This window comes from Lactuca serriola, chromosome 1 (genome assembly GCF_051521515.1).
Source record: "Lactuca serriola cultivar US96UC23 chromosome 1, Lser_US96UC23_V15, whole genome shotgun sequence".
NCBI classification, from domain to species: domain Eukaryota; kingdom Viridiplantae; phylum Streptophyta; class Magnoliopsida; order Asterales; family Asteraceae; genus Lactuca; species Lactuca serriola.
Genome location: NC_136408.1, coordinates 49,472,410 through 49,616,588, shown reverse-complemented (window position 1 = coordinate 49,616,588; position 144,179 = coordinate 49,472,410). Strand labels below are relative to the sequence as shown.

The 144,179-nt window shown below is 36.3% G+C and overlaps 5 protein-coding genes and 1 long non-coding RNA gene across 7 annotated transcripts in view; 1 reads left to right on the top strand and 5 right to left on the bottom strand.

Annotated features, from left to right (window-relative positions):
- LOC145087737 (small ribosomal subunit protein bS1c-like) overlaps nt 1-1,925 on the bottom strand; it is a 2,085-nt gene extending 160 nt beyond the window's left edge. The window contains exons 1-7 of the mRNA XM_079025783.1: nt 1,504-1,925; nt 1,121-1,396; nt 961-1,041; nt 602-883; nt 396-506; nt 229-315; nt 1-128 (exon numbers count right to left, since the gene is read on the bottom strand). The exon at nt 1-128 is cut by the window's left edge and continues 160 nt beyond it. Of these exons, the coding sequence (XP_078881909.1) occupies nt 24-128; nt 229-315; nt 396-506; nt 602-883; nt 961-1,041; nt 1,121-1,396; nt 1,504-1,797 (1,236 nt within the window). The 5' untranslated portion in view covers nt 1,798-1,925 and the 3' untranslated portion in view covers nt 1-23. The remainder of the gene's footprint in view (nt 129-228; nt 316-395; nt 507-601; nt 884-960; nt 1,042-1,120; nt 1,397-1,503) is intronic.
- A 26,701-nt stretch (nt 1,926-28,626) lies between these two features.
- LOC145068527 (pectinesterase inhibitor-like) lies at nt 28,627-29,150 on the bottom strand. Its single transcript, XM_079015509.1, has one exon. The coding sequence runs from the start codon at nt 29,143-29,145 to the stop codon at nt 28,627-28,629; it is 519 nt and encodes a 172-aa protein (XP_078871635.1). The 5' UTR covers nt 29,146-29,150.
- Nucleotides 29,151-43,478: 14,328 nt separating this feature from the next.
- LOC145087718 (dihydrolipoyl dehydrogenase, mitochondrial-like) lies at nt 43,479-46,117 on the bottom strand. Its single transcript, XM_079025763.1, has 2 exons — nt 45,736-46,117; nt 43,479-44,956 (listed from the first exon to the last, which is right to left on the bottom strand). Exons 1-2 carry the CDS (start codon nt 46,009-46,011, stop codon nt 43,706-43,708), a joined length of 1,527 nt encoding a protein of 508 aa, XP_078881889.1. The 5' UTR covers nt 46,012-46,117; the 3' UTR covers nt 43,479-43,705.
- An 868-nt stretch (nt 46,118-46,985) lies between these two features.
- LOC145087728 (putative protein phosphatase 2C 47) lies at nt 46,986-48,685 on the bottom strand. The gene is made up of 2 exons (XM_079025775.1): nt 48,503-48,685; nt 46,986-48,098 (listed from the first exon to the last, which is right to left on the bottom strand). Exons 1-2 carry the CDS (start codon nt 48,566-48,568, stop codon nt 47,154-47,156), a joined length of 1,011 nt encoding a protein of 336 aa, XP_078881901.1. The 5' UTR covers nt 48,569-48,685; the 3' UTR covers nt 46,986-47,153.
- Nucleotides 48,686-85,986: 37,301 nt separating this feature from the next.
- LOC145087706 (calcium-dependent lipid-binding family protein) lies at nt 85,987-107,539 on the bottom strand. 2 transcript variants are annotated; one of them, XM_079025744.1, is made up of 64 exons: nt 107,234-107,539; nt 106,175-106,256; nt 105,959-106,062; nt 105,777-105,872; nt 105,633-105,680; nt 105,467-105,517; nt 105,225-105,328; nt 105,014-105,131; nt 104,730-104,831; nt 104,432-104,629; nt 104,175-104,332; nt 103,907-104,065; nt 103,191-103,283; nt 102,728-103,064; nt 102,523-102,636; nt 102,231-102,326; nt 102,084-102,151; nt 101,870-101,990; nt 101,584-101,793; nt 101,270-101,494; nt 101,081-101,190; nt 100,874-100,970; nt 100,635-100,733; nt 100,388-100,549; nt 100,194-100,259; nt 99,753-100,118; nt 99,305-99,652; nt 99,098-99,229; nt 98,884-98,997; nt 98,587-98,771; nt 98,388-98,493; nt 98,154-98,297; nt 97,785-98,060; nt 97,062-97,703; nt 96,761-96,976; nt 96,508-96,611; nt 96,110-96,405; nt 95,906-95,990; nt 95,130-95,822; nt 94,714-95,032; nt 94,469-94,627; nt 94,234-94,397; nt 93,986-94,154; nt 93,627-93,896; nt 93,360-93,560; nt 93,229-93,283; nt 93,005-93,135; nt 92,410-92,913; nt 91,490-92,326; nt 91,288-91,364; nt 90,255-90,708; nt 90,060-90,146; nt 89,811-89,966; nt 89,545-89,729; nt 88,907-89,446; nt 88,621-88,798; nt 88,396-88,541; nt 88,194-88,320; nt 87,885-88,106; nt 87,458-87,814; nt 87,176-87,334; nt 86,737-87,021; nt 86,419-86,629; nt 85,987-86,335 (listed from the first exon to the last, which is right to left on the bottom strand). In XM_079025744.1, the coding sequence occupies exons 1-63, from the start codon at nt 107,246-107,248 to the stop codon at nt 86,462-86,464; spliced, it is 12,690 nt and encodes a 4,229-aa protein (XP_078881870.1). In that variant the 5' UTR covers nt 107,249-107,539; the 3' UTR covers nt 85,987-86,335; nt 86,419-86,461. The 2 variants fall into 2 exon arrangements, with proteins under 2 accessions (XP_078881870.1, XP_078881877.1); XM_079025751.1 differs by lacking the exons at nt 103,907-104,065; nt 104,175-104,332; nt 104,432-104,629; ... (7 more) ...; nt 106,175-106,256; nt 107,234-107,539 and adding an exon at nt 103,396-103,413.
- A 33,402-nt stretch (nt 107,540-140,941) lies between these two features.
- On the top strand, nt 140,942-142,068 carry LOC145068521 (uncharacterized). The gene is made up of 3 exons (XR_013688989.1): nt 140,942-141,120; nt 141,325-141,392; nt 142,014-142,068. It is a non-coding gene; the product is annotated as an uncharacterized LOC145068521 (long non-coding RNA).
- Nucleotides 142,069-144,179: the final 2,111 nt, after the last annotated feature.

The following is a 144,179-nucleotide window of genomic DNA, read 5'->3' as shown; positions in this document are numbered from 1 at the left end:
CATTTCTTTTGTGCTTTTATTTATCAATCTTCAGCTGCAGGAATTTCTTCACTAAAATCCAGACCTTCTGCAGGCAAATCTTCAGTCAGTGGACCTAATATACCATCCGCATTAAGTGTCAACCCACTCTGCAAACATACAAATAAAACAGTTAGTTCATTTAACACAAGGGTATTTCTGTCTTTTTGACACAAACTCCATAGAAGGTTATTTGGCATAATATAATACCTCAGGCTGGAACCTTAGCATGTCAGCACGAGCCATGGCTTCAGCTTGAGCAATTCTTTGCCTGAATGTCTGAGCCATCTCTTCTGCCTGTAACACAAGGGCATTTTAGACAAAATGACAAATTATGATGTACAATGTTCTCAAAAAATTTGAGCATAATAACATACCTTCTCAAAAACTAACTTGGGGTTACGAATCATGTCACCAGGTGTTGGCTCAAGTTTCTTTGTAGAAAGACTAACTCGCCCTCTCTCACGATCATGGCTTAATATCATCACCTACAAGAACCATATCCTTCATTACAAAATACAAATACAACCAATTTGAAAAACCACCCACTGAAAGATGATTAATTAATTGAACATATATATACCTTGAGGGTATCACCAGGTTGTAGAACAGTTGCAATGTCAGAGACACGATCATGGCTGATCTGACTCACATGGAGAAGCCCATTGATCCCACCAATATCAATGAAAGCACCATATGGTTTCAAGCTCTGAACTGTTCCAGTCACCACTGATCCAATTCCAAGTTGCGCCTGGCTATCAGCCATGGCCTTGCGGTTGCTCAGAACAAGTCTCGATTGTTCTTCATCTACTTCCACAAACTTTAACGGAAGATATTTCTCAAGAAGATCCTCTGCACTTGATTTCTGGAAAAAAAAATCTATGAATCTGGCTGGATGTGGTAGAAATGGAGTCGAACTAGGTTGCATTGAAGGAAACTAACCGAGGATATTTGTGAGAATGGAACGAATCCACGGAGTCCTTCAACAATGGCGACAATTCCACCTTTATTTGCCCCGACAACCTTCAATTTTTCGAGATGAATAAGAAGATGAAATAGATATAAGCAGATGTTATCATATGATTTCTCTATGATTACTTACCTTACCAGTAAGTACAACGTCTTCAGCTTGAAGCTGTCTGCATCGCTCCCATGCCAAATCATACTGAATTTGGCGTAAACTCAAAATCAAACTATCGTCGTGTTCATTTTCACCAATGATAACAAATTCCTCACGCAAGCCAGGGACTATGCCTGCTTCTTCTACATGCTTGATTCCATGAATGCACGCTTCCCTAATCGGTAAGAATGCTGATGATTTTGCTGTCACGTCCACAAGTGCGCCATTGGCATCTACATTGAAAACAGTTCCTTTCACCTACGACAGAGGAGTGATCAATAACTTAAGCCTAAGTAGAATTAAGGTTCAAATTCAGTTAATAACTCTCCGTTTGGGGGGAGTAACATTGGGGATCTCACAAGTACCTTGGTGCCGATTTCAGAATTGTAATCATATTTCTCGATGGCGGAGTGAAAATCATCAACGGTGAAGGCGACACCTTCGTATGGCGACGTGCGACACCGCTCGTAAGCCTCTTCGAACATCTCTTTGAGTTTCATTCTCTCTCTCGTCTGTGCGTTTGATACAGCAACAGCAGCTTTGGTTGTAAAGATTCTCTTCACCGGTTGAGTGTTGCTGGACGAGGGTTTTCTTGATAGACGTGTATTCGAGAGAGATGGACACCTCAATCCACCAATCTGCTGCGCCAAGGACGCCATTGTTATCTATGTGTGAGAGATGAGAGACGTAGAAATTGTTCTTGCGAGTCGATTGTTGTGGGGAGATAAGGTGCGAAGGGGGAGAAGATTTAGGCCAAGAACATGTGTAACTTCAATGAAAACTTCACTTTTTTCACTATTCCTATCAACATTTTTATTTATACCCTTACTATTATTAAGTTCTCATTTTATTTTAAAGATCATTGTTTTATATCTTCTTCTTTTTCTTTAATAAAAAAAATCGATTTGAGAGGATAATATCTTATATTCTTGAAACGAAGATATATGGGTTGTGGTTTACAAGTCAGTTGTGCATTGATAATACGTAAACGCACAAATAACTTGATGTTATAAAACGTATTAGTGTGCATGATTTGATGAGTAAATAGTTCAAGAATATAAGTCAAATTTTATTTGTTTCTACTTTTTCCATAACGGAAAAAACGATATCTTTGGGTCTATCGGTGATTTGGTGTTGAATTATAAGTGTTAGGCTTAGCAAAGACTAAATTGACGTGTTCAATTAAAAGTCTTATGTCTTCATCGCAAATCAGAAATAGGGAAACAAAACTTGGACAATGAGATTGATTATAGTCCATGTCTCATGTCTGTACGATATCTTGTAGAACGGAGAAATATTTGATCACTTATCTTAGGACACGTAACTGACTGTGTCATAGTTCAACAACATCTTTTGGAAGCTGCAATTTGCTAATCGATTTAGAAGTTATATTGGAAATTATAGTTATAAACTTATCCAAGTGAGAGACTGTTGGATTAGGTGTCTAAGTTCATAACTATAATTGGTATAAACTTGAATTGATAGTAGCACAATCCTTTTGGGTTGCCCTCAAACCTAACAATTGGACATGATGACTTTTAGAGAGAGAGAGAGAGAGAGAGAGAGAGAGAGATTAATTTATTATGTGATTAATAAATTAAAACAAATGATTTATTAATGTATTATGAAAATAACATATTAGTTAGAAATCATATTATTTAATTAATAATTAATTAGAAATTAATTAGAATTAATTTTATGACTAATTGGATTATATAAAAGTACAGAGACTGTTTGGTTAATTATTGAAAATTGAGGAAGGAATGCTCTAGAACCTCATCAGATGAGGTGGATGAAAACTTCTAGGGAAGGCCTATAATTTTCTTCCAAGGCCTCTTGGACAAGGGGTTTTGGGCTGCTTGGTCTCCAAGCAAAGGATCTAGGGAATATCCCTTTAACCCTAGCTTTGGCACCAAGTTTCCTCAACTATATAAGGAGTCACTAACCCCTTAATTTCGTCCATGACTTTCTTCTAAGAGCCTTGGACAAAATATTGGTTCTCTTCTCCTCTCTTTATAGTTTTCTTCTTGCTAGTTTGGGTGTGATTCCATTAGAGGCACGACACTTGTGGTGCTTGCTTCCAAGAGATCAACAAAGGAGAAATCTAGTTGTTTATTATAACAACTAAAAGGTATGTAACCCTAAACCTTTTTTTTAATAATTTCGAAAATTACCAAGGGTTCTTAGGGTTTCTTTTTTATGTTCTTTGTTATAGGCTCAATATAGAAAACACTTAAGAGTTTAAGTTAATTTGTTTTGCATAAAACTCATCAGAAATACCACATACCATACATAGAATGGGCCTCACCCAAAATCCATCAGGCCTCGCCCAAGATTGGGCCCCGCCCAGTACATATTTGTCCATAGCATGCGATGGGCCCCGCCTAAAACACTCACCACGCCTTGCCGGGCATCAGGCCTAAAATACCCTAAAAGATGGGAGAGAATCAAACTCAAAGGTGAGAGAGTATTTGAGATAGTTTAGGAGGATTTTGGTTTGAAAATGAACTGAATTTGAAAGGGGTATTTTGTTGGATTAAGGTGTCTAAGCTCATAACTAAATTGGTATAAATTTGAAAATAGAAGCAAAGTACTTTTGGGGTTTCCCTCATAACCAGAAATAGTTAGAAATGATATTAGGAGAGAGTGAGAAATGATTTGTTAATATATTATATGATTAATATATTGGAAATAAATAATTGATTTGTTAATTTGTTTTGTGATTAATACATTAACATGAGATCAATAGTTAAATAATTGATTTGTTAATTCATATGGTTAATAATTAATAAGAAATCAATTAGAATTAATTAATTATTAATCAAACTTAATTAGGAATTAATTGGAATTAATTAAATGTGCAAAGGGTGAATTGTAATTGTTCAGTAATTCAACAAAAGAAGGCAATTCTAGAACCATCCAAGGGTTGATGGTTTTGAAGGCTCTTCTAGGGTTTCTGGAAGCCTCCTGGATGCAGATAAGTAAATGATTTGAACTGAGATTAAATCTATTATTTAATTAATTCAAATCCAACTTTTCCTGCAAGTTACCTAAATTATAAATAGAACCTCTTGACTCGTTATTTTCGTTCATGACATTCCTAAGAAGCATAGGAATGAAATTTCTACCTCTCTTCTCCCTCTACTCGTCATTCTAGCATTTCTAGGATTTTGGATACAAACCATTAGAGGCACTAAACTTTTGGTGCTTGACTTCCAAGGTTTTTCAAGAAGGATATTGGTGTGATTATTTGATGCAATAATCAAGAGGTACGTAACCATAATCCTATATATATATTTCGATTATAATAGGTTACCATTAGGGGTTCTTGATGTTCACAAGTTATTGTTATCAACAGAGAAAACATAGATCCAACTAGGTTGCATGTGAACTTAATATTTAAGTAATTTTCCTCCTCGTCCATATATTTATAACCTATAAAACCGATCATATTTATAGCAACAGAAGGGCGCACCACGTAGGGCATGGAGGTGCGTCGTGAACTTGAGTTCTGATGGCCCCTTTGGTTGCTTGCGACATGTCGCCTCAACCTTCGCCCACATATCTTTCTTTTAGAAGCCGCCACATGTCATGTTTTCATGGTGCCACATCATCATGTCGGGTGGAGAGTTCGGCACCTCTTCTGCCAGATGGTGCACTCCGGTGCCGCCACATCATCGCATCAGGTATTTTTCTGAAATCTTCGTACGACCATAACTTTAGCATACGAGCTCCGTTTTCAACGTTCTTTATATCTCCGGAATCCTCTCGACAAGCTCTACAACTTTCCTAAAGGTCTCAAAAACTAAATCCCCTTCTTACAAAAAATCATATTTAGACCGGTTTAGACTGCTAAAGTTCGCGCTAAATTCATAACTCCTTCATACGAACTTTGTTCTCAACTGTCTTTATATCGACGAGTTTATAGTTACAAAATCTTCAATTCTTGTTTAGTTTGTTTTGACTAACAATCAACCAATTAAAATTTCGATTTATGTGCCCGCATTGAAACTACAAAAAATCATAATTTCCTCTCATGAAGTCCGATTTGGGCGTTCTATATATCTACAGTAATCGTATTGACGTTTCTTACACGTTTATGACGATTAATTTAGTTAAAATTAATATATGTCTACTTTGAATTTATACATGACGATTTATATCGAATTTTATTGGAAAGGTGAATATGGGGCGTTACAATAACAAAACATGTGTAGCGGAAAATCTTAACTCGTAAGTGCACATGCAACATATAAAGGATCTATGCTTTCTCTAACTGATAGCAATAAACTATTAAACATCAAGAACCCTAAAGGAACCCTATAATAATCCTAAGTATACATAGGATTAGGGTTTACATACTTTTTGATTATTATAGCAAATAACTAAACAAAATTCCTTCTTGACAACCTTGGAAAGAAAGCACCAAAAGCTTAGTGCCTCAAATATTTTGTACCCAAACCCTAACAATTAGAAGACTTAAGGAGAGAGGAGGAGAGTGGAGAAAATTTGGCTATTCTCTTGCCAAGAGGAGTGAAAGAAAATAGGAGCCCCAAGGGCCCTATTTATAGTTGATACAAGGAACCCTGAAAACCCTAGTTTGAATATAATATTAATATTTTAAATTAGGTAATTATCCAATCCATTATTTATCTATAAGAAACATTCCAGAAACCCTAATGGGAAAGCTAAAAACCGGCCACCTTAGGAGGGTTCTAGAACCTTTCTCTTGTTCAACTTTTTAACAATTACAGCTTAAGTCCTTGCACTTTCAATTAATCCAATTAACCCCAAAAGTAATTCCAATTAATGTATAATTAATTCTTAATTAAATAATACTATTTATAGTCAATATATTAATCACATAATATATTAATAAATAAATTATTGTTATTTATTAATCATATAATAAATCAATAATATAATAAATCAATAATATAATAAATCAATAAACCAACCTCTCTTATCCAAAAGTCATTATACTAAATTACTAGTTATGATGGCAACCCAAAAAGGACTTTGCTTTCGATTCAAGTATATACCAATTTTGTTATGATCTTAAGCACCTTAATCCAACACTTGAAACTGATGTTTATGCAATTAAAAGAAACTTTAGTTCTATCTATTCTTCATCTTACTAAGTAATCTTCCTAAGGTATCTTTCTTATGTTGGTATGTAATTATGAGTTTGATGACTTTGAATTGGTGGAATCTCTATGGAAAATGCGATGGACAATTTCTATTGAGGATTTAGTGTTGGTAATATGTTGGTATCCACAGTCTAATACCTTATAAACATTCAATTTATGAAAACCAATCAGACTTGTCAATGTAAGTGAGTTTAGAGTTTCTGTGGAGGTTTAAGTCCATTTATGGATAATAAACCTTTGATTCTTCATAATTGAGTTTGCCAAACAAATCAGATAATATAGATGTATTAGAACAAAGTTTTTAGTAATTAATGTTCGAGGTGAGTGAATAGTACATTGAACTTGGGACCATAGTTTGTGTTGGTTTACTAGTTCTTTATGTTCACGATGAAGGGCTTAATTTCTCATTTATAAATGGCTATCGATGAGAGCTTATTGCTCATTATAGACAAATTTTAATGAGAACTTCATTGCTCATTACAAATGACTTTCAATGAGAGCTTCATTGCTCATTATAGATGATTTTTTAAAGAGTTTCATTGCTCACTAGACTTTTGTAGAATGAATCCACGTAGTTTGTTGACAACGACTATGACTCCACCTTTATTTTCCTTGACAACCTTTAATTTGTCAAAATTAGTAGAATATGAATTTGCATAAGTTACCATACGACATTTATGTGATTACTACTTACCTTACCAGTAAGGAAAACATCTTCAACTTAACATTGCTCCCATGCCAAGTCTTATTGAATTTGGCATAAAGTCAAAATCAAACTGTCTTCGTGTTGATTTTCGTTAATCATAACAAATTCCTTACTTAAGCCTGGGACTATGCCTACTTTTACATGTTTGATTCCATTAATGCAAGCCTCCCAAATCAGTAAGAGTACTGACGACTTTGCTTTCACGTCTACAAGTGTGCCATTCACATCTACATATAAAATAGTTCCTTTTGCCTATGACACACGACATACCATCAATAGTCAATAATAGTAATCAAACGAATGATAAAAAAAACCCAAGTCTAATACGAAAAGATCAGAACTTTCATGAAAGTGCCTCGTTTGACATAAAAGTCAAAACCAAACTTGTGTGTGTTTGGGGGGTGTAACATTGGCGATATTGGTTGATAGTAATAGATACCTTATTGGTGAATCTAGAATTTTAATCATACTTCTCAATTGTAGAAGAAACAATCATGAAGGGTGAAGGCAACACCGTTAGAGGTAACCTTCTTCAAACATCTCTTTGAGTTTTATTATATTCTTTCACAGGTCTATGTGTTTGATACAACAAAAATAACCTTGGTTGTAAGGATTCTCTTCACTATTTGATTATTACTAGACGAAGGTTTTATTTATAGATGTGTATTCAAGAGAGATGATGGATACGTCAAACCACCAATGTTGTTGCACCACGGTCGCCATTATTGTTTCTCTTTGTCGAGACAATTTTTTTTCCTCCACAAGTAATTAACATGCTTGTAAGAAATCTTTGTAAAAATGTAGGAGTTTCAAAATGGAATTTAATGGGAGCACTATTGAAATAACATATCCATTTATGTAAATCTTATCTTTGAAACGTATTTATTTTTGTTTCAAGAATGTTTGATTTTTAGTTGAGGTGCATGAACATATTTTTATCTATTATAAAGCTGTTGTAACGACTCGGCTTTTCTCAATAAAATATTCTAGGATTTATCATAGTTTTACTATAAACATTCGAAAACTAGAGTTTTAAAAACATTTTATATCCCATAATACATTCGGGTTTACAACATTTCTTAACGATAATTTAAAGCAACAAGGTTATTTCAAACAAAAATCTATATCTAGTCCGAGTCCTTGGTGTTATTACCTCTTCTCGTACTATGGCTACTACCTGATACTGCAACACATGAAAAACTACAAACATCATAATTCATACAATAAGTATGATGAGTTAAACCACTTTATTCTTATCTTCTCATACTCTATCACTCTATTCCTCCATTATCATCATCCCACACTCTACCATTTTATTTTCTCTTTATGACCCATACAATCTAGTAACATAAATAACTGCATCGATCATTGTGGTATCCCCAAATTCATGGTAATTTTAAAAATTTTATTTATGCTTATTTTAATACCAGAGTATCCTTTTTGAAGAATAATATTGTAGAATTTGTTCCCAGAAAACATGATAATGATATTATCAAAACATTTATGAAGAAATGTATTTTATTTATATTAAAACATTGGGATGTCATCGTCAACACATAAACACAAGCAAAAACAGACCTTAAATTAATTTACACTAATGATCTGCATCTTCTTGAATCCCTCAGTAGAATGTATCTTTAATGTTGCTACCTATGATACAATAACTGAGTGGGTCCGGTTGGGAAACCTGGTGAGTACACATGGTTTTCAACCCACAATAATATAGTTAATTTGTTTCTTCACATATTTAATGTCAAAAATTAACCCCATTACCCATCCCCATTTTCTTTATTTATTCTTCCCTAAAGATTTATCCTAAGGGTCATCTCCTACATGATATTTACCTCTCATCGCCTTACATCACATTTCCTTATATGTTTGTTCCTAAGGACTAATCCTAAGGATCATCACCTACATCGCATAGACAGTACTGATTCGGGGATTACTCCCCCAATACGTGTCCAATAAGGGTTAGAGTATCATCGCATGAATATGTAGTTACTACATCTCCTGAACTCGTAATTCATCACCTACAAGTTATGATCCCGCCGATGTTTCCACATGATTTGTTTAGATTAGTCAGTGATCGCCATCTATACTCTGGTAGATGACTACATCGCAGGTCAAGATTATGGCCTCTCCTAATCATCTCTTATCTCGCATCACCTATTTATCATCACCCATCTATCATAACCTAGTTATCATCACTTATCTCTCATCACCCGTCGCTACCCAATACATATTTATAAGTATATAATACTTATATGGTTAAATCAGTTAAACGTCATATCATAATATCTTATCTAACATATAATATTCTTAGCACAAATAATAAGCACATAATCATGTAATTATCTAGATACTTCAAATCTATGTGTAAGATGAAAATAACTATGCACTCACTTGTTAAAGTGATGACTCGAAATGCAGGTAGCGCTTTGCTTCTAGAAATTGTCTTTTTGGTTGACATAACCTAGTATTATTATCACAAAGTTTTAGTCTGATATTTATTGTGGCTAATTATTAGTCTAGATTCATCATTAACTCAAAGTCTACTTTCATGATCTATCAAGTAAGGAACAACCAGGTAGGGTCATATTGGAGGTAGGGTCCGTTTGGTATACGAAACTATACTGTTTGGAAATTCCACTTTAAACACCTCACTAAATCATATCCTAGACATCATCCCCGTAAGTAGATCGATCAGTATAATGACTTGGAATCACTGATGAATCTTGTTTATAGGTTCATAATAACGATAATGAACTTAACCATAAGTTATACTCAAAGTTTGGTAAACATAACTCACTTACTGGGGGTTTACCGGGAAACCGGGATCTGCGTCGGTAGAACTTCTAAGCCGAAAACTCTTCTCCTCGGGGATTTCCGGTGCTCCGGGCTTCACTACTAACACCTAGGACATGCTAGAGAAAAAGGTCTCAGGACCTTGGGGGTTTGCGAGAGAATGGAGTTGAAAGGTGTGAAGAATGGAGTGATTTTAGGCTCTATTTATAGGTTGTCCAGGGGCCTCTCACATCGTGAGACTTGGCTCTCATGTCGTGAGCTTGCGCAGGCACCACGACTTCGCTTGGCGTTGACACATGGTGCACGACACATGTAAAAATAGCTAATCTTAAGAAATTCATAACTTTACTATACGAGCTCCGTTTTTGACGTTATTTATATCCACACGTAGGTATTGACAAGATCTATAACTTTCCTTTTGACCCCATTGGCTATTTATTGACCAATTTGAAATTTAACAGTCTGGGAATATTACACTATTAATGACCGTGTAAAATTCATAACTTCTACTTACGGAATCCGTTTTCGACTGTCTTTTTATCATTGAACTCCTATTAATGAGATCTTAAGTTCTCGTTTAGATCATTTTGGCTAAAAATTGACCAATCTAATATTCGATTTCTGAGTTGTATACTGTTACGCTGAAACTTCGAAAATCATAACTTCCTTTAACGAAGTCGGATTTGGACGTTCTTTATATGCACGCTCTCGGTTTAACATATACTATGACTTTTGTTTAGATCACTAAGGCTAAAAAGTATTTTATCAAAAATTCACTTTTTACAATACGTTGAGCCATGTCGGTTTAATTGTGAAACTTTGACAGGTCATAACTTCTTCGTTATAAGTCGGATTTCAGCGTTCTTTATATTTACGAAATCCTTGTGACATATAATATAACTTTGGTTGTGATTATTTATCCTAAATAATCTTCTATCACAAAGTCATTTTTTAATGCTTATTATCTCTAGATTGACTAACCCGAATCTACGGGCGTTACATTTATCCTCCCTTTAGGATGATTACGTCCCGAAATCATCAACAAAACAAGGCTTGTATAATAACTTCATATGTTATATTTTCATCCTAGGTAATAACCGTAACTCTTATGTCCTTTCAAATGAGTATCTAACTTTTGGAGTTCTTGACTACTGGCGGTGCTCAATCTTGCATCTGCTTTTCATATTATGTTGGATTTTCAATCGTAACCTTTGAGTTACAAACACGATCCTTATTGGAAACTCATGTTCCTTCTTAAACAAACTTATCTTAAGAAAAGTTCTTTACTTCAATTACCGTAAAAGACCAATGGGTCATGTTCAAATGACCTCTAGTCGTATGATGCAATGCTTAGACTCAGGTCTTTTAGTGTCAAATTCCAGAATGAAAGGTACCTTCCTTTATGTTCTAATGTGATATACTCACATTCTAACATGTAGCACTTCTAGATACAAGCTTCTTACTTTAACGGCGATCGCGATACTTCTATGGATAGCTTCGATTATCTTTCACTTCAATCTTCTGGATTAAGTCGGATGCTCCATGGTTCTCTAAACCATGTAACATACTTATCTTAGATGAAATCGAATTGATATGACCACTAGGTAGGGGTGAGCAAAAACCGCACCGCAACTAAAATTAATCGTAAAAACCGCATAAACCGCAACCGCAATAAAAACCGATGGTGAGGTTTTATGTTTTTCAAAAACCGCAAATTTGTGGTGTGGTGCAGTTATTAGTTTTCAAAAACCGCAAAAAAACCGCATCGCACCGCATATATTATATTCAAATTTTTTATTAATTATTAATATATTAAATATTAAAAATAAGACAAATTTCATGATTGGAAAAAAAAAACAAAATACTAGAAGACAAAAGTGTGGTTTTTTGTTATGTATAACTTTGGAAAATGAAATTTATTGTTATTACTATTGATTTGACGTTTTTAAGATATTAATTGTTTGCGACTTAAGTTAATTATCTTATACATTATGGTTTTTTTTATTATTACAAGTAATATGTTTGAACTCTTAAAACCGTTTGAGCTCTAAACTGTGGTTAAAAATCATATAAAATAACCGCATCAAATCCATGTGGTTAATAACCGCAACACAGGAAAAACAAAATCGCACCGCAAAAATAACCGCCTAACTGCATCGTAAAAATAACCGCACCAAGTGGTTTTGAAAACGGATTAACCGCACTTGCGATTAGTGGTGAGGTTTTGGCTAATAACCGCACCGAACCGCACCGTGCTCACTCCTACCACTAGGGTCAGAATAATAATCGTCTAATTAGTCATTACTGAAACGATGGTAATAACGGACATGAACAAAACAGAATCAATTACTAGCTCCTTGGTAACCTTGTGACATACCCTGATCTAAGTGCGAGTTATGTGCTTCAGGTAGTATAGGCCTCTACTCCCTTTCACACCTACTCATACTTGTTCCAAGAATTGCCTCGTAGTCCCCAAGTTCTTATTTTCTAAAATCACAAAACGATTTAACATATACAAATGTGTCCAAATAATCATAAAAATTTCCCTAGACTCTGATAGGACTTCTTTCATGCGTATCTTCAATATCAATTCTGCTTCAACTCGGTAGGTGGTGGAAACACTAGAAGATGGGATAAATTGAGGGATTAGACCAAAAGTTCTTTCTTTTTGCTAATAGATAGTTTCATTCTCCTGCACCAGACATATTATTTGTTAGACGCATTCTAAAGGCAATATACCACTCTTATGATATCTTTCGATAGGTATCATTCACTATCCTAAGCCTTTGCATTTCCTCCATTCGCTCAGTCCGCTATGATTCCTTATCATGACATTCTACACACCAAAGCAGGTGTGCAATGTACTGAGAAAAGAATATGGATAGAGAAAGTTTTGACGTGTAGCTCTCCGTATCACTTCGAAAAGTTATATGTCAGTCCTAATATCGTAGCTAAATGTTTAGAAACTTGAACACATAAAATTTCCAGATCCGGTCGACAATTGACCATAAATCCAAAATAATATCATCCTAAAGCATATAAGGTATCTTATAGATATAACATAAATCATTTAGCACAAAAAAACAATTTAGACATCTTTCTTAAAATAAGCTAGTGCTCGTGTCTATTCAGGCATACTTCCTAAATATAGCAAACACTCATCTCACAATCATCGTTTAACATTCTAAGTTTAAGTCTAGAAATCCTACAAATTCCTAGTTCGCTTAAACTAATGCTCTGATACCAACTGTGACATCCCCAACTCACGGTCATTTTAAAATTTTTATTTATGCTTATTTTAAAATCAGAGTATCCTTTTTGAAGAATAATATTGTGGAATTTGTTCCCAGCAGTGGCGAATCTAGACGAAAAAATCACATGGTTCCCATATTAAGTCAAGCCACTAAAAAAATCAACAACACTTATGTGGGGTTGGGTCGGGTCGGATCGTGTACCTTAAAAAAAACGGATCAATCAGTTCAGCCTATTAAAACCGATCACGCCCCACCGATTAAAAATTTTAAAAAACCAATTGAAATATAAATGAAAAAAAAAACATACGTTTTAATGAAAAACTAGTTGATTATTAGTATATTGATAAAGCGGTGAACGGAGAGTGAGAGTCTTTGGCATGTGAGCTTCTTTTTATCAGAACAATTTATTTATTTATTGATATTTTGAGAGTGTCGATTAAGAGTGGTTAATTTTTGTTATCAATTTCATAATTTAAAATAACATATTGACCCTGGTAACTTTTTTTTTCCAATTTTAAAATGAGTTTTAAGACATTTTTTAAAAAACAAACTAAAGGTGGGTCCTTTATTTTTTCTAAGGTAGTTCCTAATTTTTTTGCAATATATATTGTGAATAAAATTGGAATTTTAGGTAGGTCCTAGGACCCACCTTGTAGCTTAGTAGCTACGCCCCTGGTTCCCAGAAAACATGATAATGATATTATCAAAGCATTTACAATGAAATGTATTTTATGTATATTAAAACATTGAGATGTCATCATCAATACAGAAACATAAGCATAAACAGACCTTACATTAATTTACACTAATGATATACATCTCCTTGAATCCCTCAACATAATGTATCTTTAATGTCACTACCTGTGATACAATAAACTAAGTGGGTCAAGTTGGGAAACCTGGTGAGTACATGGGGTTTTTAATCTACAATAATATAGTTAATTTGTTTCTTCACATATTTCATGTCAAACAATTAACTCGATTGCCCATCCCCATTTTCTTTATTTATTCTTCCCTAAAGATTTATCCTAAGGGTCATCTCCTACGTCGTATTTACATCTCATCGCCTTACATTAGATTTCCTTATATATTTGTTCCTAAGGACTCTTCCTAAGGATCATCGCCTACATCGCATAGACAGTACTAATTTGGGGATTACTCCCCCAATACGTGTCTAGTAAGGTTTACAGTACCATTACATGAATACGTAGTTACTACATCGCATGAACTCGTAATTCATCACCTATAGGTTATGAGCCCGCCAATGTTTCCACATGACTTTTTTAGATTTGTCAGTGGTTGCCATATATACTCTGGTAGATGACTACATCGTAACATCGCAGGTCAAGATTATGGCATCTCCTAATCATCTCTTATCTCGCATCACCTATCTATCATAACCTAGTTATCATCACCTGTTTATCATCACCCGTCGCTACCCAATACATATTTATAGGTATATAATACTTATATGGTTAAATCAGTTACACATCATCTCACAATATCTTATCTAACACATAGTATTCTTAACACAAATAATAAGCACATAAGCATGTAATTATCCAGATACTTCATATCTATGTGTAAGATGAAAGTAACTATGTACTAACTTGTTAAAGTGATGACTCAAAATTCGGGCAGCGCTTCGCTTCTAGCAATTGTCTTTTCGTTCGACGTAACCTAATATTATTATCACTAATTTTTAGTCTAATATTTATTGTGACTAATTATTAGTCTAGATTCAACATTAACTCAAAGTCTACTTTCATGATATATCAAGTAAGGAGCAACAAGGTAGGATTATAATGGAGGTAGGGTCCGTTTGGTATACGAAGTATATTGTTTGGAAATCCCACTTTAAACACCTCTCTAAATCACAACCTATACATCATCCCCGTAAGTACATCAATTAATATAACGACTTGGAATCACTAATAAATCTTGTTTATAGGTTCATAATAACAATAATGAACTTGAACATAAGTTATACTTAAAGTATGGTAAGCATAACTCAATTACTGGGGTTTATCAAGAAATTGGGCTTTGCACGGGTAGAACTTTTGAGCCAAAGCTCTTATCCTCGGCGCTTTCCGGTGCTCCGGGCGTTGCTACTAACTCTTAGGAGGTGCTAGAGAAAAGGTCTTAGGACCTTGGGGGTTTGGGAGAGAATAGAGTTGAAAGGTGTGAAGAATGGAGTGATTTTCGGCTCTATATATAGGATTTACATGGGCATCTCACGTCGTGATACTTGGCTCTCACTTTGTGTGCTTGCGTTGGCACCAAGGTTTCGCCTGACGCCGACACGTGACGCAAGACGCAGGTAAAAACAACCAGTCTTAAAAAATTCATAATATTCTCATACGAGATCCGTTTTTGATGTCATTTATATCCACACATAGTATTGATAAGATCTACAACTTTCCTTTTGATCCCATTAGCTAATTCTTGACCGATTTGTAATTTAACAGTCTGAGAATATCACATTGTTAATAACCGTGTAAAATTTATAACTTCTACATACGGAATCCGTTTTCGATTGTCATTTTATCGTTGAACTCCTATTAATGAGATCTTCAATTCTCATTTTGGTTGTGTCGGCTAAAAATCAATCGAACTAAAATTCGATTTCCGGGTTGTATACTGCTATGCAAAATCTTAAAAAAATCATAACTTTTTCAAACGAAAACAGGTTTGGACGTTCTTTTTATGTACGTTCTCGGTTTAACATATATCATGACTTTCATTTAGATTACTAAGGCTAAAAAGTATTTTGTCAAAAATTCACTTTTTACAATACGTGGAGTCGTGCATGTTTAAGTTTAATCGTGAAACTTCGACGGGTCATAACTCCTTCGTTATAAGTCGGATTTCAACATTCTTTATATGTACGAAATCCTTGTGACATATACGATAACTTTGGTGAATATTATTTAGGATCTTCTATCAGAAAGTCATTTTTAACGTTTATTATCTCTAGATTGACTAACCCGAATCTACGGGCGTTACAATCATGTAGAGTAACAACATAACTCTAACCTTACCGGTGTACAATCATTCAGACTCAGGCCTCTCACTTTGATCCCTCACAAATCCTTTAACCATATTTCATTTCATGAATCCCTTGCGGATTCAAATGATCCCTTACGGATCCACTACATATAATCCCTCGTGGATTACAATAATCCCTTACGAATCCTCTACATAAAATATCTCAAATATTACAATGATATCTTATAGATCCTCTACATATAATCCCTCGCGGATTATAATGATCCTTTACGGATCCTCTACATATAATCCCTCGCAGATTACATTGATCCCTTGTGGATCCTCTACGTATAATCCGTCATGGATCATCTACTTATAATCCCTCAAGAACTACAATGATCCCTTGCATATCATCTACTTATATTTCCTTGCGGATAATAATGGTCCCTTACGGATCCACTACTTAGAATCCCTCGCGGATTACAATGATCTTTTGCAGATACATTGCTTATAATCCTTCACGAATAGCTTCGACTGACTAGCTTTTACTTTCACTTTCTACTCCTTTACTCAATGTCTTTATCTCTCTCTTCGTATTTCTAACTATTCCCATTCTAGCTAGATCTACCTTTTTTCTCATTATCTCTCTATCACCAACTCTTCTCATTCTCTTTATCTTTATCTCTTCTCATTTTCTCTATATCTCTAACTCCTCCCATTCCCTCTATCTCCATCTCTTCTCTTTATCTCTCCATCTCTAACTCTTCTCATCCAATCTATCTCTATAGCTTCTCATGTTCTCTATCTCTGACTCTTCTCCTTTTTTTTGTCTCTAACTCTTCGCCTTCTCTCTATCTCTATCTATTCTCATTCTCTCTATCTCTAACTCTTCACATTCTCTCTGTCTTTAACTCTTCACATTCTCTCTATTTCTATATTTTATTATTCTCTCTATCTTTAACTCTTTTATTTCTCGTTATCTCTAACTCTTCACCTAGTTTTACACACTGTGTTAAACATAAACATTCTATCATAACATTTCATTAATAAATCTTCTATTATCAGTCAATCACTTAATTCTATAAGTACTTACTAAGTATTCAATTAATAACTTGTAGGTATTTAACATGTGACATCCCCAAATTCATGGTCATTTTTAAAATATATATATATATATATATATATATATATATATATATATATATATATTTATGCTTATTTAAAAGTCAGAGTACTCATTTTAAAGAATAATACTGCGGAATTTGTTCCCAGAAAACATGATAAAGATATTATCAAAGCATTTCCGAAGAAATGAATTTTGTTTATATTAAAACATTGGGATGTCATCGTCAATACATAAACATAAGCATAAACAGACCTTACATTCAATTACACTAATGATTTACATCTCTGTTAATCTCTGAGTGTAATGTAGCTTCGTATCGATACATGTGATACAAATAAACTGAGTGGGTCAGGTTGGGAAACTTGGTGAGTACATAGGGTTTTCAACCCACAATAATATAATTATTATGTTTAATCATCAAACAATTAACCTAACTTCCCATCCCCATTATCTTCTTTATTCTTAATAAGAATCTACCCTAAGAATCATCTATCCTTCATTCATTCATTCCTAAGGATTGTCCTAAAGAATAGGCACGAAGTCCATCACTGACAGGGTTTATCTAACAAGCACCAAGTCCATAGTTGTCGATGTTGTCTATTAGGCACTAAATCCATGGTTTCCAACATTCATTTGTAAGGCACTAAGTCCATAGCCGCCAATGATCATCTATAGGGAACTAAATCCATAGCTGCCAACGTCCATTCATAAGGCACTAAGTCGATGGCTACCACGGTTTTTAAAGTACATATGGTGAGCATGTAGTTCAAAAACACCTACATGTTGCGAGCCTGCTAGCGTTCCACTGGATTGTCTAGAATAGTTCGTGGTCGTCATCTATACTCTGCTAGATGACTAGATTATTGCTAAAGTCAAGGTTTCTCATCATCTTTCACCTCTCATTGTGTATATCATCTTTCACCTCTCATCATCTGTATCATCTTTCATCTACCCTTCTTTACCCAATGCATTTATAGGTATAAAAATACATATATAGTTTAAATCAAGTAAAACATGTATAAATCTTTCATCTAGCATAGATATCAGGAACACATATAATAAGCTTATATAGCATGTATTAATATTAAATACTTCATATCTATGTGTAAGATGAAAGTAACTATGCACTCACATGTTAAAGTGATGACTCGAAATTCAGGCAGCGCTTCACTTCTATTAATTTTCTTTTCCTTCGACGAAACCTAGCATTGTTATCGCTAAGTTTTAGTCTAATATTTATTGCGACTAATTATTAGTCTAGATTAATCATTAGCTCAAAGTCTACTTTCATGATCTATCAAGTAAGTAACACCCAGGTAGGATCATATCGGAGGTAGGATCTATTAGGTATACGAAGTATATTGTTTGGAAATCCCACTTTAAACATCTCACTAAATCACAGCCTAGACATCATCCCCGTAAGTAGATCAATCATTATAACAACTTGGAACCACTGATAAATTTTGTTTATAGGTTCATAATAACGATAATGAACTTAAATGTAAGTTATACTTAAAGTATGGTAAAAATAACTCACTTACAGGGGGGTTTAGCGAAGAACCGGGCTCTGCGCGGGCAGAACTTCTGAGCCAAAAGCTCTTCTTCTCATAGCCTTCTGGCGCTTCGGGACTTGCCTCTAACACCTAAGAGGTGCTAGGTAAAAACCTGGAGGGTTTGGAGGTGTTTGGGAGAGAATTGGAGTGAATTGGTGTGGAGAGGAATGAAGAAATACGCCTCTATTTATAGGCTTGAGGTCCGAGTTACGCGGGGTGTAACTTTGATGTATGTTGGGTGTACCAAGCCCTACACGGGGTGTACGCTGCCAGGTGTCGCAATCCGTTGGCAATGTGTGAGGAGGAAGCAACGGTCCAGATCTTGCCACATGTCAGCTTCGGAGCTTAACCCAAAAATGAATTATCTTCTAAATTTTGTAACTTTTTCATACGAGCTCCGTTTTTGAAGTTCTTTATATGCACACGTAGGTAGCAACGTGATCTACAACTTTCGTTTAGACTTTATTTTTTTAAAGTTATATTTTAACAGGTTTAGACAGTTAAAGTCTGTTAAAAATTCATAACTTTGTCATCTGACGTCTGTTTTCGGATGTCTTTACATCGTTGAGCTCCTATTAATAAGATCATTAATTCTCAATTAGGTCGTGTTGGTTAATAATCGATCGATCTAAAATTCGATTTTCGGGCTGCATACTGTTATGCCAAATCTTAGAAAAATCATAACTTCCTTAAACCAAGTCAAATTTAGACGTTCTTTATATGCACGCTCTCGGTTTAATGTCTACTAAGACTTTTATTTAGATCGCTAAGGCTAGAAAGTATTTTATCATAAATTCACTTATTACGATACGCGGCGTCATGCCGATTTTGTCGCAAAACTTCGACGGGTCATAACTTATTCGTTATAAGTCAGATTTCAGTCTTCTTTATATATATACAGAATCTTTTTGAAATATACTATAACTTGGTTAAGATCATTTACTCTAAATAATCTTCTATCAAAAAGTCATTTTTTGATGCTTATTGTCTCTAAATTGACTAGCCCGAATCTGCGGGAATTACATAACATAATATCACTAACATCTAACCATGCATTCAAACTATTACATTAGATCACAACTCGTATAATAATAAGTTATCTTTATATAATAACATGAATTCATTTAACATAATACCACCAATATCTAATCATGTATGCATACTCATTCATAGGATTATAATGCATACAGTCATACTCTAATTAAAGTTATAACTCACCTATTAGTTAGTGAATACTAACTACCATCAACTCCAAATCTCTAATTGATGCACTTGATCCATCATCTTTGCCAAAGCCTATTCAAACAACATACCAAGTTCCCTAGAACTTGTCTTAGCTAATTAAGAAATTAATTACTATCCATATAAAAACGAACACTCATTTGATCATAATCTAACGTTTCAGTTTCTATCTCAAAATTTATTATACTTCAAGAATTAAGCTTCTATACTATTTAATTCATTAAGATCTAATCTCAGTTTCAATATTTCATCTCATTACACTAGTTAGGTTTTGAAACCCTGACTATCTATAAAGAATTTCACCATGGAAATCATGTACAAAGCTTGCATAAAGTTTCTAAATACTCTCAATAGCATCATAATCAAGTTATTCATCAAGTAATTTGAGTTTCAAACTCGGATTGAACGTTTACCCTAAAATCTCAAAAGTTTATTCGCGAATAAAATGTTACCTTTACGTGTTTCTAGATATTACAAGTTGTTTCCTTTGATATTAGCCTTCTCTGGATGACTTTACAGCCTCAAAATCGTCCTAAAAGAGCTCTGATTTGAATCTTGTAAATTGGTGTGAGAAAAGGGGTTTAATAGATTAAATATTTGTTCTAACAATGTCACCGCACCGTGACAATCTTCTTACCACATCGTGGTGACTGCATTTCATAGATTCTAACTTTGGCTATTTTCCATTTCAACTTCAAATAGTCATAACTTCTTCGTTTCAAACATGTTTTCATTTATCTTTATATCCACGCGAAGGTAATAAAAAACCCTACAATTCTATCTAATTACTTTTGACGTAATTTATATGGAACTTAATCCATTAAGCCATGTAAAAAGGTTAAAATACCAATTTTTCCCATTTTCTAATGCATCTTCAAAAATGCATATATTCGTATCTTCGTTTTCCACAAACCTTATATCCACACGAAGGTGGGGATGATTTCTACGACTACATTAAGTCATTTCATACTGAGTGTCTATCAGTCTTAATCCTTAAAGGCACAAACTTGCCACTAAAGGCATAAAATTTCCATTTTACCCTTTATGGTCTAATTGCACTATTTCTTGTCTTTATCCTCTTGCACCCACTTATCTCATCTCATAAAAGTGACTTAGACTTATCTTGGCTAATTTCAATAAACTACATCTTTGTTAATTCATGAAATTCCTCTAAATGACCAAATTACCCTTTTGGTTAGCTATTCACCCACAATTAAATATTTCTAAATTTCGAGTTCTTATAGTTGTTTTGGGATAAAATCACTTAGTGGACTAGTCATTGTGGGCTTGAAGCTGAGCTTGATGGTTCATAGTTGAAAGTGGACAAGCTTGAACTAGAAGGATTGAAAGTACTAAGTTGTGTTCTTGGAGGATTGAGGCTCACTTATTAAATAATATCAAGAACATATGGGCATTATGTATTTGTTCCATTACCCATCGTATATAAGCTATTAAAAGTTTAGGCGTTTTTCAACACAAACGCATAACTTCACACACTCAATAAGTCTCTCTTGACTTTCTCGTTCTTTCAATGGTGCGCCCTCTAAGGGGCTAGGGGGCCATGGCTCCCAGGTTATTTTCATAATTCCTACTAATACATGTATCCGTGTGTAGCTATCTTCAAAAAGCATATAAAGCCATTTTTACCCCCCCCCCCCCCCCAATGTAATTACCGGTATATACAAGTAACTTCAAGCAAACAAGAAAACTAACCTTATTAGAAACCGATAATTCCAAAAGAATATATATATATATATATATATATATATATATATACATACACACACACACTCAACAAATTACTAGAAAATCACTGGAAAATCAAAACCACTGCTACTTATTAAGATAGAAGCTAATTTAGGAAACGAAAACTCCGTAAATCAACCAGTAATTATTCCAATATACAAGTTTTTTACTCTGATATTTGAGAAAATATATAAAACCCTAATAATCCTAAGAAATCATCGCTACCACCGAGAAGAACTGTCAAGACTCACCTGAAAATATTGAAGCTGTTGGAGTGGTCAGTGTTAGGCGTGTCAGACCCAACAAATAATGGGGTACGATATACTCCAAAAGAATCCCACTATATTACACTAAAAAGTAGTACAAGGCAAGCAGGGTCGATCCACAGAGACACGGGATAATTAGTCTATACCTCTTTGCACAAGGTACTATTGTCACCAACAGTAAAAAGGGGGGTTTTAGAATAAAATAATTAAACAAGCACTTAAAAACACAAGTAATCAACTAAAAGAGTGAATTAGATTCAGATTTTGTAAGGACTCCAACTTCATGTATGACAACTTAGCAATGTAACTCAAAGATGACACAATATTCATTCAATTCTATCTAGGTTGGTACTTGAAAGTGCTAATAAGCTCTAACACTTCCCATTCACCACATTAATTAACCAAAACAAGCTCTTTGATTAACCCTAACCTTATTAACCTAATCTAAACAAGCTCTTAGAATTAGATTATAAGATTGCATGAAGCTTTATGTGAATGTTCCCAACAACACCCAATACTCCTCATAAGCTCGGGAGTGTAAAAGTGTATGAATAAGATTTACACAAAATTCATTCAATAGAGATCAATTTAATGCTTGTTACTTGTTCAATTTCACAAAACAATTACGAATTTTGTAAAAGAGATAACTTGAATGACCTAACCCTAATTCAAATGGCCAATAAGAATCATAATTAGAATCAAACATTCGATTGAAGCAAAATCAAATTCATTAGATAGGAATTAAGAACAAACATCATGTCATATGATTGAAGTCACTACCAAGAAGTCAAAACATGAAATTGGAGAAACTAGGGTTCTTGCCACACATGGCTAGAACAAGATCACAAGTCTAAAAGATGAAATTAAGTGTAATTACAACTTACAAAAACAAGAATTAATGTTTCCAAATGATTGACGGGAAAACCCTTGCAAAAACCTTCGAATTCTTCTCTCCAATGATGCTCTAATATCTTGTGTGTCTCTAAAAAATGGCCTAATTCTCGTAATAAGAAAAGAGGAAAAACTGCCAAAAAGACAGTTTTTAAGTCGAACACGCCCCGTGTCGAAATAGAGCAAATCAACACGGGTCGTGTTTATTGTAAACCAACCCTTCAATTCTCGATTCCAACTTTGAAGTACGATGCTCAAAAATGCCTAGCTAGCCCAACACGCCCCGTGTCGAAATAGGCTGAATGAACACGGGTCGTGTTCATCGAAGTCAAAAAATGATTGAGATAGTCAAACACGCCCCGTGTTGGATTCTAAGCCAAACCCAACATGCCCCGTGTTGCCCTCTGGATGCTCATCCAAACTTGATTTTTTTTAATTCTTCCGATTCTCGCTCAATCGTCCTGCAATCTTCACCAACGCTCCCTAGCACCTCCAAAAGCGCGTTCCAACCTCCGGTTCACCTGAAAAGGACATGAAGGAGTGCAAATACGGTTGTTCAAGAAATTAACCTAAATATGCTAAAATGCAATAAAAACAACGAAATTATGCTAAGGACATGCATAAAAAAGGCTAAAAGTTGTGCAAAAGGTGCACAAAATGCACCTAACAGTCGGCTATGCTGTTTGTCAAACTAGAGACCTCTGTGAGCTCTCGATATATGCTCTCCACCCTTGTTGCTCACCTCATAGCGCTCTCTCTATCTATTCTCAGTTGTTTGCCAAACCGCTCCCACCATCCAACCGACTACCTTCGTGCATCTCGTTATCTTCTTCGTCGGGAATGTATGTGTTTTCTTCGCTTTCCATCTTTCTCTTTCACTTGGCGTAAGTTTTGAGGGTAGGTTAAATAGATCAAATGATAAAGTAAAGAAATATGACTCCTGGAAAACCTAATAAAGGTAAAAGACTAGAAGTTAAAATATGAGTAGAACTGCAGAAATAATACCTATGACTCATCTATATTTTGTGTCTATAGTTTTCTTCCGATGTATTAAAATTCTTTTATATCATAAAGAGTTTTATTTTACTCTTCCTTCCTATGTTTTAAAATTATTTTATATTATAAAGAGTTTCATTTTAAAACAGGAAAATAAAAACTTCCACATTTTATACACATGTTATAAAATACAAAATTTTGATTTTATTGTCAGAAATTATACCAAATTAAACTATATTATCGTTTTTATATATTTAATTTAGTTATTTGTATTAAGTAGTAGATATTAACATGACAATCAAATTTATGAGAAAAAAAAACTTTCAATTCTATTCAAAATCCCAAAGACCACGTGTAATTATTTGATTCTATTTTATTTTGAAATTTTGTTCGCTCTCTATCTTTAATTCTTGTGTTCTGCCCCTGCCTTCTTTGTCTATACTTTTAGGATTTGTACCCTGCTAATCTATTTAGGGTTTGATTCGTTAATCATTACATAATGGTTTTCTATTTAATCTTTTTATTAGAGCTGTTTTACCTATTTAAAAGTTTGTAATCTTAGAAGTTTTAGATTCAAAGTTGTTTTGCTTTTTCTATTTTTATATACATGAGGCTTTTAAGTTGGTATTAGATACACGTCTTTTGAGAAAAAAATCTAATTCATTTTAAAAATATGTAATTATACTTTTAAAACACATAAAAATATGTATTATTATTTTTTAAAATATATTTATGCTTCTGAAAACGTTTATATATATATATATATATATATATATATATATATATATATATATATATATATATATATATATATATATAGACACACACACGAAGGTAAAATACGTATTTGTATTTATAATTTTTTTAAAAACATAAAAATACATATTTAACACTTAAAAAAAATACTAATATTTCTTCAAATATATTTGTATTTCCAAGCAAAATATATATATATATATATATATATATATATATATATATATATATATATATATATATATATATATATATATATATATATATATATATATATAGCTAAGTTCAAATGTTTTCAACAAGTATTGTGTGCACATATGAACCAATCAGAATTTAACACAAATTAAATTTTTAAATAAATCAATAAGGGTAAATTAGTAATATTGCATGTATATTAAATAAATTCCAAAATTAAAATCAAATCAAATCCCTATAAAATTGCAATCAGTTTTTTACCCTACAAAAACCACCAGAATAGAAAAGTAATCGATATTTTCTTTCACATTCAATCACCAATCGCCGCCACATACTCTTTCCCCTTTGTTGCTATCTACTTTGTCGCCGACAATACTGGATCTGCCTTTCCCCTTCACCCGATGTTAGTTATTTTCAATCAGTTCCTTCATCTTCAGTATATGCATCCTTAATTTCACATACAGTGCTGTTAAATCCAATCGATGCAATATGAGAGAAAGGCGGGTGAAATCACATGCCGGTCAATCCAATCGGTACTCAAGTTTCTCCGCTTGAATTTTCTAACTAGGTAATTTTTTTTCAAGTGTCTTTGATTTCTGATTTTGCTTTGTAGATTCATCTTCTTTGGAATACAAATTGATGTGTTGGTAGGTTTTAGATTATCTAGGGTTTTATTCAACTTTAATTGTTTGGTTAAATTTACAAACCGCCGATAATGTTTTATAAACTTTGGTGAAGTTTGATTAATTTATTTTTTAAGGCTAAATAATAGTGGAGTGTTTGATATTAAGTTTGGTTTTGATCGATTCAAACAAACCTATTTCTCATGGTGTTCTTATTTACGTCAATGAATATTAAAATAAATAACGATTTATTTTCTTTTTTCTTTGGGAATATATTTTTAGAGTATTATGATTATGGAATTTAATTCATAGCATATGCCAATTTCAAAAAATGAAGATGCTTTTAGTCACCATCTTAAATTTATGAAATTTAAATTCCATCGATAGGCAATAACTTGTCAATTTAAACCATATTTTGATTTGATTTTCTAGGTCATTTGATAACTTAGAATTTAAATTCTATCGATAGCCAATAACTTGTGAATTTAAACCATATTTTGATTTGATTTTCTAGGTCATGTGATAACTTAGAATAGTCTCTATGCGATTCAATATTCTTTGATTGAGTTTTGGCAAAATAGATTTTGCTTGCAAATTGCAATGGATTTTGCATATGTGTGTTAGTTACTATTTTACTAGAATAAGAAAATAGCGGCCGGTATGTATTCTATATATTCTGCCAGAATGTATTTTATGTATTCTATCATATTTTATGTATTCTTCCAGAATATATAAAATGATAGGAATTGCAAATAACATACTTTTAACCATTCTTAGTTTTTGTTTTATTTGTGACAGGTCTGGTTGGAAGAATGAGTTGAAAATTTATATTTTTTAAGAGGTTGTCATTAATGTGGAAAATGAAGAAAACATGGAGAACAATAGTGCATTCTAGTAGAATATATATTTTGTCAGAATTTATAAATTGTTTCTTAACAATAATATTCTTTCGGAATGGATTAGTGTTTTTGTTAGATTTTAATGTTTTTTTTAACCATTTTTAGTTTCAATCTTTAAGAATAAATGTAATCCTTAAACCATTATTTGTCATAATTTTTTTAGAATGAATGTAATAATTGTTTATAGCCTTATTCTTTTCGAATGAATGTAAATAGTAATTCTTAAAGAATAAAATTTGTATTCCTTAGAAAATGTTATTCTTGATAATATGTTGTATAATTCTTTAAGCATGTTTAATATAAAAAATATCTTGAATGAAACCATATTCTGCAAGAATAAAATCGCAAATATATTTACTAGTTTATTGTTGACTTTTTGTCATTCTGACAGAATAAATCGGTTATTATTAAAAATAATATTAAAATTTAATTAGAATTAATTTAAAAATTCAGATTTTTAAAAATAAGGGAATTAATGATCCCTTAAAATCCGAAAATTTCATTCTTTTAAAATAGGTTAATTGACCGAAATACCATTTTGCTAAAATTTGTGTGATTATATGATACATGCTACCCTATTGTAATATCATAAACCCTCAGATCATGACTGTTGATTCTATTCATCCGGTGGTCCAAATCTGTGCATTATGGCACACAATAGTTAGTAAAAACAAAATAACTTAAGCCTATATATATATATATATATATATATATATATATATATATAGAGAGAGAGAGAGAGAGAGAGCTAAAAAAACATATGAATACTTTTAAAGATATATTTTTATATTTTAAATCATTTAAATAGGAAAAAAACATGAATATATAAGAGATAACATTCAAAAAATATAAATAAGATGTCAAATTAGAGTAAAAATATAGAAAGTTTATATACTTTATGTTTTTTTTTACAAATTTTATTTAATGGTAAACTGGAAATTATGATAACATGTTACAAAAGCAAAAATATAAAATTTGCAAAGTTCCGATTTCAAAAGCACCAAAACTTAATTTTTAAATAAAACTATATTTTTTTATTGAAAAACTTTAAGGTGGTGTTTGTTTTTTGTCCGCAAATGTTGTTGACCTCTTCTGTCTGCGCGGCGCAGACTACGCGCAGACATTAGCTTTGGCAGACTGTTTGTTTTTTTGAAGACTGCAGACCTAAAAATGTCTGCGCGCCTTCTTCTTGGCACAGATGTGGACCAGAGTCTTCTAACATCTTTAGACATCTTCTAGCCTAAAAACACACACACACACACACCCACACATACACACACACACACACATATATATATATATATATATATATATATAGTTTTTTTTGAATTTATATTTATTCCAACTTTATTAGTGATAAATAATTTGAAAAAAAAAGTTACAATACCTAAAAAAAAAGTTCGACGACACAAACATGATATTTTGACAAATTTATAAATGAAAGTTTATTACAATAATGGTCGTTGAAATTGTTTATATAAATATAAAAAAAAAAATTAATAATATACTTTTATATTTTTTGTGCCAAATTTTATAAAACGTTATTTAATAAAACATCGTCAATTTCTTAGAAAAAAAATATTTATGGCATGTTTTTAATTGATTTAATTGAAAAAACCAAAGTTTATTTTCATTCATTTATATATCAAATTTTTTGATTCCTAATTACAATGTTTAAGTATAACTTTGCGACCAAAATTATTGGTTTTTATCAAATATATACGTTAATTTGTACCATTTTTATTTTCACTTTTTATACAATAATACATAAAAATTGATTTAGATTTGTTAATTGTTTATAACAAAGTCATAAGTATATTAAAAAAATCACTTTGTAGTTTAAAAAATTCAATTTATTTTAATAGCTTGCAGATGTTAAAAAAACAAACAATCTTCTTTTTTCAGACTGCAGACGTTTGGTTCACCTCTTCTACTGCAGAGGTCTACAGATGTGGTCCACAGACTGCATACATTTTACCTCAGAAAAAACAAAAAATACCTAAATATCTATGTCCCTTAAATTATTTATCATTGTAACAATATTTTATAGTAATAAAATATTTTAATACTAAAAAACAAAATTTCAAAATTAAATGCCGTCATTTGGATTACTTTTTATCAATGCTTTTACACTCTTTTTGTCAATTCATTGATTGCAATTAATTTTGGACCAGAATTGTTTATATTAATAAATAATAAATAACTAAATAAGAATATCACAACAAACAACAATTAAAAATCAAAACATAGTTCATAACCAAATTGCATCAATCAAGTTACAATCATACAAAATCAAACGGGCATATTGATTCCTGATAAAGCATTTGAAATGACTAATATTATATTGCATAAACCTTGTAACTTTATGCTAGCAAACTTGAGTTGGGGTGGCCCTTGTACACCTCTACCGAAGCTACCATCACACATGCTAGCATCTGTCATAGCACCAGATACAAATGTATTCAATTCTCCATAGTCATGTGCTTTAAGAGCTTTCTTGCATTTATTTAGGTTGACAGTGGCATCTTCATAGAGTGATATGCATTCTGTGTAGTTACCAGAATATGAGACGGAATGTATAAGTTTTCTGACAGCTTTAGCGCTCTTTTGGGCGTTCTTGATGGAGATGTGGCCAAGGGTTATAAGACTTGCATTGGTTGATCTAGGGTCTGAATGAAAAGAGTTGGAACATAAAGAAGGATCAATGGTTTGTTGGCAAATCTCATTGATTAAGTCGCCAGTTGTGAAAGTGCTGTAGGAAAGAAATATCGAGAGCAAAAACAAGAGAGGGTTGTTGAGCGAAATTTTCATCTCCTTTTCTTCACTTTTCTTGACTTTTGTTCTTTTCAAATTGTTATGTACAAAGGTTACTACAACTTATATATATATATATATATATATATATATATATATATATATATATATATATATATATATATATATATATATATATATATATATATATATATATAGGTTCAAACGTTTCTCAGTATTAAAATGCACTAATAAGAATTTAGTAAAAAATATATTGTTATTTAATCAAATAAAAATTGATATTAAATGATTTCTAGAATTATATGTATATTAAATGATCTCCATAATTAGAATTTTTTTATAGAAACTAATTAAAACTGTCATTAATATCAGCAATAATATTCTTTCAGAATTAAATTGCATCTAAGTTTTCATTTATGTCTTCGTATTTTGTTTCATGATTCACTCACTCAAAATACAACAAAATTGTCTGAAACATGGAGAACAAGAGTGTATTCTAGCATAATGAGAGTTCATTCTAAAAGAATATATATTATAACAGAATGAGAGTATATTATAGTAGAATACACTCTTGTTCTTCATGTTCTATGCAACTTTGTTGTATTTTCAGTGAGTAAGTCCATAAACGAAACACGAACCCATACATGAAAACCTAGATGCGAATTTATTCTGAAATAATGTTATTGCTGACATTAATGAATAATTTAATTAGCTTACATAAAAAGTGAATTATAATTATGAATATCATTAAATATACATACAATTATGGAAATCATTTAAAATCTATTTTTATTTAATTAATTAATTATTTAATTTTATTAAATTCATATTTGTGCATTCTAGCACACAATAAATATAAGAAACACATGAACCTAGCCCTATATATATATATATATATATATATATATATATATATATATATATATATATATATATATAGAGAGAGAGAGAGAGAGAGAGAGAAAAGTGAATAAACTTTAGAAGGTATATAAGTTTAGCTACATAAACTCATCATAATATATCGTTTTTGTATCATATATGCATTATAATCATATAACGTTTTTAAAATTTAACCCCAAACTTGATTTACTTCCGAAAAATTTAGAAATTTCACCATTATCTTTCTTTTATATCACGTTTTTTTATCGAACAACTACCAGACTATATGTGTGTGTGTGTGTGTATATATATATATATATATATATATATATATATATATATATATATATATATAATAGTTGCAAATGAAAATTATGTAAGAGGAAAATAATAGCAAGATTTCTATAAATCTTGAAAGTAAATCAATAAGAAGTTGAATATAAAAAATTTGGACGATTATGATCTATATATGTTATAATAACAAGATAATATGGTGGTTCGGATACCTAAGTTTATATACATTGTAGGGTATATTCACTTCCCGCATATATATATATATATATATATATATATATATATATATATATATATATATATATATATATATATATATATATATATATATATATATATATATAGGGAAAAGTGAATATACCCTTAACGGTATATAAGCTTGGGTACCCAAACTCACCATACTACGTCATTTTGTATCATATGATACATTTTAGTTGTCCAATGTTCTTATAATTTAACTTTTAACTTGATTTACTTTCATGGTTTTTATAAATTACACATTTAACTTCCTCTTACATAATTTTCATTTTCAACTAAAATATATAAATCCGAGTCGGTGTTCGACAAAAAGATGTGTGTAAGACAAAGATTATAGTGAAATTTCGAAAATCTTGAAAGTAAATCAAGTTAGGGGTTGAAGTTTAAGAACATTATAATGAATATATCAACAAAACGACGTAGTATGGTGAGTTTGGGTACCTAAGCTTATATACCCTTAAGGGTATATTCACTTTTCCCATATATATATATATATATATATATATATATATATATATATATATATATATATATATATATATATATATATATATATATATATAATGTTTATTTTTTATATTCTTAAGCAAAAATATGAATATTAAAGCAAAGCTTTTTTTAATTGGAAAACATTTAACTATCACTTGATTGTGACTTATTTTGATCATATTACGGTTACAAATATACATACTAATTAACTATGATGATCTTTATCATTGCTGATGGCCTAATCTCTTAAAAATTGAAATAATCATACCAATTAATATAAAATATTTTATTTATCTTTTTCAAGATATTTTAATTTATTTTTTGAATATTAAGATTTGTTTTTAACATCTGTTCATTTTACTGGTACAGTTACCTATATCTTTTCAATTTCTGATTTAATTACTACATCAAAATTTTATTTTAATGACAACTCTTCAATCTTTAGCATTTTTGTAAGAGATCATAATTTATTCTTAAACCACATCATGACGCCATTTTCAAATTCTAGATACCGTTAGATTATGGGTATTTTGGTTGAACCTTAATTTATTAATTTATACTAGTTTATAACCCGTGGTAACCACGGTTACAAAATTAATTAAACTTTCTAAGTAAAAACTCAAAACTATTAATTAATAATTTTAAATAACTTATTAAATAAAATATATTTTTTAGTTATATATAAAGTTATAATCGTTGATTCATATAAATACGTAAAATATATCATATTATAATTTATATAAATTTTATTTTATTATAATTGGTATAAATTTTATTTTATTTTAATTCTAATATTATTAATTTAATGTAATTAAAATGTGATTTAAATTTTGAAATTTGAAATTTGAAATTTGAAATAAAGAATTAATAGATTGACAAGTGTTATGATATTAATTACAAGTGTTAATAGATTGACAAGTGTCATGATATTAATTACAATGTCTACATGGCAAAAGAGTTACTCTTTTATTAGAATAAAGATTGGATGGAAAAGACAATAAAATATAATACTACAACGTTATTGATATTAATCTAAATAATTATATTTTATGTTAAGTATTCTGTTAAATTCAAGAAAATTAATATAATGTTAAATGTAAAAACTAAATTTCAAATTAAAAAAAAAAACTATTTTTTTATAATAATGAATAATTTCAAAAGTTTTTTAATTAATTAAAAATAATAGCAATATAAATAAAATAAAATAAAAATTTATTTTAAGTTACCATGAGAACACATTTGAATAGTAATGATGACCGAAATTAAAAACTTACCATAATGTTATTTTTAAATTACATAACCATCACAATCAATAAAATGGATATTAAATAAAAAAATATTTGGTTTTATTCACGTACGACCAAAGATAAATGTGTTATTCCAATTAGTTAAAAATAATAATATTTATGTTTAACATACTTTATAGAACAATATTATATTACCTTGAAGAATGATTAATATTTAAAAGAATAAGTATGATCAATTTTTTTTAGGGTTTTTCACATAAAATGACGATTAGGGTTAAGTGTTCCTACTTAACCCATTAAGGACTTAATCCATTAAGTCCAAACATACAATGAAATCGGGCTTGAGTCGTCACTTCACTCCAATGGTCCAAAAATGCGAGTCCCGATAAGTCCAAATACAATATCCAATATAAAGGTTTTCTAAACCCTAATTAGGGTTTTCAACCCAATCACGGCCCAATAGGCCCAAAACTAAATCTTTAAGCCCATTAGGGTTCCCTTCGGCCCATTCTGGTTTTAGTCTCTTTGTCCAAACATCCCAACTAATCAAACATAATAAGCACACCGCCACCCAACATGGCGGCTGGTGGCGGCAGCCACCACCTTACGGTGGCGGTTAGGGTTTCTTTTTATTATTACAATTCCCAATTACATTTTACAATGAAATAACCACAAATAAACACACATACACTCAAAATAATCACACACACAACCACCCTTGTTGTGGTCGGCGGTAGCTCCTGGTGGCAGTGGGGTTTTCCTTCGGATCTTTGGCCAAGAATTGTTCCAACAGCCTTGTGCCACCACAACATTCGAACACAACACCACCATGCACTTCTGACCGTAAACAAGCCCAGCCACCCACCTAGTGGCGCCAAACGGCGACGATGGTATAAAACGACAGCGGTAGCGGCGGCACACGACATATCCAACCGTAAAGAAAAATGAAGGGTGTTTACGGTAAGGAAACGGTGGCGGTTTCCCCCTGAAAACGACCACCACAACAGCAGCAGAAGGAAGAAGAGGAAAACGGCGGCTGAAACAGGAGAATAAGGGTGGCAGCGGACGCTTGAAGCTTCGCCGATGGTCTTCATTGGCTCCTTCCCAATGGCTTCCGTCGTCACCGACAGCAAGGACTCACGGTGGCTTCACAACTTCGACGATGACCGCGACGTAGGGTGCTCCGACTTCAACAAGTGAGGAAACAACAGCCGGTGGTCAGGGGTCATGAGGTTTGCGACAGCAAACAGGGGAAATAAGGGTGGTGGCCGATGACTTCTTAGGTTTAGGGTTTATAGGATGGGTTATATACGCGGTTCTGAGCCACTTTCCCATATTTACATAATTAGTCCCTCCAACCTCATCCCTTTCAAATAAAGCCCATAATTTACCATTTAGACCCTGCCCCTGAAAACCTTTGCAAATTAAGTCCGAATTTTTACAAAACAGCCCTTTGCTTAACAATTTCTTTTCAACTAAGGTACATAATTTACCCTTTTTGCCCCCCAGCCATCCAAAATCCTTTCATATCAAGTCCAGATGATACCAAGCACACCTTGTCCTCTAAAAATCTCTACAAAACAAGTCCTGAAATTACACTTTAACCCCTGAAAGTCTAAAATATATCATTTGGCTCCCCGAAACCACTCTCTGCTAAATATTATTGGTTTTAGGGTGACTATTCGTTCATCAATTTTTATCTATTTATTTATTAAATAAACAGAATGTTACAACTCTCCCCCACTTAAATTAGATTTCATCCTCGAAATCATTCCTTATCATCCCTTACATGCCCGACAACTTGGACGACATGGTCTCAACCACAAGCATACCATAACCTCTCAAAGGCAACCAAAACCGACCCCACAGGGTTCTAAAACTCAAAGATGAACGAATTTCTTGCAACCTGATCCTATTTACTCAATCTGAAACCTGAAGTCTCGAGATGGTCTGTCTCCCTCACAGACCTCCTAGACCGAATCTTTGCCCATTTCATTGCACTTACCTCCCAACTGTTTTTTCAGCTACTGATATTGTATAGTCCGACCGTAACCAACTTAGTATATGCCCCGACTGACAACAACTCAACACACGGATCCCAAGTCACTGAAATCACTCCAACTCATCTTGCTGCCACTTTATACTTTTTGAGAGCAGCCGAGACCCTTCTGATCTCACCTTATCTGTTAACTACTCGAATCATCAGACACATAACCGATTGCGGGGTCAAAAACTCATGTAGCGGTCCCGAGCGACCTCCGAAGGATACAATGTCTAACGATAACTACGCTATCTATACAGTCATTCATGAATCCTTCAATACATATGATCCCTCCGATCATGATAGGCTGACAATATGACGCCACTGAATCTGACGCAAAAGGTGAATGCTACCAGAATAATTGTAGTCTTACATCACAACCGGTCTCCTTCGACCTACCGTTCCCTGATTCCAATTATATTGTGACCTACTCACAACCTTGCAAACTGGCCTACACTGGCCTAAATCATCTGAACGAATCTGTTAATGCCACAGCTACCCTGCAGCCTGTCTGTATCTCCCGCACTATCTGGCCGTTGTGAATGCTACAGCTCCCCCGTAGTTTTACAACACTTTCCACACTATCTGACTACTAATGAAAGCTACGGCTCCCCCGTAGTCTTACAACACTTTCATCATAACTAACCATTAGTGAATGCTACGGCTCCCCCCATAGTCCTATAACACTTTCACTCCCACTTAACATGAGTGAATGCTACGGCTCCCCCGTAGTCTTACAACACTTTCACCCTAACACAACGGTAGCCCAATACCTTATCCCTAATCTATCTATTCTAAACCATGCAGAGTTAATCATACACTCTACCGATCACCTGAACTGAACTCAATTCATGACTGGAGTCCTAACCTGCCTCCCCAAATCCTGCTATCAAACCCCTAAAAAGACACGGTTCACACACTGGGGAGTTTTACCGAACTCCAAACTCGCACAACCCTCAAACCAAATAGCCACTTGGGCCGCCATTTTCCCTCAATGACGACGAGAAACCTATCCCGGTCTCATACATGTCCCTGTCCTGATTACCTACGCGATTCTCCCCCACTTAGATTCGACTAAGTCCTTGCAATATATAAGATTTGAAGGATTCCCAATCCTTCTTATTCTTTAATAACCAACTGCTGACAACCTGCTTCTTGTCCGTACGGGTGCTCTATTACGACCTAAGTCCCCAAGGACCACGCAGCTCCTAAAGATCAGACAAACACTTCCCAAACCCTAGCGAGACTAATAATCTCAGACTCCCTGAAATGATGCCCCACCTATATATTGAAGTCCAAGTAACCGATGTCCAGACCAAAGCCTCAACAGTAAACCACTTCCCATGGCGCTTCCAAAATCCGACCCAAACATAATGGATGAGTCACCAATCCTGTCCGTAGACCTCCCACATCATGTCCCTGAACCATTCTCGACCCTAGACCTAGATAACAATGAATTCTCCAAACCAGCAAAGAGGGAAACAACTTTTCACTAACCACCCTGTAACTCACGGTATGTAAATGGCATATGACAAATGTTTGAATGAAGAGTCCAAACACAAACAGGGCAACAAACCCAAAGATTAACTTACTAAAACCCTCGAAACGAAAGCTCCCTCGTGTAGTTTCCCGCAAGTACTGCACTGAATCCGGCCCTACTGGCCTCTCAAAAGCTGACCTGAACTCTTGGGTCTTTTTCCGGGACCCTCTAATATGTGCATCTGATCTGGTCCCCTTTTCCCAATGTGCCCCAAATCAACCCCTTCTCTTGAGCTCTAGAAATCATATCATTTAGGGTCTCTCACCCTGGCACACTCACCAGCTCAATCGTCCACAGCTGAACTGCAGTAGCTGAAGCAACCTCTACCCTAAACCGGGCTACGAACTATCCCCAAGACATAGTCTCTAATCTCGAAAGTGCAATAGATCGCACAACCAATCCTTGCCGCCTGACATAAGAGATTCAAGGCGAATCCAAAATCCTGGCAGTCCTTCCGCTAACTGGCTCACCACCGGAGCCGGGACCAAACCCTGGTCCTTCCCTCTTGCATACTCATCTTCATCTGGAAATGCAGCTATCCCCACTATCATAACATAACCAAGAATTCTCCTTCCAATAAGCTTCTTAAATTCTCCAAGACTCTCACCGATTCGAGTATGGATCATGTGCTTTCAGCAGAACGGGCCCATACTACTTTCCACACATATCCATAATTTCCTCAGCTATCCTACCGAATCCTCTAAGTCACCTACCCCACTGATGCACCAACTATCCGCTAAATAGCAACACAATATCCACTGAAGCACCTCTTAGGATCCCAACCTCACTGAATCGCCCCACTAACTCACCGGAGCATATCCTAGGCTTTCCTAGGTTCCCAACCTCGCCCTACCATCAGCTACTAAAGAACTCCCCATGATGCCAGCCATCCACCTCTTGGATATCGTCATATCCACTTAGTAGTTGGCTCCCATCATTCAAGAGTTCCGCAAAGCTCAAAGTAAGCAGCATTCGTGAAAAAGCACTCCGATCTAAAGAAATATCATAAAACATTCGGCCCACATACCACAACCCATGTTGTCCACATCCATCCATCCTCACTATCGGCTGCCTTATGCATGCAAATTATACACATAACAGGATCTAATAGACTGTCGAATAATAAACTCCACCCTAGGACCACAACCAGACAAGGAACGGGAAATAAGGCCAAATCAATTATTCTAAGGCTATAAGATCCTAACCGTATACAATTTTAAAAGCATACACATAGCAGTGACAAATACCAATTATCATTCTCATTCCAGCATGGCATCCAATATTCTAGAGGCTACAAGCACCATATTGATGGGTTTGAGCCAAAAGAACATCATATATGCTCATGCAAACCCTAATGCTTGGATCTAGGTTTCTCTATTGTACATGCAATTCATCCAAGACTTGCAAACCCTAGATCTAGTGTATATAATTCGAAATTGACATAACAAAACAGATCTAGATGATTACCTCTTCTTGAAAACTTGAATCTTCTTGTTCTTGGAGCTTAGAGTCACAAGTGTTATTCCTCTAATGACTTACAAACACCACAAGCAAGAGGATGATCTTAGAGAGAGGTTGGAAGCTCTTGAAGTCGGCTCTGGTACTCTTAAAAGTAGGGTTAGCTGATTTTTGAAGCCTTAGGGGTCTATTTATACTTGTGCTGCTAGGGTTTTAGTTGAAACCCTAATTGGATAGCTTAGGCCTTAAGCAGTCCAAAGAACCTTCCAGAATAAAGGCCTTGGACGAAATTAGAAGGGCTCCCACTCTAATTTTCGTCCACCCCTTAAATCCTAAAGGATTCTCAGCCCAAATCAACTATCACACAGACAGTTCCAGTCCCCTTTATTTAATTAATCTCTTTTAGCCACATAATTAATTCTTAATTAACTCATGTCTAATATTAATTAAACTATATGATTTCTCCTTTAATATATTATTCATATAACATATTAATAAATCATAATAACCTCTTTATTCATAAATCATCCTATCATGTTGCTTTGGTGAAGGCAACCCAAAAGGACCATGCACAACCGGTTCAAATACTTACCAAATATAGTTACGGGCTTAGACACTAATCCAACACACATATCAGGCCAACCTATTGCTGACTACTAAGCATTAGCATGCAAGTCTACCAGATCATACAACATATACAGACATCTCTCCTAGCCTTAACTAGCATGCGATTCATAGATTCATAGTCAAATCATAACAGATAACAAATGTGGGTATTCTGGGGAAACTTACTTGAGCTCGGCTGATTGCATGCACCACACCCTTTCTTGTCTTATAAATTCTTTCCTTAAAACATTTTTTTCTTTTGAAAACTTTACAGGTCCTCAGTTTGAGTTCAGACACACCCGAAAGTATGTCTGAATCCCTCAAACCAAGGCTCTGATACCAACTTGTGACGACCCAAAAATCAAGGGTAAAAATTTCATTTTTAATTTAGCTAAAACATTGATACCATTTAGTACAAACATTTCAAATCATCGTTAAGTAAATCATTTATCAGAGTTCATCCCAAAATCATTCATTGCGGAAATCATAGGTGTGTGCACTGCGATCAATCTGAGCCCTTCATTTCCAAATCAATGAAACCTGAAACCAAAACTATAAACCGTAAGCACAAAGATTCGTGAGTCCCCCAGAGCATACCCGACACACAATCCACATAGCACATAAGATATTAGCTTTAAAAGCTATCTCTACCGCATACCACATATCATACTAGCTATAAAAGCTATCTCTACCACATAACACATTAGCTATAAAAGCTAACTTTACCACATATCATGTTAGCCACAAAAGTTATCTCTACGACATAACATATTAGCTACAAAAGCTATCTCTACCACGTATCCCTGCATAAGGATGCCATGGGCTCCCCCACATGGTCTTACACCTAAGTGTCATGGGCTCCCCCCATGGTCTTTCCCTGCTGGACAGCCATGGGCTCCCCCACATGGTCTTACATCCAAGTATCATTGGCTCCCCCCATGGTCTTTCATGCAAATATCACATAACAAATAGCATAGCATAGCATGAAGCATATAATTGACTGGCATACCACATATCACTACATCAACTAGTGTACCACATAACTCTACACAATAAATATACCACACATCTCTACAAAATGGGTCGGCCTTGGTGCCTTAGACTCATTGGTATGGTGAGAAGACTCACCTGGCACTGCTGAAGTCCCATGGATAAAACTCGCATTGCTTGTTGACAGATTCCCGAACTGTCAACATAAAAATGACACCTAATTAATAATTGGGTTCCAAGCCCAAGGTCCAACTCACACACCAAAGGCCCAATAGACCAGTAATGTGCCAAAGCCCAACATATGGCCCAATTTTCCAAATTGGCCCCAAACCTCTACATGGACTTATTTTAAGGCCCAACCAATTATTCTAGCCCAAACAATTGGCATTCTGATGGCCTAATAGCTAATAATCCTCAAGGCCCAATCATGGCCCACTTATGGCCCAATTTTCCAAATTGGGCCCAAATCTTTTTAATGGGTATTACCCTGAAGCCTAATAATATCCCTTAGTCCATAACTGGGTTCCCAATTGGCCCACAAAGGCCCACCGCAACTTAGTCTAATAATTGGCCCAACAAGCATCCAAACCCAATTAGGGTTTTTCACATAAAATGACGATTAGGGTTAAGTGTTCCTACTTAACCCATTAAGGACTTAATCCATTAAGTCCAAACATACAATGAAATCGGGCTTGAGTCATCACTTCGCTCCAATGGTCCAAAAATGCAGGTCCCGATAAGTCCAAATCCAATATCCAATATTAGGGTTTTATAAACCCTAATTTGAGTTTCCAACCCAATCACAACCCAATAGGCCCAAAACTAAATCTTTAAGCCCATTAGGGTTCCCTTAGGCCCATTAGGGTTTTAGTCACTTTGTCCAAACATCCCAACTAATCAAACACAATAAGCACACCGCCACCCAACATGGCGGCTAGTGGCGGCAGGAGCCGGCAGCCACCACCTCACGGTGGCGTTTAGGTTTTTTTTATTATTCGAATTCCTAATTACATTTTACAATGAAATAACCACAAATAAACACACATACACTCAAAATAATCACACACACACACAACCACCCTTGTGGTGGTTGGTTGTAGCTCCTTGTGGCAGTGGGGTTTTCCTTCGGATCTCCGGCCAAGAATCGTTCCAGCAGCCTTGTACCACCACAACATTCGAACACAACACCACCATGCACTTCTAACCGTAAACAAGCCCATCAACCCACCTGGTGGCGCAAACGGCGACGATGTTATAAAATGACAGCGGTAGCGGCGACACACAACATATCCAACCGTAAACAGAAATGGAGGGTGTTTACGGTGAGGAAACGGTGGCAATCTCACCCCGAAAACGACCACCACAGTAGCAGCAGAAGGAAGAAGAGGAAAACGGCGGCTGAAACAGGAGAATAAGGGTGGCAGTGGACGCTTGAAGCTTCGCTGGTGGTCTTCATTGGCTCCTTTCCGATGCCTTTCGTCGTCACCGACAACAAGAACTCACGGTGGCTTCACAACTTCAACGATGGCAGCGACATAGGGTGCTCCGGCTTCAGCAAGTGAGGAAACAACATCCGGTGGTGGGGGTCATGAGGTTTGCGGCCGCAAACAGGGGAAATAAGGGTGGCGACCGATGACTTCATAGGTTTAGGGTTTATAGGATGGGTTATATATTCGGTTATGAGCCACTTTCCCGTATTTACATAATTAGTCCCTCCGACCTCATCCCTTTCAAATAAAGCCCATAATTTACCATTTAAACCCTTCCCCTGAAAATATTTGCTAATTAAGTCCGAATTTTTACAAAACAGCCCCTTGCTTGACAATTTTTTTTCAACTAAGGTACATAATTTACCCTTTTTGCCCCCGACCATCCAAAATCCTTTCATATCAAGTCCAGATGATACCAAGCATACCTTGTCCTCTAAAAATCTCTACATAACAAGTCCTGAAATTACACTTTAACCCCCGAAAGTCTAAAATATATCATTTGGCTCCCCGAAACCACTCTCCGCTAAATATTATTGGTTTTAGGGCGACTATTCGTTCATCAATTTTTATCTATTTATTTATTAAATAAACAGAATGTTACAATAAAAATATATTTAGGAAATATTTTAGTTAAATTGAGATTATAATTTAGTTTTTCCATTTATCACTACAATTTATCACTTTTAACTATTTACAAAATATTCTTTGGTTTTTTAAGTGGAACTAAATTTATATTTAAGTTGATATTGTAATGTTATACTTAAATTAAAAATTTAAGTATTTTGTTCAAATTGTTCAAACTTTATAAATAGAAGTAAAGATATTATTTTAAAATTGAAATTTAGTATATTTATGATTACACTTTAGGTTTGATATTTATTTAACCTTATTAACCAACTTATAATCATTATTAGAAAGACACTACAATTAATCACTTTTAACTATTTGCAAAATATTTTTTAGGTTGTTTAAGTTAAACTAACATTTATATTTAAGTTGACTCTGCAATGTTATATTCAAATTAATAATTTAAATATTTTATACAAATTTTTCCAAAATTGTATCTTTAAAATGATAATGGTTTACATCCAACAATATATTAAAAGTAATAAATTAAGTATAATATGTTAAAAGTTAACAAAACATAACAGTATAAGTAGAAGTAAATATATTATTGTAATATCGAAATTTAGTTTATATATTATTACACTTTAGGTTTGATATTTATTTAACCTTATTAACCAACTTATAATTATTATTAGAAAGAAATTGAAAAGTTATGGGAGTTTCAAATGAATGTAGTGAAAGGAAAAAATGTTTCATTTATAATATAGTATGATATCATAACATATGAAACCAACTTAAACTACAACATCATATCAGGGGACGTGTGCTCTCTCTCTCTCTTTCTCTCTCTATCTATCTATCTATTTATCTATCTATCTATCTATCTATCTCTCTCTCTCTCTCTCTATATATATATATATATATATATATATATATATATATATATATATATATATATATATATATATATATATATGTTCTATAGAAAACAAAAAACCCTAAAAAATCATAAAAATGCAAGATTTCATAGTAAGGGTGTCACGGGAAATTTTAATAATATCATGATAGTAGGAAAAAAAATCAAAATTTTTCAATTTTTTTTTTTTTGCATTGCTTCCAAAAAAACTAGGCTTTGTTGGTGCCATTACGAGCACCATAGTAATTATTCTATCCTTCTTCGATAGATGTGTGAATGCTTAAAGATGACCTTTAGAACATCTCCAAGCCACCATCATATATCATTTTCACCACTTTTTGCCTCCTTTCCTCTCCAACCTACCCCATTTCTTATTTTATTTTGGGCAAATGAATAGTGTTACTCCAAATATTGAGTAATATTGTTAATTTGTTTTAAAATGGAGTTGAAGTTTTAATTATTGCTTTTAGTCCCTTTATTTTTATACTGATACATTTTTAGTTTAGTTTTGTTACAAGTTATAATTAAATGTATTATTTAATATTTGTAATATCTTGTTATATATTAAATATATAACTAATGATAAATATAAAGTTTAATCTTTATGTATTGAATTCATATAAAAATTAAAAATTATCATGGTAATTTATATATATATATATATATATATATATATATATATATATATATATATATATATATATATAATAGTAAAGTTTATTAAAAAAAACCGACACATGGCAAAATCATTTGCCACCGATAGTTGATGTTTGAGAAAATTTTCTGATTGGAAAAGTAATCATATTGTTTAATTGTACATCTGAGTGCATGTGTTAAATGATGAAAAAATGATAATATTACTTTACTATTTTATATTACGATAGATGAAGTTGCTAAATAATTATAAAACATACAAATTGTCATACAAAACTAAATTACATAATAATAATAATAAAAAATTCAATATGTATCTTCCTTTTTATGTAAATCAAGATTATTGATAAAAATAAAAAATATATAAAAATATTCAACCAAAATAAAACATAAAAATATCAACTTTTTTTTTACAAATTCACAGAGAAAGAAAACAGATGAAGAAAAAAACAAATGAAAAAGTTTCATTCAGCTTATATAGACATGAATTTGAAACTTTCTGGAAAAAGACATATCATACCGGAATAATTCATTTTTTTAATGCAAATCAAACCATTTTTTCGATCTATTAAGCCATAATGCAAATCAAACCATTTTTTCGATCTATTAAGCCAAAAAGATCTGTTTGAAATTTAAAATATGTCTATCAAACCAAATAGGACATTAATGAATTCAATGCAATCAACTCCAATAATTTTTTTTCTCAATAAAAAAAGTATCGAAGATTAAACAAAAAAGTTCCCGGGACACTCATATAATTAAAAAAGAACCATGAGAATGATGCAGTGAAAATCACCAAACAGATTTTACCAGTAACTAAAAGTTAAAATATTTCAGCAAACAAATGATTTTGATGCAAGGTAGATTCATATAGTATCGATATAAACAAATAAACAATAGATGGTAAAGCCTTGATTCCCACCATCGGAAACACATCTCATTCTCTCCCCAAAGGGTATATTCATGTAAATGTGCAGTCAACACATAAAAAGCACAACAATCTATACCTCATACACAAATCCATCATTATTAAACCATATCCAACTGCAGTAATCGAAATTAGAAAGAAAGAAAAACAAAAAAACTGTCGAATGTATCTTCAACCACTTCCACACGAAGCAGCTACAAATGTATTCAAAACAAAACCCAACCCACATCACATTTTGTCTAAATATGAATGGCTTTGTCATACGTGGCCATAGCAGCCTCCTTAACAGCCTCACTCAATGTGGGATGTGCATGACACGTGCGTGCAATATCCTCACTTGAAGCATCATAGGACAACGCTAAAGCCGCCTCATGGATAAGCTCACCTGCATTTGAACACATAATATGAACACCCAAAACCTTATCCGTTTCCTTTTCAGCTATAATCTTCACCAAACCATCCGCATCATCAATCGACTTCGCCCTACTGTTTGCCAACATTGGAAACTTTCCTACCCTGTACGCCACCCCAGACTCCTTAACCTGTTCCTCCGTTTTCCCAACAGACGCCACCTCAGGATGCGTGTAACAAACACCCGGAACCTTATCGTAATCCACATGTCCTTCTTTTCCTGCGATAAACTCAACACACGCGACTCCATCCTCTTCCGCTTTGTGGGCCAACATTGGGCCTGGAATCACATCTCCGATTGCAAACACGCCTTTTACATTTGTGGTAAACCGTTTGTCGACCGGAATCCGTCCGATTTTATCGGTTTCGATTCCGATCGTTTCGAGGCCGAGTCCGGAGGTGAATGGAATCCGACCGGCGGAAACGAGAACGACATCGGCTTCGAGGACGGTTTGTTCACCGCCGGATGACGGTTCCACGGTTAGTTTGACTATATCGGTTGAAGTATCGACCGCGACAACTTTTGTTTTCAACATGAATTTCATTTTTTGTTTTTCGAGGATTCTTTGGAATTGTTTACGGATTTCACCGTCCATTGAAGGGACGATATCCGGGGCGAATTCCACCACGGTTACTTCGGAACCGAGGCGGCCCCACACGGACCCCATTTCCAATCCGATGTAACCGGCTCCGATTACGATCAATTTCTTTGGGATTTCGGTTAGGGCTAAGGCTCCGGTTGATGAGACAATTCTTTTCTCGTCGATTGTGATTCCGGGGAGGCCTTTGACATCGGAACCGGTGGCGATTATGATGTTTTTACCTTTGACGATTGTGTTTCCGCCGTCGATTGTGTCGACTGAGATTTCAGAAGGGGATAGGAACTTTCCGGAACCTTTTACGTATGTGACTTTGTTTTTCTTGAAAAGGCCTTCGATTCCTTTTGTTAAGTTGGAAATGGCTTTGTCTTTTTGGCCCATCATGGCGGGAAGATCGATTTCCACGTTGTCGAATTTGACACCGTGTTTTGCGAAACTGGTTTTGGCTTCATGGTACATGTGGGAAGAATGAAGAAGAGCCTAAAGAGAGAAAAACATGGGGTTAAAACTTATTTAACAAATCAAGATTTTATCTAATGCTTAAACTTATTTTTTATAATCATGTTGAACCAGATGTCCAAGCTTGAACTCATTATTAGCATCACAAATTCATCCATAGACCAGTTTCCAAATACTAATGGCTTAATCGACAATTAGCAATTTGCTTAATTGGTGAAATTACCAACTCAAACTAACTAACCTTCAATCCCTGTAAGAAAGAGTTTCAGTTTCACCTAGTAAAAGGTCACATACAGATACAAAAATCATAAAAAGGGAAGGGGAGATTTGATAGGCAAAGAACTGCTCACTTGATGCATTAACTAATGTAAAAACACAACTTCCAAAAATTTTAGACCCCTTTGATGACCAAATCTCTAGTTTTCAAGGAAATACACAAACCTAGATACAGAAAATCGTCAGACGGACATACACAAAAACTTTTGATTACACGGTTTCACTTCAAATCTGAATCAAAAGGAAATTTTCTAGTCATCCTGATGCAGTAGAGTTTCAAAGAATTGTGTTTTGAATGCAATAAACAGTGTACGCATAATAAGAGGGCACTGGCATACCATTTAAGACACATAAAACACCTAAAATTTCCAAAAACCTAGACATAATAAAGAGACATCAGACACACATAGACACGAAAACTAGATCCAATCATTGCATAGGAACTTAAACACAAACACATCAAACTAATAGTAGTAATAGATTAAAAATTAAAACCCTACCGATGAAAAGAATAAAAGTTGTACCTTAGAAGGAATACAGCCGACATTGAGGCAAGTACCACCAAGAGCACCACGCTTCTCAATACAGGTAGTTTTGAGCCCTAACTGAGCAGCCTTAATCGCGGCGACGTATCCTCCGGGACCTCCTCCGATGACAACGACATCGTTCTCATCGGATCCTGATGCGAATCCTCTTGTGAAAGTAGATGAAAGAGCGAAGGAATACCTTGCGGCATCTGAAGAGACGGTGTTGTTGAACAGATTGATCGCCTTTCGTCTGGCCAAATTCGCCATCGCCATTTTGGAATACAATTGGAAGGTGAATTTGATTAACGAATGGAGTGATTTGAATAACAGCTTGAGTTATGAGCAGCCACCCCCTTTCTCCTTTGTATATTATATTTTCTGGTTCTTGGTGGGAGATGGAATAAGGTGGACGGCGGTCCAGGGTAAGAAAGTTCCTTTTTGATCCGGTCCGTTCATTCAGCTGTTTCGTGCCAAATAACTTTATGACTATGTATAATAAATAAATAAAATTTAATTAAATACCTACAATTAAATTTGGTTAAGATTTTGATATGTATATACTTGCAAATTTCTTTTTTCTTTTTATAAAATTTGAAAAACATTATATATAACTATTGTTACATTTTATTTATGTAGTAATAATAGTATCAAACATGTTTATTGTTTTAGGTTTGCCATTATTTGGAATTTATTTTCAATACAATCATCGGGTGGGTTAAGATGCAAATTGTGCGGGTGAACGTTGACTTCCATACGAAGAAGGGTCTAGATTTTTAATATATCCGGGCAGTCAAACTTGGCTTCTTAACCTTTATAGTTTATAGTGTGGAACGCAAGCAATTATAATTTTGCAGACCTAAATTGAGCTTTCAATTTGCAAAAAAAAGTCGTTACAGCAAATAATATAATATAATATATTCTCAACAAAATCATATGGTATTTCTTCGTTTTACAAGCTTTCCATGCAATTTGAGAACATAAATAAATAATGACGTTTTTTTTTTTTTTTTATTTCTATTCCATGCGTTTCACTCTGTTCATAAACAACACAAAGGGTAAGGGTTGGTTGGGGATAAGGTGTATGCTTTGGTTCACACCAAACTTATCAACACCAATCCATTTGAACCCATACATATATCATCTCATCTTATACCCATCGATTCAAAACAACACTCCTTTTCATATATAAATTCAATCAACACCAAATATGACAAAATAAAAAGCATTAAACTTTTAAAATAAAAAAGTCCAAAAACCTCGTAATATTATTAATCAAAACTTTTCATAATTCATTAATTCAATCAGATTCTACTACCAAAATTTCAGGCCACTTTTTCTAACTCACCTGAAGTAGCCCCACAAACAGACTTTAACAAAATGATGTATGTAGTATTCACATGATCACATCCTATGTGTCAAAACTCAAGTAGACTTCTTCTGAGTGTATTTCTTGCTTCTTCACTCATGGCGATGCGTCGGGATTTCGGGCGGGTGGAGCCCACGGGTGATTCGACCCGTTTCTTGAAACAAACAACAATAGCAGTAAGATTATCAGCAGCATGAAGCCTTAAACCTTCTTTCACAAGCTCCATAGCACACCTTTTCGGGTCATTATGTCTCCTTAATTCTCGCCTCACAAGACTCACAGCTGCTTGATTTGACATCACATCCCAAATCCCATCACATCCAATTATCATAAACTCATCTTCTTCTTCACTCAACACCATTACACTCACTTCCGGGTTTGCAATCAGGGGAGAATTTGACCCGATTGGTAACTTCAAATACCAGTCTCCAAGGGCCCGTGTAACCGCCAGGTCACCATCTAAGAACCCGCCTTCAAAGCACCCACCTAACTCCTCCACTCTCTTCCTCTCTTGTAGACAAGATGGTCTATGGTCTTGAGACATCGGAATCGCGATTCCATTCCGACATAAAACCGCACGACAATCTCCGGCATTAGCGATTACCAGATGTTGACCGAGGACTAAAACGGTTAGCGCAGTTGTCCCACAGTCATCGCTGATGCTACATTCGTTGGCTATTGCGTTGTCAGCAAGTAAGAACGCTTTGGAATGGGAATCTTCTAGATCTTTTAAGAATGTTTTGTTTATGTCTGAGGATTGTGGGAAATCGGAATCTTCAAAGAGTAGTTTCATGACGTGGTTCTTGACATATGATGATGCTTCAGAGCCGCCATGGCCATCGAAAATAGCGTAAAAGGAACTTGGGAATGACCATTTGTAAAGATCGCCTAGGTGGCTTGACAGGTCATCGATCCGGATGTGTTCGTCTTCGTTAAATTTGCGGGGCCCGATGTCCGTGTGGCTTCCTGATCTGATGTTCGTTAAATTTACATCCTGTAACAAAGCAAATATATAAACATTAGTTTATATGTATTATCTTTGAACCCTAGAGTGGAAGCTCAGGCTTAACCAATCTCAAATTGAATAAGTCGGAAACTCGGAATTGATATTGAAATTGGAGTAGAGTCAATTCAAGATTCGAACTAAACAAACCCTATTAGAATTTTAAGAATTAAGGTCTGTTTTCCACGCTTAACATAAAACTTCAAATCTTCATAGCATAAAACTCGTAATATGTTTTAATTACATTCAAGAACAACAATTCAAGTAAACCCTAATTGCATTAAGAACAAATACGGAGTTACAGCGGGAATAGCGTGGCAAACCCAAATTAATACGAAATAATCAATGATCGAAAGAAAGCAAGAAATCGTAGGCTGAAGGAAAGAAGAATTTACCGAATCAGAAACGGAGACGATATTAATAGAGGCGGAATTCGTATAAGTTTGCTTAGACATGTTCATGTAAAAAACGATTGGGATTTGTTTGATGAAATTGTGGGAGCTGCTGTATAAGTTTAAAAGGAATTTAATGAAATTAGGGTTTGAACTTTGAACTTTGAACTTTGAGTCTTTGATTGATTTGGCGATGTATAGTTGTATGTGAATATATATATATATATATAGTAAACGGCTGCGTGTAAACTGTAAAGTAGATCAACTGAAATAAACGCGCTAATTTCGTATTTCTCATCTGATTAGGACTCTTAATGTCATTTTTAGTTAATTGTAAAATGGAAATATCATAAAAATAGTATATTCTATGGAGGGAAATACGATTTTATTTTTTAAAATACGCGCAATATTATATTAACTTCTATACCATATATATATTTTCGTAAGATTTTAGTTAGAATCCACATTTATCGATTAATAAAATCGTAAAAGTATCTGTAACATTATTTTTAATGTCTAATTTTTTCAGTTTTAATTTATTAAAATAAACACGTGGTATTTAACTAAGTAAGTAAATCTTATTATACCGTAAACTTTGCGATTTTTAGATATCAAGGAAATAATATATTGAGAATATTCAAACATAGTTTAAGAATTGTTGATCAATTAATGAATTAATTATAAGTTGTCAAGTTAATAAATATAGAATCTCTAGTTTTTTGGATATAAAATATATACGTTGTCAAGTTTGCTAGTTGCTACTAGGTATTTAAGATTTTAAGTATAACCGGGTTTTTTTTTTATATACATGGATAAAAAGTAATTTAAATTTGTGTGCTACTTAGATCTAAATTTTTCTTTTTATGATGCATTCGATCATTGAGTTCCAAACAAATTGAATTCTTAACTATAGTTTAACCCTTAACTCAAGCTGAAGTTACTTTTAATTTCATTAAATTTATAATTTAATCATTTTTAAGTTCAAGTACAAACAGAATTATAGGATGAACCAAGTTAATTTAATTACATTTACCTGTCTCTTTGGCATTTACAGTTTCTTTAGGTCCATGAGTTTTCTCAAATTCTTGATTTTCCTCCTTAACTTTTTTTATCTTACATTGATGGTTCCCGATTTCAATTTCTTATGTGTTGGGTCATTTACCCATTTATACTATTTTCATTATCTTTTATCTTTATTTAATTGTTTTTAATATCTTTTAATAATTATATATTAAAATTAAAAAGCAGTTGGGCCCATCACCCCACTTTCTCCCATTTAACCTTATATCTTCTCATCTTTTTTTTTTCACAAAACTCTAAAAATAATGGTATGTATTTTTTCTGAGGTTTAGTACAAACCTTGATTTTTTTGATTTCGTGGTCCTTTTGAGCTAATTTCATTACGAATTTGATTCCTCAGTAAACTGAAATGACTTTAATATCTTTAGGGTATTTGTTTTCTATTTTACTTTCATTTTTTTAATCTAATACATATTTATTTAAACAATTAAAAAATAAGAGGTCTCTCTCTCTCTCTCTCTCTCTCTCCCCCCTATTTAACCTTATATCTTCTCATCTTTTTTTTTTTTGACAAAACTACAAAAATAGTCCATGTGGTATGCATTTTTTCTGAAGCTTAGTTCAAACCTCGACTTTTTTGACTTTATGGTCCTTTTGAGCTAGTTTCGTTGCGGATTTGGTTCCTCAGTAAACTGAAATGACTTTGATATCATTGGGGTATTTATTTTCTATTTTACTTTCATTTTCATTAAATCTAATACATATTTATTTATTTAAACAATTAAAAAATAAGAGGTCTCTCTCTCTCTCTCTCTCTCTCTCTCTCTCCCTCTCTCTAGGTTTGTTAAAATTCAAGAACAAAACACACAAACACACTCATAAATCTGGTAGTGTTTATGTCCCGCTATCGGGAATACAAATCGACTTAAATATTGTAATGGATGAGTAGGAGGACCCTTGTGATGGTTTGCAGGTTAAATCTTAGTCCCATGAAAATTGTTTAGAAGGTGTAAAGGTGAAGTTAAAAGAAGGATATAAAAGTAGATGCACCGAAGGTGTATCTATGAATCAATTGCCTTTAATTGAAAGTTGTAATGTTGATTCTTTTGGGAAAACATATGAACCGATTGAATATTTGGGCATAAAGATGATTCCTAGAAAGACATCAAATTGTGAAAGCTCTATGAGTAAATCAGATGATTTATGTACACAAGAAGAAATCATTTTAAAGGATTCAGAGCAGCAGGCTCTCTCTCTCTCTCTCTCTCTCTCATGCTAACCTTTAAACCCCATTTCCCGACTATCATCTTCTTCCCCTGTTAATCAAACACCCCCCCCCCCCCCAAAAAAATGAATAAATTGGAACCATATATCGGAAAAACTTGGTATGATTTCTCCGGCAAGACCAAGCCTCAATCACTGACCTTGCCTCCACCGACGAATTAGGAAGGTAAAACTTGTGGCTTCCCTGATTTGATCTTCATTCCTGTAATTAAAGGGGTTTTTTGGTTGCTGATCTTACCCCTGAAATCAAAAACCCAAAAAGATGAGATGATGTGAGCCGAAAATATGAAAGAATATTTAACCAAGGCCGGAGAAGATGAATTGGGCGGTTGAAGATGAAGCGATCGGAGAAGATGAAGTGGGTTTCTAGGAAGCGTCGATGGTTGGTTATCCTTCCTCATCACATCGTTCATCAATGATGTGTGTTTCGGGGTTGAACATACAATTATTTGTGAGCCTCAACACCAGAAATAATATATAAATTGGTAAACGTGTGTGTTGAATATGAAATCAAGAATGTTTTGAGATAATATCCTCCTTCTTCAACACATAAACAAATACACACACTCAAACTATTATTGATTTTGTAAGTGTGTGTTGATTTCGTCATGGGTTTGACTTGGAAGCTGAATCGAAAGTGTGTATGTGTGTAACAGCCCAAATTTCCAATAAAATTTTTCATTTTTAGTAACGAAATCATGTTCATAAAATATAGCATTCCAATCACATTTGTTTTCAAAAATCCATGACATCAGATAAATTATTCAAAACAACAGAGTGTCCAAACTAAAATGTCGGAGAGTGCACCTCGCGCCATCATGCCGAGCCCTTGCCCTTAGATCCTGAAGTACCTGAAACAACCAACAAACTATAAGCTAATGCTTAGTGGGTTCCCCATAACATACCCCACATAAACCACATAATCACACAACCATATAAACCACATATATACTACATAAGTCATGCATACAAACATATAAGGATGTTGTGGACTCCCTCCAGGGTCTTACTCCAGGATGTCGTGGGCTCCCCCAGGGTCTTATACATATGTGTCATCGACTCCCTTACATGGTCTTTAACTAGAATGTCATGGGCTCCACCACATGGTCTAATATCTAGTTGCCACAGGCTCCCCCCGGGGGTCTTCACATATCTAACCAATAAGGTACTAACGCATTCACATACATACATACTAGGCATATCCATAATGATTCCACAATAATCATCAAAACTAACTAAATGGGCCGGCCTTGGTTCCTTCAACCCATTGGTATGGTAAGGAGACTCACCTCTATCTGCTAAACTCGAAAGCTGCTTGCCTAACAGTCTGAAATCACGAGTGCTGAACAATAATACAATTAACCCTAAATTAGGATTAAACACAATCTGATTGAAGGACCCAATTACCTAAGCCTGAGTCCTTTCATAAAGGCCCAAGAGTCTTCCCTTTGCTAATGGGACCTAAATCCATGTCCAAATCTATTAATGGGGCACATGGCCCAATAAGGCCCAACTAAAACAACTATGGCCCCAAAACACAATATCAGCCCAAAACTCTAAAAGGGAACCAAACCCAACGTTGAATAAGTCCCAATAGGCTTTCAATCCCAAAACAAGCCCAACCCTATCTAAGTGTGTACGCCTTGCGTACCACTCCAGGACGCTCAACGTACTAGCTCCGCAAGCCGTACGCGTTGCGTACATGCTACTACGCGCAGAGTACAAGTCGGGCATGCACAAACGACCATTAAGCTCTTAATGCTTGGGATATTAACATCAAGCTTTAGGTTTGAGTCCATTAAGACGTTCGAAGGCATAAAGTTGGCAACTTTATGCCTTTGCATGCTCCATATGTTCCCAACAACCCCTTATAACCCATTAAGACCTTTGCAAGGGTCTTAACTCATGCATGAGGTCAAAACACTCATCAAGACTACATTTTTATGGTATGAATGAACTAAGGGACCTCAGGTCTACTCTTCCTAAGCTCTGGAGTTGATCAAACTCCCAAGATATGATTCATGAACACAAAAGGGGACAATATACCAAACTCTAGCTCAATCTAATGAATAAGATGGCAAGATTAAGACTTTAAACCTCCAGAAGCTCCTCAAGGTGAACTAGATGTTGGATCCTGAAGCCCAATGCCACCCCAAGCTTTCATACTAACTTCTTCTTCTTGAATAAGCTCCAAAATGGCCACCAACAAACTTCTATGCTCCAAAATCACACTCTCAAAGGAAAACTGAGGTAAAGGGATGAAATAAGACTCTAGAGGTTGATTAGGGTTTAGTCGCAATGACTTAAGGATGTTTAAATAGGTGTCAAGTCCGAGGATTAGGGTTTTGAATATTCGTCATGTACGCCCAGCGTACGTGTTGACCCTTCGTGATCATCTATCCTTAGTACGCCAAGCATACTTCTAAAGTACGCCCAACGTACTTAAGGGACCATTAGGTTATACTTTTTCATTTCAAGGGTACAAAGGGTATTTACCTAATTGGGTGTTTTACAACTCTCCCCCACTTAGACTAGACTTCGTCCTCGAAGTCCGCAGACGCAAACAGATCCTGGTAATGCTCCTGCATCTCATCATCCAACTTCCATGTCCATTTGGATCCTTTTCGGTGTTGTCATTCCACATTCACTAGCATCACCTCCTTGTTACAAAGAACCTTAGTCTTCTTATCCAAAACCGCAATGGGGTTTTCAATGTAGTTCAGGCTCCCATCTACCTGAATGTCGTCCAAAGAGATAACTGTAGCCTCTTTAGTGATACACTTCCGAAGCTGGGACACATGGAAGGTGTTATGAATCTGACTTAGCTCACCCGGGAGGTCCTATCGATAAGCAACCCTGCCGACTCAAGCAGAAATCTTGAACGGACCAATAAATCGGCGCCCCAACTTGCCCCTCTTCCTAAACCTAATGATACCCTTCCATGGTGAGACTTTCAGTAAGACGAAATCTCCCACATGAAACTCGAGATCCGATCGGCGTTGGTCAGCATAACTATTCTGATGGCTCTGCACGACTCGCAACATGTCGCACACCTGCTAGATCAACTCGGTAGTCTTGAGCACCACCTCGATGCTTCCCATGACTCGATGCCCTACCTCACCCCAGCATACAAGAGTCATGCACTTTTGTTCATACAACATCTCAAACGGGGGTCGGTCAATACTAGCATGATAACCCATCACACTCTAATGTCGTCGATCCCCCCTTCCACTTTAATAACACCGACAACCATCCAACAACGCAACCCTTCCAATCTCACCTCTACAACATGGACCAGTGTCACAGTGTCACCGACAAACCCATCACACCCACACCCTCCAACACCACAATCGATCTTCAAACTGAATTGGTCTCTATTTGTTAAACATGCCCTCTCTGGACATGAACATATGATATGATGAATGACATTTAGCTAATTTTAAACTTGTGTGTTTTTGTAATGCCTGCATATTTGGGTTAGACATTTAATATAAAATAGATAATCTTAGCTAAAGATGTAGTAGTCGTAATGACTATCTCGGTGATATAAGGAGCGCTTAAATCCGACTTCGTATGAAAAAGTTATGTTGTAACATCCCAAGATTTGTCATTTATAGTCCATGGGGATGGAAGGGTAAAGCTATGAAAAGCCTAAGGGCAAAATTGTAATTTTGGGATCAGGAGGAGTACGATGCACATACATAAGGGTACGATGAGCGTACTAGGCACGCCTTAGTATGTTGGGCGTACTCATGGCAGAAGGAAACCCTAATATTTAGGGTTTGGGGACTATATAAGCAACATTATGAGCACAAACCCCTCCCTTACCCCAGCCTCCACTGCTTAGATTCTTTTTCCCAAACCCTAGCCATTTCCTTGAGTGTTTGAGCTTTTGGAGAGTTCTTGAGTGTTTTAAGAAGAAGGTATTGCATCAAGGAGTTGGAGAATAATATCAAGCTTGTAGATCTGAATTTGGTTTGTGCCATAAAAGCTCCAGAAGGTAAAAATCTTGGAACTTTATACTTATATGAGATATATCTAGTCATTTTAGCTTTATGGAAGCACTCTTGTCCCAAAAGTCCCAAAATGGTGCATGTTATGATTTGGATGAAATGAGCTGTCCTTTCAAACCTTAGAAGAGGTCCTAAGTGATAAAAATGGTGTCCCAATAGCTAGATTTGTCTCATGCATGAAGTAGGAAGGTCTTAATGGATTAAGACCATGTGTTAAGAACTTTTTGGACGTCCAAAGTGATAAAGTTCGAGACTTTATAGCCCTATGGCACATTTGGTCGATGGATCTGGAGTTTGGGCTTAAGTGCTTAAGCCATTAAGCACTTATTAGGGTTTTGGTGAAGCCCCGCGTACGCCCAGCATACTGGGTCAACCACCCCTATGGTGGTCAACATCAGGCGAGTACGACCCGCGTACCAGAGGAGTACGCCTCGCGTACGTCCTCTGTTGGGCCTTTGACAATTGGGCTTCGGGTTTTGGGTTATTTATTGACTAGTTGGATTTGGACCTTTGCTAGAACTTATGAATATAATGTTTTGGGCCAAGTTTTGATAATGGATCTTGGAATGAGGCCCAATTAAGGATTTGGGCCCAATTTGGTAAATCGGGCCAATAATGGGCTTTGCACAAGGACTTTCAAGGTTATGGACTTGGCATTGGGCCTTGGCTCAATAAAGAGAATGGACATGATGGATTCTGTGGATCCTTAGTCAAGATTTTTATGTTGTGTAACGACTTGGTATTTATTATGTGATAGTTCGGGATTTCCGGTGAGATAGCGATTCGAGAGTTTGATTCTTCAGTTCAGATCGACATTGCGAGGTGAGTTATCCTTACTGTACGCAAGGGTCTAAGGCACCGAGGGCGGCCCTTTGAATTGTGATTTGGGATTGTTACTGTTGTGATATGTTAGCTCGGTATCCTGGTAGATAGGATGCTTATACGCTAGTATGATTTGTTGGATCGGTATCCTAGTAGATAGGATGGTTATATGCTAGTATGATTTGTTAGATCGGTATCCTGGTAGATCAGATGTGGTTATGCTTAGTGACCTATAGTTTGGTCTGACTGTATGTATGTTGGTAGGATATTACTTGTTATATGTGCACATGATTGATTGGTATTTGAGGTTATTTTATCTTGAGGATGATAGGACCCTAGTATGTTGTCTTTATAGACTGTTATATGATTATCTGATATAGGTGCACATGTTTGATTGGTTATGTTGGCATTCCAACCCAATGGTTGAGGGCCTGGGGTATTCCATCCCGATGGATGATTGGACCCATAGTATCAGTTATATATGTATAGTATGTTGGCATTTCAACCCGATGGTTGAGGGCCTGGGGTATTCTATCCCGATGGATGACTAGAACCATAGTATTTGTTATATATGTATTGTGTGTGGGCATTCCAACCCGATGGTTATGGGCCGAGAGTATTTCATCCCGATGATGATTGGACTCGTAGTATGTGGGCATTCCAACCCGATGGTTGAGGGCCTGGGGTATTCCATCCCGATGGATGATTAGACCCATAGTACGCTGTTTGTTATTGTATGTGTGTTGTTGTGCATATGGGTATTCTGGGGGTAACTCACTAAGCCTTCGAGCTTATAGTTTCAGGTTCATCGGATAATCGCGGGAAGGCGAAGGCGTGACCGTACACTTCCTCGATTGGTGATTATGATTTCTGGGAACTCTTATGTTTAAACTATTTGAAAACAAATTGTAATAACTGAATGGTTTTAAATGATTTAAAAAGTTTTAAATTGGCTCGAATTTTTTGGATGTTACAAGTTGGTATCAAAGCCTTGGTTTGAGTAAATTGGAGGAACATTCGTGTGATTCCAGTCTTAAACTAAGGAAAAAGATTTTCGAAATGATTTTTAAATGGTTTTCAAAATAAGTAAAGAGGATGTAGAGTGTACGATCAGTCGGAGCCATTAAGTAGACCCCAAAATACCATACAGTTATTTGATATTGTGATATGTTAGAACAGCATGCTAGTACTAGGCTAGGGATCTTCAGGAATTGCATGATAGAATTTCCTGATTAAATGATGTCTGCTAGCCTAGGGTTTTCCTTATATGATATTGACATCATTATTTTGATTGTTTGTGTATGTATCATGGTTGTACATAATTAAGATCTTATAGCCTGAGAATGTTTGATTTGGCCTTATGTTCTGTTCTTGTTGATTAGGGGCTTAGGTTAGGATCAGATATTCGAAAGTCTATAGGGTCCAACGTTATGTATGGCTAGCATACACTAGTGTTGCAGAGTTGGTGGAAGTTTCATGGATGGGTGGGTTGTGTGCGGCCAGGAGGCCAGTTAATGAGATATTTAGCATTCCTCTAGGAGTGAGGATTGAGCGCTCGCTATGATTATGTATATTGTTAGGGCGTTGTGATGATACTTGAGACAAATATGGGTAGGTGTGGAAGGTACTATGGGCCCGTACTACTGAAAGCACAGGACCCATACACGTAGCAAGGAAGTCACAGCCCCTAGGGTTGGGTTGGGAGTTGGTCCCCGGTCATTATATGGATTATCAGAGATCTTTCTGGTGTCTTACCAGAAAGGTGGTTACGAGACGTCTTGAGACTGGATCCAGGTTAGGATCGGGAGTTGGCAGCCAGGATAGGCCAACATCTTCAGAGGATCGTATCAGTGAGATCATCCGGGAGGAGGTAATCGACGTTGTACGGGGACAGTTTCTGGAGATGTTTGGGTCTATTAAGACTGCCATGGTTGAGTATCTTGACGAGCGTTATGCAGCCATTGTTGAGACGGTTTCCGTGGCAACTATAGTAGCTGTAACGATGGAAAAAGGATGAGTTGGTTGAGCTTTCCAGTACCGGGACTTGTTGCTGGGACATATTCTGATGAGCAGATGGCTGCAGTTACTTGGGACCAGGGAGATATTATGTACTCATTACATTCTGCGGGCTGAGCGGGAGTGGCTATCACAGGAGTTTCTGGATTGAGGCTTCGAGGGTTTTCCTCGAGGCCAAAATGCGAGTCGCGGGGACTTTGGAAGGGAGTGATGATTATGTTCAGCTAGAGTTTTGTAGCTAGAAGTAGAATGGTTAAGTGAAGGATTGGACTGTCGTTTTTTAGGGCAAGGATTGTGACCTTTTAGTTTATCGAGTTCGAAGGAGTGAGCAGGCTTGTGACCCCATGATCAGGTTGTATTCCAGCTCGGGGTCGGTTGGTTGCGGGGATTGGCGACATTATTTCAGCGTCGGTGAGCGCAGGAGGGTCGATGTGGAATAAGTATTTTGTGAGGTCCGGTTTTCCTTGGATCTCTTGTATCAAGCGGTAAGGATTGATTATGTGACCTATTGCACTTTTGGGATTGTAGACTATGTCTTGGGAGTATTTTGTAGCCCGGTTTAGGGCAGAGGTTGTTTCAGCTACTGCAATTCAGCTGGGGATGTTTGAGCGGGTGAGTGAGACAGGGTGCGAACCCTGAATGAAATGATTTCTAGAACCCGAGAGTGGGAGACTTGTTTGGAGCATCTTGGTAAGATGGGTATTATGTGGGAGGTCTACAGACAGGGTTCCACAGGATGGTTATTCGGCATTATCAGGAATCAGTGGTTTTAGTAACCGTTATTGATTGGTGGGTGAAGGCGCCAAAGGAAGTAGCTCGTTGCTGAGGTATTAGTTGGAGTATCTGTATTTTGGTCTTCAAGATTTGAGTGTGGGATCATTCAAGCATTAGAGATTGTCGAGTTTACTGGGATTCAGGAATGTTCATCTTGTTCTTAGAAGTGTGGGATCCATTGGGATTGGCTAGTAATGGAGCCCTAGTTGTAAAGAGTTGATTGCCATCGGATCGATCGTTGGGAAGTTAGAAGGATTGGGAATCCTCTAATTTTCATGTTTTGTGAAGGCTTAGTCGAATCTAAGTGGGGGAGAGTTACCCTGGGATGCAAAAGCGGGAGAGGTTTTGAAACGGGGACAAGTTTCATAACCCAACAGGGAGAATGAAGGCCCCCAGTGGCTGCTTGGTTTGAGGGTTGTGTTGGTTGGGGGTTCGGTAAAACTCCCGAGCATAAGAAACACGTCTTCTTGGTGCTTGATAGCAGAAGTTTGGGGAAACAAGTTGGAGTTCTATTCATGAATTGAGTTCAGTTTGAGTATTCGGTCGAGGGTGTGCTCGACTCTGAGGGTTTTTAGATTGATAGATTGAGGGTTTTGTTAGCTGTTAGGGCTCAGCAGTACTTTCAACACGGGTATGGGGGTTATTTAGCATATATGGTAGACACGCGAGTCAGGGAACAGACCACGGATTTCCGAGAGGGTGGACGATTGACATGAGGCCTAGGGTTATGCCGAGGTTAGAGTCCACAGAATGGATCAGGAGTTCGGAACCCCAAGTGAGTGAGAACAGTCAGCATAGGAAAAATCACCAGGAGGGGTGGTCCAGGGAGATGCCCAACCGTTTAGAACGGTCTAGGCAAGCTGAAGGCCCAGAGAGGCGGTCTAAACATACTGAAGGTTCTGAAAGTGGTCCAGATAGACTGAAGGCCTGGTGAGGCGGTCCAGTCATGTTGAAGACTTTGTATGTGTTTGTAGATCTATGTGCGGGTATTGAGTATGTTGCTATGCTATAGCAATCAGTAGGTCTGTCCCCAAGTATTGAACATGTTAATGGAGTATGTTGAAGACTTTGTATGGGTTTTGTTAGTTATATGAGCAGGTTCTAAGTATATGTGTGTTATGGGGTAGCAACTTGTTCTGCAAGTGGATAGTGTAGGGTGAGGTTTCAGCATTGTGACACTTGTTGGTGTTGTGAAGGACATTGACTAGGCCTTCTTGGGCAATGGAGGAGGTGAGTACTTCCAAGATGGAGTGTTGGACATTTGGAGTGACGACAGCGGTGCCGATAGGTTATCAGGAGCATTCCAGTCAAGAGTTGAGGGTCGTAGAGGGCATACCAGACTCATGTTGTTGGCTCAGAGACAATCCAGACCTATGCTGAGGACCATGTAAGGGTATTCCAGTCATAGGTTGTGGTCATAGAGATTGTGTTGGTTATGTCTATGGTAGGAGCGCGTTCGGAGTGGATGTATTGAAGAGATTCGGGGGAATTGCACTCGGTTTTGACGAATCAGAGGATTGTGGATGAGACGCAAGGATAGATCCTTGGATCTCAAGTTATGAGTAGACCCGAGTTATGTTCATAGAGGTATTCCAATCTAGGGTATTCCATCCTGAGGATGATCGGACCCTATGATTGATTAGACCTGATATGTTGGTATTCCAACCCGAGGGTTGATTGGGCCAAACATGTGTGGGATATGAGGGTATTCCATCCTAGGGATGACTGGACCCGTTGTAGGCATGCCTGGTATTCCAACCCAAGGCTGATTGGGCTAGGCATGAGTGTTCGTGTTTATTAGTGGATTGATTTTGTATGATATTTTGGGAGCTGAAGGACGCATTATCCTGTTAGCACAAAGGGTTCGCTTCAGGAATAGGGAAAGTTGGGTTTCCGATACTTTGGATCGTCAAGATTCTTTTGTTAGGTTGGCAAAGTGGCATGTAGTTTAGACCTTTTGAAAATGTTCGGTTGAATTCACATCGTTTTTCATGTTTGACAGCTGCAAAGGCACATATTAGATGAGTAGGCGGTTGTATCGCTGGGTGATGTTCAAGTCGGAGAGCACTTAAACTATGTATGGAAACCAATGGCAGCATCAGAAAGGATCCGAGAAGACTTGGGAGCCAGAGTCCAAGATGCGGGAGCATTATCGTGAATTATTCGTCATAGCAGGCTTCAAGGACGAAGCCTAGTTTAAGTGGGGGAGAATTGTAACATCCCAAGATTTGTCATTTATAGTCCCTAGGGATAGAAGCGTAAAGCTATGAAAAGCCCAAGGGCTAAATTGTAATTTTGGGATAAGGAGGAGTATGTTACGCGTACATAAGGGTACGTTGAGCGTATTAGGCGCGCCCTAGTACGTTGGGCGTAAACTTGTGTACAATGGGCGTACTCATGGCAGAAGGAAACCCTAATATTTAGGGTTTGGGGACTATATAAGCAACATTATGAGCACAAAACCCTCCCTTACCCCAGCCTCCACTGCTTAGAGTCTTTTTCCCCAAACCCTAGCCATCTCCTTGAGTTGCATCAAGGTGTTGGAGAAGAAGATCATCTTTGTAGATTTGAAGTTGGTTTGTGCCCTAGAAGCTCCAGAAGGTAAAAATCTTGGAACTTTATACTTTTATGAGACAGATCTAGTCATATTAGCTTTATGGAAGCATTCTTGTCCCAAAAGTCACAAAATCGTGCATGTTATGCTTTGGATGAAATGAGTTGTCCTTTCAGACCTTAGAAGAGGTCCTAAGTGATAAAAATGGTGTCCCAATAGCTATATTTGTCTCATGCATGAAGTAGGAAGGTCTTAATGGATTAAGACCATGTGTTAAGAACTTTCTGGACGTCCAAAGTGATAAAGTTCGAGACTTTATATTCGTATGGCACATTTGGTCGAGCGTACTGGGTCAACCACCCTGCATACGCCCAACGTAAATCTAGTACACCCAACATACTGGGTCAACCACCCCGATGGTGGTCAACATCAGGTGAGTACACCCTGCGTATGTCCTCTGTTGGGCCTTTGACAATTGGGCTTCGGGTTTTGGGTTGTCTATGGACTAGTTGGATTTGGACCTTTGTTGGACCTTATGAATATAATTTTTTGGGCTAAGTTTAGATAATGGATATTAGAATGAGGCCCAATTATGGAGTTGAGCCCAATTTGGTAAATTGGGCCAATAATGGGCTTTACATAAGGACTTTCAAGGTTATAGACTTGGCATTGGGCATTGGCCCAATAAAGAGAATGGATTGTGTGGATCCTTAGTCAAGATTGTTATGTTGTGTAACGACTTGGTATTTATTATGTGATAGTTTAGGATTTCCGGTGAGATAGCGATTCGGGAGTTCGACTCTTTAGCTCAGATCGGCATTGCGAGGTGAGTTATCCTCACTGTACCCAAGGGTCTAAGGCACCAAGGCCGACCCTTTGAATTGGTATTTAGGATTGTTACTATTGTGATATGTTAGCTCGGTATCCAGGTAGATAGGATGGTTATATGCTAGTATGATCTGTTAGATCGGTATCCTGGTAAATAGGATGGTTATATGCCAGTATGATTCGTTAGATCGGTATCCTGGTATATCAGATGTGGTTATGCTTAGTGACCTATAGTTTGGTCTGACTGTCTATATGCTGCTAGGATACTACATGTTATATGTGCACATGATTGATTAGTAGTTGAGGGTATTCCATCTCGAGGATGATAGGACTCTAGTATGTTGTCTTTATAGACTGTTATATGATTATCTGATATAGATGCACATGTTTGATTGGTTATGTTGGCATTCCAACCCGATGGTTGAGGGCTTGGGGTATTCCATCCCGATGGATGATTGAACCCATAGTATCTGTTATATATGTATTGTGTGTGGGAATTCCAACCCGATGGTTGTGGGCCGAGAGTATTCCATCCCGAGGATGATTGGACTCGTAGTATGTGGGCATTCCAACCCGATGGTTGAGGGTCAGGGGTATTCCATCCCGATGGATGATTGGACCCATAGTATGTTGTTTGTTATTGTATGTGTATTGTTGTGTGTATGGATATTTTGGGGGTAACTCACTAAGCCTTCGAGCTTACAATTTCAGTTTATTGTTTCAGGTTCAACGGATGACCGCGGGAAGGCGAAGGCGTGACCGTACACTTCCTTGATTAGTGATTATGATTTCTGGGAACTCTAATGTTTAAACTGTTTTGAAAACAAATTGTAATAACTGAATGGTTTTAAATGATTTAACAAAATTGGCTCGAATTTTATGGATGTTACATATGTTTCTTGAAAATTGCGTAATTAAACAGACATAGCTATATGTGTTGTAAATAGTGAGTCGGAGATAGATAGAATGTCCAAATCTGACTTCATATGAGGAAATTATGATTTTCAAAGATTCGGCACAGCAATGTGTGACACAGAAACCAAAACTAGAATCGGTCGGTTGTTAGTCAAAACAATCTAAACAAGAATTAAAGATCTCGTAAATAGGAGTCTGTCGATATAAAGACAGTCTATAACGTCCCAAAAAGCATGTCCAAAAATTTGAAATTTAATAATAATAAAACCATGTTCATAAAACCATAACAGAACCAAAGTATAACCAAAACATCGAAATACATCCGAGTCAAATAGAAAGTGGAACAATGTGGTGTGTGCGATGCGATCACCCCGAGCTCTTCCCCTTAGATCCGAAAGTACCTAAACGGCTGAAACATAAACTGAAAACCATAAGCGTGAAGCTTAGTGAGTTCCCCAAAATACCACATACCATACATATCAAACATATAACGGGCTCCGCACGGCATCGAGCCTCGCTCGGAACAAATCTATAAGAAATATGAGATAGGCCCCGCCTCATTACACTTATCAAACCCCGTCTAGCATCGGGTCCCGCTCGGTGTACATATAAATACATCATCACATGCAAGAATCACAAAGATAAATAACATACAATATATTCATCAGGCCCCACCTGGCATCGCGCTCTGTCAGGTATACATATCAAATACCATACATGCAAGAGTCACACAGACAACTAGCATCCTAATCATAATAAATCATGGTCTGACATTGGTGTCTTCGACCCACCAAGCACAGTGAGGAAATTCACCTTAAACTGTTGTATCTCTCAAATAAAAACTCGGACTGTTAATCCGGAAAAAAAATCCTCGTGCTAATACCATCAAATAATATCCAATCAATAATTAGGTTACAACCCATAATTGGAATCCTAGTCGAATTTTCCAACACTCAAGATAAAAGACCATTTTACCCTTCCTAACTTGGCCCAAAATCTGAGGCCCAATCTAATAACACCAAAAAGCCTAATATGGCCCAACTTCCTAATTAGGCCCAAAACCTATCATGGTCCTAATTCCAAGAAGGCCCAAGGCGTGGAAATGGCCCAAAAATCAGAATGCTAATGCCCAATAGGGCCCAAAAATCTTTTAGCACAAAAGTGGTCCAAACCGAGAAAGTCAACAGAAGTAAACGGCAGTTAAGTACGCCTGGCGTACTCAGGCTTACGCCCAACGTTCTACAAGGATCCCTAGTATGCATTGCGTACAAGCTGGGTATGCCCAACATATTAGCAAAAGAGCATGATCGGGGGACCGGGCAGTGTACGCGCATCGAACACATACATATGCCCAACGTAAGAGCTTTTCCCATTAAGTGCTTAATACTTGCAACCAAAAGCCCAAACTTCAAATCCAAGTCTTATTAAATGTATTAATCCATAAATTCATGAAGTTGGAGCCTTTGCATGGCTCAAAAGGACCCAAACCTCACTTTTTGCATTCTATTTTCACCATAATGATCTAAACTCATGCATGGTTGATCCACAACCATCAAGATGCTAACTTCATGGACTAAGGACCTTAAAAACATCAAGAGAAGCAACTCCTAACTTGTGGAGTGGAAGGAATCCACTAGATCTCATCATATGACCAAAATAGGACCAAAATTTTATAGAGACTGGATCTAAGCAAACGAGGAGTAAGTTCCAAGCTTTATACCTCAATGAAGCTGTAAATGATGTGAGAAATATGGATCTACAAGCTCTCCTTTGATCAAGGCTCCTTCTTCCAAGTTCTTCTTCTTCAAATCTCACCAACACACACTAAAACACACACAAGAGAGTCAAATCTCTTCAAAAGGGGGCTAGGGTTTCGAAATGTGACTGAAAAAGGCTTTAGAGGCTGAGGAATGAGAGGTCCAAGGTTCATAATGTTGTTTAAATAGGGTCCAAACCCTAAAATTTACGGTTTGCCCTCTGCATGCGTACACCCCGGGTACTACAAATTTTCCGAAAATGGAAAAATTGGCCCCTAGGAACCAAATCTGCAAAGTATTGACATACCAAGGGTCAAAATGAAAATACCTTGAATCAAGTGTTACACAGTCAAGAACGGATGCCGTATAGAAGATTTATGATTGTTATACATACTTAAATAGTTTAAGTCTGTTAAAAATATATCTTTAAAAATAAAATGAGAATTAGCCGATGGAGTCTAAATGGAAGTTGTAGTACCCGTCGATAGATACACGTGGATATAAAGAACGTCAAAAATGGAGTTCGTATGCAAAAGATACAATTTTTTGAAATTTCTCATCGATGTCGCGCGTACATAGGCGCAACACGCTTCTGGTTTAGACGTGGCATGCCTTTCTCAATTATTGGCTATAAATAGTTGGTTTCAGCCTCATTCATCCTCACACCTATTCTAATCATCCTCTGAAAATTCCCTTCACTTTGGTTTGAAATTTTCTTTAAAATTTAATTTTTTAGCTACGCTCTAGAGGATCTGAGTGTAAAGCACGCAGATTTGGGCTATACATTTAAGATATAATAAGTAATAATTATTCATCGTACAAGCAATAAATACATAATTTTGATAGAATATTATTAAGTATAAATAATCTTAACCAAAGTTATAGTAGATGTGACAAGTATTCTGTACATATAAGCAACACTTAAATCTGAATTCATATGAAGAAGTTATGTCTCTTCAAAGTTTAAGCGTAACAGTTTGCGATACAAAAATCGAATTTCAAATCGGCCAATGTAACACCCATGTTCCAATAGGGTTTGGCTTTTATTATCTAGGGCTAAAGATGGAGTTTTTTGGGAAAAAATCTATTTCACAGCGTGGAGCAAGGATGCCCACGGCATAGCAATGGATAAATGGCATGCACATTTTTTAGCCACCACGATGTGGCCAAGAGTTTCCACGGCATGGCAATTATTCTAGCCCAAGTCCGTCATTCTTTTAAGGATCCCTTTGTATTTAAACATTTTAAACCCATTTTAGGGTTCATTCTCAGCCTCCAAGACCTTTTCCACCTCAGAAAAACCCTAGCCTCCATCCTTTGTTTGATTCTTGAGCTTTTAGGGATTTCTTGTGTGACATCCCCATTTTATGGCCAGAAAAGACCGATTTTGTTTAGGCTTTATAAAAGTCAGAGTACCTATTTTTAATAAAAATGTTGCGGAATTTGTTCCCAGAAAAACATGATATATACGTTATCAAAGCATTTCCGAAGAAATGTATTATATTCATTTTTAAAAGATTGGGATGTCATCGTCAATACAAAAACATAAGCATAAACAGAACTTACATTCATTATCACTAGTGATTTATATCTCCTTAATCTCTCAGTGTAATGTGACTTCATATCAATACCTGTGATATGAATAAACTGAGTGGGTCAGGTTGGGAAACCCGGTAAGTACATAGGGTTTTCAACCCACAATAATATAATTATTATGTTTAAACAATCAAGCAATCAACCAAATTATCCATCCCCATTATCTTCCTTACTCTTAAGAGTCTACCCTAAGAGTCATCTATCCTGCATTCGTTCATTTTGAAGTCACTTGCTTCCAGGGTTTATAAGACAGGCACTAATTCCATAGCTGCCAATGCACTAAATCCATAGCTGCTAAAGTTTATTTATCAGGTACTAAATCCATAGCTACCAGTGTGGGTACTAAGTCTATAGCTACCAACGTTTATCTAACAGGCACTAAGTCCATACCTGCCAGGTACTAAGTCCATAGCTACCATCACCTAACAGGTACTAAGTCCATAGCCACCTGTGTTTATCTAATAGGTACTAAGTCCATAGCTATCAGTGTTTGTCCAATAGGCACTAAGTCCATAGTTGCCGATGTTATTTATTAGGCACTAAGTCTATAGTTGTCAATGTTTACTCACATCATCTTTTATCTCTCATTATTCATCTACCCATGTCATACCCAACAAATTTGTAGATATAAAATACATATACAGTTTAAATCATTTAAAACATGTATAAATTCGTTCATCCAACATAGATAGCAAGTATACAGATAATATGCACGCATATCACGTAGTTTATATAAAATACTTCATATCTATGTGTAAGATGAAAGTAACTATGCACTCACTTGAGAAGGTGGTGACTTGACACTCGGACATCACTTCGTTACTCTTAAAACAATTTCCTTCGACAAAACCTAGTATCATTACCACTAGGGTTTAGTCTAATATTCACTGAGACTAATTAATAGTCTAGCTATTATTAGTATTATATAAGCATTAAACAATACTTATATAACCCATAATAATAGCCCAAATACTCCTTATAAGGCCCTAATAACATTACTATATTGAAACATAAGTTATACTAAAGATAGGGTAGGCATAACTCACTTACAGCGGGTTTTCTCGAAAACCGGGCTCTGCCAGAGCAGAGTTTCTGAGCCGATGGCTCTTCTTGTCGGAGCCTTCAGGCGCTCCGGGGCTTCCGCCTCGTGGTAGGGAGTTACCCTAGGCTTTCGGGGGTTAGGGAGGCTTAGAGAGAGAGTTTAGAGAGAGAAAGAAGTGGGGAAAGGTGTGGGAAATGGAGGAACCCGACACCTCTATTTATAGGCTGAATTCTTGATGGACTCGCCGATTCGTTTCACTGACTCGGCGAGTCGGTTCCACGTTTCATCACCTGATGGCTTTTCTTGGGGAGAAAGTCTTGGCCCATATTCAGCCACGTCACCCCTTTTGCAGCAGCACCCTGTCGAATTCTAAACCCCGTAACTTTTGAATATGAGCTCCATTTTCGACGTTCTTTATATCCACGCGTAGGTAAAAAAAAGATCTACTACTTTCATTTTGACTCCGTCGGCTAATTCTTGACCGATCTAAATTTTTAACAGTAGGAGGAGATTAGACTGCTAAATGGCCGCGAAGAATTCATAATTCCTTCATACAGACTCCGTTTTCGTCTGTATTTTTACCGTTGAGTTCCAATTAATGATATATTCAACTCTCATTTAGGTCACATAAGCCAAAAACCGCTTGAACTAAAATTCGAGTTTCGGGCTGTACACTGCTAAGCCGAAACTTTGAAAAATCATAACTTCCTCATACGAAATCAGATTTGGGCGTTCCTTTTTTGTATGTTATCGGTTTAACATATTCTATGACTTTTGTTTAGATTAATAAGGCCAAAAAGTCCTCTATCTTAAATTCACTATTTACGTCTCCCGGTGCCGTGCGGGTTTTGCCGAAAAACTTCGACGGGCCATAACTTCTTCGTTATAACTTGGATTTCGGCGTTCTTTATATGTACGGAACCCTTGAGACATATTCTACAACTTGGTTAAGATTATTTATCCTAAATAATCTTTTGTCGAAAAGTCATTTTCGACCCCTATTATCTCTAAATTGACTAGCCCGGATCTACGGGCGTTAAATCTTGGCTTGAAGAAGAAGAAGAAGAAGGTGATCTTTTGGTGCAGCTTGCAAGGAATCAAAATTATCATCACTTTCTGGGCCATTATAACGATTCAAGTCTCTACCTTTTGAGTGATTCTCTTAGATCTAGGTTGTTTTTGTCCTTTTTTGGTTCACAAAGAGTACTAGAGTGAATGGATAGAATAAAGTTGGCAACTTTATTGCTCTGTAGTTTCCCTTGAGCATCATATTGTATGGATCTGAAGTTTGGTTGTGATTTGTGGATCTTACATGAGTTTTAAGTCATTTTCTTGCCATTTGACCTAGGTTGGGTTAAGGACATGCATGGGTCATGCATGCCCATCAAGTCTTCATTTCTTGTTAAGTTCTAAAAAAATGTTCAGAACTTTATTTTGAGTTTGGAATCACCCAAAAGTTCATCCAAATCCCTCAAACTGTAACATCCCAATTTTAATGGAGTAATTAAATAATAAAGCAGGAGTCCCGGAAAGTAATTTTATTATTGTTGTATATTTTTTCATAGTCCAAAATCAATTAATAATTATTGGAATGTTAGTTTCGGGGGTTAAAGGATAATGGACTTAATTTGAAAGGACTTAAATGATTGGGGTTTAAAGAGTAAATTTTGGACTTATATTGAAAGAATTTTATGGAGTCAGGGGTTGAAGTGTAAATTTCGGACTTTATTTGAAAAGAATATAGGAGGAGGAGCCACTTCTGTAATTATGGGATAGATTTTAAGGGTCCGGGTATATAAGCCTAGTATCACCGGTAAACCCTAACCCTACTTCATTATGTCCAGCCGCCACCATCTTCTTCATGATTTCACTGCTACCATCCTTCCGCCATAGCGTGAGCTTTCACTGCCCCGGTTACCGAAGAACTCGAGGATGCAAACTATGATAGCCCATTATCGCCATCGAAGATGCTGAGTGACCGCCATCGCTGAGCAGCCGTCGACGGAGCTTGCTGTCGCTGCCTTCCCTTTTCCTTCTTCATTCGTCAACGATGAAGAGTCTCACGGTGAGACTGAATCCGTGAGCCGCCGTCGGAGACAATTAGTCATGAGGTTGAACCGGTTGCTGTGGGTCTCAATGTCGCTGTCACCGAGGCGTAACCGCCGCCGCCATCCGTTAGCTGTCGCCATTAGTCACGATTGTGGCTATTAGGGTTGTTGCCGCCGTTTCGTATTGTTGTTGTCGTCGCCGCCCACCACAGGTGGGTGTTGGGTTTCTTTTCGGGCCAAGATGCATATGGTCTCTTGCTGTGTTCTCATGATCGGTTTTGTGTTTGGCCGGAAACCATGGAAGACCACTATGGCTGCCAACCATGGTGGTTATTGCTGCTTTCGTTGTTCTGCCACCACCGGCCGCCGCGTGGTGGTGGTTGTGTTTTTGATGTAGTGTGTGTTGTGTGTATCAGATATCATGTGTAATTTTGGAACTTATCGAAATAGTAAGAAAACTCCAAACCACCACCGTAAGGTGGTGGCTGCCGCCTCCTGCCGCCGTGTCGGGTGGCGGTGTGCCTTGCCTCATTGTGTGACTCGGTTGGGGTGCTTGAAACCCTAATGAGCCCAATAAGGCCCAAAGTGACCTAAAATCCCAATCAATGGATTAATGGGATAGTATTGGGTTGGGAAACCCTAATTAGGGTTTGGAAAAAACCCTAATTTTTGGGAATTGATCGGCACGCACACGAGAATTATTTAACAAATTGAAATATAAAAATAATAGTCATTGGCAAATTAATGAAAGCAACAATGGACTTAATAGATTAAGTCCTTAATGGGTTAAGTAAGAAACACTTAACCCTAATCATCATTTCATGTGAAAGCCCTAATCTTACTTGGGCCTTGAATTGGGCTTCCAAGAATAGCAATTTGGACTAAACAGTTATATAGGTTTTGGGATAAGGCCACGTGAGAGTCTTGGGCCCAATTTGGAAAATTGGGCCATTGATGGGCCATATTTGGGCCTTATGATTATGTGCTATTGGGCCTTGGTAATTATATTAGAATAATTGGGTGGGCCTTAACGAAAGACCATGAAGAGGTCTGGGCCTAATTTGGAAAATTGGGCCATATGTTGGGCTTTGGCCCATTACTTGACTATTGAGCCATTAGTGTGTGAGTTGGACTTTGGGCTTGGAACCCAATTATTAATTGGGTGTTGTTTGATGTTGACAGTTCGGGAATCTGTCATCCAGCAGCTGGAGTTTTATCAGCAGGAATTCAGCAGTGTCAGGTGAGTTCTCCTCATTATATCAATAGGGTCTAAGGCACCAAGGCCGGCCCTTTATGGATTGTATTCAGATTATTGCATGTTATGCTTACTGATTTATATCCTGGTAGTTAGGATGGTGATATGCTATGCTTTAGTGACCCGGTTGGGTCGATATCCTGGTATATAGGATGATGTTATGTTAGTGACCTGTTAGGTCGATATCCTGGTTATAGGATTATTGCTATGCTTTGTGATCTGTTAGATCGGTTTGATTGTTATATATACATGCTAGTGTTATACGATGTCTATATGCACATGATTGTCCTGGTTATAGGATGATGCTATATTAGTGACCGGTTAGGTCTGTATCCCGGTTATTGGGATGTTGCTATTATTGGTGATCTGTTAGATCGGTTTGACTTTTATATATACACATGCTAGTGTTATATGATGTCTATGTGCACATGATTGTCCTGGTTATAGGATGATGCTATATTAGTGACCGGTTAGGTATGTATCCCGGTTATTGGGATGTTGCTATGATTGGTGATCTGTTAGATCAGTTTGACTGTTATATGAAATGAGCTAGCGTATGATATTTATGTGCACATGTTTGTTTGATTGGGGGTTGGGTTGAGGCGGTCCTGCTTTGTGTTGTAGGCCAACATACCCGACGAGTGGTTCGGATAGGCTGTAGGCCCTCCGTGGCGGTCCAGACGTGCCGAAGGCTCGAAGAGCAGACCAGATGGACTGAAGGCCTATGAGGCGGTCCAGTCAGGCTGATGACCCATTATGCATGTTGTTCTATACTGGTTATATGATATGGTTATGTTTGTATGGCGTTGGTATTTTGGGGAAACTCACTAAGCTTCGGGCTTGCAGTTGTTGATTTGTTTCAGGCACTTCTAATGATTGCTGGAAGGCGAAGGCATGATCGTGCACCTCCTCATATTTTCATGATTGATTATGGGGATACTCTGATGTTTGAACCATTTTGAAAACAAACTGTAATAACTTAATGGTTTTAAAATGTATTCAAAAGTTTAAATTTGGCTTGAATTTTATGGATGTTACACAAACCAGGGCTGTGATACCAAATTGTAACACCTCAAATTTTAGACCAAATTTTTCATTTTTAAATTACAAAAAAACCCCATAGTTTCACAACCAAGTTATCAAATGTAGGATCATCCCAAAGCAACAAGTATCATAATTATCAGAGTACATAAAAAACATGTCCCCAATAGTAAATTCCCCAGCGCGTGTGTACAATCAAACATTCGCTTTTCCCGCGGTCTTGCGAAGTACCTGCCACATATAAATCAACAACTGTAAGCATAAAGCTTAGTGGGTTCCCCAAGATACCACATATAACACAACATAATTAAACAAATATGGGTTATATACAACCCTAGGGCTATCAGCAATCTCAGTGAGCTAACAGCACGCTCGAAGGGTTATCAACAACCCTGGTTGGCTATCAGCAGCCTCAGTCACATATAATTATCATATCATAAGATAACATAGCAGCTAGACCCAACTGTTCATCATAATACAACTACCTTACCATACCTGTAAGAGTAAGTGAGGAAAATCACTTGATACAGATGACAGGAAAAACCTAGCACCCGAACTGTCGGATCTAGACTCCGCCTAGTCAACAAAATAATTAACCTTAAGTAAAAATTAACGTCCAAAACCACTCACGAGTCCAAATCCCACGACAAAAGCTACTAAGGGAAAAAAGACCATTTTGCCCTTCCCTTGGTCCAAAATCCTAAACTTTGAACTAAGGTCAAAGCCAGCAAAATTCAACATCCAACGAGTACATTGGGCGTACCATAGTTTACGTTGGGCGTACAACTGGATCAGCATGCGTCGGGGGGAAATCAGACTACCTTGTGCATAGTTAGGAGTACACACGGTGTACTCCAAAAAAAAATCTCCAAGTCCACTATTTGTCGTCTTAATCCGTTAATGCAACTGTTACAGCTATACATTTGACTAACTTAAAGCTTATTAATCCATAAAGTTGCGGGCTTCAAGCCATTGCATGGCTAGGAGAGGCCCAAAGCATCATTTCATCCATTATATACTACTTTGCTCATGCATGAGTCAAAAAGGAAGATGAAGGAAGCATTTTTATCAATCTAGATGTCTTAACATGCATGAAAGGACAACTTAAACCCTCTAAAGAGCCCCAAACTCAAAAAAGTCCAAACTTTGGGACTTTTAGCTCATAAATCTTAAACTAAAGAGATCTAGAAGAACACTAACCAAGTTATAAGCTTTATACCTGAAAATGATGCACAAAGTCTAGATGTTGAATAATATACTTATTTTAGAGATTTTAATGAGTAAATGCAGGTAGTCTCTTGAAAATTCTTAGATTTCTTTTTCCATGTTCATTTCAGTTATTGAGAGTTTTTGTTGCATGCTAATATAAGCTACATTTATTACAGAAATCTATCCTATAATACTTAAATATTGGAAGCAATTATTGTCAAACACTTTTTAGGACATTCTGATCATATTTTAGCATTTAGAAAATGTTGAAACAAGTCAGATTGCAACATGTCTTGGTCAATCTCCACCAATCCTTCGCCCCGAGCCTCAACAGGTTCAGAGCACACCTCACCCTCTGATCAGCAGGGCATGAACACGTGAAGAAACACCCCTCCACGTCCGACAACCATCTCATAGCAACAATCGAGTCCTGAACTCCATCGAAGGTAGGGGGCTTCGTATTATCGAAGTCCCGATACTAAAAACCTCGACCGGTTCCTCCCCCTGCCGCTGCTACAGCCGCCATAGCCGACGCGGCAGCCGTCTCTGTGAGAGCCACATAGCTCTCATCAAAATACTCAACCATGGCGGTCTTGATCGACACAAACAGTTCCGGAAACTCGGCCCATAACAACGCAACAACCTCATCATGCAGGATCTCACGAATCCTAGCATCCAACTCGCCTGTGCTCATCTGACCAATAACCTCAGGCGGTACTGACCCACCCTCTCCTGCTCCCGATCCCAATCCGGATCCACTCCCAGCATGCCTCGTAACCACCATACTGAAAAACACCGCAAGATCTCAGATACTTCCCACTATACCGGGAACCAACCCCCAACCCAACTCTAGAGGTCATGGTTTCTTTGATACGCGTATGGGTCCTGTGCTTTCAGTAGTACGGGCCCATACTACCTTCCACACCTACCCATATTTGTATCAAGTATTACCACAACACCCTAGTGAAAAACATACATAACAAGCACTAAACCCTCACTCCTAGAGGAACATCGGAAATCTCCCATAGAAGAACCCTAGGCTAGCAGGCATCATAAATCAGGCAACATTATCATGAAATCCTGAAGATCCCTAGCCTAGTACTAGCATGCTGTTTTATCATAGCTCAAAAACAAATATCATGTATGGTATTTTGGGGTTACTTAGTGGCTCCGGCTGATCGTACCCCCGCGTCCTCTTTTACTCATTTTGAAAACCATTTTAAATTCTCTTTTGAAAACTCTCCTTGATTTGAGACTGGATTCACACGAATGTTCCTCCAATTCACTCAAACCAAGGCTCTGATACCAACTTGTAACACTCTAAAAATTTCAAACAATTTAAACTTTTCAAAAACAACCCATTTTCATAAAGTTATTACACAAAGGTTTTTAATACAATTATTATCAGAGTCTTCCCAGAACCACATCATAAAACAAAATCATGATGAGTGGTACAATCACGCCTTTGCCTTGCCACGGTCTCCCGAAGAACTTGAAAAACATTAAACCAAAACTGTAAGCCCGAAAGCTTAGTGAGATACCCCCAAAATACAAACCACATATACCATACACGCACAACACGCCAAATCATAACAGAACACAGAACAACCATGCACTTCAGGTCTACTGTGTGACTGGTCCGCCGCACCGTCCTTCAGTCCACCTGGTCCACCCTCCGAGTCTAGCCACATACATCGTGTCTACAGTGTGATTGTTCCGCCCGCACCGGGCCTTCAATCCACCTGGTCCACTCTCTGAGTCTACAGTATGACTGGTCCGCACACACTGGGCCTTCAGTCGGCCTGGTCCACTCTCCGAGCCTCGACACGTCTGGTCCGCCCTCTTAGGGCCTACAGCCTATCTGGACCGCTCGTTGGGCCTTCGGGATAACCGGTCTGCCCTGGGTATGTTGGCCTACATCACAAAGCAGGACCCGCCTCAACCCAACCCCAGTCCAACAACCATGTGCACATAAACATTCAATCATATAACAATTCACACCCGATCTAGCAGATCACATAGCATAACATCATCCTAACCAGGATACCGACCTAACCGGTCACTAGCATATACCATCCTAACTACCAGGATGCAAACATAGCAAAGCAATAACATAACAACGATACCCGGATCACAATCCAATAAAGGGCCGGCCTTGGTGTCGTAGACCCTGTCGATATAGTGAGGATAACTCACCTCACAACGGTCGACTGAAAAGATAAGACCGAGCTGCTCCGACCACTGACACGATCCCCACCACTAGCCAACACCAACACCGAACTCAAAACTGTTGGATTAGTGTCTAAGTCCATAACTATTTTGGTATGTACTTGACCCGATGGTGCATGGTCCTTTTGGGTTGCCATCACCAAAGCAACTTGATAGGATGAATTATGGAGAGAAATGATTAAATATGATTTATTAATATATTATGAGAATAATATATTAAAGGAGAAATCATATTGTTTAATTAATATTAGTCAAGAATTAATAAGAATTAAGTTTGTGACTAAAAGAGATTAATTAAACTTAAGGGACTGGAATTGTAATTATAAGATAATTGCAATTTGGGCTATGGATTGCCTTATATTAAGGAGTGGACGAATTCTATGGGGAAACCCATTAGAAATCGTCCAAGGCCTTTAAAGGAGTCCATGGGTTGCTTAGGGCTTAAGCATCCAAATTAGGGTTTCCTTGTTAGATAACCCTAATAGCCTCACTATTTAAAGAGCCCTTATGCCCCAAAAACGAGGACAAGCTTCCTTCTAGGGTTTCCACATGTTTTGGGCAGCCTCCTTCTCTTCTCCTCTTCATCCTCTTGCTCTTGGTGTTTGTGAACCATTAGAAGAGTGACATTTGTGACTCTAAGCTTTCTAAAGTCAATACAAGAAGGATTTGGGATTGTTATTGCTATATAACAATCAAGGTAATATCTTAAACCCATTCTTATGTTAATATGATTACTTGTACACTAGATCTAGGGTTTATAGTCTTGGATGAATTGCATGTACAACAGAGAAACCTAGATCCAAGCATTAGGGTTTGTATGAGCACATAGGATGTTCTTATGACCAAAACCCATCAAAAACAAATGCCAACAATTACCAAAATGCCCCTGGAAGTCAACTGGTCAACCCTTGGTCAAAATCAAAGTCAAAGTCAACCTCCTGGCTGACTCTACTTGCCGAGTCAACCCGATGAATCGTCGAGTCCCCATGCTCAGAACTTCCCCAATTCGCGACTCAACTCGCTGAGTCACCCCGAGACTCGCCGAGTCCCACAACTCTGAGTCCCCTCGCACTCAACTCACTGAGTCCTCCCTTGACTCACCGATTCACGGCTCAACCAGAAGAAGGTTAGGTCCTCACGACCATACTCGCCGAGTCCAAGAACAGACTCACCAAGTCCAAGGCTATCTTCAACCAACTCGCCGAGTTGTTCTTCCAACTCGTCGAGTTCCTGCCCATCTTCAAGCGACTAGCTGAGTACACCTTTGTGACTCGCCGAGTACCCCTAGATCTTAATTCATAAAGAAGCTTTCCAGGCCATGCAGATGATCCAAACCATAGATCTACCCTTCTACAACCCATCCATCACGTAAAGTGGCAAACTTTACGTGAATCCAAAGAGATCTAGGCATATAACACTCTAGGGTTAGGGTTTGGGACAAAGTGGCTTCACCAATCACTCAAGAACAGGGACTTTAATGCACTCTAGACCTTCTCCATTCCAGATATGAGGTAGCAACCTCAGATCTAACCTCCAAACTCAAAATATCACAAACTATTCTTTCCAAATGCTCCAAAATGATGAATCTAGATGAATAACAGCCCAAGCAACGAAATAATACCTCAAAAGGAAGCTCCAACATAAGAGAAATCTGAATCCTTGCAAAGCCCCTTGCTCCAAGCCTCTTAGCCTCCAAAAATCTCTTCCACAAACACTCTTTCAAGGCCCCAAAGCTCACTAATTCACTCATAAGCGAATATTAGGGTTTCTGGACTTCAAGGAAGAGTAAAGAGGCTGGGGAGAGGGTATAATGTCCTTTAAATAGGGCTCATCCTCCGAAATTAGGGTTTTCTCCACACAGCACCAACTCGCCAAGTCCAGCCGCCGACTCGCCGAGTTGGCCACTTAACACGCGACCAGAGTCGCGACTCTACTCGCCGAGTCCACCCATGGACTTGCCGAGTTGCCCTTTCACATTTACACTTTGAACCTTGAACTTGCACTCCTGAACTCGGGATGTTACATACATGTGATTCACATGTAATTCAATATGAATTAAATGTGATTCACTTGTAATTCACATATGAATCATATTCGATTCACATGTAAATCATAAGTGAACCATATATGAATTGCATATGATTCACATTTAAATTACAAGTGAATCACATATGAATAACATCTATATACACACATGCATTTGTGTGAGTGTTTTTTGTTAATTTTTTTTTTCTTGTGAATTTCACATTTGAATTTTAAAAGATACAATCACATGTGAATACCACATTATATAACCACATGTGAATCTTACATTATATAATCAAATGTGAATCTTACATGATATATACATATGCATTTTTGTGAATGTTTTAGCATTAATTATTGTTATTTTTTTTTAAATTTCTTGTAGATTTGGATAAATTTGTGGAAAATATTGAAGAGGTGAAAATGATAAATATATGAAAATCTTGACATGAATACATGAAAATGCTTTTAAATTTTGTAGTATTTTTTATTTTTTATATTTTATTTTGTATCGAACAAAATACTTGTACTATTATGTTTATAGATTAGTAATAAAAATTGATTTTTTTTATGAATTACTTACAAATATTATAGTAGAAGAGATATGCATATATGCACTTGAAAAAATATGCATATATACACTTGAAAAGTTGATTTTTTTGGTAAAAAAACTTATAGTTTTTTTTATAAATATTATATTTTTTTTTAAATTTACTGATTTTTAAAAATTTAGTTGATTTTTAAAAATTTAGTGTTTTTAAAAACTTGCATTTTTTTAAATATATATATATATATATATATATATATAATTTTTTAATTTTTTGAAAATTCATGATTTCTAAAACATTTAAAAAAATTGCATTTTTTTGTAATATCAAAAATTATTATTTTAAAAAAATCCGTATATTTAATTTGTTATGTGAATTTTTAGAACTTTTTATTAACATTTCTAATAACACAAAAATTAAACATTAAATGAAATTGGTAAGAAGACGATCATGTCCTTAATAAGTTGATTTTAATCAAACGTTTCACATTTAGTTTTCGGGTTCTCGAAAAACTATGAGTTCTCAATGTATCTCTCTCTCTCTCTCACACACACACACACACACACACATATATATATATATATATATATATATATATATATATATATATATATATATATTATCATTTAGTTTAGGACAATGTAAAAGTGAAATGAGTATTATATCATTAGCTTTGTGCTTCAAGTACCTTTACAGATTTGGTTTTCATCATGACATATGCAAAGATAATGTTAGGTATAAACATTATTATATCATTATAATTTTATGACTAATTTTTTAGATTGGGTCATTAAAGCTACCATCATATCTTTGAGACAAGTTGATATTTTATTCTACAATAGGTTTTCCTGAAAGACATCGGGTAATAATATTGTTTTTTTTTAACTAATAGTTTAAAGGTTTTTTCTTATAAGGTTTTGGGAATATATATATATATATATATATATATATATATATATATATATATATATATATATATATATAGAGAGAGAGAGAGAGAGAGAGAGAGAATGGTAATTAAAACTAAGAAAAAAAGGTTGAGAATGAACATTCATTTATATTTTGCCGCAAAACCCTCCAAAGTACAGACACGAAGGTAAAAATATAATATTCATCTATGAATATAAATTTACGTGTATTCATATATAAATTCACCATGTTCACTCTTATCCGCCACCTCCCCACTTCCACTTCTTCCACCTTTACCACCACCTCCGTGAACACAAAAGAAATAAAAAATGAGAGCATGGGAGGTTTTATTATGGTGTCCGTTATGGCAGCGGCAACGCCTAATTTGTCCGTACATAATGTAAAAAAATTGATTTTTTTATACTATTGTGCCACCACTTAGATTTTTCGTGTCACCCCTAATATAAAATCTTATGTGTTGTCCTGAATGAAAGCGTGAAAACGAATATTGTCTTTCTATTTTTGAATACCTTTTTCAAAAATAAATCGAATATATCAACATTTATGATTTTTATACTATAAATCGACATCTATACCAATATATTTTTCTCGTATAATTTTTTTATTTTTTTTAATTCTTTTTTACATCCGTTCATATATAATTGTTTTAAGTTTAATAATTATAATCTGCTATATGAAAGACGAAAGTTAATTATCATAGAAAAAATAGATTAAGCACTAACATGATATTAAAAAAAATCTAAAGAAGTTATAAAGTAATTTATAAATTTGTAGATAGTGAAAGGTAATTATATAATCTTAAAAGTTAAAATGATAGTCGGATGATGACATGAGGCCATTACTCCCACAGTTTTTAGGTGGATACATTTAGATTTCAGATTCCTGATAAAATAAAAAGTAAATTATACGAACGGTCTCTACAGTTTAGGATAATTTGTATGTTTGGTCCTTAACTTATTTTTTTAACTCGGAAGGTTCTTATAGTTTATTTTTATTACGCATTTGGTCCCTGTCTTACCTAAAAAGACTATTTTGTCATTGATTTTTTAATTTATTTAAATAAACACACCCCGAACTCCATTCCCTCACCTTACCTTACCTATCTCACCATTTTTCCCTATTTAAATAATAGTAATTTTAGGTAAGATAGGGACCAAGCACGTAACAAAAACAAATAATAGGGACCAAACATGTAACAAAAACAAACAGTAGGGACTTTCTAAGTTAAAAAAATTAGTTAGGGACCAAACACGTAAATTACCCCAAACCATAGGGACCATTCATGTAATTTACTCTAAAATAAAATTCCAACTTTTTGCTTATATACCCGATTAGCCGTTTATATACACCATGATCTAGTAATTTATTTTATAACTAATAGTATTTTCCATTTTCTGTTAAAATAAAAACATTATTAACTAAATTTTGTAGATTCTTTAGTATACAATCTAGAAATATACTGTAATAAAAAATGAGTTAAATTAGTGAAAAAAATAGTAAATACAAAAATATATTGGTGAAAATGTATATATATATATATATATATATATATATATATATATATATATATATATATATTGGTGATAATGTGTGAGTTAGGTTCATTCGTAAATGATCAATTAGTGTGTCAATGTATAACCAACTTCTAATCATTAACTATTTTTTGAATTAATTATTCAGTGTCAATTTAGTCATTTTGTTAATCCTCAATAGTTGTTATTCTAATTTTCAAAATTTTATGATGATTATTAAATGATGAATGTAAATTAAGGCTCATGGGTCATCGATTTCCAAATTGGTTTGTTTACAAAGAAAAAATGATTGTTTCTTTTTCTTTAAGGTTATACCCTTGATCACAAACAAAATAGTTTTTTTTATGTGTGGATGGAGAGAAGAGTGGCAACAATATTTTGATGTAGTTTGTTTTCTTTTGATCCGACAACAATAACAAAAAAAATGTGTTTATGTTTTGGTATATTTTAATGTGGTTTCCTTTCTTTTTTATTCAAAGACAAGTAACAAAAAAAACGTTTTTATGTGTTGGTTTTGTAAGAACATAAAAGAGAAAAAAAATGCTTGTTTTTCTTTGGACGTATGTACACATAGAAAAATGTAGTTTTTTTTTCGTTTTTATTCAAACATCACTTGCACTACTCGATAGAAACGAATGAGACAAACATTAGTGACTCATTTCAAGATGATAAACTAGACGTTCTTTCAAGAATTAACGGTTAATGGAAGCTTTACATTCAGTAATACTCATTCTTTTGGATAAAATTTTATATATTTTTATTGTTTTGATGTTAAACTTTCAGTAGAATGTGTAGATTCTTTTGTATCCTTTCAAAAATAATGAATGTGTAGATTCTTGTGTATTCTTTCAAAAATAATAACACACTGTTAAAAGAGTGTTTGTCACACCCCCGAACCATACGGCGGAAACGTCCGGGGGCTTGTGTGACTAACAATTGAATTATCATCACAATGAATATACATAAAACATAACACATTCATCACCAACATTACATATTACAACCAGCATTGTTCACATCAAGTACATTGTTATAGATTACATAAATTCAAAGTATTAATAGTACGATGAGTGATATTACACAAAATAGATCCATACACACTTGAAAATCTTTCTGTTAACGATTACCTGAGAATACAAGTTATTTTGAAAACTGTCAACATATATAATGTTGGTGAGTTCATAAGTATGTTTGAATAAAAGCCTTTGCATCTTTTGTAAAATCCAGAAAATCCGATATTTTCTGTAAAATGTCTGAAAATGATGTGAAAATCGAGTATAAATGCATGTGTGAATTTCATAGCAGTAACATATATGAATGCAGTTTAAATTTCTTTATATTGTAAGTAAGTGATAATAGAATATTAATATTTCCCTAGAAAATCCGATATTTTCTTATTTATAATAGTGTCGAGGTTCTTGTATCATTAAATAAGTTGTTTTGTATTGACACAATCGAATGGTTAATCTCCGAAATGTTAAATTGGTATTGAATCTCTATATAGGCCGTTATAACCATACATGATAATGACTAGGTTGCATGTCTTGGCATTTTCCAAACGCCGGTATTTGCTCAAGGTTTTGTCGCCCTAGACTGGCCTAGTCTAGCTGTAGCGAACAACTAAAGCGTAGGGGGTCACCCCGTATAGATCTATACACAAACTCTTACTCTCCCTCCAGGAAACTCTGGTTATAACTACAAGCTACGATTGTACACTCAAGGTGCCAACCGACAAGTCTCACTAGATTCTCAACTTTTCATACTATTTTTAATGTTTACGTGTATGTTGTATGTTTTCATATCCAAAAGGTACATATATAAGTATACGAAGTTCAATAATTATGTAAAGGTATATCTACGATCTACTATGCATGTGCATTTCAGTCCAAGCCCAATTAGCATGTAAATGAACCACAAAGGTCCAATGACATGTAAGAGGATAATATAGGCCCAATAGGCATGTAAATGGACCACCAAGACCCAACAAACATGAGACCCATAACTCAGGCCCAAATTAACATGTAAATGGGTCGCAAGGCCCAATAAACATGTCATGGAAAATATTGGGCTCAATATACACTTGAATGGGCCCTTAAGGCCCATTGGTCATGTAATGTGAATATTAGGCCCAATAAAATTGTTATCGATGTATTTCGTCCATTCGTTATTATTTCGTTGTTTGCTTTAGCTCGATGTTTACCAAATTGAATATAAAAAGTCTTCTTTTTGTAAAAACGACGTTCTTGGCCAATAAGCCTCAAATTTTCAATTAAGGCCCAAAGTTTTGTAAAATAACACTTTAGTCCATAATTTATAAAAAATTGTAATTTCGCCTCAAATGTTTAGAAATTTACGGATCTAGTCCAAAATTTTATATTTTGACATTTATGGCCTAGTTTTGCAGAAAACTACATTTTCAGCCCGTTGTTTTTAAAAATGACACTTTCGACCCAATTTTTATAAAAGTTACATTTTTGGTCCAATTTAGAAATAAATGTTATTTTCACCCCTAAATTTGGTTTATTTACATTTATGACTCAAAATTTTGTCAAATAACATTTTTAATCCCAAAACTTTCATTTTTTTGCAAATTTGGGCCCAAAACCATGACGCCCAAATATTAAGCCCATTAAACTAAAATTTACATTTTTGGCCCTTTGGAAAGTATGTTTATCATAAAAATCCCTTTTTATACAAGTAGGACCTATTTATATCTTAAACATATAAACACTTTTTAACTTGATAATATGATGTATAAGGTGTCTTAGTTCATGGATTTTTACTCAATGTTGCTTAAGATGTCGAGATATGTTAAGATCTAACACATTTTTTACAAAATATACTAAGAAATCACACAAGACATGCATATAACACATAGATCTACACATTTTACTTGTATTCTCCCCCAAAAATCATATGAAAACCAAAAATAAGGGGGTATGAACTCACCTTTGCTTTGATGTTTCGGTTTTGAAGAAGAGATGAAGAGATTTTTTGGTCCTAGCAAGCTTTCTTGAGTGGATCTAGAACTTAGGAGGTTTCTAGGAGTATGATCACCAAAAATTTGCTTAGAAGGAGTGATTTATCATGAGAATGAAGTTATATAACTTGGATATGTAAGGACTTACCAAGAAAATGATGATTTTTGGTGAAAACCTTCTTGAACAACCCTAGATCTTCGAAAATTTGAGAAGAAAGGAAGGAGTGTTCTTGTGAGTGTTTGAGAGAGTTTGATGTTGTGTGTGTGTGTGCTTACCTTCGGCCGAGAGGAAGAAAAGAGAGAAGGAAGAGAGATGAAGATGTGATAGGTGCATAGATGTATGGGATTTGGTATTTATTTAGGGGGTAATTTGCATGGATTACCTCCATGTATTAGTGAGGTGGCACCATAATATTTTCCTTTGTTTTCCCTTTTTTTATCATGGGCCGAGAATTGGGCTTAAGGTGGATGAAATTGAATTAGCTTGGCCCACTCTTGGTTATGCTCGAGTTTGTGAAGCCCAATAAATAGTTTTCGGCCCATTAGGCCCTTATTGATGGTTCACGGCCCAAATAGTATAAAAGAATGGGTTTTATGGTCCATTAGGGTTTATTGGAGTTGTTTTGGCCCAATAAGGCCCATTAGGGTTAGAGTGAATCATTCTAGACCCAAATGGTCCAAAATGTTATAGATTTATAAATTGGGTCCATTTAGAATCCAAATAGGGTTTCTAAGCCCAATATAGTTGAATTGAATGTTTATTGGTCCATTAGGCCCAATAAGGAAATCCTTGTGCAATATGAACTTAAACCGGGATTCTTAGGGTTTTCAGACTCTTTGTTGAACATGAGAGGTGAATTTAAATAAGCACTAAGTGATATTTACTTAGAGTATACGTTTTACAATAGTTGAATGATTACACGAGAATAGAATTTCCTAGCTAAAATGCTAGTTGTGACAGTGTTTGTTTTTGCATGTAATTCTTTCATGAATGTATCAGCTTTAAAGAATGATTTCTAGATTTATTTTGGTTTTTTTTTTGTTTCTGATATAATTGTTTTGAGGAATGTGTTTGTTTGTTTTTCAGTTGATATTCTTTTAATAATAGTTTGCTCTAACAAAATTCATCTGTTTCAATAATGAAAATGTAATCAGTCAAGAATGTATAATTTTTCAAAAATGTTTTCGTAAAATGTTTGTATTTTTTGCACACACAAAAAATAAAACAATTCCTCAAAATTTGGATTTGATTATTGTGTTGCCTAAAATAATGATAGACAAAATGTCCATATTACCCCTTGGATGGATTTGAAATTTGAATTTTTTTTAAATTTATAATAAATATAATCATATGTATTTAATTGTCTTATGCGTATACTTTTTATGTCGAAGGACATCTGTGTTTTACCCTAGGTTTAGGCTGGATCATCTACATTTAGCTCTTCCTTACCTTATTACTATGAGATCCTAGAATATGTTGATGTTCTTGATTCAACCTCTTTCTAGAACTTAATTTGTCTATATCCGGGACCAACATAGAAGTGTTATGATTTATGTGTGTTCAAAAATCTAAACATATTAGTGTAACTATTAGTATTTTTTTTTTTTTAAAACAAGGACGTTTTTTTATGTTTATTTGATTTGAAAGGGAAACTAATCAAATTTATAACCAAGGTGATATGAACTATGAAATATGATTTCTCTTCCACATAAACTAAGTCTAACAGAATGACAAACTATGAAAAAAGAAAAAAGCCATTAACCACACATTTATAGATTCTTTTGTGATATCAAAAATAATATTTAAAATATACCATTAGTTATACGATATAAATAATTAATAGCGGTGTGTAAAAGGTTTGATGTAAGAGTTTTGTTTGGCAAAATAAATAAGAATGCATTAATAGAGTAACGAAAACAAAAAAGTAAACATGGTTTAGATGTGTAACATGGAAAAGAGTTAAAGCAAAATGCCTTTAGTTTTGTGGTTGAGGTTGATAGATATATGAAATGGTAAGAGTACGTGGCACAAGGCAACAATAATGATCATAAACTTACTTAAGGTTAGGGATGCGTTCATTTTCATGAAAACTAGAAATCCCATTTAAATAACTTCAAATATATCTTTTAGGGAGGAGAGAGTCATCCCCTTCCAACTCACTCAACTCACTGTCACAATAGTTTTTCTCTTTCATTTTTCTTTATCTTTCTCAACGCATACGGAAACTCTATCTTTTTCAACCCACTCAACTCATTCGATTAAAAAAAATACAAATCAATCAAGGTAAAATTTTAATTAGGAATAGAGTTACCACCAATATCACTCCCTCTTCAGTGGGTTGTTTAATTGGTTTCACTAATCGACTCCATCTCTCTCTCTCTCTCTCTCTCTCTCTCTCTCTCTCTCTCTCTCTCTCTCTCTCTCTCTCCATGTATTTTAAGACTTATACCTTAGTTTTGTATTTTTTTTTAATTGAATGGATTGACAAAAATAGAATTTTCGTATGTTGTGGGTTGGAAAAGATGAAAAAAAAAAAACAAAAACAAAACTAATGTGACATGGGTATGGGTTGGGAGGGAACCCTCCTCCCTCCTCACTTTTAACGTTTCACCATAATAAAAAGACTATCATAAATGATCATATTTTTTTTACAGCTATTATTTACAATATTATCATTCATTATTGCAACACATAAAATGCCTTTCATTTGCAAAAAGAGCTTTACGAAGGATAAAAATAATAATAATAATAATAAGTGCATAAGAAATATACGAGTATTCATAGTAGTTTTGAAAAATTAATCATTTTGTGAAAAAATGATCATTCATATCCTCATCATATATATCTATTATCATGTAAAATTTAAAGCATTGAGTGGAAAATGTATCTCTATTTATTGTCGTTATTTTATATTTAATCCCTCACTTATTTTATATATATGTACCTTTTTTCTTGTTACATTTTTTATACAAGTTTATTATTACTTTGTAGCAAAGTATTACTACTATTAGTTTTGAGAATGTTGTTCACATGACATCATGAAGTCATTTTGTTTATGTAATAAAATGTTGATGATAAAGAGTAGAGATTTTGCATTTGAATGTGAAAAGAAAGAAAGCTATACAACATCAACTTACAATCTGTACAGTACACCAATGGATGGAAACATGTCCATGTCCATCACCTCTATATATATAATTTATATATATATTTATATAATCATAATCATATATATATTTGCATCTATTCTCTCTCTATATATATATGCTCTCTCTCCACAAGTAGCACTGACCAGTGACGCCAAAAACCATCATCCCTACTCTTTTCCAAAATAAAACGATGGATCATCTGTTTTGTACAAGCAAAAATCGGCACCTTTCTTTCCAAATTCTCTCCACCTTCAAGGATGGAAATCCTCTACAAATTTTATATTTTGTGTATTAGCAAAAGAATATTGATAAGGTAGTCAGAAAAAATATGGAGTATTAACATACCTTTACCTTTTATAGAGATGACTTAATAATTAAGTCAACGGACATATGTCTAAGACGGGGCATCACCGGCACTGCTGCTGCCAAAAGTTGAATTTGGAGGAAGTGGTGCAGGTACTTGAGCTGAAGTCCACGGCCTTTCTTTTAAGAAAACTGCTTCAGCAGTCGATACATCCGTTGTTGCAGCATACGGTCTTTTCACTTTTCTTTTATGTGCTTCCTATAATATTTTTTATAAAAAAAAAAAAAAAAAAAAAATCATTCGCTTTTTGTGGAGGATACAAACACTAAAGAAATAGATTTTTATAGGATACTGATGATCCATACCTTTAATGATCCTTTTGGGGCATACGTACACATTGCTTGTTCAATAGATGAATAAACCTCCATTGCTTGTTTGGTATCACGGTAGCATTTTACAGAGCGTTTCTGATCGTTATCTGATGTTTTGGATTTCAGGTACAGGATAAGCTTCGATGGAGGTGCATTCGCGTGATCTTTTTTCCCTGTTGTTAGTTCCATGGTTGCCAGGTCTTCCCATAAAACATCCCACAACACCAAGCACGGATCTCTAGCCGGATTGAATTTCTTCTGTGTTATAATGTTGGATGTCTGCCCCAAAAACACTCTCAATTAACAACAAAGTATAATGTTCCGTTTGCCTTATTTTTATGTTTCATAACAACTTTGGTCCCTGGATCATTAGTTAAACATAGGGACCAAAGCTGTAATTTACTCTTTTTTGAAGACTAATAACAAATAATACCTGTAAGAGCATGACTCTTCTATGTGTCACAAGAAGTATTTTATCTTTACGTAGTGAGAAATGGTCTTCGTAAGCATCCGATAACGCAAACTTTCCACGCACTTTGAACAAATCCACTTGCAAAAAGAACGAACCCGATTCCGCAAGCTGAAGTATAACCTGCATTTGTGTAAAAAAAAAAAAAAAAAAAAAAAAAAAAAAAAAAAAAGATGTGTAAGGGGCAATGCTGTCATTCAACATTTTTTTATGTTGTGGGTCCCACTCCCATATATATATATATACCTGTCCCTGTGCTCTGTATTCATCGTATGGTTTAAGTAAATTATCACCACTGATAACGCGAGGGAGTCTTCTGCGAAGAAGGAGGTCTTCTGAAGTAATGGCAGCTGCTATTTTCATTCTCATTGCGTTTGCACCTTCCGTTGTTTTTGATAATAAATCAAGGACTCCACTTACAGGTTGTGCTGCAGCGCCTATTATACCCTTACCTACCCCCGAAACAAAACCTTCAACTCCAGATGCTTTTGCACCTTCTAGAGGCTTTGTTAGAATGCCAGTAACTCCACGGAATAGACCTTTTGCTAGTGCCCCTCCACCTTCTCTGATCACATCACCAAAATCTTCAACCCCTTTGTTTTCCTGCATGTTTATTTTAAATAATAAATAACTACTTTTATCATTTAAGACAACTGAAAATAACAAAACTAACCTGTCTCTGGCGACTTTGAATGAATTTTTTGTCCATTGATAGAGCAGCAACACCTTTAGACATATGTCCAAATGCACTGCTGGCGTTTCCTAATATGTCTACACCAGAGAGCAGCTGAAGAGGCTGGCTCAGGATATCTTTTGTGATATTTGAGATGGCATTTGTGATGAGAACACTTTGTCTTAGAGATAAGTTTTCCAGGAATCTTTGATTTACACGAATCTGTGAGCAATTACAGCATGCATACATTATTATTATTCTTGTTAATCAGATGATTATGATAGATTAGGGAAAAAGTTAAATACTTACTGGCATATTTTCAGTGTTCCCAAGAGCTGTCATCAAGGAAGCCCAAAACCCGAGTACACCCACAGGGCGCTGAGTTGGCGACATGGCCATGGAGAATTTAAATCGAAACTCTGAGATATTTAGAACACTGCAATTGAAAAACATGTTAATACAAGAGAAGAGGTGGGAAATGAGGAAGGGGTTGAAGTTGAACAGTGCATACCCGATGTCAACGATGGGGTCCACTTTGACAGCAGTTGTTTCACTATTATCACCGAATCTACTAAAGTCAATCTGCTGGACCATGCCATGAAGTCGCCAGATAATTGGTTCGTGAACACTTATCACAAAGGCAGAGTTTTCAGGACCCTGTTACAAAATGTACGGAGGGTGTTAAATAAGTATGATTATTATTAAAGTATTTGCTACAAGAGAAAAAAGGACTTACTTGCAAACCGATGTAAGGGTAAGCAGCAAAATCTACCGATCCATCAGATTGTTGTGTCATGGAAAATTTCAATACATAGTCTGCCTCTACTCCAAGTCTTTGTGGCCTAAAGATAACAGGCATTGGTGTCAAAGGCAACTGATTGTCAACTTGGATCCCACGCATTCTTAGTTTCATCCTACAAATACATCAGAACATGGAAGTTTCAGGGATTAGCAATAGAATACAGCCAATCTTTATTCCAAATTGGAGTGATAGTATTTAATAATGTTAAGACATTAATTACCTGGAGATTCCAGAGCCCAAACCAGATGAATGTGACAATTGAAGGTTCTGCACTGATAAATACAGTATCTCTTCGGGTGTATGATCGATAACTGATAATCCGAATTCTATGAGTTCAAGAGTAAGATGGACTTCAGAATCTGACGTGGTAGCTTCTGGTTGGAGATCTTTACTATTTGTTTGTTGTGATGAAGATGCTGCAACAATGGCTTTGCTTGTATCTTCTTTGGATTCGTTGTTGTCTGGTATCCAGTCGCATATCATAACCACATTCATTTTTTCTTCTTTCATTATAGTAACACGCACTGCTTTAGTGGGTCCCTCGTCCACTTGAACAGGTGGATAATCACGAATATCATCAATATTGTATTTAGTTGGCTCTTTCGTGTCATCATCCATACGTATTTCCAACATTTTTTGTCTACCAAGATCTTCCCATGAATATGAAGCAGTTGAACAAGGAGGAAGACGACACCATGAATCATCACCGCCTTCAGTTTGCCGGAAATGGAAGGGTAAAAGCATACTACGGTTTTCAATCCTGCCATGTAGATCCACCCAGTTTTATTTAGTTTTTATCAAGATTTTGATTTATTCAATTTCTATTTCATATATCAAGAAAAAAAAATTCAAAATTACCTGTACTGGCTGGAAAATGAATTGGGACGAAAGATGACATCAAAACGTGAGCTTGTTGTTCCACTTCTTACTTCAACTTTCAGATATAAATATTTGCCAGTAGTTTCGTTTTTCAAGGAAATGCGCATGGAGCCTTCATTTGCCACACTAAATGGCATACTCCATTGGTATCCATCGATTTTCAACTAAATTTTGACCATGAAAGAAAAGTAAGCACATGATGGATTAATTAGAGATATAATATATTCATAATTTCATATCCAGACCTTCAATAATTCAACTTTGACGGATGCCTGCCATTTAAAAAGATTTGGAGTATCGATAGGATGAAGCCAAGTAAGTGACTGAGTACCAGATTGTTGCAGACATAAGCTTAATCCAGCCCTGTTATAAAACACGGTGTGTGGCTGATAATGGACAACCTGTATTAAGTAATTTAAATCGTACAGTTAAATATAGATCTTGAGTCTAAACTGTAAAGTTAAAATGAGAATCCATAAAAGGTGTAAATTTACTTTTGTCCTATCGGATGTCATGTGAAGTAGAATCGAAAGGCTGTAGTAAGATCCATCTGTATTAAAAGCTTTAACATCCACTCTTTGCTATGAGAGGAAAAAAGTGAGACATTACCATTAGCTAAATCGATTTTCGAGTGAGAAGGTGAAGGTGAAGGTGATAAAATTATTTCAAGAATAGAAAATGCGACTCACCTTCTTTTCGAGCTCAAGAAGTGATAGTCCAGCACTAAACACATCAGAATTCTGAGTGGCGACAGCTATACCCACACGAGGTGAAAGATAGGCATCATTTCGAGATGAAAACAGCATATTGCCACCCTGTCCCACATAGTCCTGTGGGGAAAACATGCTGGGAGTAGGGCTAGTGTCGTCAATTGCTTCTAGAACTTGGATGTTCCTCCTTGAGCCAGTTGATTTTGGCTCTGAGAGACTAAAAGTACCCCTAAAGCTAAATTTTCCAGATCTGGCAGGTTTTGTAACTGGTAAGGGATCTGCATCTGCACTCTCTGAAGGGTCGATTTCTACCACTTGAAATGTAAGGGGGATAGAACAGTCATTACTTATCCAATATGGGACAAAAAATCTTATGGTATTTGGAGAAGCGGCAGTTGCTCCCATGTCACGTTCGATGCTCACACGTAATCTCCTGTATCATGTAAATTAATTGGCATTTTTATAGGAAAAACTGCAGGAAATAGCAATGTACTTTACTCTTTTTACCCCTATAGGTGATGTACTTCATCTGTTTACCCATAATAGCAATGTACTTTTTACTGTTAATACCAATACATAACCCATAAAAGCAACATACACACAATTTGTTACACAGTAACAATATACTTGCATTTATTGACCAATAATAGCAATATATAACAAATAAAGTACAATGCCCATATTGGTAGCAAAATGTACTTACATTGCTATTATTGGTAAAAAGTGAAGTAAATTGCTATTATCTATAAAGAAATATAAGTATGTTGCTATTGTGGATTAACAAAATTTAGAGTACGACGCCCATATCAGTAGCAAGAGTAAAGTATGTTGCTATTTCTCGCAATTGTCCTTTTCTTATACCCAATTATGAGATGAACAAATAGAATATCTTCTTAGAAACAATCTCATTCAATTTTTTTGCTACTTAGATGGAAGAGATGTATATGTATTCTTACAAATACATAGACTTTGAACAAGTGAAAATAATCATAAATATACAGGAAATACAAACCTTTTTTTATTCTGATGGACCATCCAAAATGAGGAAGCGTGAGCATTAGTTGAAAGATCCAATATAGGAACAAGATCCTGGTTTTAAAGAAGAGTGTGTGTGTGTGAGAGAGAGAGAGAGAGAGACAGAGAAGAAAACGTTTCTGAATTATCTTTGATTAAAATTAAATACAAATTTCTGATGAAAACAATTAATGACATACCTTTTCCAATGTCCATCCACCTTGAACTGATAATGTAAGAAATAGAGGATTTCGGACATCAGCATGATATATGGGGACTACAGCACGTGATTGTATAAGGCCACGCTGTCTCTCAGATGTATTTCCATTTCCCAACTTTTCCCATATCGTGAACTGTGCTGGACAAGGAAGTCGGTTTTCCAATTTCAAAGGGGCACTGACCGTAATTTTCCAATCATAAACAGGGGCATTTAGGTCCGACTGAAGAACTAACGCATCTGCACCTACACTAAGCCAAAACTGTGTGCCTTCACTCGTAGGGCAACACCAAAGTGTGTCATTCTTCTCAAGTTGATTCAACTTCATTGAGGAACTCTTCGTTTTCTTCCCTGGTTTCAATAAATTGTCTTTAGAGTCATGTGAAGAATGATCTTTGTCTTTGTCTTTGTCTTTCTCTTTCGACCCACTAGGACCAGAAGAAGCTGACCCAACAGGACAACCCCATGTGTACAGCCCTTGAACATGGTCAGCAGAAGGGCGAATTTGTAAACAACTATCGGAATCCTTGGACATGGATTTCCATGGCAATACTAAAGAAGAATTAGGTTGTAAGACACGGATAGCAGAACCGGTGTTTGATGTCTGTTGTTCACCATCTTTTTGCCTTGTACGAATCCAACGTCTTCTGCGTACATTATCTTGATTTGTTCTTAAAGCATTTTGAGGAGTTGGAGGCCATTTTAGTGTTTGGTAATCTTTCCCGTATGCCCATCCGTCCACATCAACAGAATCGGATTTATCGATTGTCCATGCTGACACCCATGCCCATCCAGGTGGAAGCGGTGGTTCATAGAAAGTCTGACGTGGAAAACATCAGTTTATGTTTTTGAAATTTAAAAAAAAAAAAAAAAAAAAAAAAGAAATATTGACTTGTATCTTACATTGGTTGAATATGAAAGATTTCTGTTGCTCCAACGACCTAGCTCATTCCCACGGAAACTGCGCTTGTTACCCCAACCCAAAATTGTGCTATGCCTTTGGTTTTCAAAGATTTCTTCAATGGCAGTATTGCCTTCAACTAATTCAGAAGGCTGATCAGGATCATGACTTTTGGAAACTGAACATACGTTTATATCCAACTTAATGTCTGAATCGTTTGCGACTGTTGCAAGACCTCTCAGAATTGCACGCTTTTTTCCATCTTTCATGATTACGTCCATGGCAAAGAACTCATTGTCCAGTTTTCTTGTCATGACTGAAAGTGGAAGGAATGATCTAAAACTTTCCCAAACACCTTCAGGACCAAGTCCCACCCAGAATCCTACATCGTTGTCTGCGTCTTTCTCCTCTTCATTTTGCAGGGTTGAACCTGTATTCATTTCAAAATAGGACGTAGAGGCTACCAGACACCCTTGAAAAGGCAAATCATCGGTCTTTTGTTGACCCTAATGTAATAACATCATGAGTTGCAGATTATTAGATATCAAAAGTTCAAAACAGATAAAAACATGAAAATGAAAATGACAAATCACTAACCCTTCTCATTAGAAGGTGTGTGGCGGCCTTCTGACCCCCAGTTGCCTGTTGCAACATTCTAGTTGAGGCTAATTTTCTTAAGGGATTTGCACCATGTCCAACTGAGATTGTTGAAGCACCCACAACTTCACCTGGTTATAGAAAAACAAAATAATATCAGCTTGTGGATATACTGGAAACCACAATGTAGATATATCACATTTCAATTTTAAAAGTTAAATTACCTTTTCCTGCTTTGGCTCCAAGATTAGTCACCTCAACCTCCAACCTAGCCATCCCCTGTAACAATACCAAATGACATATTTTCGAGGATTATAAACAAATAATTACTATAAGTTGTGAAATTTCAACATACCTTGCGAGGAACTTCAAAGATAAAAAGTTCATCCCATGTGGCATTGCCAAGATCATTAGCTATGGAAATCAATGGCTGAACGCATCTGGTCCTTGCACTCTGAGGGAACAGCCTCTGTTGACTTCCCTCTTGAGTATCAACAACAAGCCGAAGTGCACAGAAGAAGGTATTATTATTTCCATCATCAACAGTTGGTAGATCCTGAAAGTTTGAGTATTAGCAATCATGTTCAGACATATTTCATGACATTAATGTTGATAATACAACCTTGGCTTCGATTATTTGGACTGCAACATAACATCGTCCCTCCCTTGAATCCTCAACCGCATTTAATCGATCCGAGTATCTTGAAGGTGGAATCCACACAGAAGCACTGTCATCATAGTGCAGCAGGCTAACTGCATTAGAACTTTGATCAAACTTCTTCAAGTAAATGTCACATCCAAGTCTGTTCTCTATGGTTACTGTCTGGAATTCGTCCACATCCAATGCAGAAAAAAGTGAATCATCTTCATCAATGATACGACTGCTAGTTTCCTGTTTATTCACAAAGAAAAGGGAAACATTAAACATCAAATTTATGTAATTGAAATACCAGAAATTGTTGAAGATAACTGATAACATACCTCATTTGACTTGATTTCCTTTTGTTCTAGTTCTCTCAGTCTTTTCCAAGCAAGGATGGTTTCAGCAAAAGTTTCAATATTTGCAGCACTAATGTTTACATTAAGGACACTTGTAGCTGCAATCCGAGCTTTTTTTCCTGCGTGCTCATTCGTGTCGTATGTCTCAAATCTTCAAAAGGAAATGAAGAGTAAATGAAAGGCAGTGTACTACGACCAAAATGAAATAAACAATATAGGTAAGGTAATACTTGAATATTCCATCAAATGGCTCCACAATGGGCTCCCATGAGTCTAAATGTGCGTTAAAAGTTGATGCAGCAATCGAGGATATCAGCACAGCATTCATGGAGTCCATTCCGCCATGTGTCGCAAGCTTAATGTTGGTGACAGTAACATCAAAAAAAGGTGTTATCTGCAAAAACGCATGCAACATGAGTGAATAAGAGCATATAAATTTTTTGACAATAGACAAGAAAAATATACCATTCCACACAGACTATCTAAAATGGTTAGAGAGAAGCATTTCAATTTTATTTCTGCCATTATGTTGTCTCGTGTCTTTGGTTTCACAGAATCACCAATAGTAAACGCCAGGCGGCTTGAAGGCTGCTTCATGTCGGACCGTGCAAGGAAAGTGTTGGCCTAAAATTATCCAAAAAAAAAACAAAACGGTTAATAAATACTGAAAAAGAATCTAATGCCCAATTTTAACAATTATAAATCCAGACCTGATTATCAACTTTCCAGATACTCCAGCTTTGGTTTACTTTTGAACTTTGATATTTGGATATTGGATTCTCATGAATATTAGCCTGGGTAACAAGATCGTTCCTTGGACAGCAAAGGATATTCAATTTTGGCATTTTATCTACACGAGTAACTACACAGCCCATAGAAGCATAACCTGGAGGTGCAATTGGGTACCAAAAAATGGCCTCATCCACACCTTTGATTATAATATGAGCAACTTTAGTGAACTGAACAGGGTTTGCACAGAGGTCACCACTGTCAGCCTTAAAAATTATCCCCAACCCAGGTGGCTCCAAACTGAGAAGGCGAAGAAAAAAAAATGCTTAACCAATAAAGATTTTCAGAAAGCAATGAGAAAATGAAATATATGAGAGAAGAAAGAGGTCTAACTAACCCTTCAGTTATGCAGTCACCTAAAATCTTAAATCCGGGACGTGGAATAGGTCGCCACACGGACATTGGCCTGCGGGTATCACAGCCCTTGTCCCACCAGATTCTTTCAAAATTTGGAGTTGACATGGAGCAACTAGCTTTCGTATTTGATGAAGATAAAGTTGTATCCTTGTTGTTATTGGTTTGTTGGTTTGTAGTCTCCTGGTCAACATTTGTATCGGACTTGGGTTCTCTTCCAGAGAGACGACGCCAGCTCGAGTTCAAAAGAAGAAGAAGGTTAAGATCATAGCATCTGTCGAGTGGGGGACAGCTAATAGAAGGATTTGCATCGAATGATCCAACAAAGTTGTCCAGTCGCCATATGCTGAATCCTGATGTATATGTGTTGTTTGGGGGAGCGTTGAACATGCATGCTGAATACGCTGTGGATGTTGCCAGGTCAGCACGGATACAGTAGACGATGTGATTAGGTGGCGGTTCGTTTCCAATATGTGCAACACATCCTACAGCTAGGTATCCTGGGGGTGCAATTGGTTCCCATAGAGAACAGTCGGAATCAACACCTGGACAATCTTCTGGTCTTTCAGGTGTTTGGATACAAGAGAATAACCCAACAAGCTTGAACCCCAGAGGCCTCCTTACACGCCCGTATGTATTACTCACAGCCATAACAGCTTGTGAAGGAGGAATAGGCCTAAATTCAAGTTGATTATTAATTAAACACAACTAAAGAGAACTGCTTAAACATTAAAAATATATATATAAAAAAATGATTACCTGGAAGTCACACAATCTCCCAAAATGACATAATTGGAGGGAGCTCGAGGTCTCCAGAATGTAATGGCATTCTGATGCCCTTTCGCTGCAAAAGAAAGTAATTTCCCGTTCTTGTTAAAGAGTTAAGACAACTAACAAGTAGGTGGCATGACAATAAAGGGGCAAAAATGGAAAAGTGAGTGTAAAGGGGAAGGAAGAGAACACCTTTTGGAGACACCCAAACGCGATCAAAGTTGGTACAAGGAGACAAAGGATCAGCTTTCTGAAAACGCAAGGCATTGACCGCTTGATTTTGTAGATTAAGAATCAGGGAGATGGCACTTAAAGATAAATGGACATAAATATCAGTAGAAATCAATGATATATTTGTTTTATCTTTTACAGAAGTAAATCCGGCAGAGATATCCACTGGATCAAGAATTCTAAGACCAGAACCAGCCTCAACAGTCAAATCCTTGAGAAGAGCTCGAACCCATGTATCATTTTCTTTTGATGCAAACCTATTGAAAACAGCAAGAGCATAGAAGAAATTAGATTTAAATTACCCTTCCATTTGGAAAAGGAGAAATATACTTCAGTTTTAACAAAAAGCAGAGTCTTACATGAAGCTCAAATCCATTCTTACACGAAGCAACTTTTCAGCACTAAAGGAACCATCAACGGATGGTTTGCTGCTATCATAAAAAGTGAATTCGGGAGACACCACCTGGGAGATCAGCAAAAGTATAATGCAATATTAACACATTGAATGGAACATAGATTAGGGAAGTATTGGAATAAATAGAATATACACAGAATAAATCAATATCAAAACAACACATGTGATGTAGGGGTGGGGCCATTATATTGACCTACCTGGGCCTCGAAACTGATACTAGGTTTAGATGTTTCGGTTTGAGCGGTTTCAGAAGTACTTGAGGAGTTTAAGATTTTTTCAGCTTTATCTGAACTCTTTTTCTCATTGATTGAAGCAACAATGTCCTGAACCACAACTTCTACACCATCATCAGCAGAGGTCGAGAAACTGCTATCATTACTCAAGTATGTGTAATCCGTCAAAAGCCTAGCATTCTGACATCAAGAAAAAAGTTATATAAGATATCACATACTGGAGATAAGCTCATAAGCATCAACTATATAATATATTACGCATTACCTTAATCTTGACATTTGCAAACCGCAGTTTTTTACCCCTTCCAATAATAATAATGGGTCGGAATTCTGAAGATTGCGACTGATCAAGATCTTCATTCAAAATTATAGTTTTTCCACATCCATCATAAGTATATTCATCAATTCCTGCAGCATCTACTACTAGCTGTCGATTTGGTGTGAGGGTTATCTCATCTTCAGTCTGCTTATACATTGTGCTAGATAGAACTATCGGGTTGTTTTTACTGATTGGGTCATTTTTAGGATCCATGACTTCCTCTTTTCCAGTTATGGCTCCCAAAGCTGGGACAAAAAACTCACCAACTGCAAGAAGGAAATCAGGAACAACAAGAACTCGAGGGAGTTGAATCCGAACCACAAGCAGTTGAGATGCTGCCCTCATTCTGAGATCCATCAATACCATGGTTGAATGTGGTACATCTACGTTGGTGGTCATAGTTTCACATCTTACAAATCCACCTTTAGTAGAAGCTGGTTTGAGAACATCAGTGCTTGTCCCAAGCATCAACCGCATTTCAGGTCTGGTGTCTGGACGAACATCCAAAATCGAAAACCGGGGAAGGGTGATGTATAAGTCCATTTCTGAAAAAGAAGTCATTCTATACGAAAGCCACAAGCCCTCCAGCTGAAAAAACAAAAACAAATAACCAAGATTTCAGAAAACATATACAAAGGGACATGACGTCTGATGTTTTGCTTTACTTACAGTGATATGTGCTAAAGGTGTATCCTCTTGAATGCCATTGCACAACTCTAGCAGTGCATGATCCATCTGAACTGCCATTATGTTGACTGAACGTGACAAGAAAACTTGACTGGTCATGTTGACTTTATCAGCCAGGAGGCGTATTGTATCCGAGTTGTCAGAGTTTATGTCACGGAAAGGAGGAGGGAGGTTAGGTTGTTCACCCAAATTCATGGCAAGACAGTTGGTGATGATACCATATTCTTTGTCAGACACCACCGTATGCAATGAGCCTATCTGTTTACAACAGTGGGTTTATGAGTTCCATCATATTATGAAAAGATATAAAAACAGAAAACTGTGACAGTGGGTTTAATTTGAAGCCCAAACCTTCACTTCCAAGGCAAAATTTGGAACTTTGCGGAAAATGTCTCTTAAACTGCGCCTGATAAAGATATGAAAGTCACGGCCTTCACGTATCATTGGCTTCCCTACAATACCATTTACTCCAACAGCCATATTGAGTCCAAAGATCTGAAGCAGTATATAATATATATGCAACACGTTACTTCATGTTAATGTTATATTCCAGTAGGAAGAAAAGGAAATCCCAGAATGTAGTACCTGTGCATGCATAATGTCACGATGAACAGATGCCGGATCTTCCGCAGGTCCATGCCAACTAACTTCATTGGTCACTTTCAAATGGCCTAGATCAATTTCCAAGAAACTGCATCCATGAAAGAAACACTGAGAAACCATTTTCACAACACATATGATATGATTATGAACAAACTGCAGTTGGAATGGAAGAACTACTAACTCTGTGCCATTGGAATCCCGTGGTACCACTATTATTGGAGTCTCTAATGAGAGGTCCAACTTCATTGCAGCAGCTCCATCCATCTCATACTTCTTAATCAACCATTCAAACCCTCCAACTTTATCAACAAACTTGATCGCTTCTTCTGAAACTGGAGGCGCCAGTGCCACAAGATATGTAACGAGCTGCAACACGAATTAACTTCATTTTAGTAATAAAATACATACACATAGACAACATACAGTGAGTTTACTTAGTCATTCAATTGAAATGAAGAGAAAGAAAGTCAAAACTAACCTCTTGAATGAACCTGTTGAGGAAAACAATACGAATGGAAGAAAGTTTGCCACTCAAGCTAAAGTTATATCCTTCATAGTCATCATCTTCAGGACTGTAGGACTCAAATGAGAACTGATATATACACACATATAAAGAAAGAGAGATTAGGGCAAAGTAAATAATCAGTAAACCTTTATAGTTATACACATAACATCAACTATAAAAAAAGTACCTGGATAAGAGATTCAGCTCCTTGATTACGTATATCAAAAATCCATCCCCAAACATGATCCGTACCTAGTGAACAATCACACAGCCTGAAATTTCCTAATGTACCTTCAACTGATATAGAACCAGGGTGAACCTGTAAAATAAAGTGTTTAGATATGTACCAAAATAGTGAGAAAAAAAAATAAAGAGAATGGTGGTAGTTCCTGACCTTAAGACCCAACATGAAGCTTTCTTGCACAATCGTTGCAAGTTGAGATCCATCCTCCTTGTTAAGATATACAATGACACTGTCAATATTCATTGCCATGGAAAATACAGTTCGGGATTTCCCATGTCCCAATAAACCCTTGACTTTTGCTTGCTCATTTTCATCAGCTTTTGCTAGCTCATTTTCTTCAGCTTTGTCTTTTTGCACTGAAGTTGCATCCTCTTCCTGCGATGGAGCAGGACCACTTGTCCCACTACTTGCAGTGCCCATATCAATGCCCAAATCAATTAAAGCAACAATAGTAGGGCGGTGGCAGAAAAATTCAAATCTTGACATGCTGATGCTCATCTACAATTATATAAAACAACAAAAGAAATTAAAAAATCATCAAGTTTGTTGATTTATATTACATTCATTGCATAGATCAAAACTGTGTGAAACAACTTACCTGAGAATCTATCCCGTTATAATCAGGGGATTGTGGGGTCCGTTTCAAGAAGGTAACTGACACAAAATCAGTTTCATCAATGCCTTCTGCTTCAAAAAATTCATCTCCAGCTCCACGATCTTTCTCATGAACCACGGGTTCAAGGAAATCATCTTCGGCATCTGCGAAATCATCGTCATCATCGGCCACGCCTGCCGATATCTCCTCCACCTGAGGAGGGTTTGTAGGACAGGGACGGAAACTCTCCACAACGGATAAAGCCAGATAATATGGGCCTGATGAAGAATCTTGAAGTTCATCTTTGACTTTCAACAAGTGTAAATTCATCTTCACTGTTAGATCCCCTTCACAGGATTCAACATGCACCTGAAAGATATAGTTATAAGTACAATAATCACAAACTACATGCAGAAAAACTGATCATCTTTTTAGTTTACAAACCTTTCCTCCAGCAGCAAGAATCTCAAGAAACGGAGTCTCCACAACTTCATGCCCCTCAGTCTCCATCTGCAAGGTTGAACAATGTTTGCATATATTTGTTACACACAATAATATATGAATGGGATAGGAATTAGGAAATAGGAAGGAAAGAAACATCGTACTAAATGTACACTAAGATAATAACTACAGCTAACCTTCCCATATATTGTGATCTTTGTTTCCAACAAAGCTCCATGAAGAACAAGATCAGCTGCGTTCGTTTCAGTAGAACCAGGTTCAGTAGGTTCAGAAGTCTCTGCAACAATATCACTAACACCCTCGCCTTGTTTTGCAAGCATATCAACTGATGGAGTATCCTACACCATGTACATTAAACATCATACCTTGTAGCTAAACAAGATGATATTAAAATGGATCAAATATGACAAGTTAGCATCATACAGAAGCTCGGTAGGTTGCTTGTACAAGTCCTCTAAGCCAACTTGCTTTCTCCTTCTCGTTCTGGAACTTTACAACCAACGTACTGGAAGACTCTAAAGCCTTAAAAAAGTGCCACAATATCACCAAAAAGATATATGTTAGCACCATAATTAGCCATAAGGAATTGAGAAGGTGATGTTGCTATTTAACTCTATACTCTGTAAGCAAGAAAGGAAAAGTTCAAAGCATGCATCATTTACCTTCTGGATGTCCATGCCTCTATTATACACAGCAACACAAGAAGAAGAACCGCCAAGACTGTCGGGGGGTACTTCATAGACTTGCTTACCAGCCATGCTGCATCATTTTTCAGCCAAACAAACATAAGTTACATCCTTATTTGACTAGAAAAACTAAAAAGAGCAGCAACAATACTGAAAGAAGTGAAGGGGGAGAGCTATGTGAACCTAGTGCACCGCTGATAGTTGGTGGATGTCTGAGACTCCAACTGATAAAGATACAATCCAGCCAAAGCAAGATGTGAGGGCTGCCATGAAGCAACTGAATAGCCAATCCCCTGAACCAAACAAAATTTTATTAAAAAAATGAAGGAGATGCAATTCGATAAATTTACCAATTTGTGAAAGAACACGTACCCTCCAAACAAGTATTTGAACATCATTTGCAAGATCAGAGGAACTCCATGGGGTATGTTCAGCTTGATATTCTTCTACAAGCTTTGTCCCACTTTCTATGGTACCAGAGAGTACCTTCAAGAGTTCCATAATCCGGCTGACTCTTGATGGTGAAAGGCGAATACCAAGTGTAGGAACTCGGACAGAAACACGAGTTGATGGATGGCATGGATGAGGTACTTTGATCTTTAGTTGACAGGCACAAAAGAAAGCTTTAGAAGAGGGTGTGTAATAGGTGAATGCCATCAGAAAATTTAAAAGAAGAAAAAAAATACCTTCTCAACGATAACAACAATCCCACATCTATCAACCAGAGAATATGAAACACAAGCACCATCCACAACAGGATATGCAGAAAGCTGACTACTATTATTCAGAGATTCAAGAATCTCAGAGCTACCATCCGTAAAGAAGGCAGCTATATCCCTTCCAGAAATATTAAAACGGGTATACAAGGCTTGTCCCTTATCATCAGGCTGGTCCTCCTGCAACAAAAGGTGTGTTTAGCTTCAAATCACATTGAGGGAACAGAAAATATCCCAAAGAGTAATTGAAATATACCTCTGTTCGCAATGTAAAATGACCAAAATCCAAAAGAAAATGACTGTTATACTCTGACGAGGAACTTAATCTTATAGGAACTCTGATTTTTGGAGCATCAAGGTCAATATCAAGAGCAAATCTGCAATGCAAGTAAGAAATACAGGAAATTAGCAAATCCAAATGAACGATAAATGTGTTCAAAAATATTTCTATCTTTATTCTGTAAGTGAACCTGCTTTGCTCCTCTAAAACTGTTTGAAATTGCTCTTGAGCTCGACGAGTCGCCTTTTCTATCTTATTCTGTAATTGTATTATCAAAGAGTGAGATATTAGTTTCTCAAAGATATAGCTGAAACTATTAAAGCTCATCTAACTGTACCTGCAAAGCAGTTGCTGTTTCAAAAGCAACTGTAGGGCTAACAGAACTGCTCCTCTTCATAAATTCCAGAAAGCGGTTACAGCTATCCATCAAGACCTATAAATCAGACATAAAACGAGTCGAATAAAAGACAAAAGAAAGAGGAAGAAGTAAAGAAGAGAAAGATAGACCACGGGGTAAATATAAAAATAATGTTCAAGACAATAACAAGCCATCACCAAATTATAATTATACTAAGAAAACCGAATAAATTGTAACATTAAAAGGATTATAGTTATTTGCAATAAAATACCGTGACATGGCAAGGAGATATTGTTGCTGAAGCCCTCCACTCTAGGTTCTCTCCAGCAGGTAAATACACAAAACTAGCACCCAATGCATTTGCCTTCTGCTTATTGCAGACACTCTGCAAATAGAAGAACATTCAAAGCAGAATCCAAACGGTGACTCAGATGTAAATAAAAATGTAAATGGAGCCAAAGGAAACGTTAACAAACCTGAGCAAGTGAACCTTCAGGGGAAGAAACTCCATAGTACTTCAAAGTGAGATTACAATATATACTTTTATGTTTAAACTTGGCAGAGACTTGAAGTTGTTCAAATCTACCACACACAATTTCAGTTTCATTTATATTAATGATCCTTGCAGCAGCCTGACCAACGGACACAAGTATCATACGCTGTGTCATATTTTGCATATCTTTTCCTGACTGTGTTGCCATCTCTTCATCTGGTTGGAAACTCAAAAAATTATTAATCGTCTGCCATTCATCTTTGCTCAATCCGTTCTCAGCACTTTGAGCTCCCTCAAGAGCATCTTGCTCTGACCCATTCCTGAATTAAAGGAAAGCAGGATGTCATTGGATAGTCCAACAATGCACAATAATAAATGATCATGTAAAACAAAATATAAAAACAGTTGCATAAACCAGAAGAAAAGGAGACAAGTCAGTAACAGACCATCCAAATGAAAACCAGCTATCCTTCTTTTTCATCCTCTGCTCGGCTTCTTCCTTTGATTTCACAGATTCAACTTTTGCATGTGCAAGGAACCTGAAAGATGAACACAAAATCTCTAAAAGCTCACAATCAGAGATTACAAAAGATACAATTAATTATTAAACCAAAAAACCAGTAGCATGTCTTGTGTGACTAGAACACAAACCTCCATAGAAGAATAACTTTTGGAAAAATGTGTAACTAGAACAAAAACAGTAGCATGTGCATATCCTTTTGACTTGGTTTCCTCATTAATTTGTTGAAATAATTTCCGTTTAATGAATATGGGTAAATTAACTTTTGTTTGATACGATTTTGATTTGGTTGGCTCATTTGTTGAATTGTTTTGATTTAATGGATATGGTCAAACTTGTTTGTGGAGCATTACAAGGGAAAATGGTCATTTACTCACATTCAAACAGTTTATTCGGTCCAAAAAAGAAACAGTTTGGCACTTGCTCCCCCCACTGACATCATTTACCCATCTTGACTTAATGGGAGAAAAGGGAAACAATCCTTAAATCCACTAACACAATAAAGTGAGGTTCTGTTCACCGATCCCAAAGTTACAGAACCAATTAAAATACACATATTTCTCCAATAACCATCAGGGGTTGCAAAGAACAAAGGAAAAACAAAACTAAAACCATCAACAGCATAGCAACTAGAACACAAACCTCCATAGAAGAATAACTTTTGGATCAAGATCTCTCTCAATACTTCTAGCTTCTGGGTCATCAGAATCCTTCAACTGTTGGAGTATACCAGCATACAGCTGAATATATCGCCTACGAAGACAACAGAAGTGCTGAATTTGGCTCCAAGATAACCTATAGCTGAATCAACAACCATTAACAAATTATTAGCTATGGACAGCAATAAACCAAATCATATAACAAGTAGATACCGGTAGTATTAAGAGATATGTATGTATGTATGGAATACCTCATTTTCTTCTGCTGCAATGCAGCTTGAGCAAAATAATCCCACCACAGTTTAGGACCCTCTTTAACTGACACCACAGGCCTTAAATGTGACACCTCAACATATGACTTATATTTTGATATGACCTCAAGAAGGCGAATCCAATCATGATATTGTGCCTGTAAAACAATATATCAAACTTATCCAATTAGAAACAACTTCAAAGAAGAAACTAAAAGAGCATGAACAATTCCATCAAAAGTCAAGGTTCTTGTCACCTCTGTGAGTGTCAGAGAAACATCACCAAGGATAAGATGGGCCTCCTCAAAAGGCATTTCTGGATCAGTTCTCTCATCATTCCCCAAGCGGTGATACTTGAGAAGAGCATTAATTGGTGAAACTAAGTAGTGGCGATCTCGAGCCCATGCAGAAACCGCATGACCCTTGGCAGGTTCATTTATTCCATCTTCAAATATCTAACATTCATGAAAACTGAAGCTTAGAAATCTTGCACATCAATGGGTACTTACTACTTCCATAACAACCGTTTAAATATGCAAGAAACAAGGATCATACCTCAACCCAATCCTTAGGACTGAGATCTTCCCATTTCTTATCCACCTTCCAAGGAGGTCGGTTGGAATCATGATACATAGCAAGCCTTTCAAGTTGCAATGACTGAAAAAACATGTGAGATATCAAAAAGACATTAACTTGAAACTTTCGGTAAGTGATGGAAAAGACATAAAGAATTGAACTTTGTTAAGAATTCCTTTCCTGTTCCTAAGACCTAAAAAGGTGTCAATGACTAAATATTTAAATGGAAAAGCAGGATACAAAAGATGGCAAATGGGACTGACCTTTCGCAATTTATCTAGTGCACCACTGGTGTCAAATGTTTCATTCCCCTTTTCATCCACTGTAAAAGCAGCAAGCTTTGCCAGAGTAAAACCAACAGCAAAAGGATGTCCTGGATTGCTGAACAAAAAAAAAACATTGTTCAAATCAAGCAGATGAAGAAATATGGACTAAGAAGCTTTCATTAAATTAGGGATGGAAAATGACACCAACCTAATAGGATCCTCATATCTGACATGGACATTTCCGATTGAGATCTTAAGATTTCCTATAATTGTACCAATCAAAGAACCCAACCATGAATTTCCAGCAGGCGCCTACAAACAATAAAAGATGGCACACTCAGAAGATGACACCAGAGAACAAAGCATTCAGAAGACAACTAATGTAAAGAGACTAGCTGTTGAGCAACATAAAGACTTATGCTTTAAACACAATAAGACTTAAGCACATACATTTCCAAGCTTTGCTTTTGATATTGCATCAAGTGTTGCTGTCTCGGCTTCCTGCAAGACAGTTGAATATTCAGTAAGCAGCCCAGACTTAATAAAGTTAACCAACAGTTCACTAGAGACAGCTTAAATATTAAGGATACTATGGGAGAAAAAGCAATATATTTACCTCAATCTGTTGAAGCTTCGATTCAAAAATCTTTTCCCGCTCCTCAGCCTGTAAATTTAAGAAACAAATAATCATGTAATCAACATCAACCCATCAACTTTGAAAGAAGTGAACCATGTGAACTAAGAACACATTTCTTCATACCGTAAGAGACCTTCCATCAGAAGCTGGATGAGCAAGAATGAACACACGATCTATAAGAACTATCACAGGCTCTTTACCAAGACCTTTCCAAGGAACCTATATTTCATTTAAAGCAATAGGGATCAGAAGTTCATATCTAATAAAGAGGTCCAAAAAACAAGTTTTATTGTGTAAAGAGGTACCTTTAATGTTATGGTACCAACAAAACCAGCTTTTACAGTAACAGGAAGTTTTAATGAATTGAGTGCCTCTGCCTTCAATTTCAAGTCTTTTAGAACCACGTCACCTGAAGACATAACTGGCTATTAGAATTTCAACCCAACAATTGAAAATACTAAGCAACCTCTTCCTCCATCCTTAAAGATTATTAAGGAAATGTACATAAATTATTAACAAACCTTTCCAGACACTGATTCTTAAGGCTTCTGACGAAAGTCCATGGACATATTCGCCCAAATATCGTCGAAGCAAATGCAATACCTAAAAGCATAAAGATGTTAAATAAAATCCATCAATTTCCATAACTCACTATAGAACAAACTTTCAACTTCTTTCTTTCATGACATTCTAAGGTGTACACAGACATTCATCCAGATAACACAATAAGAACACTTCCATTAGAAGCACAATGTGATTCATCTACAAGATAGTTGATATCATTTGAGGACATCTCCTAGACTAAATGCAAGATCTAATGTAAGTTCATGGTTACAGTGTGGCTGTTGTACAGCAATCAAGCATGTGGAACAAGCTTCTTAACTACCTGTTCACTTCGACCATCTAATGCATCAATTAAGACTACCTATCTTCCAAAACAAAATATTAGATAAAAGAGATGCATTGTGACTTTTAATGCCAACCCTAATTCTTTTAAAGTTAATTGATGTGGATTTACTTCAGATCTTAGCCTGACTTTTCAGTCCTAATGCTTTCTACAAGCTCAAACTTAGCTATCAAGATGTTGCAATTGTTTAACGACTCCATATCATTTTTCTGGTTAAAAGTCTATCACGGAGCTGAGGGATAATATATCATGATGGAACTATTTCACGTAGGACTCAAAAAGAGCTAACAAAAGGAAGAAAAAATGCAACAACAAACGTATCAACTGATCCTCCTTCCATTACAAATAAAGAGCTGCACTTGGATTTACAATGTGAAGCCTGCAACATTTAATAATCAAGAGATACGGATTTTCTTACAAATTAGAGAAGCATTTGTCTGTTTCTACTTGTTATCAAGGTTCAAATGCAATTAGCAGAATATCAATAAAAGTTTAAAATCAAGTTGGCAAGAAACTTGTTATGCATCCAAAGTCAAAGCGTAGCTCATCCTTAGGAAGAGGAGCAGATATGATAGGTTCGAATTAGCATCAAAAAAACAAAGTAAACGTAAATTAACATAAACGAATTCATAAATACTGTGGATGTAAGAAATAAACCGAGATAAATTCTTACGTGCGCTTCGAACATGGCGAATAACTTAGGGCACGGATTCAATCAATAGGGAACCACATCTCCATGGAGATCGTATCAATAAGAACAAGCATCATATATGAAATGAATCCAAAATTTCAGGTAATCGCTGATAAAGGAAAGTTCTAATTAGGAACCTCGATGTGGCCTCTGATAAAAAAAAATAAAAACAAAAAAGAAAATGATGGAATAATTTGTGATTTTTTCAGAGTTTGCGGACGGTTGTACGAGAGAGAGTGGGGGGAACGAAAAATCAAAGGGGCCTTGGCGGTGCGATGAAGTGTGTGAAGTGGTGTATCTATTTTTGTTTTCGTATTTAATAATGAATTCATTCAGCTTTCAGCGTTAATTTCTTGTCGACTGATCTTGTTGTAAACAATTTGGCCCTGGATTGGCATTTTGGTAGGGCAATACCGAAATATCAATAAAAGTCTTAAGATATTTTGATTATCTATTGAGGAAAATGTCTTAAAGAATCACAAAAAAATATAGTTTTATTCAAAAAGGTATTATTAATGTTTTTTCTTGCACGTTAAACAAAGTTGCAGTTTTATTCAAAAAATGTTATTAATGTTTATAGGTTGCATATTATATCATTAAGGTTTTCAAGACGTGCGGAAAACATCGTTGTAACCGGTAATAAAGGGTTTAAATGTAATATTGCCTAAAAAACAAATGTCATTATTACGTCTTTTTACATGTCATATATTATTGTGACCCCTTAATTATGAACATTTAGAGAAACATTACATCTCGTTACATGAAAGTTATGGTTTGTTTCTCTAATTCATAGTCAAATCATCTTTCTAAGAACTCGCAAATGTCTTTTATTGTTTTATGCCCTTTTTATTATTTTGCGTCCGTTGAATTTCTTTCAAAATTACTAAATGGCTTGTAATTTTTAAAATATTGAAGTGCATTAATCAATGAACTACATTTATTGTTTTTGAATAAAATTTGAAAATGAGTTTCTTTGAGTGAGTGTAGAAATTGTCTTTTTAGCTTAAAATTGATGTTTTGTAGGTCTAACCTTCATGCCCCAAATTCTTTACTTTCGCTATTATAAGTCATGTATTGCTCTAAATTTATAGTGTCTTTTTTTCTTCAGATGATGAATCAAAAAGGTGTAAAAATTATTCGTATGCTTTTTCAACTTCTTTCTTTTACGTTCGCGATAACCTTAGTAGATGTTTCGCTCGTCGACTAGTGGTATTAAGTTGGATGTTGAACTCATGGTGATATACTTAAAAAATCAATTTAGGCATCTAGCTTAGAGTAATATTCAGAAAAATAGCAACTATGAACAAAAATCTCAACGTAATTATCAAAACATGTCGATAGATGTGACGAAAAAAATTTCTATAACACTCGAGTTTCCGATATGAATTATTATTATTTAAATCTTTAATTTATGTTTTTTGTAAATCGATGGAGGCGTGGGGCGCCCTTTACTTTTGGGTTGATGTCATTTTTAGTGTTTTGGGTTTATTTAAGGGGCACAAACCTCTAAGGTTTCGTCATTTTAAGCTTCAATCACCCTCAAAACGCTCCTTGTGAAACCCTAGCCGTCATTGAAGAGTTTTAAGCTCATCATCTCTCATATAATCCATTTTTGTGTTGTTTTTGTGTTCTTGAGTGGGGGAAACAAGAAAGGTTGGTTATTGGAGCATAGCACTTAAAGTAATGAGCATTCTCTTTTCTTTTTGGACCTTTGTAAGTTTAAAATATTCAAGCTTTATCTTATTTCACATATAAATTTAGGAGTTTGTTAGGGTCCTAATCCATTTTAGCAGGTTTTGGTCCCTTTGAGGTTTGTTTCATGCAGTTTGAAGAACTTCATAGCTCATGAATGATGTTTGGGTCAGGATCTGATCATTTGCTAGAGTAAAGAGTGTATGCAGGGGCTCTCTTTGCTCCATGCATGAATATAAGTGCACTTTGGGCACTTTTGGGACTTGTGGTTTTATATATTATTTGTTTGGACCATCCAAATTGCTAAAGTTTGAAACTTTATCCATTAAGACACTAAGAAGATTCATATATGATATTTGGGATTTCTGACATAATGGATTAAGTCATTTGTTCAATTGTTTTGGCATGAAACGTGGGGCAACTCTAAAAATCGATTATTTTGTCTTTTAGTCGGGTTAGGGTTCCCTTGACCCATCATGTTGACTATTTGACCATGTTTGACTTTTGGTCAAACTTGTTGGTGTTGAGTTATAGGCTGAGTATGGACCTCCATTTAGTTTCTAGGTGGTTTGTGTTACTAATTCTTTTGAGTTACGAGTGTTTATCTGTTCAACTTTTGATTCTGGTGAGTTTTCTCACTAAAATGTATGTGACATGTATATCTAGTGTGATAGGTTGTTAGAGTACGAATATGTGTTGGGCTAGTTAATCTATATGTTTGGTATGTGTTGATTATAGGGGGTGATGGTTATGTGCCTACATGCCACTGGAATGGAAGTTAGAGGTTCAATAAATCTTTGAGATGATGGTTATGTGACTATAGGCCCACTGAGGTGTTGCATATGAATTGCATCTAGTTGAAGGTTCTACTAGTCTTTGGGATAATAGCTTTATGCATGTAGGCCCTCTAAGGTGTAGTCTACAAGCCTTTTGTATGCATTGTATGTGTAATGTTGATATATGGTATTTTGGTAAACTCATTAAGTTTTGTGCTTACATATGTGGATTAAATGTTTTACAGGTTGTGCTTCTGGTTGTGGGAAGGCTCCAGCTGGAGCATTACGTGTGCGCATCTCCTATGTTTATGATTTTAGACTTGGAAAAATGACACTATAACACAATTAAGTTTTGGCTTTGTCCTAGATTGGTCCTTAATTGTAACATTCTTGAAAGACCCTCACTTTCATATTTTTGAAAGACCCAAACTTTCATACTTGACAATATAGTTACTTCAAACATGTTACTTGCATATTCATAAAAGCAATATTTTACATTGATAAAGAGATTACAAATGACTGGATACAAACCGACTATTACAAAGTGTTATATATTACACAACTACCCAGGATACTATACATTTATACATACATGATCCCTACAAACTCCGGTATGACCCTTCCCACACTTCTCACTAGTGTGGCTACCCAAACCCCCAATCCTAGAGTCAACGGTTTTGAACCGTTTCGTCGCCGGCTGCGACTGCACCAGGGCCTGCCTCTGCTCTCGCAACTGCAACTCAATCTCCAACTCACGCCGCCTGGCGGCCTCCTGCAGCTCTAATAAGGTATCACATCTCTGCGTGGACACAAACTGTCTAATATCCCTCTTGAGCATACTCAGATACCGGGACATTTGAGCCTGCTCCGATGCAAACTTTGGGCAAAACATCGCCTTCTCAGTGAACATCCTGGTGATCTCCGTCACCGACTCTGGATCCTGCTTCAGCTCCAGGAACTCCTGAGTCAACCTCTCTCTCTCTCTCTCTCTCTCTCTCTCTCTCAACCTGCGGAACATAACGAATACTGAACATCTCCAAAAACTGATCCCAAGTAACCGCGGTCCGCTGCGCATCAGAATAAGATCCTGTAGTCAACCTCCACCAATCCTTCGCCCCGAGCCTTATAAGGTTCAGAGCACACCTCACCCTCTGATCCGCAGGGCATGAACACGTGAATAAGCAAACCTCCACGTCTGACAACCACCTCATAGCAACGATCGGATCCTGAACTCCATCAAAAGTAGGGGGCTTCGTATTGTCGAAATCCCGATACTGAAAACCCCGACTGGCTCCTCCCCCTGCCGCTGCCACAACCGTTGTAGCTGCCGCGGCCGCTGTCTCTGCAAGAGATGCATAGCGCTCATCAAAATACTCAACCATGGCGGTCTTGATCAACCCAAACAGTTCCGACAACTCAGCTCGGAACATAGCAACAACCTCCTCATGTAGGATATCACAAATCCTAGCGTCCAACTCATCCGTACTCATTTGGCCAATGACTTCAGGTGATACGGGTCCATCCCAGCCACCCTCTCCTGATCCCGATCCCGAACCGGATCCTGCCTCCAAACTTCTCGCATCCGCCATACTGGAATGCACCATACAAATCTTAGATCCCTCACATAACCACCGAGAACTAACCTCAAATCAGCAACCTAGGGGTTGTGACATCCTTGACACGCGTATGGGTCCTGTGCTTTCAGTAGTACTGACCCATACTACCTTCCACACCTACCCATATTTGTCTAAAGTATCACCACAACGCCCTAAGCACAAACATACACAACAAGCACTCAATCCTCACCCCTAGAAGAACACTGAATAGCTCATAACAAGGAAACCCTAGCCTAGCAAGCATCATAATTTAGGAAATTCTATCATTCAATTCCTGGAGATCCCTAGCCTAGTGCTAGCATGTTGTTCTAACATATCACATAATCAAATCACTTGCATGGTATTTTGAGGTCAACTTACTGGTTCTGGCTAATCGTACCCTCTGCATCCTCCTTTACTTATTTCGAAAACTTTTTGAAAACTATTTTGCAAATCCCTCGTTGATTTGAGACTGGATTCACATGAATGTTCCTCCAATTCACTCAAACCAAGGCTCTGATACCAACTTGTAACAACCGAAAATCTCAACCAAATTTAAAACATTTTCTTTCATTCAAAACCATTAAGTTCGTACATTTCATTTTCAAAATAGTTTAAACATCAGAGCATCCCCAGAACCATATCACATAAATCATAAACATGAGGAGCGGTACGATCACGCCTTCGCTTTGCCACGATCTCCTGAAGTACCTGAAACATAACACTACAACTGTAAGCCTGAAAGCTTAGTCAGTTACCCCCAAAATACCAACCACACAGAACATACTCATATCATATCACAAATAGAACAACCGTTCACATCGGGTCTGCTGTGTGACTGGTCCGCCCGCACCGGGCCTTCAGTCCACCTGGTCCACCCTCCGAGACTAGCCATGTACATCGAGTCTATAGTGTGATTGGTTTGCCCGCACCGGAACTTCAGTCCACCTGGTCCACTCTCTGAGTCTACAGTATGACTGGTCCGCCCGTACCGGGCCTTCAGTCGGCCTGGTCCACTCTCCGAGCCTCAGCAAGTCTGGTCCGCCCTCTTGGGGCCTTCAACCTATCCGGACCGCCAGCTGGGCCTTCAGAATATCTGGTCCGCCCTAGGTATGTTGGCCTGCAGCACTAAGCAGGACCCGCCTCAACCCAACCCCCGTCAAACAACCATGAGCACATAAAACAATCAATCACATAACAAATATCTAACCAGACAACAGTCTAACAAATCACATAGCATATCAACATCCTAACCAGGATTCCGACCTAACCGGTCACTAGCATAACATTACCCTATATCCCGAGTACCGAACTTAACCAGGTCACTAACATAACACCATCCTAAATACCAGGATGCAGATCTAGCAAAACAATAACGTAACAAACAATACCCGGATTTCCATGCGATAAAGGGTCAGCCTTGGTGTCGTAGACCCTGTCGATATAGTGAGGATAACTCACCCTGCAACTGCCGAAATCCTGCAAATCTTCGACCGCTGACTCACCGGGACTCCCAACTATCACATGATAATCACCAAGTTAGAGTCCAATCATGACTTTGCCCACAACACTCATTAAGTCCATCATCCTCTTATTGGACCAAGTCTCAAAATCAAATCCTCATGCAAAGCCCAATATTGGCCCAATTTACTAAATTGGGCCCACCTCACCAAATGGGCCTAGATCCAAGGTGCATAATAATTATTGAGTCCAAAATACTCCATCCATAATGTTCAGTCACGGCCCAAGCCCCACTAGCCCAATAACAGCCCAATCACTTAAGGCCCAAAAACAAAAACCCAACATAGGGCGTACGTTGGGCGTACTCCTCTGGTACGCGGGGCGTACCCCGTCTTAGGTTGACTGGAAAACGGGCTGTTGACCCTGTACGTTGGGTATACAACTTCATACGCGGGGCGTACGCGAGTTCCACAAAAATCCTCATAAGTGCTTAATGGCTTAAGCTCTTAAGCCCAAACCTCAGATCCATCGACCAATTATGCCTAGGACTCATAAAGTCTCGAACTTTATCACTTTGGACGACCAGAAAGTTCTTAATCCAAGGTCTTAATCCATTAAGACCTTTCTACTACTTGCAGGGGACTTCATAAGCCATTGGGACCTCATTTTTATCACTCAACACCCCATCAAGAGTCTAAAAGGACAGATCATTTCGTCCAAAACACAACATACATCGTCTTGGGACTTTTGGGACAAGAAATGGTTCCAAAATGCTAGAATGGCTAGATCTATGATATACAAGCATAAAGTTCCAAGCTTTTTACCTTCTGGAGCTTCAAAGACACAAACCAACTTCAGATCTACAAGCCAATCTTCTTCTCCAACTTCTTGGTGCAATGCATTCTGTAACACCCAAAGTCAGGAAGGCCAGGAAAGGAAAGGAAACCCTAAGTTTAAGGGAAGACTCTTCGAGTCCAAGGAGGAACTCGGCGAGTTCGAGCGGGATCCGGGTCAAGGAGTAAGTGACCGACTTGGCGAGTCGGCAAAGGAGACTCGGCGAGTCTGGTATGAATGAGGAAAACCCTAAATCCAGGACTTGGAGCCTATTTAAACGTCTCATTCTCTCCCCTAGGATTCCTTTACTACCTCTCTCGCCCAGAATATCGAACCCTAAGCCCCATTGTTGCTCATTCAAGCTTCCAAGCCATTTTTGGGTGATTTGAAGGAAGAAGAAAGAGGGGAATCATTAAAGCTTCAAGGATTGGCCTTAGATATGGAGTTTGTGGAACCTTTCTAAGTTATTGAAGGTACTAAGTCGTTTCCTTCATTTAGATCTATTATAGTTGTGAGTTTTGGGGCTTTTTAGCCATGATTAGTTATCCATTTGAGTTAGAAGCCAGATCTGAAGTTGATACTTCGGATCTAAGCATTTTTTAGCCTTGTGAAGCATAAAGTAACTTCCCTTGAGTTGATTATAGAGCCTCCTTGCCTTAAACACTAGTTCATGGTGTATTTAGCCTAGATCTCCTTCTCTACACGTAAAGTTTGCAACTTTACGTGAGGAATAGGCTTGGGAAGGGTAGATCTACAGTTTGGAGTCCATGCATGACTCAAAAGCCCTCTGCATGTGTGAAGATCTGAATAGACTCGGCGAGTCCTTTGAGTGGACTCGGCGAGTAGCATGAAGATTAGGAGGAACTCGACGAGTGGGATGAACAGCTTGTCGAGTCGGTTGAAGATTGTCTTGGCTCGGCGAGTCTGTTCTTGGACTCAGCGAGTCAGGTCGCGAAACCCCAAACCCTTCGAGTTGAGACTCGAATCAGTGAGTCGACTGGAGACTCGGTGAGTTGGACAAGTCAGGACTCGGAAATCGGTAGACTCAGCGAGTCATGGACTGACCCGGTGAGTCGAGTCGTGAATGGAAAGATTCTGAGCTTATGAACTCGACGAGTCAGTAGGCAGACTCGGCGAGTAGGGTTGACCTTGACCAGGACTTTGACGTTAACCATAGTTAACTTAGTTGACTTTTGGGGGTCAGTTAGACTAAGTGTTGCATTGATATTGGTAGCTTGGGGAGCTAGTGGAGCAGGAGTTCAGAGAGTTGTCGGGCAGCAGCCATAGGGATTATCATCAAGTCCAGCAAGTGCAAGTGAGTTTCCCTTTTGTGTGAATGGGTTTACGGCCATAATGCTGGCCCATGTAGTTATGAGTAGAAGACATGGGGGTTAGCCCTAGGCACAGTATGCTAGTACGATATTCAGGACGAGGTCCAAGGATAGCGGGCGGGTGCCCAAGGAATGGTCTATGTGATAGTTAATACTTGTTGTCTGTGTGATACTTGTATGTGCCTGGTAGGGAGGTGAGTGTGGGCGAGGTCCCGTATCTTGCCAATAACAGAGTGTGGATGGTGTTCCATATCTCATTAGCAGCAGATCAGGGGCGAGGCCTAAGTTAGGGAAGGAGTGAGTGTGGGCTGGGCCCGTACCTCACTAACAACAGGAGTATGGACGGGGTTCCATGACTCATCAGTAGCAGGACAAGGGCGAGGCCTAGAGACAGGCGAGGCCTTAGAACAAGATCCATTAGTATACGTTTAGCTTATGTGATGTGATATGTTTATGTGCTATTATATGTTAGCGGGCGAGGCCTAAGTGAAACAGATTTGTATCCGAGCGGGGCTCGAAGCCAGGCGGGGCATGGAGCGGCGGGGTGGTTGTATCGGGCGAGGCCCTAGGCAGGGGGCGAGGCCCAGGATAGCGGGCATGGCCCAGTATGTGCAGTATGTGGCTATGCATGGTATGTGGTAGGGTGGGGAACTCACTAAGCTTCGTGCTTACAGTTTTCAGTTTTGGTTTCAGGTACTTCCAGTAGCGGAGGGAAGAGCTCGGGGTGATCGAATGGCACACACCATGGATTAGACAACCTAGGAATGTTTTACTCTGATAACGAACATGTGTTTTGGAAATTGATACTCTTATTATGTTTTGGTTTGATGATCTTGCTTTAAGTAATGTTTTATTAAAAGAAATTTTTAGTCTTGAATTTTGGGACGTTACACCTTCACTTCCATGAGCTCAAAATACCCACCAACTCACACTCTCACACAAGATCTAGGGTTTGGGACGTTTCTAAAGGATGAAGGCTGAGAGTGATGAGAGGAAATGAACCTTAAGGATGCTTATATAGCTCTCAAACCGGGACATTAGGGTTTTCATCTTTTACAAGTACGCCTAGCGTACACAAGATTACGGCTAGCGTACCCTTATGTACACACGGCGTACGCCTCCTGATCCTAATTTACAAATTAGCCCTTAGTTTCTTCAAGACTTTACCCCATCCATTCCCATAGACTACAAATGACAAACTTGGGATGTTACAAAAACCTTCTCGAATGAAACCCATTGCCCACAAAAGATTGAAACGCCCTTACTCTTGATCTCAGAAATTCATAAATAAGTACTTTTAGAACAGGGCGTTACACATTGAGAGGGTAAGCGGTGATGCTTAGTGAGTTCAGTAATAGATACAATATAACGTTATGCCATATATATACTTCAATATGACAGAAGCAAAGAGGAACAAGGAATAACAAGGGCATGTGTGAATCATGTGACAAACTTTCCATATCAATCATTGATTTGATTCAAAGATATACAATCAATGAGACATAACAATTTCCATACTTGATATACATCAATAAAGCTTCAGCCCAAATGGCACAGAAGACATACACTTTTTTATTATACATTTTGGTAGATTTCAGGCTTTCAGCCCTGTCTAACCTTCTGCCAATGCTATAGAATAAAAATCATTCTCTTACGGAGACATGTTCTACATGGCCAGAGACTACATACCAGTACCAACGTGAATCTAAGTCCTTTCACTGATCACATGGTCAAAGGTATTTCTTTGCTATTAAAAATAGCGAATAAAAATAACACGGGAAAATAACCTGGAATAATAACACTGAAAAGCACATAGCACATATAACACATAACATACAATTGTTTCTCTATATTAAACTCACATTGAAATAACCGAAGGTTAAAATAGTAATTTGAGCAGCATTTTGGCTCCAAATATGACTTTATTTGTTGAAAACCGAGAAATTTATTGAAAAACCGGGCTCTGCGAAGGTAGAGCTTCAAAACCGAAAAGTTAAATTTTTCGGGCTTCTCGGGAACTTCGGGACGTGTTTCGGGTGCTAAAATTGATGTCGGGGCTTTGGGGGATGTCAAAATAGTAAAAATATGAAATTTGGGGTGAAAAATGGTAATTTTTAAACTTTACCCGGGAGATCTCACAGGTCTCCTATTTATAGGAGTGAGGTCCGAAGGTCGGTCGAGAAGAGGCGGTGCCAGCGAGGGGCTCGGACGCGACACGCGTCGTATATGCGAAGGCAGCAGGTGGCAGGCTGCGAGGGTCTCCAGGTCTCTCACAAGCAAGGCTTGGACGCAACACAGGGCGAGGCGCATCGGACGCCGGTTGGCTGCGACTTCGGTCGAATCCGGAAGTGACACGCGGCTACTGTTCATGCGAGGTGACGTGGCTGATCTTATCCATGCGAAAATTCTCAGAAAATGTGCCACAAACTTCTAAAATCCATAACTTTCGCATACGAGCTCCGTTTTTGATGTTCTTTATATGCACTCGTAGGCGGGAATATATTCTACAACTTTCATTTACACTTCGTCGGCTAATTTTGACTTTATTTTTAATATTATTATTTTTAACAGAGCGGGACTGGAAAATCCGTTAAAAATTCATAACTTCTTCATCCGACATCCGTTCTCATCAGACTTTTTACCATTGTACTACTGTTGACGAAATCTTCAATTCTCGTTTAGGTTGTGTCGGCTAAAAATCACTCGATCTAAAATTCGAGTTTTTAGTTGTCTGCTAGACTGAAACTTAGAAAAATCATAACTTCCTCATATGAAGTCATATTTTGGCGTTCTTTTTATCGAACTTCTCGGTTTAACGAATACTACGACTTTCATTTAGATCACTAAGGCTAAAAGTAGTTTATCAAAAACTCACTTTTTACGTAATTCGGCGACGTGCCGGTTTTGTCGCGGATCTTCGATTGGTCATAACGTATTCATTATAACTCGGATTTCGATGAGGTTTTCGCCTACAAGTTTCTAACGAGATTATTTACAACTTTCAATAATAAAATTTTACTTATTTCAAATTTTATATTTTCGCTAAATTTCACTATTTGGCTTTTAATTGGAATTTCATAAGACTTCCAATATTTTCTGAATGATTTTAAACTTAGTTTTACTTCATTTCTAGTAAAAACTATCCGTTAGAACTCAACACTCAATTTCACATAATATTTCATAATATTATTCAATTTTATAATTTACAATACACAATTTCAAAACGTGTTTGTTACAATTCTATTTTGGAATTTAAATAAATAAGATTAAATAAATAAATAAATAAATAAACCACGGGATGAGAAGTATATTTCATATTATTTTATTGGGGTCCTAGATCCATAATAATATATCAGTGTTAGCTATGGGAATTAAATATTATAATTACGGGAATTTGGAGTTTATATTGTATCAAAGGGACTTGTAGTGAATGGATTTTTGGAAAACAAGGGCCAAAGAGTAAAATGGGGAGTTACATCATAAGGAATTGAGGAAGAGGGGTCGAATGTGTCAATTTGGGTGAAGTTTTAAAATGGGACGGGAGTTAAGACCCGTCATTTTCTCCCGTGTATAGAAGCACCACCCAAGCTAAACCTTATTCCTAGATTATACTCTTCAGACACCAACCCCTCCAGCCATCGCCACTCTCCTTGTCGACGATATCGAGAATTGTGAGACCAAGCCAACCGCCACCCTTCCATCTGTTGCGCCGTCATCGAAGCGCCACCACCACAACCTTGTTGTCGGATGTCATGGGTAACCGGAGAACCGTCGAGGGAGTTTGAAGCTGTGCTCGTTATACGTGGGTCATAAGCGACTAGGAAGTCGTCGGCAAGGTTAACCGTCACTCCCTTATCCTCTTTGTTGTCCCACTCGCTGTTTGACATCGTGTACTGATGGGTTATTAGCAAAACATCATTCCTATGGTGTACATGTAAACCCTAATAGCTTTTGGATCTAGTTTGTCTAATGAACATGCAATTGAATATCCAAAAGCTATAAACCCCAGATCTAGCATACAATTAATCATATTAACATAAGATTGGGGTTTAGATCTTACCTTGATTGTTATGTAGCAATAACAATCTCAAATCCTCCTTTGTAATGGCTTTAGAAAGCTTAGAGTCACAAGTGTCACTCCTCTAATGGCTCACAAACACCAAGAGCAAGAGGATGAAGAATGATAAGAGAGGAGGCACCCAAAAACGTGTAGAAACCCTAAGGAATTAGTTGGCCACGTTTTTGGTGCCCTGGGGATCCTTAAATAGTGAGGCTATTAGGGTTATCTAACAAGGAAACCCTGATTTGACTGCTTAGGCCCTAAGCAACCCATGAACTCCCTCCTTAGATGCCTTGGACGATTTCTAATGGGTTTCCCCATATAATTCGTCCACTCCATCCTCTATGGAGTCCATTAGCCCAATATTCAACCATCACACAATTGACAGTTCTAGTCCCCTTTATTTAATTAATCTCTTTTAGCCACAAAAATTAATTCTTATTAACTATTGACTAATATTAATTAAACAATATGATTTCTTCTTTAATATATTGTTCTCATAATATTAATAAATCATAATTACTCCTCTCTCTCTCTCTCCATAATTCATCCTATCAGGTTGCTTTGGTGAAGGCACCCCAAAAGGACCATGCACCATCGGGTCAAGTAAATACCAAAATAGTTATGGACTTAGACACTAATCCAACAGTCTCCCACTTGGATAAGTCTAATAACTATTATGCATATGACTTCAGATCCTGATCTGCAATTGTAGCTTTCAAAAGCCGCTGTCAACTCTGATCTAATCAGATACGCGTCCTTTAGATAAGGGATCATACATTCCTCCATTATAGATATCGTATAGACTGAGACATGGATTGAAATCATTCTCTCTATACTGTTTTCCCAATTTCAGATTTATGACGACTGACAACAGACTACAATTGAACACATCAAATTAGTCCCCGCTTGGCCAAGCGCTTAGGTGTCATCACTAAATCATCGAGGGGCCCACAGATATCGCTTTCATCCCAATTTGGATAAAAGGAACGGATAAACTTTGATTCAATGATTGCTTGCACTCACTCACCGAATCACACACAACAATATGTTTTATGACACCAAGTTGTTGGTGCGTTTACATATTATCAATGTGTAGCCGACTCGCAAGATACAACTCGCACATCTCGATTTCAAGAATATAAGATATTATCATCTCACCAATCACTCATGATAAAATCCATGAAGTGATCCAAGTGAGCGTGGGTTTAGTCCAATGCTCAAATCATATTCATAAGCACTCATGAACGTTGCAGCAAACATTTTCTTATGTCTAATACACTTTAGACAATCCACACACCAATTCACGACAGTCTTCATTCATACCTACTTCCAACATATGAACGACTGTGGTCCATTCGAATAATTTGATTGTTCTGAACCAATTTAATTATTCAGGAAGTCAAAACATGCAAAGTGAAACACAAGAATAATATTAATCCCATATGGCCCCAAACTCTGGGTATAAATAAAACATTTTATTTAATCACCATATTGATTACTCATTATTTGTTGTTTCGGGTAATCAACTTCTTACTTGAATTATTACTACACTTGTCCCATGCTCTCAGCATGCACACAATGTTTACCTACGGTCCTTACTTTGTGAAATAGATCAAATGAACACATTTCCAATCATACTCATTTCACAACTCCCAATCCTTATCATCAGTATACGAATATCAAGTTCTTGCTACTTATGCTAGATTCTAACATTTTATGCAATGATTCTTTCGTAAAGTCATAGATCAAAATCATCAAGACTTGGCCAATCTCTATCAGAAACAATTCTATAGATATGATGTCTCTCACTCAAATTACATTCCTTTGAACATCCTTCTTGCATAAAAGTTTCTAATCTAGACATAGATTCTCAATATCCAACTCCCAATATGGAAACATTTCCATATTTGCCATATGACAATTCATTCTTAATAGAATCTTATCTATTCATAATAATGTCATCCAATGCCATACTTCCAACTACTCAAAAGCAACCAATCCTCAGCGAGCTTTGGATCGTCCTTTGATAGTTGTTAAATTATTTTAGTCAAAAACCGATTCTAGTCCTTTTTCCCTCTAAATGCGCTAAACATTTGGAAAATTTTAGAATGGTCAAATATAATAGCATTGGCAATCAATCCTATACCCGAAATGTATGGGACACAATGCATAATGTCTTACATAAAGATATGATACTTTATCAATCTTCTTACAATTCGAACTATGAAGAGGGATACAGTAATCATAATCGAAATTTAAGAACACACTATGTATCCTTTGACTAAATTTATTAAAATTTCTCAATCCAAGCTATAGATTTTGAAACGAAGTACAATATTCTCTCCCTTAATTATAGCAAAACAACTTTTCAACCCTTACGACTTTGCAAAGTATAACTCTTGTTTTCTATAATTAATATTGCTAACTTGCAATACTTGCCTTAATAATCATACAAGCACAACATTTATGCTCCCACTAGCATGATGATTATTATCATATAAGCATAACACTTATGCTCCAACTAGCTTTGACATGTTTTAGAAAACAACTGAACTTCCAGAAAACAATACTTATTGAATTTCTGAAGTTCGTATTTCTAATACCTAATGCTTTGATAATCCTTTATCTAATCTTCTTAAACTTATACACCTCTGCCTTAGATAACTCATATGTGTGTCTAAACAATTCATACTAATTGCCAAATCTCACAATTCGAGTTATGGAAAGGGACACCGTTACCATAATCGAATTCAAGAATACAATTTTCACAATCACTGTCTTCTTAAAATCTCTCTTAGTGAAAGCATTTCCTCACAGTCATTTTCATGAAGGAGGGAATCTTATGACACTTAGATTTTATGGTGTATGTGTTCCTATCCATGTGAATTTGTCAAAACCAAAGTTTGCGACAAATCCAAACTCATATGGACTGAACTTTCTCAATCTTGATTTCTTGTCTTATGGTAACACGAATGTCCACCATGTCTTCCAAGTAGTTAAGCAACTCACCCTTTCCTATCAATGTACTTTTCATTGATCAAGGTGTTTGCCTTTTATGCGTTCAAATGAGAACTCATATAACTCACATGCATAATTAACTCAATTGGAATGGCACAAAAACAAAATAACGTCAACTCGATAGGTTATAAACCTCAAGTCGTGTGCTAGTGATGATCGATAAGGTTTATTCTTAATTTGTTTTGAAACCTTTCAAGACCATTAAGACTCCCACTGACTCCTTGACATAATAGATTCTCTTATCAATAAACATTTCTCGACAAACAAATATTCAAGAGTTAATGTAGCTTTTATCAAGACAAAACACTTCACAGAATTGGTCCTAGTTGGTCTTTATCTTATCCAAGACATCACAACTTTCCAATTTAAAATGTGCAAGAATAAGAAAACCTTTTTCAAATTCCACATTTGATGAATGTTATAAACCTTCTTAAGACTTGTCACTCAATTCACAATCTTAACTCTAAGACTTGATATTGGAACAAAGTATGATTGACTTCTTGATTTAACCATTTCTTCAATTCTTGATTCCTCTTCTCAGACATACAATTGCACTAAGACTCACTTAGAGGATCAATTGAGATATGGTTCTTAATCATTGGGACCTATCATAAAACATAATAAAAAGTACTCTCCCTTCTTCTTAGAATAGAGAAACTTTTATCTTTCTGCCTACTTGATTCTTCTTATTCGTTCTGCTATTGATTGAAACTCTTTCAATCAATTCAAAATTACACTTAATCTTATAAGTATAATCATATTTACTAAATCTTCAGTAAATCATGACGAATATCTTTGTCACTCTTGTGGTGGACTTGATCAACACACAACTTTGTGTACTCGATCTCCTAGTCCTTCACTTGACACTTTGTCAACGAATTAGTCTAATTTCCAAATATGAAATTTCTCATTCATCATGCAACCAAGTTGTATGATTCCAAGTTTCTGTCCAATTGAAACTTGGGCGATGAGAAACTTTCCCTATTTGGTAAATTCTTGAGATTTCCACAAATAACATAATTAAGAATCAGATCCATTATTGCTAATAATAGAAACCTTCAAACATCAATTTTTCATACACGCCATTGCAAGGATAAATAAATAATATAAAATCAAAATTTACTTTATTGCGGAAAAATTTGTCCTTACAATGCAATTCAATTGAAAAACTATGTTAATACATATTTCTTAGCAATCTATTCCAACTCCAAGTAGTAACTCAAAAATCTAATCTTCAAGTAATGCGATCGAAATCCATTTCTTCACGATTAGATTCAGCTCACTTCTTCCCTTAAGTTTCCTTTCTTTTCTTCGATCCTACAAAACATCAAATGTAATCTTATCACATCATGTATTAAGAATCTAGAATAGGAACTTTAAAGAGTTAGCTAATGGATTTTACCTAAAGTAGAGCCATACGTTTTGACTCTCCCATTTCTTAGATCTCTTAGGTAAATAGGGTAGCTTCGTTTCCAATGCCCCTTCTCTATTGGCAATAAAAGCAAATGGATTCCTTTGGAATGGCACATGGAACTATCTCAGAATCTACCTTTTCTGGATCTCCAATGTCATCATTTTCAATATCCATTGAAGTTTAGGAGTTTGATTTACCAGACAAATTTGCTCGACCAGCTCGCCAAATCATTGCTGATTCAGCAGCTATAAGCATATAGGTCAAATCAGTGAGGGTCACGTCATGATCCATCATATAGTACTCTTTAACGAACTCACTATATGATTCTTGAAGCGACCGAAGAACCCAGTCAACAGCCAATTTACCTGAAATCTCGACACCCAACATCCTTAACCTATCAATGTGTGACTTTATCTCTAAGACGTATACACACACAGGTTTTCCATGTTTACTTGCCAAAAGGGCTTGAGTGAGCTTGAACTTTTCAAGCCATCGAACTTGTGGGTTAGGGAGAATAATTGGAGGAGGTGGAGGAAGTGAAGCATGATCTCTTGTTCGCCGATCGAATCGTGGAATATCATCTTCATATGGAAAGCTTGTTCCACGAGATTTGGGAATACCATAGTTGTCATACTTTGACATCTACAAAACGGGAGAAAATTCAAGTTAAGTTTATTAGAATCCTCGATGTGACACCCAAATGAAACATCGAGGCTAGGATCCTACACAATACTCTACAACCTAGAAGAGGGATGCCGTAATCTAGTTGCATAATATTTGAAGGTAGGTAAATGACGATTTACCAATTTCCACCATGAAAAACGAAAAAGAAATTTAAGTTTTAAATCTATTGAAAATTCCTAGATCTTTTGATATTCATTGAACTTTTCAATGACATGGTTAAATCTCGATATGCCCCTCGATTTGTGACTGGGATGCCGAGGATCACAAAACAAGGTGTGAATAACCATGCAAACTTACATGGTGCCCCCAATGTTACAGTCAACTATTCGATGTGTCGGTTAACCACACACGCTCCACCGAACTATGACAAACATCGAGTCACCCTTTTCCACCTTTACATAGAACCATTTATTATGCCGGTTAACCACACACGCTCCACTAACGTCTTCGCAAGGGCACAAAGTGTAATTTCATGGAATTGCATCAATTCACTTTTGCCTAAAGTAACTAAGATTGAAAATTTTGTAAAATCATTTAGTTACTTTTGTACTTCATTATACTTATAATGGAAGGTTTCTGTCCTATCCTACCCGTTCGGCTAACGACCCTCCACTAGTCAAGAATGCGGTGGGTAAGAGTGGATACCCATTCAATCGCCATTTTATAGGCAATTTCCTTAAACACCCCTTATAGACCAGCTTCGTGAATGAGGCCTACTAACGGTAAGACTGACTGTTTACTCATACATATATAATAGTAGACTTTTAATGTTATATATAGTATAGGGTGTATTTTACACTTTTAAAATACTAGGTGGTCTAATTTAATAAATTATACTTTTAATTTAACTAAATGTGAACCAAAACTTTATAGATTTATTAAACCTCTTTTAATTATACACCTTAATTAATTAATAAAACCATAAGGGTGTGATTTGAACTTTTCAAAACAATACTAGGGTTTTAGAATTTAACATTTCAAAATTAAACTTTTAATCAACTTTTAAATTCCAAAACTTGAGGGCAAGTTTTGAAACATTTCAAAACATTAGGGTTTAACTTATTTAAATTTCAAAACAAAACATTTAAGTTCAAATTTAAACTATAAAACCTAAAGGGAGTAATTTGAAACTTTTCCAAACTTTATCAAGAATATTCTAGATCACAAAATTCAAATAAGGCAATTAACAATTAATTGGTGGTTATCTAATCTGACCTTGTCCAAATTCTTGCAAGATAATTCATCAAATAACTCAAATAATTAAACATGATCTTATAAGGCAACAAATATTTGATTAATTGGTACTTGTCTTTTATTTTGGTAAGGATATTCACCCAAAATCAATAAAAATCGGATTTTATTCATCAAAAACGTTTTTGGTAATAATCCTAAGCCAAAATAGCACAAAATCCCAATTTTCCCTCTTTTCTGACCAGCTGACTCGTCGAGTCAGGCATGGACTCGGCGAGTTCACCATGGACTCAGCGAGTTCAGCCCCCAGAAACCCTAAATTTCGATCTTTAAGCAAGGATAATAATAACATCAAATACCTCAAACAAACAGCCATGGCTCTGATACCACTGATGGGTTATTAGCAAAACATCATTCCTATGGTGTACATGCAAACCCTAATAGCTTTTGGATCTAGTTTGTGACATCCCCTAATTTCTTGGCCAGAAAAGTCCCATTTAATTTATGCTTTTTAAAATATAATCAAAAAAATCTTTTTAAAAGATGTTGCGGAATTGGTCCTCAAACAAAATATGATAAAAGTTTATCAAAACCCTTCATTAAGAAGGTATATGTTTTCCACACACACACACACACACACACACACACATATATATATATATATATATATCAAAACCTCGGGATTTCATGTTCCGATACATATCAAAAACATAAACAAGACATTATAAGCCTTTCAACAGTTATTTACAACTACTGGCCTATAATCCAAAAATCTCTCGTCGTCCTCCGACTATGCTTGGGGTCCACTACCTGTAACATAAAAAGCTGAGTGGGTCAGGCTTGGGAGCCTGGTGAGCATATTAGGTTTTCAACCCACAATAATAATAAACTTACTAAGTTCATTAATCAACAATAACCCTGATTACCTGTTCCCGTTATCCTCACTTTATGTCCCTAAACACTTGTCACAAGGGACCTAGCTTAAAGAATATCATCGGGATGGACACTACTGCTAAGGGGTTTCCCCAACCATACCTGTCCTAAAGGCAACCATGAGGGGGATGGAGTACAACGAATGAACACTCTCATCTCATTAACACCTACAGGTTGCGGACCTGCTAATGTTTCCCATTGGACTGTCTAGAAAGTCCATGGTCGTCATCCAAACTCCGCTAGATGACTGGATCTCAAAACACATCGAGGCCTCTCATCAATTTTATTTTATCACACATCACAATCTACCCATGTTCTACCCAACATATTTGTAGATAAAAATACTTATACAGTTTAAAACTTGTATAAAACATCAACACAACAATCACCTCAAATAAACAATTAATATATTTACACATAGCACGTATTATAAGGTAAATACTCCATATCTATGTGTAAAATGAAAGTGACTATACACTCACATAATTTGATGATAATCGGGCAGCAATTCGTTTCCTAAAACGATCGTTTCTAATAAAACCGAGAGTTTTATTGAGAAACCGGGCTTTGCAAAAGTCGGGCTTCGAAACCGAAAAAATAAATTTTCCGGGCTTCTCGGGCACTTCGTGGAGTATTTCGGGCTTTACAATCGATACCGGGGCTTTGCGGGATGTTAAGATGAAGAAAATATGGGTTTAGGGGTTAAAAGTGGCAATTTCTTAAAAATATCCGAGAAGGCTCGCAGCCTTCTATTTATAGGGGAGAGCTTCTGATCGGACGGCTGAGAAGGTGCCACGCTTCGCAGATCCGAGGATTCGCAGGGAAGGCGCGCACATGGCTCGCACATGCGAGGGGCTCGCTGTCGCCTCCTGATTGGACCGCGGTCTAGTCAAGGCTTCGGACGTGGCTCCTTCTGCGAGGCTCGGACGGATGAGTCACTACACACGCGTCGGATGCGAGGCTTACCACCGAAGTTTATACGTATAGTCAGCGGATTGGACCGCACCTCGGACTCGGAAGGACATGACACGCCTCGCCAGGTGGCTTCGTGACTCAGCAGCTCGGATACGTGGCGCGTTTTGAGCGAGGGTGACGTGGCCGAAGTCCACGTGTGCGAAATTCCTCGGTTTTGGGGATTTTTCTCGTTTTTCGCACCAAAACTTCTAAAATCCATAACTTTCATATACAAGCTCCATTTTTGATGTTCTTTATATGCACGCGTAGCTAAAATTACGCTCTACAACTTCCGTTTAGACTTGTTGGCTAATTTTTACTTTAATTTTTATATTATTATTTTTAACAGACCGGGACAAGAAATCCGTTAAAAATTCATAACTTCTTCATCCGACGTCCGTTCTCATCAGACTTTTTACTGTTGTGCTACTAATGACGAGACCTTCGATTCTCATTTAGGTTGTGTCGGCTAAAAATCGCTCGATCTAAAATTCGAGTTTTTAGCTGTCTACTGCTACGCTGAAACTTCGAAAAATCATAACTTCCTTATACGAAGTCAGATTTGGGCGTTCTTTTTATCGAACTTCTCGGTTTAACGAATACTACGACTTTAGTTTAGATTACTAAGGCTAAAAAGTAGTTTATCAAAAACTCACTTTTTACGACATTCAGCACCGTGCCGGTTTTGTCGCGAAACTTCGACACGTCATAACTTCTTCGTTATAACTCGGATTTTAGTATTCTTTATATCCCAGAAATCCTTGTTTCGACCACTACAACTTTATGTAAAGATATCGGGCTTATCTCACACTTTAATTTTGACGCTTATTTTTATTCTTAATTAACTAAGCCCTAATAATTAAGCATAAAACACATAATTCACATAATTCCTTTTCATTTCTTCAAAATAAGTTACAACGGTTAACCTAGACTATCAACTCAATATAAATGTCTAGGCTAGAAACACGAGTGTTACATATATTTTCTTATATACAACAACATGTTCTGAAGAGACCGAGGCATATTGTCGTTCTGTTGAATTTGATTGATGATGTGGAAGAGGTAAAACGACACTTCTATGAATATTAATTTTATATAGTTTCGATGATTTGGTTTGATTTTGAGTTTGTTTAATATTTTGTAGGAAAACACTAAAGAAAGCGGGACAACAAGTTTGGATGATTTTGTTTGATTTTTAGTTTGTTTTAATGTTAAGGGGTAATGTATTATTGTGATGAAGTAGTTTCTCGTATTTTGTACTTTGTTGTTTTGGGTGGTTGGTTGTTGTTTTGTACTATTTGGTTAAATGCTTTAAGAACTTATTTGGTATTTTAAGCCTATGCAACTTCTTAATTTCTCATTGTGTAATTATAGTTTTTCCAAAAAAAATTCTGCCATTTTTCGGGTTTTGGGTACTTATCGGGTTTCGGGTTTAGGGTCGGGTTCGGGGAAATTTTTGGCCCCAACGGGGTGCCCTGATAAGAAACCCGTCGGGTATCGGGTTGGGGTCGGGGACACATTTAAAAATCGGGTTCGGGTTTGGGAAATCAAGCATCGCCCCGAACCCTCCCCGTTGCCATTCCTAATCATAATCGAATTTTGAGATCGCAAATATTGTTCCCATATATAGAATTTCCTTATGTTGAACCATTCCAACATAACATTCATATATATATATATATATATATATATATATATATATATACACACACACTTGATTAAATTTGATTAAAATCTCACGATCTAAGCTTTTAGATTTGAAATGAAGTATAATTTCCTCTCCCTTAATTATAGCAAAACAACTTTTCCCAATTGAAACCTTTTCTTTTCTATAATTAACATTGTTAACTTGCAACACTTATCATAATTATCATGCTCTCACTAACATGAGAATTATCAGCATAAAACTTATGCTCCTACTAGCTTTGGCACGTACTCAGAAATCAGCTGGATTTCTAGATATCAATACTTTATTGACTTTTTTACCAAAGTTCAGATTTCTGATACGAGATGCTTTGATAAAAACTTTATCAAAATCATACACCTTTCCTTAGATAATACACATGTGTGTCTAAACAATTTCAGAACTATGAAAAGGGATGTCATAATCATAGTCTCAATTATTTAGACATTTGTCATTCCTCACAAGTCCATGTTAGTGTGTCGCTTAACCATACACGCTCCACTAACGAGTTTGAGAATGCAAATATCACAATTGATATCTACTTAAAATCTACTTAGTAAAAGCGTTTCCTCACCATCATTTTCATGAATCGGAGAGAAACCTCATGAAGCTTAGATTTTATGGTGTATGTGTTCCTATCCATGTGAATTTGTCAAAACCATAATCACAAGACAAGGTTAGTGACAAATCCAAGCTCATATAGACTGAACTTTTGAAGTCTTAACTTCTTGCCACCTGGCGGCACAAGGGCCTACCATTGCTTCCAAGTGTTTTACAACCAATTGAGAACTCTCAGAACTCATATGCAAAGCCAACTTTAACTGGAACGGACACAAAAATAGGAATATGTCAACACGATAGGTTATAAACCTCAAGTCGTGTGCTAGTGATAAACTACAATTTTTTATTCTTGATTAGATCTTGAAGCTTTTTCAAGATCTTTAAGGCTCCCACTGTCCTCTTGACATATAAGACTATCTTGCCAAATATTCAAGAGATAGTGCAGATTCTTTATCAAGACAAACACTTCACACAATTGGCCTTGGTTGGTCTTTGTTTTATCCAAAACATCACAACTTACCAATTTCAAATGTACAAAAGTAGAGCAAATTTTTACTCTTACATTTGACAAGTGTTATAAACCTTCTTTAAGATATGTCAGTCAAGTTACAATCTTGGAGTATGACTCTAAGAATTGTTTTGGAACGAAGTATGACTCATCTTCTTGATTTAACCATTTCAACAATTCACGATTCCTCTTCTTAGCCATAAGAATGCACTAAGATTTCCTTAGAGGACCAATTGTGATATGGTTTCTTAATCATTAAGATGATCACAAAACATAATACTAAAGTACTTTCCCATCTTTTCATATTTGAGAAACTTTTATCTTTCTGCCTAATTTGATTTTTCCCATTCGTTCTGACATACATCGAAACTTTTCCAATGTTTTAGAATTATACTTAAACTGTTAAGTATAACCATATTTACTAAACTTCAGTAAATCATGACAAAAAGTCTTATCGATCTTTTGTGGTGTACTTGACCGGTGCACATGAATGTGTACTTGATCCCTTAGTCCTTCACTTGAGAGTCACATATACATGTGAACAAGGAAATAGTCTTGATTTTCCAAATATGAAAATTCTCATTCATCATACTATACAACTTACATGATTCTAAGATTCATTCCAATTGAAACCTTGGGTGATGAGAATCTTTCCTTATTTGGTAAATTTAGACACTACCACAAATGAAAGAATCAAATTCATATTTCCATTATTGCTAGAAACATACAAACATCAGTTTTCCATAAATGCCAATGCAAGGAGATATATAAAAAAATAAAACAAAATTTTATTTATTTATAAAATGCGGAAAAACTTTTCACTTACAACGCAACTTAAATGAAAACTATGCTATTACATATTTTCTAGCAATCTATCATAACTCATAAGAAGTAGCTCAAGAATCCGATCTTCGAACCATGCGATTGAAATCCATCTTCGCGATCAGATTCAACATACTCTTCGTTTAAGCTTCTTTCCCTTTGCTTGATTCTGCCAAACATCAAAATGTAACCGAGTCACATTTTGTATTAAGAATCATCAATAAGGAACTTAACAGAGTTAGGTAGTGGACTTGCCTGAAGCAGATTCAAACTTTTTTACCTGACCTTTCTCTCAGATCTTTCAGGTAGCCAGGACAGCTTCGCAACCAATGCCCCTTCCTTTGGCAATAAAAACATATGGACCCTTTGGGAATGGTACAAGAGACTATCTCAGATTTAGCCTTTCTCTTTACCATTTGGTCAACCGAGTTGACTATGGTCGATCCCTTTCCATTGGGAAGAGAAAGCTTTTCTGGATATCCAATGTTACCATTGTCAATGTCCATGGTAGTTTGGGAAGTTGATATTCTAATCAAATTTGCTTTACCAGTGCTCTAAATCATTGCTGATTAGCATCACCAAACAAATAGATAAGATCATTAAGGGTCATGCCATAGTCTGTTATATAGTAGTCCTTAAAGAACTCACTATATGACTTAGGAAGTGATTAGTCAACATCCAACTTCCTCAAGACTTTGACACCCAACTCTCCCGTCCTGTCAATATGTGACTTCATCTCTAAGATGTGAGCACACATAGACCTTGCTTGCCAATATGGCTTGAGTGACCTTGAACTATTCAAGAACTTGTGGGTTAGGGAGAATAATTGGAGGAGGTGGAGGAAGAGAAGTATGATTTCCATGAGATTTGGGAAGATCATGGTTGTCTAAACCAGATATCTATAATGGGAGAAAGTCAAGTTAGCTGATTTAAAGTCCTTCATATAACACCCAATATGAAATATTAAGGCTAGGATCCAACACAATATTTTATAACTTGGAAGAGGGATGTCGTAATCCAAGCTATAGAATATTTGAAGGTAGGCGAATGACGATTCACCAATTTCCACCATGAAAAACGAAATAATTTATTAGGTTTTAATTGGATTTGAAACTCCTAGATCTTTTAAGATTCATTTAACTTTTCAATGTCATGTTTCAATCTCGATTGTGCCCTCTCAAGTTTTGTGACTGGGATGCCGAGGATCACAAAACAAGGTGTGAATAACCATGCAAATATACTTGGTACCCTTAATATTTATCACTTAATCGATGTGCTGGTTAACCACACGCGCTCCACTGATCCTATGATAAATATTAAGTTACCCTTTGCCTACCTTGTTAAATCCAGGTTAGTGTGCCGCTTAACCACACACACTCCACTAACGACTTAAGCAAAGTGCAAAGTGTAATTTCTTGGGTTAGCACCAATTCACATTTTTCCTAAAGTAACTAAGATTGAGAATTTATAAAAGGTTTAGTTAGTTTATATTTATCATTATACTTATAATGAGAATTATAGTCCTTATCCTACCCGTTCGGCTAACGACCCTCCACCAGTCAAGGAAGCGGTGGGTGAGAGTGGACACCCATTAAATTGTCATTTTATAGGCAGTAACCTTATACCCCCTTATAAACCGGCTTCATGAATAAGGCCTACTAATGGTAAGACTGACTTTGTTCTTACACACACACACACACACACACACACATATATATATATATATATATATATATATATATTAACCTATAGTACTATAAAGTATAAGGGTTGAATTTTAACTTTTAAAACTCTAGGATTTGGAATTAAAGTGTGTGTGAGACTTTACAAATTCCAAAAATTAAGGGCAAGTTTTGAACTATTCAAAAAATTTTGGATTTTCATAACTTATGAGTTTAATTAAGGTTTTAACAACTTTAATGAAGAGACTCTTGAATATCCATAACTTGAGGACAAGTTATGGAGTCCATAAAACTATTTATGAGAAAAAAGACTCTTCAATTATGAACCTATGGTTTTTAATGGATCTTTAAAAGAAATGAATTTTGGTAATCCATAACTTGAGGACAAATTATGGACTCCATTAAAACATTTAGATCAAGAATTAACTAACAAACAATTTTGAAATTGGTTTACCATAATCATTACCACATCAAAAACAGGTTTTATAAGTCCAAAACAGTTTAAGGTAATGATTTTAGACCAATTCCAGCCTTAAAACACGAAAATCTGCCAACTGGAAGACAAACTCGTCGAGTTCCTTAAAAGAACTCGTCGAGTTCATGCCTTAACACATGAACTCGTCGAGTTTATAGGTAGAACTCGTTGAGTTTTCAGTCTGTATAGTCCCTTGGTTTTGAAAAATAAGTTGCATCAAGTATAAAAGAAAACAAGCCTAGGCTCTGATACCACTGATGAGTTTTGAGCATTCTAACACTCATGTGGTATACATTCAACCCTATAAACCTTGGATCTATGTTTTCTCTATTATACATGCAAATATTTAATATTCCAAGGTTTCATCATAACTAACATAATATGAAGCACCTATACTACAAAAGCCTAGTTAGATGACATACAGTTTGATGAAACTTGAAGTCTTGAACTTTAAGAGCTTATCCCCAATAGTGTGGAAGCCTCAAGTGGAATCACAAATAACCAAAAACACCTTGGAAATCTTGAGAGAATAGTAAGCACACTAGAAATTGGCCCACTCTTGTATCCTCACACACTAGTGTCATTTCATGTGCCAAAGACCTCTTTATATAGTATGGAGGATTAGGGTTTCATCCATGTAAACCCTAATACCCATGACCTTTCATTTCCATAGGATCCATGGGTTAAAAACTCCATGGACTATCCATGCAAGCTTAGCCCAACCTAAATGAACTTGGCCCATGCTATATATATATATATATATATATATATATATATATATATATATAGGGCTAGGTTAATTTGTTTCTTACATTTATTGTGTGCTAAAATGCACCAATAGCAATTTAGTAAAAATTAAATAATTATTTAATTAAATAAAGATACATATTAAATAATTTCCATATATATATATATATATATATATATATATATATATATATATATTAAATGATATCCATAATTATAATTTTCTTTTTATGGAAACTAATTAAATTCGTTATTAATGTTATCAATAACATTCTTTCAGAATGAATTCGTATATAGGTTTCTATGTTAGCACTAATGTTCTTTCAGGACTCACTCACTTAAAATAAAATAAAGTTGTATAGAATATGAAGAATGAGAGTGTATTCTAGTAGAATATACTCTCGTTCTATTAAAATACGCTTTTATTCTTCTAAATACGAACTCATTCTAAAAGAATATTATTATTGATATTCATGACGAATTTAATTAGTTTTCATAAAAAAAAAATTATAAGTATTAATATTATTTAATATATATTTAATGTTTACTAAATTATCATTGGTGCATTCTACCACACAATAGATGTGAGTAACATTTGAACCTACCTCTCTTTCTCTCTCTCTCTCTCTCTCTCTATATATATATATATATATATATATATATATATATATATATCTATATATATATAAGAGTCCATATTTAATTAGTTTTTTTTATTAGTAAATTAATTCTTGATCAATACTAATTAAATAATATGATTCCATATTAATATATTATAACTTATAATATATTAATATAAATAATAAATATACTACTCTCAAAAGACTATCCATATAAATTGTTCCGGTGAAGTGCAACCCAAATGGACCATGCTAAATCGGGTCAAGTATATACCAGTTATAGTTATGGACTTAGACACTAATCCAATGCACACACACACACACACACATATATATATATATATATATATATATATATATATATATTGATTCTAATTATGATTTGCATGCTTCATTTAGTATTAAGAATAAAATAGCAAAATAAGAAAACATTATTTTTTAGACCTCATTTCAAACCTTTTTTTGTAGTTTACTTATAAGTTAAAGATTATAAGTCACACATTTAATCACTCATAGTGAAAAATGGATACTTATATTTTTCAAGTTGTTCATGTTGTGGACACATCAATAAACAAAGAACCGAGTTCTTATATTTAATTGTCTTCTACTACCCTTAGAAAGTTAACAAAAGAGATTGAACATATTGGCGAAGGGTTTGAATGTGGAAGAGAAAAAGTTATCGATTTTGTCACTTTTACTGCTTCATATGGTTACTGAACCGAGGGTAATTTGGTAAATGGATGGAGTAAATCAGATATTCCAACAGTAAATGTAGAAAGCGATGATTCGAGAATAGATGAGAAACTTACACAAGTTACAATCGATAATAAAGATTCAACATGTTGGTCTCTTCTAATCAATACTAATAAAATAGAAGATATTCGACTCAAAGGTACTACTATCCTTAACTTTTTTTTTTACTAAAATGACATTTTTGCCCTTGCCCTTTTTGACATTGTTCTTTCATATGGTGAAAATGGGGAGGAACTCATACTGTAACATCCCCCTCTGGCACGTATCACAATATTGTCCGCTTTGGGCCACTCGGCACGAGGACTTCCCAGGGGGTCACCCATCCTGGTACTACTCCCGCCCGAGCACGCTTAACTGCAGAGTTCTTATGGGATCTGCTGCCCTCACGGCTTTAAAACGCGTTGTGATAAGGAAGGTATCCACACCCCTTTATAAGGAAATGTTTCGTTCTCCTTCCAAGCCGATGTGAGATCAGATCTAACCCACTTTCACCCCCCATTATAGGGTTCGACGGTCCCCGTCGAACACATCGACCCGTGCCCTGGCTCTGATACCATTTGTAACATCCCCCTCTGGCACGTATCACAATATTGTCCGCTTTGGGCCACTCGGCACGAGGACTTCCCATTTACCCATGGGTACAGGTAAAGGTTCTAAACTCCCATACGGTTTCTGATGTTGTGCCTTAACCCTCGCGCATGTTACGCACTCGGCCACATACTTCGCAACATCGAGCTTCATCGTCGGCCACCAGTAGTAGGGTTTTAGGTCCCTATACATTTTAGTGCTACCGGGATGAATCGAGTACATGGTCTTGTGTGCTTCTTCCATTAGAAGATCTCTTATTCCTCCCGTCTTAGGTACCCAGATTCGATCTTGGAATACCTTCAGTCCTCGACTGTTTGTACCGAACACTAGCGTTTTTCCCAGACGTTCTTCCTTTCGGTCATTCTTTTCTAAGGCTTCTTCTTGAGCTTTCCTGATACTTTCCACAATCGTCGAGACGACTTCAATTCTTAACGCTCTTGGCCTTTTTCTTTCAAGATTGACTTTCCGACTGAGAGCATCAGCAACAATATTTGCTTTACCTGGGTGGTAAAGTATCTCACAGTCGTAGTCCTTGAGAAGCTCTAGCCAGCGTTGTTGCCTCATGTTCAACTCCTTCTGATTAAAGAGATACTGGAGACTCTTATGATCAGTGAAGAGCTTACACTTCGTGCCATAGAGGTAATGCCTCCATATCTTTAAGGCAAATACTACCGCTGCCAACTCCAGATCATGAGTGGGGTAGTTCTTTTCGTGCTCTTTCAATTGTCGAGATGCGTATGCTATTACCTTTTCTCTTTGGGTCAGAACACAACCCAACCCGACTCCAGATGCATCACTATAAACCGCGAAATCTTCAACTCCATCGGGTAGAGAAAGTATCGGTGCTTCACATAACTTCTTCTTTAGCTTCTCGAATGCCTCATCGTGTTTCTCACTCCATGTATACGTAGCTCCTTTATGGGTCAAAGCTGTTAATGGAGCAGCTATCGAAGAAAAGCCTTGGATAAATCGTCGGTAATATCCGGCTAATCCTAGAAAGCTTCGAACCTCCGTGGGACTCTTCGGACGTTCCCACTTCATTACAGCCTCGATCTTGGCGGGGTCAACCATTATTCCTTCTTGGTTAACAACATGACCCAAGAATTGGACTTCCCGTATCCAGAAGTCGCATTTGGAGAACTTCGCAAAAAGCTTCTCCTTCTTTAACACCTCCAACACTTCTCGTAGATGCTTGCCATGCTCCTCCTGGATTTTCGAGTAAATAAGAATGTCTTCGATGAACACTATCACAGATTTATCGAGGAATGGTTTACAGACCCTATTCATCAAATCCATGAATGCTGCAGGAGCATTGGTTAGTCCGAATGACATAACCAAGAACTCGTAGTGTCCATATCTTGTTCTGAATGCAGTCTTCTCAATATCCTGCTCTCTCACCTTCAGCTGATGATATCCTGACCTAAGATCGATCTTTGAGAAGTAGCTCGAACCTTGCAGCTGATCGAATAGGTCATCAATCCTCGGCAATGGATACTTGTTCTTCACCGTTGCCTTATTCAGCTCTCGGTAGTCTATGCACATCCTCATGCTTCCGTCCTTCTTCTTCACGAATAACACCGGAGCTCCCCAGGGTGATGAACTAGGTCGAATGAATCCGCTGTCCAACAACTCCTGAAGTTGTGTCATGAGCTCCTTCATCTCCGTCGGTGCTAATCGGTAAGGTGGCTTTGCTATCGGTGTTGTTCCTGGTAACAATTCTATACGAAACTCCACTTGTCTATCAGGTGGTAATCCGGGAAGATCTTCGGGAAAGACTTCCGGATAATCGCACACAACCGATATATTCTGCACCTCTTTCTTTTCTTTCTTAGCATCGATTATGAATGCCAAGTATGATGCACATCCTTTGGACAAACATTTCCTGGCTTTCATCAGGGAGATGATTCCAGAAGTTACTCTGCGTTTGTCCCCGTACACCATAAATGATTCCTTTCCGGGTGGGTTTATCCTAACTATCTTCTTTTGGCATAATATCTCGGCATCGTTGGCGCTAAGCCAATCCATACCCAAAACGATGTCGAAACCGTTTAACTCTATGGGTAATAGTTCCTCATGGAATTCGTTTCCGTTTAGGTCAATGACGATGTTCCTAATACGATTACTAACAGGTACGAGTTTGCCACTGGCAACTTCTACAATCAGAGCATTATCTAGTTTTTCTACAGGCAATGCTAATCTTCCACCAAATTTATGCGACACAAAGGAGTAATTGGCTCCGGAATCAAATAGTATATTTGCAGGCAAACCATTTACAAGAAAGGTACCTGAAGCGACGTCTGCTGCCTCCTTCGCAGCCTCGAGCGTCATCTGAAAGGCTCTCGCCTTTGGCTTTGGTGGTATGTTGGGCCTTCCCGCATCTTTCTTCCTTGGGCAATCCTTAGCAATATGCCCTTCTTCACGACACTCGTAGCACACCTTCTTGTTGGTGGTGCACTCATTGGCATAGTGCCCTGTTTTCCCACACTTGTAGCAGGTTACTTCATCGCCACATTTTCCCGAGTGCTTCTTCTTGCACTTCTCGCACCATTTAAATTCGTTTCCTCCCCCGAATTTTTTTGAACCGAACTTGCTCTTCTTTTTGTTGGGTTTAGCAGACCCTTCAAATTTCCTCTTCTCGCCAACCTCGATTTTGCTGGCAGCTCTTCCCTTAATCATGTCCTCCACAGACTTGGCAGCCCAGATAGCTGCCTCCAAAGTAGGTGCTTGACGTACTGGCACCGCGTACTCCCATGGAAGTCCCTTTGCGTACTTATCAATTTTCGTCAGCTCATCCGGAACAAGACGCAAGGCAAACTCCATCTTTTCTGTGAAGTTGTTCGTGTATTCATCGATTGACATGCTTCCCTTCTTCAAGGTTAGAAACTGGTTCTCTAACTCTAGCAGGTTTTGAGCCGAGCAGTATTTTCGTTTGAATTGCACCAGAAATTCTGCCCATGTCAGTTGCAGGGGCTTGTTGGGGCTTAAAGTCTTCCCCAAGGTATTCCACCAACGTACAGCGCCTCCTCGAAACTGACGTACTGCAAATGTGGTCTGTAGCTTTCCTCTGCAACCGCATGTCATGAAAGCTAACTCCATCTCCGAGATCCAATCCATGACTCCGATTGGATCTTCCTTTCCCGTGAAAGTCGATGGCTTGCAAGTCTGAAAATCCACGAATAATAAACTAAACTCTAGTGGTAATAATACTAGGTTTCGTCAAAGAAAATTCTTTTTAAGAAGCGAAGCGCTGTCTGAGTTCGGAAGTCTTACAAGGATTTTCCTTGTAAGACTTCACGGACACGACATGATTTGGGTAGTCGTGGATCGTTTCACCAAGAGTGCACACTTCATAGCCGCCAACGAGAAGTGGTCTATGGATAAGCTCGCAAACGCTTACGTGAAGGAAATTGTAAGACTTCACGGTGTCCCTCTTACGATTGTGTCAGATCGTGATAGTCATTTCACGTCAAGGTTTTGGAGGAGTCTACAAGAGGAGTTGGGTACAAAGTTGTGTTTGAGTACTGCTTACCATCCGCAAACTGATGGTCAGAGCGAAAGAACGATTCAGACGCTGGAAGATATGTTGAGAGCATGTACCCTCGAATTCCAAGGGAATTGGGACGAGCACTTACCTCTGGTAGAATTTTCCTACAACAATAGTTTTCACTCGAGCATCAAGATGGCACCTTATCAGGCCTTGTATGGACAGAAGTGTCGTACGCCGTCTTGTTGGCTTGAAGCCGGAGAGAAGCAGTTTATGGGCCCCGAGATAGTCCATGAGACTGCTGAGAAATTGAAGGTGATTAGGGAAAGAATGTTAGCAGCTCAGGATCGTCAGAAGAGCTATGCTGACAAGAAAAGACGACCGATAACCTTCAAAGTTGGGGATTCCGTTTTACTTAAAGTCTCACCGTGGAAGGGACTTATACGATTTGGGAAACGAGGAAAGTTGAGTCCAAGGTTTATTGGACCGTTCAAAGTTCTTCAGAAGATTGGGAACCAAGCTTACAAGCTGGAATTGCCCGAAGAACTCAATGGTATTCATAACACCTTCCATGTGTGTTATTTGAGGAAATTCATGGGAGATGTTCCCGACATAATTCCAATCTCGGAATTAAGGATGAATGAGAATAAAAGGCTGATCGAAGAGCCTGAGGCAATTATTGACCGTAAGACTAAGAAGCTACGACGCAAGATGGTCAACTTGGTGCTAGTCCGATGGAAACATTCGAATGGGCCGAATCTCACTTGGGAAACAGAGGATGACATGATGAGTCGCTATCCACATCTGTTTGCTGATGCATGATTCCGGGACGGAATCATCCTAAGGGGGAGAGAATTGTAACGCCCGGGTTTTCAGGGCTAAGCATTTTTGTCAATGTAATAGTCTAGGTCAACTATTGTAACTCTTTTTGAAGTAATAAATATAAAATATTTGAGTATTATGTGAATTATGTGTGTTTATGTGTTTATTATTTAATTATAAATGTATAATTAATAAAGAATAAAAATGAGCGTCAAAATTAAAGTGTGAGATAATCCTGATATCTCTACATAAAGTTGTAGAATACGTCTCAAGGTTTCCGTACATATAAAGAATGCCGAAATCCGAGCTATAACGAAGAAGTTATGGCCCGCCGAAGTTTTACGGCAAAACCGGCACGACACCGGGAGACGTAAATAGTGAATTTACGATAGAAGACTTTTTAGCCTTATCAATCTAAACAAAAGTCGTAGAATATGTTAAACTAAGAACATCGATAAAAAGAACGCCCAAATCTGACTTCGTATGAAGAAGTTATGATTTTTCTAAGATTCGGCTTAGCAGTGCACGACCTGAAACTCGAATTTTAGTTCGAGCGGTTTTTGGCTTACGCAACGTAAATGAGAGTTGAAGATCTCATTAATAGGAAATCAACGGTAAAAAGACAGACAAAAACAGAGTCCGTATGTAGAAGTTATTAATTTTACGCAGACGTTTAACAGTATAATCTCCTTGTACTGTTAAATTTAAGATCGATCGAGAATTGGCTGACGGTGTCAAAATGAAAGTTGTAGATCTTATTATTACCTACGCGTGGATATAAAGAACGTCAAAAACGGAGGTCGTATGTGAAAGTTACGGATTTTAGAAGTCGGAAGTGTGCTGTGCGAAAATGGGTGATGTGGCACAATCTTGGCCATTGCTTTCTCCCCAAGGCTTGCCACCAGATGGTGACATGTGGCACCAAGTTCAGCCACATTTCACCCTATAAATACCACCTCTCCCACCCTCATTTTCTTCACACCTTTCCCATTCTTTCTTCTCTTTACTCTCTCTCTCTCTCTAGAACCTCTCTCTAGCCCCGAAATCCCCCGAAAAGCCTAGGGAACCTCCCTAGCACGAGGCGGAAGCCCCGGAGTGCTCGAAGGCTCCGAGAAGAAGAGCTTTTCGGCTCGGGAACGCTGCTCCAAGCAAAGCCCGGTTTTCTATAAAACCCGCTGTAAGTGAGCTACGCCTACGCTATTTTTAATATAGCTTTTATTTAATTATAATAGCGTTATTAGGAACTTATAATAAATACTTGGGCTATTATTATGAGTTATATAAGTATTTTTTTGACGCTTATATAATAATAATAATAATAGCTAGACTATTAATTAGTCTCGACGAATAATAAACTAAACTCTAGTGGTAATAATACTAGGTTTCGTCAAAGAAAATTCTTTTTAAGAAGCGAAGCGCTGTCTGAGTTCGGAATCACCACCTTTTCAGGTGAGTGCATATTTACTTTCAACTTACACATAGATATGAAGTATTTAATATAAATTACGTGCTATTTGTGCATATTATCTGAATACTTGCTATCTATGCTGGATGAACGTTTTATACATGTTTTCAAAGATTTAAACTGTATATGTATTTTATATCTACAAAATGTGTTGGGTAAAACATGGGTAGATGTAATAGTTGCTGTGTGACAAAATAAAATAATGAGAGGCCTCGTTATAGATGTTATTGATGATCCAGTCATCTAGCGGAGTATAGATGACGACCACGGACTATTCTAGACAGTCCAGTGGAACACTAGCAGGCTCGCAACCTGTAGGTGTTTATTTGAACTGTGTGCTCACCAGATGTACTTCATCCCCCACATGGTTGCCTATTAGGACATTTATTGCTGAGGAATCCCCTTAGTAGTAGTGTCCGTCCCGATGATGATCCTTAGGCTAGGTCCCTTATGATAGGTGTTTAGGGACGTAAAGTGAGGATAACGGGAACGGGTAATCGGGTTATTGTTGATTGATGAAATTAATAAACTATTTATTGTGGGTTGAAAACCCTATGTGCTCACCAGGCTCCCAAGCCTGACCCACTCAGTTTTATGTATTACAGGTAGTGGCGCTTGAGCATATATATGATGTTTGGACGAGGGATTACGGATATAGGCCTGTAGATATGAAATAATGTAGTAAGGCTTGTATTGTACTGTTTATGCTTTTGATCTGTACGAACATGACATCCCGAGTCTTTTAATGAAATACATTTCTATGGAAATGCTTTTGATAAATCTTTATCATATTATTGTTTTGGGACAAATTCCGCAACACTTTTATTTAAAATGTTACTCTGATTTTTAAACAAAGCATAAACAAACCGGTCTTTTCTGGCCGTGATTTTGGGGATGTCACACATACAAACTGGGACGAAAAGCAGTGAAAATCGATGACATATTATTCAATACTCTAGAGGGAAGAATTCTTCTAGAAGATTTGGTTTGACACTTTATTGAGGTAAAAGTGGAACTCAGGTGCAAAATGACGACAACAAGCTTTTGTTGAAATTAATGACTGATGTTGATAGATTGAATCCACATACCTTAGCTTTCACAGGTAACCTACGTGTTAATTACTGATTAACCTTACAAATTTAAAATTTGATATCAATTTCTAGGAAAGCTTTTTTGAATGCTGATAGGTAAGTTTATGATCAGAATATTGTCAATTGATATTATGTTTAGACTATAGTTTGGATGTTCAACATGATTGTTTTCCCTGAAATGGTCATTACGAAACTTTTTTTCACTAAGATTGTCGCTACGGAGCAAACATTGCACACAAATGGTCCCTACCGTTAATATTAGTTAGATTAATCCGTTAATTTGAAAGAATTTTGGGTAAATGACTATTTTTGCTATTTTTTGAAACTTGCTTAAGGACCATTTGTGAAATTTTACATAAGGACCATTTGAATATTACAATTTTAGTCTCTTACTTTTTCTTTTTTACATTTTCGACGCTCTTTTTTCACAACTTTGTTATTATATATTTTTTAAATATATAAATAACTTTTGTTGTATAAATTTTATCTAAAATATTTAAATTACAATACATAATTAAATATTTTTGTTTTTGTATTTTTTATCTAAAAATATTTGAAGCGTAAAAACATCATTTTATTACTTTTTATTTTTTATATGATGTAACTTTTAATATTTATCTTATAAAAATATATTTATTTTTATGAAAAAAACATGATGTGTTACTATAAAAAATACGTTAATATATAACTAATAATATGTTGCTATTTTATTTTAGAAATATAAGTATGTGGTTTTGAGTTAAAGATAAAAATATGTTTCAGTTTTATTTCAAAATACAAGTACAATAAATTTTATATTTTTGTTTTCTATTGTTTATCTAAATATATTTAAAGCATAAAAAACATCATTTTTTGACTTTTTAATTTCGATATGATGTAATTTTTAAGATTTATCTTTATTTATCATATAAAAATATACTTATTTTTTATGAAAAAAAACATGATGTGTTATTATAAATTACAATACATAATTAAAAATATGTTTGTAGATTTTATCTAAAATATTTAAATTACAATACATAATTAAATATTTTTGTTTTTTATTTTTTTTATCTAAAAATATTTGAAGCGTAAAAACATCATTTTATTACTTTTTAATTTTTATATGATGTAATTTTTAAGATTTATCTATATTTATCTTATAAAAATATATTTATTTTTATAAAAAAAACACGACTTGCTATTATAAAATTACGTTATTATATAAACAATAGTATGTTGCTATTTTATTTTAAAAATATAAGTATGTGGTTTTGAATTAAAGATAAAAATATGTTTCAGAGTTTTGATTTCATAATATAAGTACAGTAAAATTTATATTGCTTCCATATAAAATTTTGATATTTAATTTTAAAAAATTATTTAGTTTTATCAAAATTTGAATATATTCCTTAATAAGACATAAACTTTTCAAAGAAAAATTAAAAAACTTCTGTTAGCTAAATAGTTAACTTTGGTACACATGCTAAAATAATTAAACGTATAAATAATATGACCTTAAATTCCGTTTAATTCATTTTATTTAATGGAAATTTTTTTTAATGAAACTAATGTCATATTATTTTCATTTTATTTCAATTAACATGACATTAATTCTATTTAATTCATTTTATATAAATATACAAAATATTTTTTATTTTCTATTAAATAAAATGAATTAAACACAGTTAATTTCATATT

What these genes read in the sequence shown, in the direction of transcription:
- LOC145068527 (XM_079015509.1), bottom strand. Translation starts at nt 29,145, where the DNA reads ATGAAAATTTCGCTCAACAACCCTCTCTTGTTTTTGCTCTCGATATTT.
- LOC145087718 (XM_079025763.1), bottom strand. Translation starts at nt 46,011, where the DNA reads ATGGCGATGGCGAATTTGGCCAGACGAAAGGCGATCAATCTGTTCAAC. An exon ending in TCGGCTGTATTCCTTCTAAG is followed by an intron (nt 44,957 to 45,735) that starts GTACAACTTTTA and finishes TTCTCTCTTTAG; the next exon opens with GCTCTTCTTCATTCTTCCCA.
- LOC145087728 (XM_079025775.1), bottom strand. Translation starts at nt 48,568, where the DNA reads ATGAACATGTCTAAGCAAACTTATACGAATTCCGCCTCTATTAATATC. An exon ending in TCGTCTCCGTTTCTGATTCG is followed by an intron (nt 48,099 to 48,502) that starts GTAAATTCTTCT and finishes GCTTTGTTACAG; the next exon opens with GATGTAAATTTAACGAACAT.
- LOC145087706 (XM_079025744.1), bottom strand. An exon ending in GTATCAGTTTCGAGGCCCAG is followed by an intron (nt 96,612 to 96,760) that starts GTAGGTCAATAT and finishes CTGATCTCCCAG; the next exon opens with GTGGTGTCTCCCGAATTCAC. An exon ending in TCAAAGTTGAATTATTGAAG is followed by an intron (nt 89,730 to 89,810) that starts GTCTGGATATGA and finishes GTCAAAATTTAG; the next exon opens with TTGAAAATCGATGGATACCA.